The sequence below is a fragment of the Epinephelus fuscoguttatus genome, linkage group LG12 (genome assembly GCF_011397635.1).
Source record: "Epinephelus fuscoguttatus linkage group LG12, E.fuscoguttatus.final_Chr_v1".
Classification (NCBI taxonomy): domain Eukaryota; kingdom Metazoa; phylum Chordata; class Actinopteri; order Perciformes; family Serranidae; genus Epinephelus; species Epinephelus fuscoguttatus.
Window position 1 is genome coordinate 15,741,741 of NC_064763.1, and position 144,179 is coordinate 15,885,919.

Below are 144,179 nucleotides of genomic sequence, written 5' to 3' on the forward strand. Positions count from 1 at the left end.
GTTCCCAGAAACAGGTGGAAGAAGATCAGGGATGCAGCCTTTGTCAGTTACACAAAGCTATGGAACACACTACCTATAGATATCAGAGAAGCTAGCTCGTTAAATATTTTCAAAAGAAAGCTAAAAACATAGCCCTATCTGTTCACTTTAGACTTTTACTAGCTCTGACTTCCTGACACAGGTCTGAAACTCTTTTTTTTTTTTACACTTCATGCTGCTGCAACTCTTTTAAAATGTTCTATCTTACTTGATTTTATGGTTTTACAATTCTATGATTTTATGATTTATTTCATATTGTGATTTCTTTATAATTTAAGATTTGTGGTTTTGAATCAGTTAATCCCTGTTTTAAACTGTTTTATATTGAATTGCCTTGTTTGTCAATTTCATGCTTATTATGTTTACTTTCAAGTGAAGCAGTCAGTGCTTGTAATGCCCTCATTGTAAAGTACTTGTGTTGCACTTTTATATTATATTATATTATTCATTCATTCATTCATCTTCTAACCGCTTCATCCTCTTGAGGGTCGCGGGGGGGCTGGAGCCTATCCCAGCTGACATCGGGCGAGAGGCAGGGTAGACCCTGGACAGGTCACCAGACTATCGCAGGGCTGACACATAGAGACAGACAACCATTCACGCTCACATTCACACCTACGGACAATTTAGAGTTACCAATTAACCTAGTCCCCAATCTGCATGTCTTTGGACTGTGGGAGGAAGCCAGAGTGCCCAGAGAGAACCCACGCTGACACGGGGAGAACATGCAAACTCCATACAGAGGGGATCGAACCGGCAACCCTCTTGCTGTGAGGCGAGAGTGCTAACCACCACATCACCGTGCCGCCTATATTATATTATATTATATTATATTATATTATATTATATTATATTATATTATATTATATTATTTTATTTTATTTTAATTTAATGCCTGGTTTGTAGTTTTGGGATTTGAAACATTTATGTTTTACTTTCTTTTATTCTGTTTTTGCCTCTGTACACACTATTTTTCATAGCTCTTTTTTTTTTTTTTTTAAATCATTGTAATCTCATCATTGTCCTATTCTCATGCACTTTGTGAAGCACTTTGTAACCTTGTTTAGATAAGTGCTACAAATAATTATTTTATTTTATTTTGTTCTATGTTTTTTAATTTTATTATACTTTCATTTTTATTTTATTATTTTCTGTTCCATTTCATTTTACTTAATTTTATTTTCATTTTTATTTTATTCTATTTATTTTATGTTATGTTATTCTATTCTATTCTATTCTATTCTATTCTATTCTATTTAATTTCGTTTTGCTTTATTTTATGTTCATTTTTATTTTAATTTTAATTTTAATTTTATTTTATTCTATTTAGTTTTATTTTATTTTATTATTATTATAGTGCAAGTGGCAGCTGCAATCCGTCATGGCACCTATCGACCTGTAGGGGGCAGCAGTCGCGCTCGGAGCTGTGCACCCGCTGCTTTAACTTCTCAGGAAGAAGAAACGACTCGGGCGATAGAGGGTGGGAAAAAAAAAAGCAGAGGAACCACTGCTGTTTACAACATAATGGAGCCAAAATGGTCAAATATCGTCTGCAAGCGTGTGTTATTGACTGGATTTACGCTATGTGTTGTATTAGGTGAGTATTGGAGTGTAAAATGGGTTAAATTTCAATTCGGAAATGTTTGATTTTGAGCTCAGTATTTAAGGTAGGATATCAGGTTAGCTAGCTAGCGATGTTGTCTTCATGTACGGGAGACACCTAGTCAACTACACCCATGTCCACGATTCACACTATTGCTAATAAATACACCTTTGTTCACCCCTCATGGCTGGAGACGAGATTTACCACCACCGTAAACATATATTTTGGGAATGTTAGCTACACCCATCGTTGTGAAGACATCAACGTAATATTACAGATAATTTATTAAGAAATGGTAAAATTGACTAAAATCTGAATAGGATTTGGTTCAGATTGGAGGCTGCCGCCCATAGCTGACGTTCTGTTAAAGGTAAAGCCGTGGAAGTAACGTTGAAAACGGAGGCTAACCAGTTTGTACACGGTTATATTTAGCTTAAATATGTGTTGCTGGATGTGTTTGATTAAAGCCGATTTCAAGAGCGACGTCTAGTAACACAGATAATGTTGAAAAGTGTGTGCTATCATGAAGGAGTATGGGGCGGTAAACAAAACCACGTTAAAGTGCCAGATTGTGAATAACGGTGTCGTTAGGTGTGGGTCTCTACGGTAACTACGTGTCGTCCCAAGGACAGTAGTTTACCAAGTTAACCAGCACAATATTAACCCATTTACAGTAATTTGCAGCATATTATACCATGAAGTTTGCCATTACCTAACAGTTAATATGTTTTATTAACACACAGTGCCAGCGCATCAGCTCTGTTGTTATCTTGACTAGTTTAGCGTCCACAAACCGAGATAACATTTCATTTCCTTGTTAGCTTCCCTCCTCCTGACCCAGAAGCAACCATCACACACGTTAACGTTGTATTGTATGTAATTCATGAAGCACGTAGCAACACAACTTTATGTATTTTGTTCATAGTTTGTCTTAAGATTTTACTTTAAATGTTGGGACAGAAAGCAAAACAATGGCTTTGGTCTTTTAACTACGTGTGACTGCTGCTACCAATTAGTTATTGCTAATGGCTGGCTGATCAAACAGCTCCAAACTCTCAGCTCAGACATTTATAATAGATTAGTTTTGCCCCTAATTATCACTCAGATACTGTAGATTTAGCTGTAGACTGAGGGATTTTCTGGTTGTGTAGAAATAAAACAAGGCACATTTTCTAGCCTTAGTCATCAAATAGTTTCTGTCTCAGGTTGCGCAAACAAAACCAGATTTACAAAAAGGAAAAATAGAACAAAGACACAAGACAAAATAAACTCAAACAGATCTAGTTATGAAAACACTTAAAGAGCTCTCTTATCTTAAGTTTTAACTCACTCTTCTCATGGTTTAGTCTTTGAATATCTGCATTTATGTACGAAAAACTCCCCCAATAACGAGACAATGTTTTTTTTTAACGCAGACACCAAATTTGACTGTCGTCACTGTCAAGGGTGACGACTCAGTCTCCCTGGATTGTAGCCAGCGTTGCATATCACTCCAGAAGGACTGCACTATTTCACAATAGAAAAACACACGTTCCACAGTTTCTAAAACAGGAATAATTTGATGCAGCAGACTAAGAAGTCAGTCAGTCAGTAGGTAATTTCCTATTTAATACTGGACAGCTTGAATGGTGAATATTGTAAACAACAACAACAGCACACCTTCCCAGAGGCATCACTGACACAATTTGAATTAGCCTAATGGATATCAACATCCTAAAGTTTGGGGAAGTGGCTTTGAATCTCAGACTAATAACAGCTGACTGGAGGAAATGCATCATCAGGCCTCCTTCCGTTTCATATTGTAAATTATCTCTAACTGATTGCTGAGTGGCTTCTGTCACACAATCGCACAGTATTTCCTGCTGGAGTCTGGAATCTGTGTCGCTGTGTATTAGATAGAATTTGATCCAGTAAAGTGCAGAAGACAGGAAGTGTCTATGCTCCTGTTTGATTTACATCAAGTGCATTTGATCCTCTTGTAGTGGGAGCAGTTGTGACAGTCATGTGTCTTAGTTTTTCAAAGATGTTTACACTTGTGACGTCAAACTTTCTCAGTCAGAGCTGTCCTGTACAAGTTATTAAGCTGTGCAGTCACTACTTCACATTTATTAACACAGTTCTGTAAGAGAATGTTGTTTTTCTGTCAATTGTACTTGCTATCTGTTGTAGACACAGATAAATATAATATTGATTTGTTTCAGATTGCACACGGCCTCTCAGGTGTCTTTTTGTATGCTTTGAGAATTTGGGTGCACAGATCAGGTATCCACACCCTTGAATTAATGATTTTGAATACAGTATTAACAGAAAAAGTTCAGCTGTCATATTTAAACAGTTTAAGGGATGCTTAAGATAACACAGTGTTGTGTTGGTTATCCGAATTATTCAAAATATATTTATCACCTCGTCTAGGTAGAACTAAAGCTGTCTTAAACTCAGCCAGCTAATTTAGACTGTCCATGATCTGACCTTCACTGTGTGTTTTGCGCTGCACTACACAGTGGTATGTATGCATAAAGCACACAGTGAGCTAGCAAAGCGTAAACAAGAACTAAAAGGCCGTGAACAATAAGAACATTTACAAGAGAAGGGATCAGGTCAAATGGAATAAATACAGTAAATTAAACATCATCAATATGTGGAAAATAATACAGTAACACAGCTGCTCAGCCACAACAACCTGTAGCCTCAGTCTTTACTGCCACAATAACATGAATGCTTTTATGTAAGGGAATTGATTAAGTAATGTGAGGGGAACTGACTCAAGGGCACATGTTAGTAATAGAAGTTTATTAATTATTAATACCTGGGACACTTGCTGGACACCACAAGATTGATTCATCTATTTATTATCTCCGCCAGGCATAAGCCTGGAGGGCATGGTGCATTTGGTCGTGTGTATCTGTTAGTCTGCAGCTGATCTTGCAAACTACAGGACCAATCAGTCTAATATTTAATGACTGTTTGCTGAAGGAACTCCTGTGGTTGCAGTGATTAACAATTTATGAAAACCTGTTTTATTGACTGTTTTATATCATCATTGACTGCTGACTGGCAAGTTTTCCAAAAATCGTCTCAGCTAACAACAACTGTAGAACAGTTTGGTCTCATTTGGAACCAGAACATCTGCAGATTAATTTGGTACCCATTATGTTACAATCCACTAAATTTAGGCACAATAGGAGATGAATAAGTCAGCTGTTTTGTCATCTTGGCAGCCATCTTGACTGTAAGGAAGCCGACAGGGAGAAAACCACCAAGTACAGCTGTGCTGCATTCTAGCTGTCATTGCGGTGACTTGGTTTTGTTCTGTCTGCCGCACACTGTCATACCACACGGGGAGCACTTAAGAAGTGGCACATTTTGCCTCCCCAATTTTGTTAATTTGATAATTTTTCCTTGTTATTTGTGCCTATACCCTACCCTACGTAAGTGTGTAGGCTATGTAGTTAAATGGTTTGGCCTGTTTGTTGTTGACTACTTTGTTGTGCTGTAGCCTACAGACAAAGTTAACACAGCTAAAAGTTGAGCTATGAATGGATCAAATGATCAAGTGGATCACGTGGATCAATATTTCTGGTGGTGTTTTAGTAATTAAAAATACATCCTGCTCAATCTCCTCTGTGTAACTTGTGCAGCTCCATTAAATAGACAGCGAGTGTATTTTTATTAGCTTCTGGGGTGCTTCTGAAACTCGCTGCAGTGTGTCTGCTGGAACAGAGTTGTCTAAAATGGCCGCCATCAGCTCGGGCCGCCATCAGCTCGGGCAGCCACCTGGCGGAGAGTGTACTTTTAAAGTTAATTTTTTGGATTAGTCAATTGAAAGTTTTGATAATCAATTAATCATTGAAGTCATTTTTTCATGCAAAATGGCCAAAAAAGCTTGAGCTTTCAGTGTGAGTATTTGCCTTTTGTCTTTAAATTAGTGTAAAGGGACTCAGGGTTCTCACAGTCACGGAAAGCCTGGGAAAGTCATGGAATTGCACAATCACTTTTTCCAGGCCCAGAAAAGTCAGAGCATTAGTAAAAAAATCATTGAAAGATTTGGGGAAAGTCATAGAATTATGTTATGTGGGATGAAATTGTTCCAGTAATCTTCTTTGGATAACCTTCCACGTAATGTAGTGTAACAGCACATTTATTTTTTGTAGCATTAATCTGCATCAATGTGTGACAACGTTTTGTACTTTGTCCCTGCATTCTGTCCCTTCATGTAGCCAGCACGCTGAAATTATGTTTAAATTAAGTTTGAACTCGTTATGTTTTTTTAAAAAAGGCTGGGCAAGTGGGGGAAGAATCTGTTGTTGTTTTTTTCATGGGTCCTTGAAATGATTTGAAATTTTCCCGATGAAAATGTGTGGGAACCCCACGGATCATACATAGAAATAGACGCAAGAATACTATGTAACAGGAATGGCATTTTTCTGCTGTTTACTCTGTTATCGTTATTATTTCCAGAGTTGTAAAATCCTGCCTGTGAGTTTTACAAACTGTGTTTTGATGTGAAGAAACCTTTAAAGTCTTTTATCTGTTTCTCAAAGTGGACTTCCTGGACTCTGTTTCATTGTCTCTCATGTACCTGAAACAACACGACACATCCCCTCTGATATGCAGAAGCTGTGTAACATATTCCCCACAGTGTTTCCCTCACCTCACTACACCATGATGCATTCAACAGTTTAATTCCAGGAAACTTATTTTCATCCCCTCTTGTATCAACAGTCACAAAACCTTCGTCGGCAATCGACATACACGCTGACCCTGAGGTGATGATGCAGAACGGCACCACGGGAACTCTTCGATGCACCTTCAAGTCCAGTGAAGTGGTTAGCAGCTCCACCTCGGTGACCTGGAGCTTCCAGTCGAGTCAGCCCGACAATCAGTTCTCCAAAGCGCCATACGTGGTGAGTCCTTGCTGGTCGCATCCGCCGTGGGGATGAGTTCCCACAGCTCCAGGATGTTTTCCTGCGATTGTTTTATCTGTAGAGACACATGACGAGCTGCTCGTCGTTAATACTCACTGTGATGGCACGGTTTCAATATGCAGCAGGCAGCTACACTTTTTTACACATTTTTCACTCAGTCTCAGTGCCAGTCGTTTATCTCTTCTGTATATTGTTTATTTTATTTGTGCGTTTGTGTTCCTGCTCCTTCTTCCCCCTCCTGTCATCATATCTCTGTGTAATCTCTGTTTGTTTTCTGTTTGCTTTCATTTCATTTATCTTGTATCTAAATCTTGCTCGAGCATCATTATTATATCTCATGGTGCGCTTTTAATATCCCTGTTTATTTCTTCTTTTTGTCTCACAAAGCTTTTTTGCAAGCACTGGGTTTTAAAGATGTGAGTGGCGAGATTTATTTCCACACAGTGTTTATACTGCAAGTAAATTGATTTGTTTCTGGCAAATGGTGTTGGTGATTACCACAGATGTGATTTTTCAAACAATTAAGATTTATTGTCAAGTGCTAAAACTGTCGTCCGCCGCTTCAGTGAACATGATTAATTGCTCATATGAATGTGAGCCTGTTAGTGCGAACTAATCTAAGACACTTAAGTGCCCAAAATTATGAGAGTACATGGACAATATTTGATTAGTGAATAACGGGAGATTCACCTTTAAAGAAGTGTTTAACTGCTGGAAAGAAAACTGGGGTGTGTATGCAGGAGAAAGACGCAGATACTTTTGAAATTTGAGATACATGAAGAGAGAAAAATGAGAAAGTAGCGTCTACTTTTGCTCAGGAGGTAGAAAACCTACAACTACTTGAATGCACTGCGCCGCACCGGACCAATAAATGCTCTTGTGGGGAGGAAACAATATGGTAGCTGGCTGGTGACAAACAATCTCAAATTACAGTTAATGGCTCAAATGTGGTTTCAGACATAATTGAGGCAGGTTTTTTATCATAGTCCATCAGATGGAGAAAAGCAAATATGCATCACTGGACCTTTATGAGTCATTTATACTTTCTGGACCTGCAATATTCCTACAACACACGATAACTTTAGTTTAGTCTTCTGATCAATGTGTTCATCTGATCTGACCTGCCAAAGAAGTTGTTGATAGGCTTAAACAGGAAGTTAGAATAGGTTTCTGAAAACATTTTAGGCGAGAAATGGTCAACGCAGTAATAGTTTCACCGTTTGATCTTGCTCTTTTCAGCCTCCGTTTTCACAATACAGGAAACAATATGGCGTCCGCAGCACATCCACAAATTCTCATATTGCAGCCAATCAGAGCACTAAAATAGGTTTCTGAAAATCTTTTAGGTGAGAAATAGGCAATACAGCAACAGAATATTGGCTTATATTTGATCAGCAATGCCTAGTTTTACCATTTGATTGGTGTTTGGTCTGTTTTTGCAAACTCCTAATCCACTTTTATACTCTGTAGCCCCATTTGCACAGGACTCATTTTATCTGAGGACCTCTTACAATTTAGAAATTAACCCCCATACCCCCTCCACCCCGTGTCCCCACACAGGATAAGCAAAGTCTGTATTTTATTCGAATTTACTGACTTTATCCTCTGGATATGATGCACACAGTCATTTGTAACTCAGCTCTACAAACACAGAAACACTACACCAGTGGTTCTCAAATGGTGTGCCATGATGCAGTCCAGGTGTGCCGTGGGATATTGTGATAACCACACATTATCATGTCAATATTCAACCAGGCCTATACAAAAAGTTATGAATGGATTTTTAATTGAGTGTAACAGTATTATGTGGCACCCATTTCCTAATAAAGAGGCAAACTCTAGCTAAACAGTGTAATTTAATTTAATTTAAAAAACCTTTGTGGGGAACCTATGTGTTGCTGTTTTTTGTGTGGGAATCATAAGTGTGTGACACATCAAAAGCCCTGATTGGCACCCAGTGTGAGGGATGATAACATTTAAAAGGAGAAAACTGTGAGTGGGACAATGGATCGCTTTATTGTACGGAGCAAATTACATCAGAGCACCAGTGAAGACGACAGTTTCAGTAGACAGTAGACAGTATCATGAAAGCTACCTGCTCCCTGTGCGCAGATATGAATACAGGTATGCCTAGAGATTTTGGCTTGCCCTTTGGTGCCCTTGAAACAAATAGTTTTAAAACCATTGCATTACACAGCACCGCCAGTAGCGATTTACAGTGTTAACCGTTTTTCATTTAATTGCCATTGCAGCATCCAGTACTCTCGTGTGGGAAAGAGGCTGAAACGACATACGAAGAAAACTTAAATCTGACACGAAATCGCCGAGATGCAGATTCGCACGGGACTAATGCTACCACATGACCTCTGTGGCATGTTCACACAGAATTAAGATCACAGATGGCCATCGCTTTTATTACAAATTATCAGAAGTCCCCAGGTGATACTAGTCCCAAGCAAAAAGAGCTTTGTGTCCGTGGTGGTGGGCATACAAAAATAAGACAGTACAATCTGCAGTTGGAGCAAAAGCCCTAGAGCCAGTGGAAATCCTTGGCGCATTTGAGCTGGGACATGAGCAGGGAGGTTTGGGCGCTGGTAAGATTGAGGAAAGTTTACCACAGGTCAGTTACACATACTACTCATGTTATGATACAGAGCTGGCTGAAGAATGTCCCTTCAACTGAGCTTCAGATCACATTTAATGGCGTTTTCATTGTGCCACGTTTGAAGCAACATGTCAACAGTATGTCGTGGAAAGCAACATCTGCTGTATGAAACGTAGAGAGTTTGTAAAGCGGATCATGTCCCTGCTCACAGTACCAACTCCTTTTTATTTACAGATCAGTCAGGCTGGGCGGGGGCCTTTTACCTGTCTACTGTGATCGCCTGCAAACATAATGACATAGCCGTAGGGTTTTGAAAATGCAGGGAAGTCATGCCAGAACACATACATGCACTGACAACTTGTAGTATCTCCATGCTAAGCCGGCTAAATTTGTAAATGCTGCCCAGACAGCAACATTTTCCCCCCAAAGAGTGTATAAATCTTAAAACATCACTTTGGTATTTCATTGTGTACGGGGATTTTGTCAGACGATTATAGAATGATTATTTTATCACAGCAGTGCAGCAGCTTGGGAATGAATGCTGGTTAACAGGAAGTATTTATGAGAACAATAATATTGTGAATTTGGCTGTATTTCAGCTGCTTTTCTGAGTCCCTGGAGAAGTCAGTTAAAGAGTTACTAAACCCCAGAGATTCAGCTGAAGTGCCTACTCCCTGGAAATTCAAAAATGTCTCAGGACACACCAGTGAGTCCTTTGCAGAGGAGTGGAGGGGGGTCGGATGGTGACAAAAGCTGCAGTCATACAAGTCACCTGTCACCAGATCGACCAGGAGTGAAATTCAGTTGCAAGTTTTTTTGTTTTGTTTTTCTCGGCTTTTTGCCTTTATTAAACAGGACAGGCTATTATACCCACACCTGCTGCGGCAAGGACAATGCCTTCGTACATAGGACGCCCACTGAGCTACTGGACACGCCGCAGTACCTGGGTTTTTTGAGCAGGGGTTGTCGGCAGCCATCTTAAGGCTAGTTCACATTACACAATTTTCACCCCGATTTTGCATCGCGGAGACTATCGTAGTCTTTTTTTCTATTCATACTGGCAACGTGTGTTTCTTGGACCCAGGGCCTGGGTCCAAACACAATGTGCTCCCCATGATCCTGTGGACGCCACCATTGTTGTTGTTGCTTGCCGGCTTGTCAGTGTTGCCAGGGCTATGGAAACAAGCCCAAAAGAAGCGAAGGATATATAGAGAAAGGTGCCGTTTAGAGAGCAAGCCCAAATAAGCAACTCCACTTTAGAAACAAGCCCAAAATACCCCAACCTGACTACCAATATTTGTGACTTTACCAAAAAAACAAGCCCAAAGTTGCGGCTAAGTGGACCTGGTAACCCTGCGGCTTGTCCTCCTCACATTTCTTCCGTCCTCTTGCGTGCTGACGTGGGAGGTATCCCGTTTCTCATTGGCTGATGCTCTTTGTCAGTTGTGTCACACTTCTCCAGTTTTCTAGCATGCCAGATATCCAGTCCCAGTCACAGATGAGGGGGAGACTTGCTTGTAGGCTTGTTCACACCGACCCAAGGTGGCTCTCAAGATCCTCTGCGACATCAAAACCGCGGTGAAAATCGTGTAATGTGAACTAGCCTTTAGCTACCACGCAAGTGAGATGCCACTGGCTCTTGTCATAGCACTCCATCAACGTTTTCCGGGAACTTGACTTGCCTATAAAAAACAGCCCTGTTTTATCCACCTTGCTCTCAAACTGGCGGCAGTGTCTGCAACACGTAGTTGAAGTTTCCCCACGTCCTCTAACGCAGTGGTTCTCAACTGGTGGGGCACGAGTCCATTTTGAATGGACCGCAAGTGACTCGTGAACGTGTCAAATTTGTAAAAAGCACACTTAATTTTGAAGTACAGTGAATGCACAGAGCTTTTATTTTGGTGTGTCATTTCCTGTGAATAAATAACAGACAGATATTTAACAGAGACAGCAAACTAGCTCGATAACATGGCCAAGTATGATGCTGAATATATTGAAATGTTTGGATCTTAAACTAATGACTAAGGAGAAATCTGGATGCTGTGGCTGCACCAGTTGGGAACCACTTGTTGAAATTGGAATTTTCCCTTTTGCTTCAGCTCATAAACTTTGTCGTTACCCGCCCAAATTTTCTTGCGAGTGACTGAATACGCATGTGCAACTCTTAACAGGGGTGAAAAGAAAGCACGGTGGCTCACTCCTTACTACTTTTATCATCAGCTCCACATACAAACATGTATTAAATTCTTTTTACTAGATTTACCAACCAGACGTGGCATTTCACCAGCCCCGGGCAATCAGGCGATCCTTTTTTAAGCTCTGCTTGTCAGAGTTGCTGTGACTCTGCTTTATCACTGACAGAGATCCATTCTTTGTTGTTTATGACAGCAGCGTTGGTTCATGTCAATGTGTTTTGAGTTTTAGAAATGAAGAAACTGTTCTACAAATGTTAAAGGGGAAGCAAGAAATAACACAACGTTCATGGATGTTCTCCATGTTGTGATCTGGTTATTAACAACAGGCTCGGATGATTTCAGTCTTGCTCATAAACAGCTGTGTGTTGTTGTCCCGTGCAGATGTAGGCTGTCTGACATCAGTGTCAGGGCAGTCCTTGTGTTGTGCGTGCTGGCTCACTGTCGCACTGTCAGAACTCTAAATGTCTGGTGTGAGAGAGGCCTATTTATACAGACCCTGCTTGTTTTGACTCTAAAGCCTGGTATACACTGTTTGATTTTGGGCTGTCCAGATGAAAGATGAGCAACGTGAAAGAAACGTGGCAATATCTTTGGCTCTAAAACTGTGGTCCTACATCGCACAGTAAGAGGTTCAAGGATGGCCCATGTCACGGTCTTGCAATCAAAAACAGCCTGGGATAAAATTCTGAGCGTTACCATCTCACTGTGTGGCTGCTGTTACAACCTACATCTACTAACCAACCAATAGAAATGCAGCATGCTTTAAAGACAAAGCATCAAAGGAAATAGTGGCAGAGTTGCAGCTGTAAGTTGAGCAGCTGTGCAGCTAGCAAATACACATGGACACATAATTTAGACAGTTAATCGCGCGCATCCCTAGTTCATATGTACATGTGAAGGGGGTCCGCATCCACAGCAGTTCTCTATGATGCACTGCCATGTTTCTGCAGTAGCACTGAACGAACAAAACACTGGCCCTAGAGAGGGCCTTTCTTATTTTTTCTACCTCCACTTTAGTTAGCAGCCCCTCCACAATGAGCAGCATCGATAAAACAGATTTTTTAAATGTGAACCTGCTTATTTAGTGTTTTCTTTCCAGTTAAAATCAACAGGTCTGTTTGTTTCAGAGTGAAAGAGACCTCTGAGGGTAACGCACCTCCCAGTAAAAACCTCCTGAACATCTGGATCTTAATGTATCAGGGGAAAAAAGTGAACGCATGTTAGCAGGTGCTGGGCTAACCGCTATCTTGGAAATGCCGAATAGCATCGGTCAGACACTGATTTGTAACTTGAAACTGCTTTATTAATTTTCTTTAAGAGTTTTTATCACCCAGTCTGAAACCTCTGCGGCTAATATGGCTCCCGGTAAAAACCTCCTGAACAAAAAAGACTGAAGGAATTCTAACAGGGAGAAGTTACAGCTGGTTGAAATCTGCAGCTCTGTTACAATCTTACTCACTGCTCCTTTGAGTAAATTAAGGTATCAGATTTGACTCTGTATCCTCAAATTTCCGACGTTAATGAACTGGCATTAGTACATCCTTATTTACTTCATATATATGACCAAAAAAAATCCTCACATTTAAGAAGCTGGAAATGATGAAAATGGTTGTTGATTAATGTTCTAATAATTGACGTACTTATTTTCCTTGCCCTTGTTTGTAGATTTTCTACTTCTCCAATGGGAAAGGATTCCCAGGACAAGATGAGTTCAAAGACAGGGTGCAGTTTATTGGAGACATAAACAAGAGGGACGTCTCGATACAGCTGAGTCCTGCTCAGTTCAGCGACAACGGGACCTTCTTCTGTGATGTGAAGAACCCGCCTGACGTGACGGGAACACCAGCACGAACGGAGCTCAGGGTCGTTCTGAAAGGTGAGTAACTTCTTCTTCAAATTGAAATCAGATTAATGCTAATTAAATTATACTTAATATAAAGGATTTGTTCTCTAAGATAATTTAGTTTCAGCTTGAGGCAGGAATACTCGGAGATTGTGATTACACAAGATGGGTTTTTTTTAATAATGTACCTGCCTGTTGTGGAATGAGCAGGATCGCGGCCTTGGCCTTTCACTTATCAGTTGTGTTCACCCACTCACTGACTCTGCATACACACACGCTGATTGGGTGGTGTGTGAAAACGCTGTCTTAGCCTGCACTCTGTCTCATTGTGCTAAATCTGTCATGTTTCCAGGCAAACAGGGGGATTTTTTTTCCTGTCAGTGATGCTTTTTACTCAGATGAGGTGCCATTTTGGAAACTGGTTTGGTTGCACCACCTAGGATTAATTAAAACCTTGATTAAGTCATGGTTTATCTTAAAATGCTGCTGCACCAAGCTTTAAATCTAGTTTTAAGCTGTATGGGATTGCCTTTTAAACCTTCTTTAAATCTCACTTTAGTCACCTTTAAACCCAGATTATCAGGTGTGTAAAAAACAGATGTTAACGTCAGACATTAAAAAAAACAGTGGATCCTCTGCGTTGGGACTTTTAACAATGTGATGATGAGCAATGCATACGCAGCATGAGTGTCTTTCCATGTAACTGGATGGTAAAATGAGTTGTTTACCTTGGTAAGCATGGTGTCGGAGGCGTCCTTGTAGAACCGGTTGCCTGTGTGCAACTCATCATCTAATCAGCACTTTGTGGCTGTTTCTTCTTGTTCCATTCCTGCCTGGAAAAATAAAATTGGGCCACTCCAGAAAAAGGGCAGTGCTGTAACAGTGCTTGTTGTGAGTGCTGAGGGTACACCGTATTTTTTGTTTTACTGGTATGGATCCAAGCGAAGGTGTTGACTGTTACTATACTGTCTACAACTGTTTTTAATTTTTGTTAAGTTAAAATACTGTAAATTGTAATACAAAGCCATAAATGATAATGTTAAGAGACACATTTCCTCCTCCTCTCCTCCTCTCGGTTCTCACTCATGATCTCGCTACTCCGTGAGTGTGTGTCTGTGTGTTTCCCCCGAGCCGTAAACACACGCTGTGCATAAAGCTATGAGCTGCATGGCAACAGCCAACAAGGCAAGATGAAAGCACAAAAAACACAATGAAAACACGTTAAAAATGCTTCTGTTGTACTTCAGTGCTACTCCTCCAACCAGTCTAAGTATCTTTCCTTTCATTATTTAGCACACGGCCAGATGTTGTAAAATAATCCTTAACTGGCATCATTTTTATAATTTCAGATATCCTCAGCAGATTCAAATTAATGTTTAGCGACAAAAAACTTCTGTTTTGTAATGAGAAATCATGTGCATATGCAAACTGCCTCGCACGCCAGTCCTTTTGTTGTGCTAACCTCAACATTTATTTATTATCTGACTTTGATTCTCTGCCTGCAAGTCCCTATGTCCAAGGATATTCATTTATTTTAAAAGGGTCGAGGCTATTTAGATGTTCATCATCATTTTTTTTCTTTTTAATATAAAGTGATAACCACTGTGTGTGAACAAATGAATAAATCAGACCTGTGCAGCACTGAATTTTAAATAAACTGGAGCTTTTGTGCTTTGATTACCTGCTGTGAAACAACATAGCCCTCATCCATTGCCTAATGCCTGTTATTTTGGTGAAAGTAATGCAAAAGTAGTGTTAAAGTAGCTTATTATTCCACACAGAGAATAATATTGTAAAGTAATAGTTTATTACTTTCAAATGAAGGTTACTAGTAATATGTAATACACTACATTTTGAAAGTAACTTGCCCATCACTGTTAGTCATAGGGGCTGGGTATTGGTCCTCGTTACCTGTAATTTATCACCCGATATAATCCTTGTCTCTCTTTCATGTCATGTGCTGAAGTGCTGATTGGATTTAAGCCCTTTTTAAATGTAGATGAATCTCAATTGGTTTATGTGAACGGCGAATATTCTGTTTCAAAGGAAACAGCTTTATTCACTTTTTTTTTTACCAGTTTAAATCACAGGGTTCATTGGTTTTGGGAAGGAAGAGACCTTTGTGGATAATTCGTCTCCCAATAAAAACCTCCTGAATGTCTGGATCTGAAGTTATCAGAGAAAAAAGAGAGAGCACACATTAGCAGGTGCCGGGCTAGCGACCTGTCTTTGATGTGTCCGAGAAACACTCATTTGTAATGTGAAGCTGCTTTATTCAGTGCTTTTACCAGTTTTAATAACCTGGTCTGTTTGTTTTGGAGATGAGGAGACCTCTGCGGATAATTTGGTTCCTGGTAAAAAGGAAGGAATTCCACTAGGGAGTAAACACAGGGCACTTGGGAGACGTTTGTGCAATCCTCAATACTAGACGCCACTAAATCTACTTTGCTCCTTTCAGCTGACACGGTTTCATTTCAAAATAAGTCTTTTGCCACCAGACAAAAATAATTTTACCCCCTCTGTGGTGGTTGATAGTCTTCTCTCTCTCTTTCCTCCCACAGCAGTGAGTCGATTTAAACTTCGAACTTCAGACACCTGTGTCGTAGTACAGTTATGCTGTCAGCTTATTACAAGTTAATCCACAGCTTCCTGCCAGTCAGAATAGAGCGTTTCCTGTGGTCACGGTAAAACTTGGATTACTCTTTAATTGTTTTGTGTTCCTGAAGCTCTCACAGCAGATTCCTGGAGCTTCATGGGAAACAGTGTATTGGCAGTGTGAGATCTGGTCCAACTCGACATGTAAAATCTGTCCCGACAGGTGTACTCTTGTTATTTGTTTTTCAGTTACATGAAGCCCACATGTGCATGTGATGGCTTGTTATCTTTTGGCTCACCAGTGGTGGCCCCGCCCTCCAGGTGGGACTTCTCTGTCTAGCATTTGTTGTCTAGGTAAGCAGTGCAGAGGAATTTTTATTTACCTCTCACAAAGAATGGCTGAAGTATTTTTCCTAAACACACAGATCTTTTGTTCACAGTGACACTCCCAGCTTTTAACCTGGCCATGTTTTATGTCTAATAGTAACACAGCTGCTAAGATCAGCTGAGAAAACCAACAACGTGCTGATGTGGGGCTTTCACGCAGTATCGAAATTATATAGACAATGAAAGAAAGGTGGACATGAAAATGTGTTTTGTAAGACATTTGTAAAACTGAGTCAAATTTAACCACACAAATTTATGAGACAACTTTTAATATAACCTTCCACATGAAAATAACTGCTTTAAAAGCCTTTTTTTGCTGTGAAAACATATTTCTCGTTAGAACAACTGTATTTATTCAGGTTTCTTGCCCTGAACTACCTTTTACAAGACTACATTTAAACACATCATCCTTCAGCTAATACAAAATGGAGCTTGAATGCATCATAATTCAACTCAACGCAACACCCGTCAGTTGTTGGTTCCGGCCACAGGCTGCTAACAGCTAATGTTAACCAGCTCTCCTCCTGCTGATTTTAACGCAGATTTGTTGTTTAAGGTGTAGCATTATCAGGATAACAATGGGGTGCATCCACTGACGCGACAAAAATGAGTTAACGGCCTTTTGTTCCCACGGCGTCCTGACTGTTCATCCCAAACACATGTTCGTCCCCTGGAAGCCCTTAGGTTCGAGCCGCTGGCCATCAAGAAGGCATGTCGGCAGATACTGATGTTCAGCGGATGAATTGGTGCATCGTTAGTATTTTAAATCTGTTGTATTTTTGTGCATAAATGTGTGTATATTTTTAAATCAAATCAGATTCTGTTGTCACATATATAATCACACACAGTACAACATATAATAAAATATTTAGATGTTTAGCTCCAGAACAAATCTGACAAATGGATTAACAGCAAAAAAGAATCTAACAAAAAAAAAAGGTAAATCTAGCTAGTATATAACAAGATATACATTAAATACAGTTTATAAAAATGGGACAGTTAAACGTTGAGGTAATATAACGATATACCAGTATGATATCTTTAAATCTTTAGCTGTTTTATAATAATATTTTGAGAGATTAGATCTAAAAATTTGTCAATTTTTATAGGCTCCAGTGTTATTTTTCTTGCATTTTTAGTTTCTGGCACCTGTCTTACTTTGGTAAGTTCACAATATAAGTCAAACATACAGATTGTGCTGGGGAAAAAAAGCATTTGGGGAAAGGACAGTTGAAACAAAGACAGAAAGTCAGGAGAGATTTAAATGTACGCAGACTCCAGAAATGCCAGCTTTCTACTTTAAAACTAACACAGAGTTGTCCCTGTTGTGTTTGTGCAGAATCTCTTCCTCAGAGCAACACCGCCATGATAGTTGGAGCAGTCTGTGGTGCTTTACTTTTGCTCGTCCTCATCGCTGTAGCTGCCTGCATTGTCATGAGGGTGCTTCACAACCGCCATGAATATGAAGGGTGAGTGTGCTGTCTTGTGTTATATATGTTACAGGCAGAAGGACTGTCAGGGATTGGTGACATTAACACCGCTGCAGTACGACGACACAACATAATTTACTTAAAGTAATTTGAAGTCCACGAGCATGTTGGTGTTACTTTGCTTTACCCCATCAAGTATTTATAAGCAGTATATAAACATTAAATTAATACTTTATAACACACTATAAGGTAGTTGTAAGAAGATAAAAGTGTTAATGTATTTGTCAGCAACTATGAATCCTCCTGTGGGCAACAATTAGTGGAGGCTGCTCCATGATCTTGTATCATAATACAGTAAAAGTGAAAATAATATTCTTCAAAGGAGAATTAAGGCCCCATCTAAGCGTATACAGATATTTTTAAAAACGGATATTTTCCTCCGTTCTTCAGAATATTCTGTCCACACAACCTTTGTTTTACAAAATATCTCCATCCACACTCGAAGGCAAAAACAGCTACGTTGGCGTTAGCTGTCTCTCTCCTCCCCTTGTTGCAAAGGCAGTCAAGTGTCCAGGCCAGCGCTATCTTTTTCAAAACTCCTACTGGTCGGGGGCAGCCCTAGTTACAATACTCACTTTCCGCAGTATTGATTCACTTTTACCAGCTGCACTTCCTCACTTTCTCTTGATGTTATCTGCAGTAATTTCGCTGTTTTCTGCGCCTGAACAAGAAACGTGAAGTCATCGTTGTCATGTTATAGCCTTTTTATATTTATTTTTAAACAAAAAAATCTAATTTTCTGTCCTCAATGTCAGTCCCCCCCCAGTATTAAAAATGTGGTCTTAATATATGAAATCATATTTTGACAACACTAGTCTGATATCTAATGAATAATAAATATAGTGTAATATATACTAAAATATATAAATCAGGTCGAGGAAGAGAGAGAAAGAGTATGATTGTTAGATTTGTTGGCAAATACTTTACATTAATAAACACTGAAAATGCCCTCTATATCTGCGTACATCTGCATTATAGTGTGTTAATAATAATTTATTAAAAGTTTTAATGCTGCTCATAAATTGGGTAGTTAATGTAAAGCGTCACCAGAATATTTATGTACATTTTAATGGCAGTTTTTATTATCAGTTATTTTTCTTGTAATATTTCTTCCACTGTTAAAATGCCATTAATTTCTAGATGAGTATTTGACATTGTCACCTGTAAAGTGTTGTTGTTACAGACAACATGTGACATTAATATTTAAAGAGCCATGTGGTTATTGAAAAGTAACACACACTAACTCCTCTAATTACTGGAATTGAATGTTATTTTATGTTTTCAACAAGTTGATGAAACTAAGCTGATCAGAAATATGTATTTTTGGTGTTTAATGTTATTGAAATGTAAGGTAAGTTTCTCAGATGGATTTTATGCCTCATGTGTGTTTGAGCTGGTCTCCTGAATCTTTGTTCCTGTTATTTCCAGTGATGTTTTACTCGTGCAGAAATGTAATCATCAGACTGTAACCCCTCGCTAACTCTTTCTGCATGGGTGCAGGGTTCACTCTCTCTGTTTTAAAGAACTGTGTGTTTTGGGCTGTTTTTGGATGATCAGATATTGTTACTAATTATTAACATGTTTGTTAAAGACATGGTCAAAAGCTAGACTTAATTTGCTCTGTGTGCTCGCGGTAGTTTGAGCATGTCTACCTGGCATGCTGCAGCCACGCCTGCTCTGTTCATCTCAATGAAAGAACCAAGTATTGACCCATAAATGTGAGAGGCGTTGAATTAACATTATTCTAAGGTAAGAAAATGGCTGACAGCTGCTGTTTGGCTGTTGAATGGTTTGAGCTGCGATCTTTGGGGATTTCTCGTTTCACTGGTGCCGGTCACTTTCCTCCATATTTGTTTGTTAACACAACTAACCTCACAGCAACACTGTCTATTGTGTCATTCAGGACGTTTACATGCACAGTTAAGTGGATCTACGGTTACAGCTCGATTAGGCTATTTAATTGAACTACTGTCCTTGTCCTTGTATACAAACACTGGAGAGATCGATTTATTGACCAAAGTTTGTCTGACTCTGCTACGATGGGTGGCGATATGCCCCCTTTCACCTTGTTAGTATTGGACCTTTTTCTAGTCGACCTGTTGTGTCACAGACCAGACAACCAAGCATCGTCCAGCTGTTCCCACCACTTTTTTTGAACAGGCGGCCATTCCGTGTTTTCCTCCCATCCATGTATTTTAAACATTGAACTCTTTTAGTTGATACTGGATGAACTGTGTCTACTCGTTCGTCCATAAACCCCTTTCAGCTTCTTAGTATTGGACCATTTTTCCAGTTGACCTTTTATGTCATAGAGCAAACAATCGAGCGTCATCCAGCTGTTGTGCTACTGTTTTGAACAGGTTGCCACTCTGAGTTTTCCTCCCATAGATGTACTTAACTCTTTCAGTTGACACAGCATGAACTATGTCTCCTCGTCCGTCCAAAAATGCACAGCTCTGGATTCAGATTTCGCCATTTTGTCACTGTCTTCTTCTGCTACGCATTTAATGCTATTCGACTTCCGGGTCAAAGCCCAGGGCGGAAACTGGAGCATGCGCAGACAGCGGTATGATAGTTGGTGGTATGCCCCCTTTCAGCTTGTTAGTGTTGGACCTTTTTCTGGTTGACCTGTTACATCACAGACCAAACAATCGACAAACAAGTTGGCTACCAGCTAACTGGTACCATGGTGAACAACTTTACAGCTTTGAACACCTTGTCCGTCCAAAAATGCGTGTCTCTGGATGTAGATTTCGCCATGTCGTGCCAGTTTGACTGTATACATGCAGGAGGAGTTCGACTGCTAATCGCATTATCTGGGTGTGTTAGTCCGACTTTGGGGAATTCGACTTAGTGCGATTTCAGGCGGACTAACATGTTTACATGTAAGTCCGGTTTTAGTTGGACTAACACAATAGATAGATTTTCTCTAATGTCATGTAAACGCACTGAATGATTAGCTTGTTGCGTCAGCTCGTCAGCATGTTGTCCAGTCATTGTTCATCATCTTCTGCCTCTAACACTCCAAACTAACCACAGTCTTCTTCATGTGTCCCCCTTCATCTCCAGCTTTTCTTTTTAAATGAAACATGTCAGGTCAACAGAATGTTTCAAGGTGTCATGTTGTTCTGTCACCTTTAAATGTTGATGACAAAATGTTAACAGCTTGTTATAAAGCTCACGTAGCTGAAGTGAGTTAAACTGCCTCTCTCACTGTACAAACTGTTACACATTGTCTTCACTAGAGGTGCACTAATAATCTGATTTTTATGTATTGCAACAGCCGATGGATGTACTGATACAAATAATGATCAAAATACAAGTCAGTTAATGGTCAGGCTGTAACTAAAGGTTAATTTTATAATTGATTAATTTGCCAATATATTTCCTAAATCAATCTATTCTCTGTTTGGTCAGGAAAACTAATTTCACAGAGGCCAAAGTGAAGTCTTAAGTGTTCCTATGCAGTATGAAAAAGAGTGAACAAACAAGGCTGCACAGTGCTGTGAAATTTAAATTATTTAACCTTTTTCAACTGATTTTTGGTTCTTTTTATAAAAGGGAATAAAAAATATGGAGGAAACATAAATATAATATTATTTATTCGTATGTTAAGGGAGCACTGGTTAGTTAACTTCCTCTTCAGGCAAAGATGTTTGACAGTGGAATGTCATCCAATTCTCTGTATAGGCGTTCTGACTGAATGGCCACAGTGGGTAAAAGTTTTCCCTGGGCTGGCTGTCAATACTCAGATGTCACATGTGTTCTGTGAAATATACCTATAATTCTGGAAATTTGAGTTTTCAAAAAGCTTTTCTTTTTTTGTTTGACCACCAACAGCTCCAAACCCCCAAAATTCCAGTTTACAATAATGTAAGACTTAAAAATATTCCTGTCTGGCCCCGACCCTGATTCAAGTTTTTTGATATTTGTTAAACATATGCCATATATAATATTGTATGTTCTAAAACTTTTATTAACCTAAATCTTGATTAAATATGTGTCTGACACATTAAAATATCAGCTGTAGCCTGCTAAATCTAACACACCTTTTATTTTACAAGTTATTTGATCTGAGTACTGGAAGTGCTGGTTAAAAAATAGGACGTTTGTAAACTTAAATCATTTAAGATATATGATTGAAAGTTAAACTGGAAGAATGTGACTCCTTAAACAGATGCGAAGCAAATCGCTTGAGAGAAAATGTCTCACTCTGGAATTTTTTGGAACCTCAAAAACTCTCTTCAAACAGTCTTTTCACAGTGTTGATACAGACTGAAGCTTCTTTATTATCATAAACAATCTTTGGCTGAGTACAGGCATCAGCTTGCAGAGATCACATAAACGAGATGACAGTCAAGTTTAAACTGGCCTGCCATCAACTTAAGAGTTCATTCAGAATACCGTTTTTTTTTTTGTTTGTTTGTTTGTTTGTTTTTTAAAGATATTTTTTGGGGGGCTTTTATAGCCTTTAATAAATAGGACAGACAAGCGTGGGGGGGGGAGTGACATGCAGCAAAGGGCCACAGGCTGGAGTCGAACCCAGGCCGCTGCGGCAACAGCCTTGTACATGGGACGCCTGCTCCACCACTAAGCCACCGGCACCCCTACAATACCGTTTGTTACAGTAACCTGAGTGTTATTTTCTCATTCGTTTGATCTCTAAAAAATCTGCAAGCGACTCGCAAATGTGTCATGTTTGTAAAAAAACACATTTTATTTCCAGCACAGATCTTTTATTTTAAATTGCCATTTCTTGCTGTAAAGTGAGTGACTAACAGACAGAAAACTAGCTTGACGACATGGCCAAACGCTAGTATGATGCTGGATATATGGAACTCTGTGGACCCTGAACTAATGACCAAGGAGAAATATGGACCCTGTGGCTGGACCAGTTGGGAATCACTTTCCAAATACTTGTTTTGACTAATCAGCTGCTTTAAACCTAAATATTTTCAGATTTACCATTACATATTACAAAGAAAAGCTGCAAAATTCTCACATCTGAGAAGCAAAATAAGCTGTACTTTTGTTCGAAAAATGACATAAAACAATGACTGATCTTTGCAGCTCCAGTGATAATGCTATAATAATGATAATTCTATTTCTAAAGCACTTTTCAAGAAAGGAGCAACAATTGATTTTCAGTGCAGGGAGACAGATTTAAAGGAAAATTACAAAGAGCCACCAAAAAAATTGTAATTAGGTAAAAAATGATTAATTCCACCAGTCCATCTTATAAACCAAACAAGCAGTAAAAATAAACACAAAATTGGGTATTATGTGACCAAGTAGGGATGTTTTTCAGGCCTATTAAACCTGTGAAGCCAGTGTGCACTGCAAAACATTTAAATATAATCACACCAGGAAATTATTGGCTGTCCTCCATTTTTTTAATCGTGCCAAAGTGTGTATAACTACAGTATTTGTTATTATCTGGAATAGGGCTGCAACGATTAGTCGACTAATTGATGACTAATGAACTATAAAAATAATCAGTGACTATTTTAGTAGTCGACTAATCAGTTTGAGTCATTTTTCATAGAAAAGTACTATAAAAATCCCCCAAAATACTCTTACTGCAGCTTCTTATGTTCAAATATTGGCAGCTTAACACGCTCTCCCATGACGGTGACCTAAAACCCTTTGGCATGAGTAAGAAACAAGACATTAGATGACATAATTTTGGGGTTTGGGCAAGACAGACCGACATTTTTCAACATTTTAACACATTTTTCGATAAAATGATTAGTTGACTAATCAAAGAAATAATCTTCAGATTAGTCGACAATGAAAGTAATCATTAGTTGCAGCCCTAATCTGGAAGCTGCATCAGCACCAGTCAGATCTTTATCAGTGCACCTCTAGTCTCCTCCCAGTCACTACTTCCTGCCCAACCACTGGGAGCTGCATTGCACTTGCATCCAGTGTTTCATGTGCTCACCTCTCATTGTTTTATTTTTGTCTTGTGTCCCATTATTTGTGTTCGTCTCCATTTGACTGTGCACCAATGATTGCTCGTCACCACGGCAAATCGTAACCCTAAAATAGATGTACGACCTTGGAAAGCATGAGCTCTCAGGCTCCCAAACCACGAAAGAAGGTGGAGTCCAACCTGGAGGGCTCCAGGTCTACCATTCCCTCGGGTCCACTACAGGTAGGAGCTGGGGGATGGAAAAATCCACTGGCTGCCACCGTCTCAGCGGGAAAATGTTGCAGCCATGTTGTTTATCAAACTGATCCAGACTGGGTCTTTATCCCTGTCTATAGATTCATTGTCATATTCAGTATTTGTTTCATATCAGTCATAAAAACCTTGACAAGAGTCGAACAGAAAAAAATAATTAAGTTTATTTATATCTTGTTAGACAAAACAAACAAATCCCTCAAAACAAAAATTAAATACCACTGTATCAAGTTTCTGTGAACATCAGTATGATTGATTCAAAACAGATTTGACAGAAGTACAAAATTCGACTCCATTACAACTCACAAGGTTCATCAACAAAACATTTGTCATATACTAGACCCACAGATCCAACATGCTAATGTTACTAGCATAAGCCTATGATGTTTTACATTGCATAAATTAGCCTAGCATCTAGAGGACTTATCCTCTTCTCATATGAAGCCAGGAACATCAACAGCATTTAACAAAGGTAACGTCATAAAATTTAGCTCCATTGTAAGTCACAAGGTTCATCGATAAAACAGTTACATATTAAGTCAATGTAAAGACGTGACAGATGCAAATTCTTGCCAGACTGACGTGAATGATGCAAAAATAAACAACTTAAGTGGTGCGAATGAAGGGAGTAGCGTGATTTTCATGTGCTTATTCGCGAGAGTTGGAAAAATCTGAACTTAGGCGACAAATTCGTGCTGGGATAGGCAATCAGCATTGACATCCTCTGAGGACGTATGACGCCGAGGCCATAGCGCTGAAAGTTTATTTATCGATTCAGCAATGTCATATGGCGCAAGTTGTTAGCACATATGAAGTAAGTCAACGCAAAGTATTCAAAATCATACAAAATCCCGTGACTAATGCAACGTGAATATTTGCATCCTGTTTGGTGTGAACACAACATTAGACTTATAACTTGGTGATAAAAACATTAGCTGCAAAAAAGCGACTAAAACAATCATGTCAGTTATCAAAATAGTTCCCCTTTAATTATCTGTAGATTGACTAATCATTTAATCAGCTAATTGTTTCAGCTGTACTTTTTATACAATCAGCTGTGTGCATGAGACCTGTTTTTGCCTTTTGTTTTTGTGGCTAATCACTAATTAAGCAGCGTCAAACTCTGAAAGAAACTCTTTCATTACATAAAATTTAAGACATTTGCTGTTTAGAAGTTTTATTGGCAAATATCAAAACACTTATCTTGATAGATGTTTAATCACGTGTATGAATCTAAAATTGATGTAGTAGTTAAAAAGCAAAGCTCCTCGCCATAAACACTACCGTTCAAAAGTTTGGAATCATTTGTTATATTGATGTTTTTCTCTCCTTCAATAATTTTAATAGTGACTGGTGATTTCCCTTATTCAGCTGTTGCAAAGAGGGATCTTTGTCTCTCTCTGCCCGTTCAATCATCAGTCTGGTTGAACCATTATACCACGTTTTGTTCTCCACGTACAAAACAAACCCTTCGCCCTTTTTATACAGAGATCCTGAGAGAGGGCCACAAAGTCCCTTCATTATGGCAGCTTTGCTTTTTTATACAGAACCAATTAACACCAACATAATGTCACCCCAGTGTTCAATTTCAGATAGCAAAAGAAGCATGATGTGTAACACAACAGCATCAGCCTCATATATGACATATGCTGCAATCCATTGTAAGTCAGAAGTCGATAATTCCAGTGCATCTGCTCAGGAAAACATGGATGCTGACAGCAAACTGATGTTTCTAAGGCAAATTTATGAGCGTCACAAGAATCTACAGAGGACTTAATCAGCTATAACCATTAGTGAGGTGAAACAGCGGATGAAATAAGTCATCTGTTTTGCTCGTCTTTGCTCATTTTTTTTCTTTATGTCAGCGTACTCAGGCTTGGTGGATCTTGCCCAAGTGTCCGACTTGAAATTCCGACTTGAATGACTGTTCTGTTGCATGTCGTTGCCGCTGTTTTCCAAGACGGAGATTGTTCTTTTTTTTTTACCCCAAGTTCCGAGTAGACTGGATTGCAGGGATGTAACATATGCGTCAGGCAGCGCTTTCTAAATGATAACAATGGCGTAACATGGCATTAATCATCATTCATCGTCCCTGTTTTATGGCACTTGCTCTTGTCCTGTACAGAAGGGTAAGGAGCTCCTGCACCTCATTGACTCCCCAATTTGCTGACATTTCCGACTGCTGCTCTTCTTTTTTGAGTTAGCTGCTAACTGCTGCTAGCTGGTTAAATCTCCTGGCAGTGGGTCAGACATATAATACGTCGTCAAAACATCACACTCATCCCGTCCTGCTGGCTGTTTCTTTTATACAGGCTTCTATTCGATGCATTTGCTACCTCTGATGCCGGCTTAAAGACAAGACAAATCTGTCCCCCATTCCGTGTTCTTACCTTTTTATACAGAGTGGCAAGGTAGAATAATGCCACGACATTCCCGTCTGAGACAGGCAATATAAAAGGGGCTCTTCATACAAAATAACAGTAGTAGTAGTCCTCTCAGACATCTGACTGAACACAAACAAGCTTTTATGGCAGGAGATTCCAAACTTTTGAACAGTAATGTGTGAAGATTCTTCTCTGTCTTTTGCTCTATCTGGATATATTTGTATTTTTTACTGACTTCTTTTCTGCCCTTTTCTCTTTGTGTTGCAGGGCCCGGTGATATATGCCCAGTTGGATCACTCAGGCAGCAAAAACTCATTCCACAAGATGGAGCCAGTGGTCTATGCTGACATTCGTAAAAACTGAAGAGGAACTGGGGACCAAAAGCATAAAAATAAAAACACAGTAAAGTATCAGACCTCTCTATCAGCTGCTCTTGGGAAGGGTGGGAATATATCAACAGGGACAAAAATCGGTGCAAAATTTTATTTTATTTTTTTCTCATCTTTTTGTCCTCTGAAAGCATGATGCTGTTAATATGATAAAGTAATGTCTCCATGTGCTTTTGTTGTATAGACAAAAAAACTGAAGCAAAGAAACACTTTAATGGACACTACATCACTCCATCAGCCTTTAAATTGTTCAAAATACGAATGCCTTCATCAATATCATTCCACATGTTAAGATGTTTAATTTTGATTTGTAGCTTTGTGCCTACGAATGGTTCTGCAGGTTGTTGCACCAGCTGAACACATGTTAAACTATCACTACTAAAACTACGCACATATCGTACATGAATCAAAACTAATCACATTGCATAAATTGACATGACGAACTTTTGGGGGAAAGTGAGGCATTAAAAATATACAGTTTATCCTGTTGCATGTGAACGAGCTAACATTAGACAACACTAGGGTTGTAGCGTGATAGAAAAGCTGACGGTTAACATATCATGTACATTTGCTTATTTATGTCTCTGTCTATCGAAGAATCTCACCTTTTATGTTAGTTATTTTTAAAGGATAGACTTCTTACACATACTGACATTAACAAAATGGTTTCAAGTTTCAATTAAAGTAATAAAACTTGTGTTGAACCAACAATAGCCCATCAGTTTTTATCCCTTTAAAGGTAATTCTGATTGATGATAATATAAATTCTGTAATACTGTGATACCATGAAATTGCGGTATTTTCCAAGACGGTTATTATACCATTAAAATATCTCATGAAGGACACACTACGGTCGTGGAAAGCCAGAATTCCCCGCTCCTGTGAATGCACCTAAAAATCACACGGGCATGTAATAATGACCACAAAACATAAAGGGAGCTATAACAAACAGTGTGTACCCTAATTTAAATATGAAAGAAAAATGTTCATCATCAGTCTGTTTGGAGAATGGTTGATCAGGAATGAGTAAAGCTGGATGGACATTATATGATTTATTGATCTTGTATGCTCTGTGCTTACACTGTGCGGTTCAGTCATGATTCAACATTTCATGACTTGGATGCTCACACTCCACACAGAAAGCCTAATCGATGTCCAATCATTTTTATTTAAACAAGGTGGCTGCATCCTCAATAATGTTAATTTAAAAAGGGAAAGGCAGCGTTACTTTGTGTAATTGTACTGAAGACAAAAAGACCATGGACAAAATGAATGGCTGTAAGATGGGAAGAAGTCTGCGTGACAGCTGCATGTGTGTTTATTCTGTTTAAACCTGATTAGGGTACACTAATATTATTAGTATTGTACTGTTTGTAGAATTAGATTCCAGTGGCTAAGTAGGATTGTGTCCAAATTGTGAGATTAAATCATTGGCAAGTCTAAATATATCAGAATAAAAGATACGTGTAATATATTTATGCAGCCCTATCCAAACATGTAAAATACTACTCCCAGTAATATTTAAAGCAGCTCACAACAATAAATAATGGATCGTTTGGCATCAGACCACTGAGCTGCTCAAACTTTAAATCAGTTATTTTATTCATTAACAGTTTCTTTCTGGTAGAAATCTGCCCTGATTTTAAAATTAGTCGCAGCACACCAAAGCCTCACATCAAAGTCTGTTTACAGGTCTTCAAGAGCACTAATGCATAATGGCTAAAGGCTGCAGGCCACATTACCGCTACTAGCCTAACGCACCTGAATTCAGGAACAGTCAGTTAGTGGCGGAGTGGAATTATGGGCAATGTAGGTGCCAGGGTTTGATGGGGAAGAATAATACGTGGAATAAAAATCTTAATCTGTACAGTGTCTTTCTAGCGTTGCACTTGCTTCACATTTTACGTTGTGTCTTAGCTCTATGTTATAACTCACTGTTATGCTGAAGCCTATTTCTGTAAAATTAAAGCTTTACTCTTTCATGACACTCCATATAAAGCTGGTGCAACAGGCTGCTGAAGCCACAGTTCATCTCCATTGTTGGGCAGTTCCATAGTGATCTTGTTTTGTCGGGGCAAATAATGTAGAGTTAGCTTTTACATTTGCCTTCAGTAACTTTGCATGCAGTTAATAACGACACCTACAGACTAAATCTGGTACTTCTCAGATAGTTGTGACGCAGAAGAAGACGTCTGACATTGTATTACTGTGAATGCTTCAGTTTTCTGTAGAGTCCTGGCATGTTCTTGTGGTACCTTTTAAAGACACTGCCTCCCGTTTGATTTTCACCTCAGTGGAACACGCTCTTTAAGCACTTCGTGTTTCCACGGTTGCTCTGAGCGTCTGTATTTTTTTTTGGTTTGTTTATTCAAAGTGCATGTAAACAAACAGGCAGTGCACCCCAGGTAGAGGTTTTGTGTTCTGCCTTTTTAAGGGTGTGATTCAAAAGAATAAAAAAGAAGTTTAAAGTGATAATTACCTGGGCTTTATTTCAGCTTAGTTTTGAGTAATTCTGAAATGAAAACAAAATGTTGAACTGTTAAACTGAGGTGAAATATCTCCTTCTATGAAAACTGGGAGCTCTCATTTGTTGGACAAAACGAATGCTAAATACACTGTTTGCATGCAATTTACTAACATAACAACCATTATTATGAAAATATCCATCCTGTTTTCCATCTATGTATTGTGTAAAGTTCTTTTTTTTAAACTAATGGGCCAAATATCTAATATCATTAAGTAATATTTCTGTTTTCAGATGCTTTTAAGCTTTAAAATGCATTCCAAATTTGTATGATTTTTATTTTGTTTGAAGCATTTAAAAGCCAAATTTATGTTATGATTCTGTTCGTAAACGGTGTGGTTACCTATGAGAATGATATTTGTGTTGCAACCAGTCTAAATGCCTTCAGCTTCAGCTTGTGATTCAGAATGCAGTAAATTTCCATGTTGACCAGTATTTGTATATATTTCCTGCTCATGTAAGATATAGTGCTGTTTACTGTAACTCATTCCAGTGTGGTGTGGCTGTGGATGTCTTTCCAGAGAAGGAAAGCAGTTTGCTGTAGAGGTCTAGAAAGTTGGTGGCATGCTTCATGTTTTCTCGTCTTTCCTTTTAAAGTCTTAATTATTTGTCAGCGAACACACCAATGTTTACAGTGCCTGCAGGAAGTGTTGAGCCTATCGACTCAAAATGGCTTGAATGAAATTTTCTTCAGTCAACAGTGTGCAAAAACAACCTCCACAAAATGAAAGGAGCTGTCTGCGACATTCAGAACACATATGATTCTCAACATGGAGGTCGCTGAGCCGGCGGCTAGCAGCTAACGGTGCTAACTCAATAAACAGTGCTAACAACGGCAACAGTGCAGAAAGAGTTGTCAAGCTGTGGGGAGCCAGAGAGTGGGCGTTACACTTCAGTGAAGACACAGTCCTGTTGTCAGTGATAACAGCTGTATGAGTGCAGTGCAGAGTGCCGTCAATTAGCTACCCAGGTGGACATTCTCACAGGGACTCACAGGGACTCACATGCACATGCGGCCAGACTGTGTGACTTCATTCTCTGGTCAGGACGCCATTACATCACCATATCTCGACACGGCATAGCGTTTTTCAGCCATATTAATGATCTGAATGTCAGATGCAGCTCCTTCTGTCATTTTTTGAGCTATAAGGCTGTTTGTTTCAATGCCACATTCACATTAAACCCAAAAGATTGGTTAGTTTAATACATTTTTGCTACTAAGAATTGATTATAGCAGCTTTAAACACATCCAAGATAGAGAATATTTTGTTGCCCAAGTTGATTTAACTTACTGCTGCTGGCTACTCCTGTCCCAAGTAGAGTTGATTGTATCATTGTGAATGTCACTGATAATGTAGATTTCCTTTGTCTGCTAATTTCAAAGGGTTCATGCACCACTGTGCTCACAATGTGTACCTTACAAGACTAAAAGACTGCAGCAGTAATGGCTGTGAAGCTCACTACACACCTTAAAACCCAGTCAGTAGAATAGAAGAGAACTGTACTGTCCCATCAGAGAAGGAAACGTGTCTTTGTCTCACCAATAAAGCCAATAAATATAAAACCAAAAACCAAAACATGCAACACAAATTACAATCCTAAAATCCCCATGTGCCTACAGCATGTTAACATTTAGTATATTAGCATGCTAACAATGAAAAAGAAAACACTGTTTAAAGTGTGTTGCTAACATTATGTGTCTTAGTACAACATGCTAGGGTGTAGTATGCTAGCATGCTAACAACAAAAGTAATGTTTGTCTTGTTAGTTTTCTAACATGGTAACATAAATATGTTGACATTCCTGGCTGAGAGCTAACATTGTGTGCCATAGCACAACATGCTAACATGTTCTGTAGTGTGTTAGCATGCTAGCAGCAATGTTTAGCTTGTTAGTTGGCTAACATTAGTATGTTGACATGTTTAAAAGTAACCTACTGCCTGAGAGTTTCAAGTGTTTTGCTAACACTGTGTGTCATTGCACAACATGCTAGTGTTGAGTATGTTAGCATGCTAACATTGAAAAAAATGTATTGTTAGCTTGTTAGTTTGCTAACGTGCATAAATATGTTGACATTCCTGCCTGAGAGCTTACTGTGTGTCTTAGCACAACATGCTAGCATAGAGTATGTTAGCATGCAATGTTAGCAATCATTTCCAGGACTTTGGTCATTTGTTTTAGAGGAAGCTAAGTTCAAAGCCAGGACCCACCAAGTTGTTAGGATTTATCCTCTCATCAGTCGGAAACCATGAATGTTTGTACAAAATATCACAGCAATTAATCCAGAATATGGGAAACTTTAAATTAACATTAACTCTTGACTGTGTCCTACTATTATTTTAAATTCTACACTCAAACCAAAAATTAAACTTTCTCCGGAGTATTTTATAGCAGAGCTAAGCTTTAATTTATTTCAAATGGTCTCTGTTTTTGGGTTAAATACTTATTTACATTGACATCTGCATTCTCGCTGAAGAAAATCTTAATTCATTCCCTTCTGACTCGACTCGTGGCTGTGACACCACGCAGTGCAGGCGCTGTAGTCTTCCAGGTGTGTTTCATCTTCATGTTCTGTGTTGTTTTATGTTTGTTTGTTTCTTTACCAGTTAGCATGTACATCTGTGTATTCACCAAATCAAACACAACCTGTATGATACCGACAAACCTTTACTGCTGGTCGCTTTGCTCCTAATCGTGACTTGTTGCAGTGTTTAGTGCTGTTGTAGAAATTGTGATGTAAACTATAAGTTATGAAAGATATCCGATCTGACCAAGCTCGCGCAATGTTCAGTGTGTTGGTTTCGCAAAGTTGAGTGAATGCAGGTCGCACTCTTCACTCCAGACGAGTCTTAAAGTGCGTGCTTAGTGTTTTTCGATGGTAAATAGTTGTGTGTTATTTGAGAAATGTTTGGTATGTTATGTTGTAAAATCTGCACTATGTCTTGCAAATCAAAGACAAACAAATTCCCTGTGATTTTTGTTTTTATTTTTCGTTAATCTCGGAATGACCTTAGCCTCTGTTTAACGTCTTTAAAACTGGAATGTTGTACATTTAGTGCCTTTTACATTTCATCAGCTAACTTGAACATCTGCTCAAAATAGAAAAAAGATAAGATTCATTTATTTTCCTTTTATTGTATGTATTTTTTTATACACATAATATCGCCTCTGTATCCACTGTTCAAATTTTATATAAAACTTATTCCTGGCCAATTAAATGTGTGTTCTGTTCTGATTTTTTGATTCTCACCAGACTGATGACTTTATATTTGATTTATTTTTCCTCTGAAAAAGATAAAGACACAGAAATCACATACATATGTTCTATTCTGCATGAGTAAGCGTGTTTTAAAACATTAGTCTTGGGTTTAGGGGTAACAAACATGTACTACAGTTGGATATAAACTCCTCAAAAAAAGTTCGGAAATGTTAAATGGGATGATTATTTCTCCTCTTTAATAATACCAATTGGTATTGTTTTTAATGTCGTTGGAAAGCCTGATTAGACACCTTTACAACGTGGTGCAACTTGTAAGTCTCATGCATTTGTGGATTGAACAGCAAAGCTAAACATATGGGTAGCGCCCCAAAAAATTGTGCCAAAATCCCCTGCTATATTCTTCTGTTGGTAGCCTACTCACTCTTGTGTTGAGCTTGAAGTGCTGCCAGGTGTGTGCCAGTGTCATCACAGGTGTATGACTGGCACCCGATTGGTACCCAATTGACAGCACTTGTGTGCATGGGTCCTGCAACTTTGTTCAGTTTATGTGTGCTCCAAGCATCAACATGCCTTGTTTGTCCCGTCAGGACAAGGCCCGTGCAATAGGGCAACTGGAAGCTGGTGTTCTGGTACGCAGAGTGGCAGCATTATTTGGTGTCAGCCCTGGTGCCATTTCCAAACTTAGGACCAAATTCCGTGAGACTGGTGAAGCCAAAGACAGACCGTAAAGTGGGCGTCCTCAGAAGACAACACCCCAAGAACACTGGTTACTCACCCCTGCTTTACAGGGTAGATTTACAGGCAAGATTTGCACAACGGTACCACAGACGGATCTCTGATCAGATGGTGAGGAACAGACTGCACATGACCAGTCTTCATGCTTATAAGGCTGCCAGGTAGCCTGCAATGACTGCACTTCACCATCAGGCCCCGTTTGTGCTGGTGTTGACAGCATCAACAGTGGAACCAAAGAATGTGGGCAAACGTCATGTTCAGGGATGAATCATAGTTTTGTCTGTGGCAGCTGGATGGCAGGATCAAAGTACGGAGAAGATGCAGAGAACGCTTTGCTGATCGCTGCACCGATAGAGTAACATCTTTTGGTGGAGGCAGTGTGCTGGTGTGGGGCGGCATCTCCCTCACTGGGAAAATGAGGTTTGTCATCATTGGAGGCAATCTCAATACAGAGAGATATCGAGATGAAATTCTGCAACCAATGGCAATCCCATATCTCCACAGTCTGGGGCCTAACTCCATCCTCCAGGATGACAATGCTCGCCCCCGCAGAGCAGGGTTTATCACAGACTACCCCCAGAATTCGGGAGTGGAGAGGATGGAATGGCCTGCCAGCAGTCCTGACCTCAACCCTATTGAACACTTGTGGGATCAGCTTGGGCGTGCTGATAGTGCCAGAGTGACAAACACAATTGTGCTGGTTGACCTTCACCAACTCTTGGTTGAAGAATGGGATGCCATCCCACAGCAAAATGTGACCAGGCTGGTGACCAGCATGAGGAGGAGGTGCCACGCTGTTGTGACTGTGTGTGGTTCTTCGGCAGGCCACTTAGGTCCCTGACAGTGTAAAATGGCCAATATGTGTTGTTTTTTCCTTTATTACTGTGGGAGAGCGCAATCATCCAATCCACCAAGCAACTCAAAATAAGAGTGAATACCAACAGGAGAATATTGCAAGGGCACTACCCACACGTTTAGCTGTGTTGCTCATAGCACAGAAGCACAATCCTTACAAGTTATACCTTATTGTAAAGGTGACTAATCAGGCTTTCCAACGATATATACTGACACCAACCAGTAGATCTACACACCAACACCGACCAGTACATCTACACACCGACATCGATCGACAACCTTACTTTTTATAAATTTGTAGCACAGGAACACTGTGAGTATTTCAAACAATGATGATTCCCCACTTTTATTTTTGACAGTATCATGATCTACAGATTATTTATGAAGAGAAATATGTTGTGTAATAGTATTAGTGTAAAATGTGGTCAAAAATCTTTTTTATCTTTAGATAAACTTAAATCTAATTTTAACCACTGTACATACTGCTGGATGGTTTAATCTACAATAAACCATTTTGGATTTTTTCAATTAATAATCTGAATATGCCAAATAAACTGAAGCTAAAAGTGGCTTCCAAATTTCAGTGGAGTGTAAGTTTAAAGGAGTATAAAATACAAATACTCAAAAACAAAGGCTACACTGTGTGAGTGTGAGCAGCAGGAGGCAGGATTGATCTTCCTGAGCACTCAGCAGGGTTTAAAAAAAACTGTATCTACACCCTCCCTCGCTCCTCTGGTTGCATTACAGATTAATGTGTTGGAATAACATCCCACTGATCTCACTGTCTCCCTCCAGGAAACAAATATCTGGAAAAAAACATCCCTTAACACACCCATCAGTGATGGAGACGATGAGCAGCATGGAAAGGGAAACAAAAAGTCTGGGAATCCCAGTAAATAAAGGGGGCAATCCCCCAAGGAAGGTGTGCATCATGTGGTGTTTGTTTGTAATATGAAGCGGTGAAGTTGTGTGTGTGTGTGTGTGTGTGTGTGTGTGTGTGTGTGTGTGTGTGTGTGTGTGATAAAACATAATGAAGGATGAAAGGATGGTGAATGTGAAACCAAACCTGCTATGAATGTGCGAGACACTGCAGAAGAAGAGACCAGGTAAGACTTGTTTTACACCTGTTTACAATATATTTTTAATTTATTTTATTATGCAGGTCAGCAGATAAACATATATTTACTCAAGTATGGTCCTTTTTTAAGTACCTTTATCCTCCACTTAATTTGAGAGAAACATTTTTTATTTAATTGACAGCTACAATCAACAGTTATTTTCCTTATTTAAAATTTTAATGTATAAAATATTAACGTTTATTCTCTACTAGCTTTTTCCGGGTGTTTCAACTGCATCATAGTGTCTTCATCAGCAGCTGATGTTTTCTCAGTCGTCATGGATCTGTTTAAGCATGTGTTGTCTTAGAATAGAAACCAGACATTGGCGCTTAACAATCCCAACTGAAATACAACTCACTGGCTTTTACTGGAGCTTTAACCCATATTACACAGACCTCATCATCCTCTTCATCTTTTTTTTTTTTTTTTCTTTTGAAAATATATAAGAATAACATATGAAATATAAGTTCAAATCCGCACCACCTGGACCAACTACAACAGTAAAATGTCACTTACACAAAAAAATACTTAATAATAATTATATTTAATGCGTTTGAGGGACATTTTTCTCCATTATGAGTACTTTATTTTTGATACTTTAAGTTATTTTTTTATATATATATAATGCTTGCTGGTGTGCTGGCTGTGAACGATTTGTACAATTTAAACTTGCAAGAGAAATAATATGAACAAAATATAATTAAACAAGATGCCACAACACTGTGGTAATGTTACTCTTACCGAAGCAGAACTGAAGGTTCTCACTTCAGCTTTGTCCAGAGCTCTCAACCGTATCACACAGTCTTCTTCAGTGTATTAAGTGGTTAAAATTAGGTCCAACTTAAGCAACTACAGCAGTAAAATGTTGGTTTTACAGTCCAAATCTTTACTGTTTGGTCCACTCTCACTGCTCTGTTATCCATAAAACAAACAGACACAGTTAGAGACTAGCTGGTGAACATCGTGAAACCTGTAGCAGCTACAGATCCAGATGTTTCCCTCTAGTGTTGGTAGAGACCAAAACTGAGCTAAAAGGAGAGTAAATATTGGACTTGCATTCATCAGGTGGACACAAACATGACTCCAAATGAAGGCTAATGTTGCTCCGTATCAACTGTTTGCTAACAAGTTCACCATATCAGCTTTATAAGGTGATATTATGTGCTGTGTTTACAGCTTGTTGTGCTGCCCCCAAGTGGCAAAACAATGTAAAAGAATAACAGCTTTAAGAACATTTTGTTGATAAACTTTCTGTACTTTTACATGAGTAAAATTTTGAGACTTTTATTTGTAATGGAATATTTTTACACTGTGATATTGATACTTTTATTTAAAGTTGGCACAGGTACTCTGGTTGTTCCAATGTCCATTATATCCATTACTGGTTATATTAACTGCAAAGAACATACCATGATACTCTGCAGTAACTGGGCATAGCTACCGATAGCTACTGAGGAAAACAAAAGCGCTATCCTCTTCCTGTTTTGGTTGCCCAATGGTTGACACAAGGACTGCTCTGAATGCTTCGAAGCTTCAAAGCTCAGATCATTGCCATGCTAATCTATCTAAGCACGGAAATGTTTCAATATTTTCAAAAGATGACCCACAAAAAAATTGAGTGCCAGATATGCCAGAGGAAACTGACATAGCAACAAATGACATATACAACAAGATTGGCAAATCACCTGAAAGCTGCAATTAACACCTTTTTGTTTAGGTATTATGGCTAATCTTACTGTGGCCTGCATTCTAACAAAGTGGCTAAATATCATGTTATTTTTGGTGCGACGACTAAAAACTGATGTTTCGAAAATGTGAAGCTATGATATTTGGGACAGCCCTAGTTGATGTTCTTCCTTTGTGCTGTAAATTGAGCCTTCATTTTCTTGGAGATCGTATGTGGTGGCAGACAGAACTGCACAATGAAAGCGAGATTTATAGACCAGCAATTCCCAACTGGTCCAGGTTTCTCCTTATTAGTTCAAGATCCACACAGTTCGTCACATTCAGCATTGCACTTCCGTTTGGCCATGTCATCAAGCTAGTTTACTGTCTTTATCAAGTAGTTGTCTGTTAGCCACTCGCTCTACAGCAGGAAACAGCACTTCAAAATAAAAGCTCTGTGCTGGAAATCCAGTGTACTTAAAAATAAAGTATGTTTTTTGAAAACATGACACATTCGCAGGTCACTTGCAGTCCATTCAGAATGGACCCACGACCCACTTTTCGATCGTGAACCACCAGTTGGGAACCATTGTTAAGTGTTACTAACCTAAACACTGATGGTGATTAATAATATTTGTTGTTTGATATGGCAACAAATTTGACCAGTTTTAGCAACAGTAACAAGCTGAGACGCTGTTAATTAGGAAGCACTTGTTTGAGGACATCGGGACTTTATTGTTGTCTCGTTTGAGGACATTGGGACTTAATTATTGTCTCGTTTGAGGACATTGGGACTTTACTGTTGTCTCGTTTGAGGACATTGAGACTGAATCATCGTCTAATTTGAGGACATTGGGACTTAATTGTCGTCTCGTTTGAGGACATTGAGACTGAATTATTGTCTAATTTGAGGACACTGGGACTTGATTGTGTCCCGTTTGAGGACTTTGGGACTTTATTGTTGTCTCGTTTGAGGACATTGGGACTTTATTGTTGTCTCGTTTGAGGACATTGGGACTTTATTGTTGTCTCGTTTGAGGACATTGGGACTTTACCATGTCTGGTTTGAGGACATTGGGACTTTACCGTGTCTCGTTTGAGGACATTGGGACTTTATTGTCGTCTCGTTTGAGGACATTGGGACTTTATCGTGTCCCATTTCAGGACATTGGGACTTTATTGTCGCCTCATTTGAGGACCTTGGGACTTTATCCTGTCTCGTTTGAGGACATTGGGACTTAATTGTCGTCTCGTTTGAGGACATTGGGACTTTATCGTGTCACGTTTGAGGACATTGGGACTTAATTGTTGTCTTGTTTCAGGACATTGGGACTTTATCATGTCTGGTTTGAGGACATTGGGACTTAATTACTGTCTCGTTTGAGGACATTGAGACTGAATTATCGTCTAATTTGAGGACATTGGGACTTGATTGTGTCCCGTTTGAGGACTTTGGGACTTTATTGTCGTCTCGTTTGAGGACATTGGGACTTTATCGTGTCACGTTTGAGGACATTGGGACTTAATTGTTGTCTTGTTTCAGGACATTGGGACTTAATTACTGTCTCGTTTGAGGACATTGAGACTGAATTATCGTCTAATTTGAGGACATTGGGACTTGATTGTGTCCCGTTTGAGGACTTTGGGACTTTATTGTCGTCTCGTTTGAGGACATTGGGACTTTATCGTGTCACGTTTGAGGACATTGGGACTTAATTGTTGTCTCGTTTCAGGACATTGGGACTTTATCCTGTCTCGTTTGAGGACATTGGGACTTAATTGTTGTCTCGTTTCAGGACATTGGGACTTTATCCTGTCTCGTTTGAGGACATTGGGACTTAATTGTCATCTCGTTTGAGGACATTGGGACTTAATTGTTGTCTTGTTTCAGGACATTGGGACTTAATTGTTGTCTTGTTTCAGGACATTGGGACTTTATCATGTCTGGTTTGAGGACATTGGGACTTAATTATTGTCTCGTTTGAGGACATTGAGACTGAATTATCGTCTAATTTGAGGACATTGGGACTTGATTGTGTCCCGTTTGAGGACTTTGGGACTTTATTGTCGTCTCGTTTGAGGACACTGGGACTTTACCGTGTCTCGTTTGAGGACACTGGGACTTTATTGTCGTCTCGTTTGAGGACATTGGGACTTTATCGTGTCCCATTTCAGGACATTGGGACTTTATTGTCGCCTCATTTGAGGACATTAGGACTTTAGTCTGTCTCGTTTGAGGACACTGGGACTTTATCGTGTCTCGTTTGAGGACATTGGGACTTAATTGTCGTCTTGTTTCAGGACATTGGGACTTCATTATCATCTTATTTGAGGACAATGGGACTGTGTCTCTCTGAAGTCATTTTGTGTCTTTTTTTTGGTTGTTTTGTGTGTCTTTGCATCTCTTTGTGGTCACTGAATCTTGTCCTGGTCGACGGATTCTTATAAATCCATCAATAACTGCTGCTGACGTTTGTGTTCTCTCTGGGTGGAGAGTCTCTCTTTTCAAACATTTATCCATACAAGGTTGCTTTAAAAAAAAAAGATAATAAACATGGAAACGTTGACCTTTTAGCTCTTGAAATTCCCCAAATTCCAAATGGAGATTGGTGTGTGAGAACGTCCAAAGTATTTCTAAAGAAACCTTTGGATTGATAGAGAGTATTATTGAAGGGGGGGGGGTGAGAGATGTGGGGGTTGCGTCTCCTTGAAGTGGAGCATAAAACTGGACTTCCCAACCCCCTTATAAGGCATTTCCCTGAGAACAGTGGGAGGGGGGAAGAGGGCCGAGCGATGCAGGATATTCTCACAGGATGTGATGGCTGGACAGCAGCCGGAGCCGTGCGATGTGGAGGGAAGAGTCAGCTGAGAGGACCTTGTTGGCTTGCGGCGTTTGCTTGGTTACTATCGATCTATGAGTGGGTGGGTGTGCGCGCTGAGGATGTGAAATCAACATAGTCAGGAGGCACTTTGAAGACTAGTCATCAACTGAGAGTGAGGTAAATGTTCAGCTCTAAAAAAGAAGTTGTTACTTTGTTTGGTTCTTTGGAGCCTGTTGGGAGCAGATGTGTGCATGCAAGTTCATGTAAAAATACTTTACCTTTAGAATCCTGCATTCAAATTCCAGCCTCAGTAGAAGTTTACAGAGAAGATCGTACACCCAAAACACATGATGTAAGTACATATTTCTGTATTTTTACATTATTTCATTACCACTTTTATTGAAAGTAAAGGATCTAAACACTTTGAATTTGAAAAAAAGATGAAAAATCAGCAGTTAAACTATGAAATGCTCTGCTCAATGTGAAATGATGACACAAGATTTTGAATATATATTCCACTGTTACACAAGATATATTACTTTGCAGATTGTCTATAGATCGTGACACCGCCAAAATATCATCATCTTTGCCTAAAATACACACAGTATTCCTGGTCCTCCTGCTTCAAATTTACAAAAGTAAAGAGTAAACGTAGACAAGTATTATCAACAAAATGTACTATTATAAGTATTAAAAGTTCTCGACCTGCAGAAAAATGTCCCCTGTGACTGTTACATTAACATAAATCACATTATTAGGTTTGCATCAGTGTGTACGTAGCATTTCAATGTTGGAGCTGCTCAAGGTGGAGCTGGTTTTAACGACTTTATATATACAGTAGTATGCTAGTTTAGTCCAGTGCAGGGCTGACCATAAGGGGGGAGAGAGGGGACCCAGCTTCTAGGGGGGCTCTATAAGGTGATAAAGACATTTATCCTAAATATTAACAATGATGATGATAGTAATAATATAATAAACTTTATTCATGTAGCACCTTTCAAAACACAGATAGTTTGGTACCAAACTGAAAAAAGACAAAGCAAATAAGAAAAGATAAAAAACAACGAAAATGGGACCTTTTTAAAGGGGCCTAGCCATGTCTGTCAGCAGGCCTGGGGTCTCATTTATGAAACATTGCGTACGCACTAAACGAGGCCTGAAAGAAATATGCGCCACTTCTCACAGAAACATTGTGATCTTTAAGAACAGGCTCGATGGGAGAAACTCTGACGCATGCTTATGAACATTATGGAGACAGGAAAATGGCGATGCAGATGGTGAGGTGGAAGCCATTTTTGGCCTTTGTCCGTATGTACATTTTTAGTATGGATCCCAACAGAAGGGTCGGGCCCCTCCAAAGGGTCACCAGATGAATCTGACAGGTTGTGAGATGAGTAATGGGAGGGGTGGTAAATTTACACACATTTATGTTATTTATGTTTTTTTTGACATTTCTTTAATCTTTACTTTTTATTTTGTGAAATATTGGACACTTTAGCTTCTTTTGGACTCCAAACATTATTTAAATGAAACTGTGTGACAAGTTTAAAACTGGAAATGTCACCTTGGTGTAACTGCCAGCAACTCAAGTGTCACAAGATTATTTTTTAGGCACAATATGCGCAGTATATTGACAAATACAATGACCAATGGGGGATATCTGTAAATTGTCCTCTTATCATTCTTGTAAAATTAACCTAAAACATGCACAGTCTCTTTTGAAAGGTAACACCCTGAAGTTTCCCCCCAACAGTCAGAATTACTGTAAGTGCTTCTAACAGTCAGTACGTTTCCATGCATAGTTAAGTGGAGCTACAGTTACAGTTTGTCCTCGTATACAAGCACGGGAGGGGGATCAATTTATTAACCGAAATATGTCTGACTCCACTATGACAGGTAACGATATGCCCCCTTTCATCTTGTTAGTATTGGACCTTTTTCTGGTTGACCTATTACGTCACAGACCAAACAATTGAGCGCTGTCCAGCTGCATATTTATTTAAGGTTTTGTCCAGGCACTCTTCAAACAAGATGTTAAAACAATATATAAGATGTGTGATTATCAAGGGCAGCTGTGATGTCAGCCATGTGAAGCCTGCAAACAGCCCACGTTAATTAAGACCTAAGGATGAAATGTGGTTTAGAAGACAGAGAGATTAATTTGGATCATAGTTTAACTCAGTCATGTTTGGTAAAAAAAAAAAAATCATTCACAAATTACCAAGAATGAATGATATGTTTTTAATGTAATATCTGTAAAATAACTATAGCTGTCGAGTAAATGAACCGGTGTAAAAAATAAAATGAAATGTGACAGATTGGAAGAACAGAGTGGTATAAAATGGAAATACTCACTTAGAGCTCACAATTATACTTGAGCACAGAACTTGGAAATCTTGTTGATCTTTCTGGCTGCTGATTAACGACCACAGTGTTTTCACATCAGATTGTAGATATCGTAAATTGTGGGATAAACTATTTGTTTTCAGCTTTCCACATCATTAAAAAGAAGCCGTGCAGCTCTCTGATCTGCCTTAGAATAACATTTTTAATGTGGTTATTGAACAAAAATAGCTTCATGTTTCTATTTATTCTTTGCCAACAAATCCAGATGCTTTTCAATGGCTTTAAATGAATGATGTGTCTGTATTTTGTGCAACTACAAATGCTCACAAACATCACATGAGAGCACTGTGATGAATATCTTTATTGAATTTGCTCTTGCACAGATTCTCAGTGGTTATGTGAAGCTCTTACATGAGATTTTAGGGAAGATTTTACATAAAATAAGCTACTTTTTCCTCGTCTTTAATGCTGAAATTAACAGGAGTTTTTAGAGCTTTTTCTACATTAAAACCCCAACTGGCTGTTTTTATTCGCTATCTGTAAACCTCTTTCTTCACCTACATTTCCACGCCCTTGTCACCCCCTGGGTACTTACCACTACTGCTGTGCTAATTACTCCCACATTGTCTAACCTGCAGGCTAACATGTTGTTGTGTTTTGTTCAGGGGAAGCGATCAAAAAATATTTGAGCAAGTTTCCACAAAATAACAAGGCACAGAACTTCTGTCTCGTAAAAGATGACTCACCAAGGCCCAACAAAACGATCTCTGCTTTTCTCTGTTTCCAAACAATAAGCTACAGTATAGATTTGATCACATTTACTCAGAAACCACGGAAACCCTTTAAGCTTCGTCTTCTTAGTCATTCGCTCTCAGTCCTACCAGTTCTGCAGCTAAATGCAATACATAGTACAGTGTGAAAGAGAAATGTCACAGCACACACAAGTAACAAAAAGCCCCTTTTGTATCTCAGGGCATAAATAGCACTGTCATAGGTCAGCATGTCACACAGTAGGTAGGGCTGCTTTCCTTTTCCTTCCCTTTTCGAATCATATCACCTACAGCTTGCTTCCTGCATTCATGTGTTTCTAACTTGTGTGATCTGGACTCTCCCCTGTGCTGCAGCACCATGGCTGCCTTCCAGCTGCTCTTCCCGCTGTTGATCAGCTGCGTGGCGGCATCCGCACATCCTCCCCGCCACCTCCCTCCATGCCAAGTTGTAAGTAAAACCTGAGACGCACAGTCTGACGTTTCAATTCTTATTTTTCTCAGTTTTATGGCATCTTAAACTGAAGGCACATTCTTAACATTTCTACTTAAATAAATAGCGACTGTGTTTTCATCTGTTTTTAGTTTATTTCTATGGGTTGCCCACGGCAACTTAGATGAGGCACCTAATCCATCAGGTGCTTGAGGTATTTTCAGATTACCAAGAGGCAGACAGTTTATTTGGAAGCTTTTGACCTGAGCAGATCTGGTTTATTAGTTTTAGCTCTTGAGCCGTGCTGCCGTCAGACCTTCAGTATTTGGACAGAGAAACATTATTTGGCTTCACTGGAAGAAAAACTGGGGAGTGTTTTTGTGTTACTACAGCAGAGGTCACTTGTCAGTCAGTGTGTATAGTAGACTGTGCCATCTTTTCCTCAGAGTTTCTGGTGAATCATGGTTTTGGTTTTGGCTTGTCATGCAGACTGTCAGCAGGACAGCTCTTGTTCTAATTATGTAATAAACTGGAAATGTAAGCATCACTTCCTGTGTGCTGGGGGCGTTTCTTTTCCCAGGAAAGACCAGCACATGGGTGCAAGAGCTTTAGTGAAGTTAAGTGGAATCACTGCTGTGTGCATAGTGGTTGGTAAAAATAGAAACAGTCAGTGATGTCAGGTGTCACCAAAACTGTCCATAGACTCAGTCGTAGCCAAACTGTAGTCCGTGTCTGGGAAGCATGTCACTCTCCATCTGTCATCTCTGTACTGTTGCTATAAAGTCATAAAATGGCCAAAAATAATATTAATAATAAGAAACAAATACACAAAAAGCAAAGGTCCCTGACCAGACTCAAACAGGGGCATTGTTGTTCATGGCGAGTGCCAAAAATCAGCGTTAAAAAGGCCAAGGCGAGAAGCAGTGGCGTCATTAGGCCAGGGTGTCTGAGGCTTTAGCCCGGAATGTTTTAAAAATAGCCCCAGATCTAAATATATAGCCTATGTAAATGTTTTCAAAACAAGAATAGGCCTAATAATGAAAAATGCCTGAATCTAATAATCTGTAATTCTGTTCATACTTGTACTCGACTAATATACTCAATTACATTCCACCTATTTTAACATAAATTCATACAGTTAACTATTAAAATAATAATAATAACTATAAAGTATTCTGTTTCAACTCAAGTCTAATTACTAACATCTACTTATATTTTCAGCATAACTAGGGATGCACAATATTCTTTTTTTGCCAATATCCGGCATAAATTAGATATCATTCATTGTACAAAGTAAGAAAAAGCATGTTGGCCGACTCCGATAGTTAGTTTTAAAGCCAATATCGGCTAATACTGATGATGTGCCGCTATTATCGTGCTTCACTAAACAAAACCATTCATAATTAATCTGGAAAAAAAACAAAAAAAACCCCATTTATTTTTATGGATAAATAAGGTGCCAAAGCACATAAAAAGCATCGAAACAGAGCTTGTTCATCATTTAAAAAAAAAGCCACCAGTGTCCTCAAATCCCAGATACGCCCCTGGCAAGGAAGCAACATGATTTATTTCCATTTTCATTTTCTTCAGTTGGAAAAATCATTTGTGAACATAGCTGTCAAATAAATAAAAAGTACAATATATCCCTCCAAAAGTAATTGGATGAGGGAGTAAAAGTACTTCATAACTGCACTGAACATGTGTAAGAAGATGGCTTACTACCTCCATTGAACTCCGTATTTTCATTGTGTCAAAACAAAACAAAACAAAACAAAAAAAGTCACATTTTTTAAAAAGTCCCACTCAAATGTCATTTATGTGCCATCTATGAACGGTGACAACAGGTCATAGGTTGGAAGAAGTATTACGTTCCTTTACTTAAGTAAAAGTAATAACGCCACTGTGAAAATTCTCCACTACAAGTAAAAGTCCTGCATTCAAAACCTCACTTAAGCAAAAGTATGTAAGTGTTATCAGCAAAATGGACTTAAAGTATGAAAAGTAAAAGTTCTCATTAGGCAGAATGGCCCATTTTAGAATCATAATTTATCATTGCATTATAATTAATGTGTTCATCACTTTAATGTTGCAGCTGGTAAAGATGGAGCTAGTTTTTATTCCTTAATATACTCGTAGCTTGTGAATTTCCCTTCTAGGGGAACACCAAAGGTTTATCTTAACCTGTAATAGCACATCATTATTTATTTGTTGATTATATTCTCAAGTAAAGTACCTTGAAGTTGTTCTTAAGTATAGTGAAAACTTGAGTAAATATGACTAAATGTAACGTTACCCCCCCCACACAAATATCAGATGTTAAACACACTTGAATCCAGAGTCCTCAGCCATGTGTCTGTTATGATAACACCAGACGTCAAAGAGAAAAGATGCTTTTTAATGACGGTACTGTTTTTGAAATGTGTCAGATTTATCCCTCAGTGTTCAACAACAGACACAAGATGTTTTGCCCTCCGGTAGTGAAAGGGGATAAATCAATGTGTTTGTTTACGGGCTGGCCACTTTCAGGACACCACAAATATGCCAAGAAGCTAAATGTAGCTCTGCCTCGGAGAGAAAACAGAGAAGGGGACAGTTTTATGGGCTGTTTTTGGACAGAGGGGGTCTCTGGCCATATGGTTTCAATTATAAACGACACTTAATAGCTTAAATATTTGAATCTATGAAGTGAAAAGGGAGAGAAGATGACGAAAACTGTGGTAATAGAGGTGTGATGTGTATTGTCTTTAAAGTATCTTTCTTTTAAAGCTGTTTTGTTGGGTGAAGAATTGAATTGTTAAATAGCAGTTTAAGTTTTTGTATTAATTTACAGAGAAATAGCCATTGTAAAAACTCAGTACCTCAGGGGGCTGTGTTGCTGCCAAGAACATGCTGCAGATACACTGACTCATAAATCGACCCTCCACGTTCACTTTAAACATTTGGTCTGTATTGTGTCATGGTCGGGCAATCTGGCAGCATGCCGACATAATCAGACTTGTGTGTTTGTCTTTTGTTCATAGATCCAGATGGATGTGTTTTGCAGCGATCTGAGCCTCAGAAGCGCTCCAGTCAACCTTCCTCATGACGTCCAAATGCTGGACCTGTCTCGCAACCAGGTGCAGAATCTCACCCAGGAAACTCTAGCGTACCACACCGGATTCCACCACCTGAACTTGCACTCTAACAAGATCCACTTCATCCAGCCGGGGCTCTTCAAAGACATGACAGATCTAAAAGTCCTGGATCTGTCCAAGAATCATCTGAATGTTTTCGCTCTCTCCAAAATCAACACCGGGCCTCTTACAGCTGTTGAGTCACTTGATCTTTCAAGCAATGGCCTGTACACAGGGATGTCGGACTATTTCCTGGCTGACTCTCCGTTGCTGGCAAACCTTTCTCTGAACAGCAACAGCATCACCAAAATAGCACAAAATACCTTCAGCGGATCTTCGTCATTGAGGAAAATCAGCCTCCACAATAACGTCATCCTGGAGATTGAAGATGGAGCCTTTGACTCCTTGGATCATCTGACTGAACTCGACTTGTCCAAGAACTCGATCACGTGCATCACAGACTTCAATCTCTGTAATTTAAAAGTGCTGAATCTCAGCAAGAACAGCATGGAACTTTTCCAAAGCACAACATCAACACATCCTTATAAACTCCTCACTCTTGATCTCAGTGAAAACAAAATGCCTTACTTCCCTCTTCTCCCCAGAAACAACGTGCTTGAATATTTGGACGTTTCAAGAAACCATCTTCAGAGCGTCAACGTCACAGGAGACCCTGAAAAACAGACAAACGTTTACTTTTCTCGCCTGAGATACCTGGACATGAGTTACAACCAACTGAAAAGCATACCAGAGTCCTTTTTTTACTGCATGGCATCACTCGAGGTCCTGAATGTGAGCAATAACTGTATCAGCTCCTTTTCTATCACTAATGAAGGCCTTCTACAGACAGTGAAGATTATCAACCTCAGCTATAATTCGCTGCAGAGCCTCATATTTGGGGAAAACGCATTGCAATCACTGGAAAAGCTCTTCTTGAATGGAAATGACCTCACCACTCTGGACCATCAAATATTTCAAAGACTTCCGAGCATCAGACATCTGCAGCTCCAGCAGAACAATCTCCAAATCTGTTCCTCGGACCAAAACTACCAGGATCCTCCAGCTTGTGTCTCCTTTTCTTCTTTAAGAAACTTGCAGTTCCTGTACCTGTCTGAAAACAACCTGAGGACTCTGCCTGCAAATGCATTTGCCAACACCCCTCTGAAGTTACTGGATCTGTCCTTGAACCCGGGCTTAGACATGGACAAAGACTCCCTCTCTGGTCTGGAGCATTCCCTAGTCCACCTCCTCCTGAGGGAAAACAACATCTCCAGTCTAAACACGGACCTGTCCTCGCTGAGGAGTCTCAAACACATAGACCTGTCAACCAACCAGCTGACAGTTCTCCCAATGTGGAACAAAGACTCCTCCATTGAGTCACTAAACCTGCAGCACAACAACCTGGTCACCCTGGAGTACCGCACCATGCTTGCTCTGGAGCACTCACTAAAAACCCTCTATATGGGCTCTAACCCTCTCAGCTGCTGCAGCAACCTCGACTTCCTCCACATGGTCCAGCACTCAGGCGTGGTTGTACCTGACATTGAGACTGTGACCTGCGTTCATGAGGACTATTCAGAACCAGTCAACATTGAGAAGGTGACCAAGGAAATGTGTCATAGACCAGGCATCCAGAACTATATTATAGCTGTTGTAGTGATAGTGTTAGCTGTGATGATCGCGCTGGCGCTGCTGGTTAAATGTTGCCACTCGAGGAAACGGAAACCCAACCGCAGCTTTAGCGCATAATGTGAAACCATGAAGGAATTCATATTTGGGACTTGCTTGGTAGTTTGAAGCAGAGACAGAAGAAAAACATGAATGTAATGTCACTCAAAGTCTTATGAAGGGACAATTTATAGCCCTAAATTCGGGTTCACCACTACTATCTTTGAGACTAGTGTGACTGAATCCAAATTTGGTCAAAAGTGGAAGAAACCTCGGTGAAGCTAAGATGGGACATGCAAGAAGAACCACAATGGCACCTGTCTACAAGACAACACGTGCCATAATATCTCCTAAATGAAGGCATAACAAAACTATTGAAACCAGAACTTCTTGTGGAAAAATATTTCCTCTTTGCATTTCGAAAGAGAAGTTTGGACTTTTTAAACAGACTTCTGAAAGTCTCTTGCAGTCACAATCCAGTGGTCATTTCAGGAACTGCAACCTTAGAGCCATATGGCTGAAGCAGGGGTGTTTCAACCGAATCGCCAGAAATTATGTTGGTATTGTACGTTTTTGCCAAACAAAGATACATTACATATGTACATTATTTTGTAGCAGACACATTGAAACTTTCTCACCAACTCTGTAGCGAACGTGTGGTTAGGTTTAGGGACAAAAATCACTTGGTCATGGTTTGGAAAAATCGTGCTTTAGCTACGTTTGGTGGCACAAAAGCTGCTAGAAAACGTTGTGATGTGTTGCTGTAAAACACCCAGATCGGCTGGCACAAATGCTGCTGGGAAATGCTACAAAGGATTGCCAAAAAACAAACCTGTTGTTGGTTTCAAATCGTTTTAAGCAGTGGTCTGCAGCTTAGCAGGCATCTCACCTAGGTGACATACCATCCAACATCCCCTTCACAAGTCTGTTTAGATTTTACATCACTTCAGAAGTGTTGATACGACACGTATGAAATGTGCAAATACAGCCTAACATATTCGTGGCTTACAGAAATGTATAATGCCAACATTTTCTTTTGGTGATTGGGCTCGGTGTTTCCTGCTTGTTTATCAAGCCACATGCCAACCAGCATAACTTTATTGAATGTAAAAGGATGAATCCACACAAAAACACTTCAACACTGTTGACCATTCTCTCCACTGACACCTCAACAGATCAGACTGAAATGCAGCCATAAAATGCAACAGGACATTCTGACTATTTGGGAAATGTTCTTTTTTCTTGTTAGATAAAAGTTAGATGATACCACTCGCTGATATGAGAGTGGTATCAATCTTCTCATCTGACTTTCAGCAAGAAAACATTTTCAACATTTGTATAACTGTTTCTTTAAAGGGACAGTTCACCCCCCAAATCAAAAATACTTATTCTTCCTCTGACCTGTAGTGCTGGTTATCAGTCTAGATTGTTTTTGTGTGAGTTGCTGATATCAGATGTTGGAGATGTCAGCTGTAGCGATGTTTGCCTTCACTCTAATATAATGAAAATAGATGGCACTCAGCTTGTGGTGGTCAAAGAGCTAAGAAAAAAAAAAATACATTTGGAAAACTCAACAGCAATGTCTCTGTCCAGAAATCACGACCCATTTACTCAAGATCATCCACAGACCTTGTTGTTAGCAGTTTCATGTAAGAACTATTGTCTTTCTACTGATCTGCACCCACCAGCTGTATCACTGTACAGAAGAACGCGTGAATCTGCTGCTAGCTCACCTAGCACCATTGTGCTAGCTAATGTTAAAGCTCAGGAGGCAAGACCCCAGGAGGTGCACCAGGCTTCGAAACCAATTTTTGTAGTGGGCAAAAATTCGTGTGATGCCCTGCAGCCCAAAAATTGAGCTAGCAGTAGATGCACATTTCCTTCTGTGCGCTGATACGGTTGTCGGGCGTAGTTTGGTATAAAGAAAGTAGTCCCTTCATGTAAATCCTCAAATCAAGAGTGTGTATTATCTTCAGCAACTGGGTCATGATTTCTGGACAGAGGCATTAGTGGTGCAATTTTCAAATGTATTTTTTGGTGCTTCGGGTACCACAAGCTGAGTGACATGTAGTTCCATTATATTGAAGAAAAGGCAAAGATCACTATGGCCGATATCTCCAACACATGCAACTCACACCAGAACAATCTAGATTGATAAATAGCACTACAAGTTCAAGTTTCTTTATATTTTAGGGTGAACTGTCCCTTTAAGGGGTTATTAATGAACATTAAATCAGTGATGATGATAATGATAAATCAGATTTAGTCGAGAGTGTTGACGCTGGAACAAAGTCAGATGTCTTCACTCAGTGACGTTCAGTGTAAGAGTATCTGAGAGTGGAATTTTCCTTTAAGCTAAAAATAAAGAAACACAAACACTACAAAAGGTCATGAAACAACATGCTCTTTCACAAACGATGACAACTATGTAGGTTGTCTAAAAGCAACCCAAGACGTCCCTTTACCCTTTGTGTAGTTTGCACTTTATATTTCCTCGTGTTTGTGTGATTGTGTCTGTGACTGTTAACACTAAGGATAATTTTGTTACTATAACAAAACTAAGCTGGACATTTTAAACAGTATGTTCTCTGTGTTGATCCCAGGCCTGTGGTGCTATCCCATGACACAATATGTATTAATTTGACATGAAAAGTTGAGAGCTGGACTAAGCACTGAAATGATTAATAACTGTGATACTCTTATATAGAAGTATAATATACATACTGTATATTTTTAGATAAATACATGAACATGAAGTCCAGTGCTATGTTGATGTTGGCTACACTGGGATCCACAGTTTCATACAATTTGAATGTGCTTGATCCAAATATTATTATTATTTTTATTGTTATTATTATTATGTACAAGTCAAGTTGATTTGTATCTTTTATCATCCTGTGATGTTATTTTATAATGTAATATTAGCAATATTTTGTACCAACTGAAGTCAATTTTCTACACTAAAAACTGTGTGAGATATTATTTGTGTGACAAAAACGTGTAATCTTCTGAATGTGGTATTCACATCCGCCCATTTTAAGTTTATTTTCTTCTCATTTTTCAGCTAATACCTCAAAATAATACCTCACTTTCACGCAAGTTTGGTTGGTTCCCGCAGTTAGACCCACATTATGGTAACATTTCACTTTATGTGGTGCTCGTACAGCTGTGCTTTGTTGCAGAAAATTAGAATGATATCAATTTTCCTATCTAACTCTCAGCAAGAAATCAAATAAACATATTTTCCAAAATGTTTCATACTACAAGTGCATGATAAATATTAAGTTCAATAAACTCAGCCTGCAAAGGATTTAAGGAGGTTTTTGAGGAAAGAGCACATAATGATACGAGATTAAACTGAATGCAATTTTCTAATATTTGTCTCTTCATTATTACACAAAAGATTTCTCTGCCTTGAACAATTCAATATTCACATTTTATCTGTTATTTAATTCTGTATTTTGTTTTTTGATGTAAGATACCCCATCATAGGTATAGGTTATATTTTTTTGTTTTGTTTTTCATAATTTATTAATGGGTTTTTATCATAGTAGGCTAAAAAAGAGAGAAAATAGAATAAGTAATACACAAAAAAACTTTTAGAAATGGGATTTCCCATCCGAAAAATTGAATATGAATGGCTGAAGCTATTTAAGATAGCATCTCTCAAGGCAAAGTGTTTTAACTGTGTACCACACACTTGTTTACAGTTGTGATTTGTCGAATTACAGGAAAATAATCAGAAACTTTTTTTAATAACTGGTTGTTTAAATCATTTTGTGAGGAAAAAATGCCAAAAAATAAATAAAATGAAATAAAATAAAATAGAATTAAAATAGAAACTTTTTAATACCTGGTTGTTTAAATCTTTTTGTAAACAAAAATGGCAAAATAAATAAATAAAATAAGATAAAATAAAAATAAAGATAAAAACAAAAATAAAAATAGAATAGAATAAAATAAAATAAAATAAAATAAAATAAAATAAAATAAAATACAGGCCCACCCAATCAATAATAACCAATAATAGTTAATATGATTTGTTTTCTGGAGATGTCACTCCTATGTTTTGTCCAATTAAAAGTCTTGAATATTAATATGGGCGGGGCTACCTTGAAAACGTGCATTGGTTAAGTTTGTATGACCTGGCTGTACTTCCACGGTTGGGAGAAAGTCAGACTTTGCAGTGGAATAGAAATCAGTAAAATAAATAAATAAGTAAATAAATAAATAAACAAACGGCTGCTTAATAATATTACTAACATATCACAGCAAATGTCCATAGCATAATATTCAAAGAAACCACGGCCGAAGAAGGAAGAAGTATTCCAGTGAGTTAGAAGTGGCTAACGTTAGCTTAAAACAAGCTAACGTTAGCCGATTTGACGGACGCCACACATGTTGGCTTTACTTGGCTTTACCGGCGCCAAACATGTCGGTGCCAGCCGCTGAATTCTCCGCCACCTGCTTTCCCATCAAGTTACCTGCCAGTTCCCTTCAAGATATTTTTCCGAATATAAACGCTATTCCAACAGTCATTGCCAAACTTCCAATGACTTCTTGCTGCAAGTTGTGTTCTACAACGAACAGGATTGAAACCACTGACCATAACTCACCTTAACAATTTGACTTCACTGATGGCAGCTGCACCTTGATGTAACATGGTACCCTCTCCCCCACAAGACACCAATGGTAAGGTAAAATGCTTCTTTATATGCCCGCCGTGGCCGTTAAATGACAATACTGATGAAGGCACTGAGAAATTATGTCTGCTTTACATAATATATGTAGGTAAATTCAGACGTGTGGATGTTGATAGTGTACATGTTTTCTCAAACAAACTGGTGGAAAGTAACTGAGTACATTCAAATTCAATGTACTTCTATTTTACATTTCAGCTACTTTAGTCTTTATACTTAGCCTACTACTCCACTAAATTCCAGAGGCACATGTTATACTTCCTACTCCACTTGCCTACATTTATTGGATAACTTAAATTACTTAGCAGATTCAGATTAATAATACAAAATACGTTTAAATAATAAATGTGATATATTTGTATTGATTAAGATAAGAGGGGCCAGTGGCGTAAGGTAGTTACCAGGGGCCCCAGTGCATGCTATTTACTATTATGCTAACACTAGTACTCAAGATAATAAAAATAAAATACATCTTCACTGTGCTGAGTCTGTTAGTATGTAAAAAAAAATATACAAATTTATGCATTGTGCTATATTACACTGTATAATACATATAGTGTTACATTCAGAAATATAAAATATGTATTATGCTGTAATGGCTACTACTGGGGATGTTCCTGGCGACTAAATGAAAATTTTAACTAAGACTAGTTGACTAGTCTAAAAAAGGAAAACAGTCAAACTTTAGCACATTTTATTGTTAAGTATTTGAAACATTGTCCCAAAAATATTGTGTGCAAGCCCTTTGAAGCCTTTTAATCACAGTCTTCAACAACCATGACAGAAGAAGATACACTTTGGCCGTACGGTATCAATGTGAACATGACGGCAACTCAGTCAGAAGTTAACCACTAAAATAACATCTAAAATACATAAATTGCTGACTAGCAAGGGGGCGGACGTTTAATCGTTTAGATGACTAATCGCGTGCAGCCCTTCTTACTACAGTATACATCAATAGGATAAAGACAAGAATAAGAATAAACACAAGTATGTACATTATGCATTAGATGTTGAATAAATATTCACATTCAAGAGTTGTTGATGAGAATTAAGTCATATACTGAACAGTATTGCACGGGGTATTGCAGTAGTTTAATTATTGCACCAGTTATTATGTCTGGAACCCCTTATATTGATTTTCTGCGTTTTACTGTTTAAAATGGGTACAATTTTATTTTATTGTTGAGCTGCTCACAGCACATTGATTCTCAGCCCTTCCTTGCTCTGCTTTCTCTCTCTTTATTTATCACTTCACAAATTAAACCAGCTGTTTGATAAGCTAAATGAGATATGTTAAGTTAGCTAGCTAGCGCTGCCCTTGCTCCCTCGGCCTCACTCCCCGTGCAGGAAGTACTTTGCTGAGGGAAGAATGTGCTTCAGCTCCCGAAATGGTCCTTCAACTCGGCCGTATAAACTTGAATTAAATTTGCTGGGGTCACAGTGGGCTAACCTAGATCAAACCTGTGTTATGGCAGCAACAGAAAGTTTGTTGATCCTGCAGGGGATTTGGAGTGGATTAGACCCCAGGGCTGTGTTTGCACTGGCTGAATTAAAGTTGCTACAGTGACTGATTGAAGGTCTGGGAAAGTAGGGGTGGGGTCTGGTATCGTGGCATTTTGCATGACAGTATTGACAGATGCCAAGTGTGATTTTTTTTTTTTTTTTTTTTTTTTTGGTGGCACAAATTAATAATATTTCAAATACAAATCAACGTTTTGGTAGACTACGAGAATAATAAAACAAGTTGCTTTCTCAGTCCGTTAGATACATTTTGCTGCAATGAAGTGAGATGAACAGACTATAAACTTATCTTATTGCATTTAAAGCACTGAAATGATTCTTTCTCCTTAAATGAGGACATGTGAGATTGTAAGCTGCTCTGTGTTTGTCTAGGTTTGGCTGTTTTTTCCTCTGGCTTTTTTGTTTAGGTCTGCACATCTCAGCTGTTATTTATTACTCTGAGAGCCTAGCTTGCAGTTATAACTGCCAAGTGCATGTCAGAGACTATTGTGTCAAGCCTGTGCTTGTCATCTGGTAGCAATATTGATAGATAAAATAAATATTTAAGCTTATTTGGTTGTGTTTTTTGATATGACCTTAAAAGATTTGGGATAGCAGGATGATTATTGAAAATGTAGACTATGAAAAGCAAAATAAATAATAAGAAGAACCATTCTGCTGATGCCACTGATTAAATTGAGCATCATTGTCAGACTGGTGGTGTATTCTGAAACTATTCCTGGTTTTTATATAGTTAATATCACATTGTGAGCAGAAATGTGCTACGTTTTATATTTAGTTCCACATAACTCGGGCTGTAGTCCATGTAACCAATCTAACACTTCCAATATTTTAACACTAAGCATCTTAATGGCAGGTGAACTTCACTCCAATGTTGATATAACAGATGATTACCAGAGGATGCTGTTCTCTGGAGTTTCACTTTCACAGTGCATTTGCGTGGCCTATAGAGAGTTGGAAATTTTTAAGCTTACCACCCTGAAGGTTATTCTCAAATAACCCACAAAGTGGTGACTTCCAGTGATAACAGTGGACAGGTTTATGAGTTGTTATCTTCCAGGTTAATGGTAATTGCATCAGTATAACTTCCACTCATCTGTCATATAATGTGTGTAAATGTGTAGAGCTACTTGTTCAGCATGACTTCCATTATTTACATTTTACAGTGGATGCTGCAGTATAGGCCTACTGTGGCACTTCATTTAATATCATTATCACTAAGCAATGACCATCCACATGTAAACAGTTGGTAAATATGAAGCAGTCGTGGTATAAAAATGTGCTGTAATTTGGGCTGACAGGATGGGATGGGTTTTAATGGTTTTAATGAGTCAGGTTTAGAGGAAAAGTTAGATACTTTGGGAAGTAAGACTCATATGACACACCACTTTTGTGTCTGTAAAACAAATATGAAGCGACAGCCAGCAGCTGGTGAGATTAGCTTAGCACAAAGACTGGAAATAGGGAGAAACAGCTAGCCTGGCTTTATTCAAAGGTACTGTTGTAATGGAGTTTTTCACAGTACGATAATCGTCGGTTTCACAGTATGACATAATTATATTATTATCGGTCACAATGACCCTTAAAGGAATGAAAACAGAAGGGTTATTTTCGGTTCAACAAAGGTTTTATCACTATAATTGAAACTTGAAACCATTATGTTAATGGAAGTATGTGTAAAATGTCTCCCATTTGAAAATAATAAAAATTAAGGGGAGATTCAACATCCAGTTGCATTTTCTTTCAATATCAGAGATGATACAGTAAGTAAATGTACACGGTATGATAACCGTCAACTTTTATATCACGGTATTCCTTCAAACTGGTATATCGCTGCAAGCCTATTTAAAGGTAACAAAATCTGCCAACAAGCACGTTGAAGCTCACTAATTATTGCATTATATCCTGTTTGTTTTTTTGCAGCCCAGTCATCAGAAGAAAATGTTGGCATTGGACATTTTTGCAAATCATGAATACGTTAAATTTGCATGTTCTGTAGGTATCATTTTTTTTAAAGTGACATAGTATATGAGCTTACTTTGCCATTTGGAAGAGGGGTGGTGGATGATGTCTCACCTAGGTGACATGACATCCTCCATCCCCTCCTCCCTCAGATAATAAAGCCAGTTCAAATACTATGTCACTTTAGAAATGTTGTAGAAACACATGATATGTGTGAAACCAAACGAAGCTGCAGACCAGAACAAAACCAGTTGTGATATATGATGTATAGAGTCTGCTGGTTTCCACTGGCCTTTTAGGTTAAAGAAAAAATACGGTTGTGTTTTTGCTGCGTTTCCTTCCTTTTTACAAAGAAATTGTTGCTTTTACTGACAGGTTTGTGCCCTGAAATCCTTAAAACCAAACATGATCTTTTTTTAAACATAACCAAGTGTTTTTTTTTTTTTTTTTGCCTAAACCTAACCACCTGCTAACAACAGCTTTGTTGAAACGTTAAGTATCAACATAGCCACTATAGATATATAATGCAATTGTAATATGTGTGTGGTTTGCAGAAACATACAATTTCTGGGGATTGGGTTGTTTTTTTTACAGCTTAATTATTAATCATTAGTCTATTATTATAAATACATTACTGAACATTTTTGGGGGGATTTTCTCAATTAGTTTTTTTTTTACTATAAGGGGTCCTGCATTATTACACAATTGTGTGCCAAATTTTGAACAATTTTGGTCATGCACTTGAAAGATTTTTATATTATAAATAGCCATTATTAGTCTTACTTAGTCAAGGGTATTTAATAATGATTGAAAAATACTTAAGATTGAATTGATTGTTTTCAGGGTCTTTAACAAAACTGTTCATAATAAAGTCTGCTGAATAGACAGACACATGTTAATTAAAGCACCTTTTGTACAGACTAGTGCAATTCAAAAATGTTTTACTGATAAGCTGATAATGAGACCATAATAAAATAATGTTAAAAAGAAATAGATAAAAAGGTAGGATAAGAAAAATGAGAGATAAAATAGTTAAGAAGTTCTTTTTCATTATTATATTTAATCAGGCCCTGATCACCCAGAGCTGGGGCTTTTATTTTGATAGAGTTGACCTCTCTCCAGCCTTTCTACCTCAGCTCCCACTTTCCTCCTGTGTTTACGTTTGGATTAAGGCTTAAAGATTGAGAAAGTGCTGTTCAGCATGAGAAGCTGAGCGGTCTAATGAAAGCCTTTTACCCTCTATGACTCAGATTCTCCATCCCCTCCTCCCCCCAGGAGGGAGAAACGCACTTACTGAGGCTAAATTGTTGTTCAGGGTGGTACAGGAAGTTGTTCACCGGCTGTCAACTGTTTTACGTCAAAGGGGAAAAAGCCTCTTTATCACTTTCGAAACAGACATGAGAATGTCACAGATATTTGGTGAAAATATTCAGTTATGGCTTTTGTCATATTGATGAAGCATCATGTTGGTTTACAAATTATTTTCTAGCGTGGCACTAACATCAACATGTCACAGGGTGTTTGTGTTTAATTTAAATACAGCCCTGAATCATGCTGTGAAGCTGTTTAAATACGGTGAAGTGTTTAAAGAAGATGCTGTTTAACTTGGACTTTGAAGAAGCTCCTCCAGGCTGTGAAGCATGTATTTGCTTAAATAATAAATATAGTTTTGTCTCTATATTTTTCTTAGGATGTATAAGTTTGGGTGAACAGAACAAGACTTTAAAGCATGAATATTAATACATTCAGTCAGTAAAAGACACGAGGATCCAGCTGTGGTTTTACGAGATTAATTCTAATCTTTGCGGCTTACAAATGAGAATTTGCTTGTTTAAGTATTGCTGTGTGTGCAGCGACAGGAAGCCCCAGAAGTAATCTACATCTTTTTTATCTTGAATCTTGAACTGTCTAGACTGTGTTTATGTCAGTGAGAGCTGTGTTCGCTCACTGCCTTAATTAGCAAGTGCAGCCCCTCTGCTTCCAAGTTACATAACTGATGACCTAAAATGACGCGTACTTTATGTGTTCCACAGTTTAATACTGTTTATCAGATGAAAAAGCAGTATTTGAACTTTTACATGTGATCCTTAAATACTGATGTTACTGTCTGTTAGTGGGATTTTCTGGGGGGGTTTCATTTAGAGTAGTGGTGGTTGGGCAGCAGTAGTTTGATCAGAATTTCAGTGCACTGAGCAAGTGAAGCTCATGCAATGGCAACCTGCCTATTCTTCATATGTTTTCAATCTATCTACACTAAAAAAAAATAAATGCAACACTTTAGTTTCTGCTTCCATTTTCCACAAGTTTAAGTTAAATTTGAGATTAATAGATATATTTGGTCCTAAATTTGGGTCGCAAATTTGTTAAAATCCATGCTAGTGTACCTCTCCTTTTCCAAGATAATCCATCCACCTGACAGGTGTGCCATATCAAGATACTGATTAAACAGCGTCATTGCAACACATGTTTCTTGGGCTTTGAGGGAGCATGCCATTGGCTGTTTCCTGTGAACTGAATGTTCATTTCACTACCTTACGCTTGCTACAGTGTTGTTTCCCTGAATTTGGCAGTACATCTAACTGGCCTCACACCTGGTCCTGGAGACCACATGTGAACACACCAGCTCAAGACCTCCACATTCAGAGTCTTCACCTGCCAGCTGTCTTCACCAGGTGCTGGGGGCTACTGTTGTGCCTTTTCTGTGCCAGCTTTCAAGAGCCGGCAGCAGGTTGCGTCTGAGGTTGCCAAGCAACCATAACAAGCACAGTATCATAGCCTATTTACGTGAAATCCTGAGTGCAGAGCTGATCTTCTTCCAGGCGCTGTTTGTGTAGGCTTATTCATGGGACAGATGTAAAGCTCTAGCAGCCCTGCACTATAACAATCAACTACTTCTCCATATTTATCACAGACTGATGTTCATGTATAAAAGTAAAGTTATCTGTCGGCTGTGATTGGTTGTTCCTCGTCACATGACATGCAGTACGCGTTACTGCGTTCCAAAAGTTGAACTCAGTTTCTCTATGGTTGCAGCTGCTGCGTCCTGAAAAATAGGTGCTTGGGAACATGTATGGACCGTGACAGCATCACTCTGGTGTTTGAATGCGCCTGTTGTGCCTCTACAGTGAAGACAATGAATTTGAGGGTGCAACAAATGTAGCATGTGTATGGCCCCTAACTGTATGTTCACACCACCAGCGACCAGAGCTTCCAAAGTGGCGGAAGTCATTCATTTTCAATGAGAGCCTGGCGACTTGGGCGACCTGGTTGTCAGCTGCGCGTCTTGGGCGACCAAAGCGACCGGAGTCGGTCTGGAGGGGAGTTAAAACTCATTTAACTTTATGGTAATGAGCTCTGACGCGGTTTAGCAGCAACCAATCAGAATGCTGACGTGCTTCGATGAAGTGGGTCCCAGAGAACAAGCCATGTAACTTTAGTTCCTACAGCACACTTGTTCCGACAATGGATATCGAGAAGTCGATTACTTGTGATTGCACCCACTCAGTCATTTATAATGTGTCGCTGTTCAGTTATAAAGACCAAAATAAAAAGAAGGAGGCTTGGGACCATGTCCCGGAGGTAGTTGGTTGGTCTGGTGACTTTTAAAGTGTGTAATGTTAGTAAGAGAGGAGAGAATTGCAGGTTAATGTTGCAACGTAGCTTGCAAGTCTTCCTTGCTTGGTTTGAATGGGATGACATACTGCAAAGCAAAGCATTTTATCAACACAACTATGAGCTTTTTGACTGGACAACAGCAAGCAGCAACTACACTGCTTTCAAGCCAGTAGTCCGCTTTGTGGCTCCTTTAAATTGACAAGCACAATCGAACGTTCAATGATTCATGTGATGAGCGACTAGATGATGGACAGATGATGGACAGATGATGCATTAATGGGTTTGCACAACCAAAGAATTTTTGCAAACTATCAGAAACTGTTTTCGGGAAGCTGCATGTACTCTGTGTGCTCATTGTCCTCCCCAGGGTCTCGACCTGACAGAAATTTGTCATCGAAACTGACGTGCAGTTGTGAGGTCTGTTGGATGTATTGCCAAATTAAGGGAAACAACATTGGTGACAGCGTGTGGTAGTGATTCAGTTTACGGCCAACAGCTCTGGTGGACAGTCCTACAATCAGCATGCCAATAGCACGCTCCCTCAAAACTTGCGACATCACTGGCATTGTGTTGTGTAATCAAACTGCACGTTTTAGAGTGGCCTTTAACTGTGACCATCCCAAGGCACACATGTAGTAATGATGCTGTTTAGTTAGGACCTTAATATGCCACACCTTTCAGGTGGATGAATTATCTTTGAAAATTTCACGTCATGATACAATTACGATTCACAACATTATCCTGACTTCCTGAAGTCTTACAATGGCACTAAAACATAGTGGAATCACTTTACCTTACATTTTTTTGAGGAACAAGTATTTTTATTGCATCAGATAGACACACATCCTTACTAGTGAAAAACAGTCTTAGGTCCCGTTCACAGAAAGCATTTTAGCATCTGGAGGCAGCTTTTTGTCTTTTTTTTTAATGAGAATGAAGCTTTTTGCTCACTGTTTCTTTTTTGCTGCGTGACTCGTGTTTCTATGCTCTAGGCACCTGGTGTTTTTGCTGGAGTGCTGTGAACTCCTCAAGTTGTAAAAACAACTCAGAGTGGAAGAGCGTCCCGCGTTATCTCTGCTTTTGTTCTATTGTCCAATAAGATGATTTGAGAGGCGGGCCTTCTGTGGTGGTGGAAACTGGTGGTAGTGGTTGCTGGATACCCAGAGCTCAACAGCCCAGCGATAGACAGCAGGTTATCAAACTGGTCCCGGGTCATCCTAAAATATGCCTGGAAATAGCCATCATCGAGGCCAAGCTCCTGGACACAACCGGTGGTACTCCCCATGATACACCCTCTTTTTTAGGGTCTCATGTACTTACACAAATCTCTGTTTATCTGCTGACAGCCTCTCACCCTTAACCAGAGCTACAACAAGTACCCTCTGCCTCAACATCTTAGGAACCTACTGATCACTGCGAAATAAATAAAACATAAATTAAAGAAAAACAAAAACGGTAGATTGATATCACAGGAAGGTTAGGGTAAGGAGGTGAAGGGGTGGTTGCTCGGAAACAAGACAAAGGTGCAGCATGTGTTTTTTAACAGTGGCATACAATTAAGCAATATCACACGAGAGGGAGTGATGTTGTACTGTGATATCATCATGGCTGTGATTCGGTCATAGGCATGAGGCCACAGGCCGAGTGCCGAAGACAATCACAGCCGTGACGATATCACAGTACAACATCACGAGCTCGAGTGTGATATTGCTTTTATACAACAGTTCAACAGTTAAATAAGCAAGGCTGAATAAGAAATGTTGAAAAATGAGGACAAAATAGATAATTTAAGCATTTTATTTGTCTTCCGCCAACAAAAATAGTTCCCCCAGGATTCCGCTGTCACCGATGCTATGTAACGCAGACATGGTGCGCCAGGCACTTACTCTTTACACACATTTATCAGCACATTTCCATTAATTGTGCAGCCGGTGAAATAAGTCTGTGGTGACTGCATGGCGGACTGTCGCTTCACAGGCACAGCCGACTCTGCCTTCTGATCTGACAGTATGTTGCTTTTCTCCAAGTCATTGAGCTCCGCTGATGAAACACTGACAAACCTGGATGTGTGCTCAGATGGATTCAGCTTCTCCTCTCCCTCATCTTCCTCTGATGACCATTCATAGTTTAATTCAAAAGTTATTTTAGGAAATAAATGCATATTTTTGGCTGTTTGACAGTGGATGAATTAATTAGCCTACAACGCAACTGCTGACCTAACTGACACTAACCGTCAGTTTTGATTTGATTGTTGATTGCAATCAGCTGTGAGGCGGAGTGATACATACACAGTGAAATAACCGTGATGTTGTACTCCAATATTGTCACGGTTTTACTGTCTCTCGACCAATCAGATTGCAAGGCCGGAACTAACTGTTGTATAATTAAGAATGAAAGAAAGGCAGTGCATTTTGCAACGGGTAAAACGCTTTCTGTGTGATAGAGGTCTTAAAAAGCCAGGCTTTTCAACTATTTGACATGTCATCTTTCGATATGAAATATACCAATACGTGATGATGGATTTTCTCCACAATCAATTTATTGTGTTTTTTTTTTTTATCAAGATCTGTGATAAAAACTTTAATCACCGGGGCAACCTCTAGCTCACCTGGTAGAGTGTGCACCCCATATAGACAGAGTCCTTTGCAGCAGCCCATCTTCATTTTCAACCCACAGCCCTTTGCTGCGTGTCATCCCTTGTCGCTTTCCTACCGTTCCTGTCTGTCTTCAGCTGTAAACAAACAACACTTGTATCGTCCCATCCCCAGACTTGAATATTAGACTGTGAGATCTTGTTTGCAAAGCTGACATCTTGTCCTGATGGTGGCCCTGGAGGAAGGCTGTTAGTGTGTTCAAAATGGAAAGCGTGCATACTCTTGGGAGCACGAATGTGCTCTGTAAAGTTCATGGCAGTCTGCCCTTAAATTTGTCCTCACCACTGAAGAGACATCATGACTTTCTGAGAAAAAACAATTTATTGTTGTGCAGTGCACAAAGTGCCCTGAAACGATAAAGGCTTACCACAAGTAATAAAGCCCTGATCAGTGGCTTGCTGGTGGGGAGCAAAGGAGGAAACAGTGATGTTGTTGCAGGGCCACAAAGCTTGCAGAAGGAGGAGGTCGGGGTGGATGGACGTGCCAACAAAATGTCCAAAATGACTTTGACATGGGAGACTGCTGTTTGCTTCCTGTTTTGTTACCATGATCTTTTCCTCCCCAAATCTTGTTTGTGCCTAAGCCTAGCCAAAGCAGTACCAGATCAGAAAATGGTTCCATTCTCCAGCAGTGGTTTGTAATGTTTTTTGGAAAGCACTGATGTTATTCTGCTGGTTGTTCTGGAGAACAGTTCTTTTTTTTTTTTTCGAGGACTTGTTGCTCAGTCGGGAATGAAAGTGGAAATAACGTGACGTTGTTACAGCACCTGTAAATCCTTTTGATGCTGTTTGCTGTGAATCTTCTATCATCAGCACTGAAATAAACAGGAGTGGGAGTTTTTCGTCCTCAGGGAGCGGTTCATTCAGCTTCTGAGCGGAAACTGCCTTCCTCCCATTTCAAAGTATGAAGTCTACGTGTATGCAAGAGGTTGTAGCTTCACCCTCTCATGACCCAAAGACTAAACAAAGTGTACTCCTGCTCACCAACCTCTTGTAGCTGTACCACCCCACCAAAAGGCATCATTTCCTTTCAAAGACTTCTCCTAAATCCCACCACTTTTTTTTTTTTTTTGCTTGTTTATGAGATGAGCAGAGATAGAATCAGAGGAGGCCTACGGGAAGTATTTGTGGTTTCTTAATTGGAAGCAGACCTCAGTCACTTTTCCTCCTCTCTGTGACCGGGCATTGAGTCATAAATGAATATTAACCTGTATTTATCATGGTTTAGTCATGCCAACATCAAAACACATTTCTATAAGAAAAGGCCTGACCAAAGGAGAAACAATTAGTCACGTTTTTGAAAAAAAAGTGAGAGCAAAGAGAAAACAAGATTGGTTATTTGTTTTGTCTGAACACCTGCTGTAAGCAAACAAAAATGTGAACATTTTAATGTTTTTTTTTTTTTTTTGTTAATTAAAGATTTTCCTTCAAGAGCAGTAATAATGCCCCCTTCTCTGTAAATAGACCCACTGATGATAGGTTGAAACTTGTTCGTAATATTTTTGTTTTAAACAAACCTGAATGATAACGTAGTTTTGAGGGTTTTATGAAACCATTGATAACACAGCAGTTTAGTCATAGAAATATATGGCTGGCAAAAAGAGATGGAGATCAGTGTTTGATATATTAATAGCCTACACTGGCAGATGTGAGGTGAGGAATACACAAATCTAAGAATAATCAAATTTTTTTTTATTGAAAGTGTTACATTTGCTTAAATCAATAACCAATAATTTGAGAGTAAAAATAAAACACATTTCAAATGTAATTTTAAATTTTGTAAAATAAAGATTTTCTGCTCCAGAGCACCAATGATATTATCTACGAGAAGCGAAAAGTAACATTTATTGGTTCTAGTGACTTAAAGGTCAGTCAGTGGCTAAAGAAGTTGGTTGAATAATAGTGCACTATGTTATTTATTGATAAGTTTAAAGCTCAGTTTTCAAAAACATGTAGTATATTTGTATGTATACTTACTTTTGGTGGTATCCAACCATACAGAAAGGTGGGATCCACCCAAAACAGTAAAGGTAAATTTAAGTCATTTGTGGTGCTCACAGCTTTGAAAAAAAATACATGTAGAGTAGTCAGTATTGTTTTATCTCACTGCTTTAGGCAAAAATAATTTAATGAAAATGAAATGAATTTGGTAGAGTTAGTATTGCTCCAACAAAATTGTATTACAGTATGAAGAATTCTGTGAACACAGCGCCAGGCACAGTAAAGGTGAAACTTAAACTTTCATTGCGCTGGGTCTGTAAGGTTGCATTTATGCACAAACAGCTACTGCTCTCATCCATCGTTTTGATCTAATATCTGATTAATTTTGATCGACTGATCAGTTAGGAAAAACAAAAAACCCCCGACATCAGCTACAGCCACACATAGATTCTAATTCTGTGTGACGTTAAGCGGGCACGAGATTAAACATGCACATCGTCTCAGTTCAGTATGACTGCATGCTAACATTTGCATGTTAACACTAATAACAAGGTACAGCTGAGGCTGATGGGAGTAAGGGACGTCAGCGGTTAGCCGTTAATTGGGTAATGGCCTGGAATGTTTTTGATCTATAGGTTAATTTTGCTACTCTAGTTTACTGCACTTTGTACCAACTCGGTCTTACTCACCAGGACTTACTCATCACGACTACCTTAGACCAAAGGGTGGCCAACATGTTTCCTCAGCAACCCAGTCCCACCCCCAGGGCACTGTTATCAGTGGTCATCGCCAAACGAGCGGCACTGCTAGCTAGCTCCCACCTGACCCAGGTGATGTGTCGTAAAGACCAGTTAAGACTAAGGTTAGCTAACCAGTGGAGACTGGAGGGTGGGCAGTGGGCACTATGTTTCCACATGTTACCACAGCTAGCCAGCTGTGTGTCAGCAAAGCCAACAGAAAATGAAATAACAGCAAAAACATTTACATCACAAAACATTAAAATTTCACCACCTCTCAATGGATAGCGCTTTTAAATGTGGCACTAAAGCTCACAGAGTCAGTGGAGTGCAGGACTTAAAGGAAAGGCCTCTTCTATTTCATGTTATTTTCTGTTTTTGTTTCTTTGTTTTTGTTTTGTTTTAATTAACCAGTTAGTTACCAATTAATGGGTGTCGGGCTATTGAAAACAAAATGAACCGAAACTGCCATCCCTAATGAGAATGCAATACATTTTGCAGGTATATGGTCATAAGCCAGAGAATTAGACAAACTGAATCTTGGACCTGATGATGGAAAGATTAAAAGTAAGATGATCACTAAAGTCATCAGGATACTTCATCTGGGACCATGACAAAAAAAGCCCCTTCAGTAGTTGCTGAGATATTTCAGTCTCGGAAAAAGCAGTGGACCGACTGACCTTGCCATCCCTAGATGCTAGCACGGCTGAGAGAAGAGAACGTTCCAGAAGTAAGGCAGAAAATATGTTTGTTTTTCTTCTATTATCGGGGAGCAGTTTCTTTAAGATCAGTAAGCATTCAGGTTGTTGATAAGCAGAGCATGCTTTTGTTATCCACTTCCCTTGAGATTAATTATAGCCTCACGTGAATCAACAAATAAACTTTTCAGCATGTGCATGGACAATAAAATGGGAAATTTGGCATGATATTGTGATTATCTCACAGCCATATGCCCCTGATCTTGTCCTGCTTATAAAACAAACAGCCTGACTACAAACTCAGTCAACCTGTACTCTCACACACAATGTTCTTGGAAAAACCTCAAAGCAAGTTGAGTAAATATGCCCTTTATTTTTTTGCAGCAGATGCAGGATGTTTAATACCATTGTTCTGAGTGCGTGTCCTGTTTGCATTATGTCTGCTAACCTCCTCTGTCTCAACACAGACTTAAGGCGCAACAGCTGTTAAGCTTCACTCGAGATACAACAACAACTGAAAGTTTAATGTAGAATACACACATCAAATTCATGTAACTGTAGGGAAATAAACACAAGTTAGTCACCTCTGACCTTTCCCATGGTCCTTGGCGATAAATCGGGATAGCGATCACTGTGTGGGAGCGCTGGGATTACTGTGGATGAATAATAGGATGCTCTCAGTTTACCAGTCAGTGAGGCTGGAGATCATGGCGCAAGGCACAGCCAATCACTCTGAGGTCAACATGCACATCCATCTCCACTGAGATACTCCCAAAGACAGTTTCCTGACTTGAAACAGATGGAAATAGGCCTGAATCATCATCACTCACGAGTTTACATTAGCATTGTCTGGTACATCTTATGAATGCTGAGCTGATCATCTTAGTTGCAGCTGAAAAAATTGTCGGTCTAGACTGAAATATCTCAACAAGTATTTTATGAATCTCGTGTACTTTTGCACAGACATTAATGTTCCCAAGACAATTAATCCCACTGATGTTGGTGATCCCCTGACTTTTCCCTTAACACAATCATAAGGTTGACATTAGTGGTTTTGAGTGTAATGTCTCAACTATTATTGGTTGGATTGCGATTAAAGTTTTGTACAGACATTTAATTCCCCCACAGGATGAATTGTAATAACTTTGGTGAAACCCTAACTTTTCATGTAGTCATGCCATCGTCAGTCTTTTTGCCTTTATTAGACAGTACAGCAGAGGGTAGACATCATAGAGGTGGGGGGGACTGGACGACCAGCAGCAAAGGGACCCCAGTCGGAACCGATCATGTGGCGTATGCTCTACCATATGAGCCACCAGAGTGCTCCGGCCAAGAGTGAAGCTTTTTTTCTTGCTGCTTTTGTGTTACAGCACCCCGAGCACCTCGAGTTGAAAAACTTCAACTCAGAGCAGAAAAGCACCTGATATAATTTAAGTTTTTTTCCAATGTCCAGTCAGATGAATTGAGAGGTGGGCCTTCTGTAGAGGTAACAAAAAGTGGAGGCAACACTCATGGAGGACAAACTAAACACATGTTTATTCACCAAGTAATAGCCTTGGGTGGTATTAAGGTATTACTGTATACCAGGGTATTTAAAAATCCCCACAGTATGATTTTCAATATCATCAAAAACACAGACGCTCATCTTTCTATTTACCTCATAGTGGAGAGGCTGTCATGAGGATGTTTTGCATATAGTGCCCTTCACGCACCACCAGAAGTTAGTCTGGTGCAACAGGCAGCTGAGCTGACTGCGAGTGGTGGGGATAATGTCACAGGACTGACTGTAAACAGCTTGCCCTTGTCATGCCCGCAGCAGAGAGCAGAGAGAGAGCAGAGATACTGCAGGGAAAACAGCTTATTTCGACATCTAACTTGATGAATTAAGGGTTTGTTTCGACCAAAGCAGAGTTGGTAATTGCTGAAACAGTAGACTATCGAACTAGACTGCTAACAAGACTAAGCAAGATGGTTTTGGTTAGTTTTATTTTGTTTCGGTTGAGTTTGGATGAAGTGTGTTTTACAATGAGTACACAAGGCAATTAAGCTGGTCTTAGTTAAGTAAAAGAGAGAAACGTGAATTCAGAACACGTATGGTTGTCTTTCCCTGTTTGATATGGAAAATAGGTGTAAGAGTATTACCATTCTTGACATTTTGTGAGTTTTGTTTATGTATTAGACCGTAAAAGCCGAGAAAGCTTGAGCAACATAGTGAAGTTGCATTTAAACAGCAATGTGACCACTTAGCTTTGGAAAAACAGTAATGAACTATACAGTCAGTAACTATGAATGAAGGTTTAAATGAAAATGACTGAACTGAGGCATCTGAACTCAAGTTGCCGAGGCCCAACAAAGAATGTTTTTCTTCCTTTGTCACCTGATACACTCATACACTTTGTCAAAATTTAAGGTTGTACACTTAAACCACAATGACTCACAGAACACTCAGGGTTCTTGCGAACTGATAAATTATAGTAATGATCCACTGTAGCTCTTAAAAACCCTGTGAAGCACCATACGTGACTATGTGGTCATAGTAAGTATGATTAACCTCCTGTGGAGAGACATTTCCAGATAGTTTCATGTTTAAAAATTGCTGAGTATAGATTTTCCATGTTTGACTGAAGGACTCAGCCTGGACTCACCCTGACTACAGAGCAGAAACAAGAGAAATCAAGTAAACTCAAGCTGAAGGAATGCTGCTCTGGCCTCCATGATAAATGACAGACATGTTGGAGGAAACTCCTACCCGAGCCTTTTACACCCATAATCTTTCCCTCAGGGTTCAGCTGACTTTAATTGTTAACAACAATAGAAACAAACCACCAAACACACCGTGTCCTCTATTGAATATATCCTCTCTAAGTAAAAAGCAGGTTTCACCAGCTCTCCTGAACTGATGACTAACTGATCAGATGAGAGCATTAATAGCAAAATGTCTTTATGACTCTAGAATGACACCTTTAACAGTTTAGCCTGTGCTCACATTGTATAAATATATCCTGCATGTATGGATCTTTGGCACATTGCACGCCTAGTACATTTGTAAACTTAAGTCATGTGTTTAATAAATACAACATGAATAAAAAAAATAATAGAGTCCAGGCAACAGTATACGTGTATTTGATGAGTGAGGCAATGGGATCCTGAGAGACATCATGTGATTAGTGAGTTCTGCATCATCAGTTTTTGCCACCTCTTGAAAATGATGCTGCAACAAGGGATGACGTTGTAATGGTGGTGTCTACAAGTCCTCCCTGTTTGAATCACTGTGTTGTAGCTCTGTTGGGAGAAAACAAGGAGGCACATACAGTGTGTGCTTCATGTAAAGCACCCAGTGAGTACAGGGACAAAGTAGAGCTTTGATTCTGTACCTGAACCCAGATGGGCCTGACTTGACCCGCAGGGTTCGGGCTGGGCTGTTTGACCCTGGATTTGCCAAATTCTCTGTGGTAGAGTGTTCTAATTAACAAACGGTTAAGTTTCATTTTCACTGCGCTTGCTGCTCTGCTTCTTTGTCTTCAGAGTACGCTCTGCTGCTCCAAGAGTGTGGTCGTCCGAACTGAACAGTATATTTCAACAGCGCCAAACTTATAAACCGCTGAGTTTGTGCCAGAATGTGCTGTGGTGCTATTAGTGACTATTTATGAACCCACTTCATGTAAGAACGAGAATGACATGAAGTTTGTTGTTGAGTCCAAGTGGACGTTTGTGTCAAATTTGAGGATATTTCCTCACAGCCGTTTTAAGATATCGCGATCATGAAAATGAGATGGATGCAAGGCTATAGTGACATTTGACCTTTAACACCACAATCTAATCAGTTCATTGTGCCAAATTTGAGGAAATACCCTCAAAACGTTCTTGAGATATCGCATTTGCAAGAATGAGACAGAAGAACAACCTAAAAAAATGCCACCTGCCACAGCTGTCGTGGGCGCAGAAGCATAATGCAGTAATTTATAGTGGAAATTTTCAGGCTTTTAGATGAGGTGAGGCTCAAACTGGTGCTGGGTCGGGCTTGGCCTGATTTTTTTGGGCCCAGTCAAAGCTCAAGCACAGGGATAGAGGAGACATGTTCTCCCTCAGCATTGAGGATCTGTATGACAGAGTGTGCAGTCATGTTTGGTCTATCTCGTCACACTTGTTGAGTATTTGCTTCTTCATGTGATGTTTTGTTTGTATGACCCGTGGCATTGCAGAGAATACTGCCACTAAACACTGGGCAGGGCTGTTGATTCTGACATCTGGGGTTGTTTAAGACACTGTTTGAGGATTTGACAAGCACTTCCTGTGAAGTATACTGCCACCTTTAACGTTCCACGTTAACATCTTAGCATAGAGCTGCAACGATTAATCAAGTAGTTGTCAACTAGTAATAGCCAACTAATTTAATAACTGATTATTCGGCATGAATAATTTTTTCAAGAAAAAAGGTCAAAATGCTTTGATTTACACCCTCCATTTACAGTGGAGGGTGTAAATATTTTCTAGTTTCTCTCCTCCTTTGTGACAGTAAACTGAATATCTTTGGGTTGTGGACAAAACAAGACATTTGATTTTCTGACATTTTATCGACCAAACTAATCAGTTAATTGAGAATGAAATATACAGATTAGTCAGCTGAAATAAAAATAATTATTAGTTGGAGCCCTACGTAGCAAGAATCTCCACATAGAGATATGGCTGTTAACTTGCCTTAATTTAATTGCTGTAACTTTTGACCTGTGTTTGGTGGCACTAACTAAACATCAGAGGGTATGACAATTCAAAATGCTGTTGCAATCCAGCAAATATTTGAGATAGTTTACACCAAAGGATTTGTATCAAGTCTTTTTCTTCCTAAAATGGAGGTTATATATACTTGTTCCTTGTTCTCGTTTCTCAGTCAGGTGAGTCAGCAGAGCGGGGTAAACTGTGTTATCCTGTGGGACTTTGGCAACATTATCCAAGCAGGGGTGCAGGGTAGAGGGTGGAGGGATGGTAACACAGCATGCTCCTAAACAGAGCCACATGTCCTCAGGTTGAGGCCAACCAATCAGACTCTGCGGACTGGATATGAGCCCCCAGGAGCCCAGTGGATCACTTTCAACATTAGGAGGAAAACTGCCAGTGTGAAGCTGGACTCTACCACTGAGTGAGCATTAAGGCTTTTACAAGTGTGCAGCGCCAACAGAAAAACCTCTAACACCACCACATAGTGTCCAATAAACATGAAACTTGGCTCAGATGGCCATTATAATGCCATAAATATGTTTTTATACTCGTCAGTAGGAACCACCATAAATTCCAAAAGACTTTTTTGGCTGCCTGAGCCAATTTCTGGCCAAGTGTAAGTAGATATATAACAGTTGTACATGGCCCAAAATGGCTCCTAACACTTCATAAAAACCTGTCTAAAAATCTGAATGTGTTGTCATTCAAGAACTGGGTTGCAGTCTTAAGTTGTAAAAATCACAGATTTCATCCCAGCAACTGCAAAGACTCATGTCAGACTGTCACTTAGCTTGTGATATCGTCAAACAATAAAATTTGTGTCACATAGTTTTTCAATAACTTCATTGAGACGGGCGCAAACACTAGATTCTGTTCTTGAAGTCTTAGTCTATTTTCTCTTAACTAGGGTAACAAAATGATTTCATACCATCTGCACACTTAACAATCCTCTGGTTTAACACAGCCATCCACACTATAAACCAGAGTGGTGGGCTCAACTCAAGCAGCATAGCACTGTTACACAAGCTTCTCCATGAAAGGAAGCTTATAAAATTTCAGAGTCAAAGTGCTTCTTTGTATTGTTGGAAGTCTCTCTTTAAAGAGATTCTGTAGAAAGTTGTTTTTTTTTTTACCATAACATCCTTGACGATTCTCTTGGGAGTCCTCCATGTTCACCTTTGAAAAAATTATGGCACATTGGCAACTTAAAGTGATTTTAAAGTCCTCCTCCACCCCAAAATGTGCTTTGCACATTGTTACTTCACTTGAATCTGTGACCTTCTCTGTGCAGAATGGCATATATGCAGAGTTTGACACTAGAAGGTTGTTTTTACATTAATCGACTGAAGTGGGAAAGCTTTGTTCTGCTCATCTTAATCTCCTTTTCCCACCAAAATTAGCACACATGGTTATTTAAACATATGAAAACCTGCTAAAAGTAGGCAATAGTCTCCTTTCCCATTGCCAATAGGCCAGAGCTGTGTTTACAGCTCTGCAGTAGTAGTAGTAGATGCATACATGCCTTTTTTGTTTTTACTGGTGTGTCACAAATGTGCCGGAAAACAGCAACGAACATTTTACGGTAGTAACTGCTTCTTTATATCTGTTATTTATTCAGTGTGTCTTTCAAACTTAGTGCCAACTAATTTTGAATGATATTCAAAAGCCAATTAGAGGGGGCTGGATGAAATTTCTGCACCAAAAAAAGGTGTGAAAATTAAGAGCTATGTGTGTCTTCAGCCATGTTCTGTTTGGAGCCTACACGACAGGCCCTTACAAACTGCGCCCACCACCAATACAAGACAAACCCACCAACGTGTCAGTTATTTGAACCCTGCTACAACACGGCATTGTGAATAAATATGAGGCCAAGCGTAGCACTAATCCCCTTTCTAATTTAGTATACATGAACATGATTCACTTTATAAGAAACGGGATATAAACCCTAACCCTAACCACCTCTCTTTAAATGCAACATCTCATAGCTAGCTAAATGCCAACTTAGTATTATTCTTAGGGCTTTTGCTCCTGGACCAAGGGGCAAAGGGGGGTGAAAGTGGACTGAAGTGTTGGTATGGCAAACAAGTGATGTCGCTGGTGGGTGGGTCATGTAGCTGCTCCAACCGTAGCAATACCTACTCTTGGTGTGTCCGCCCTTTTGACGCATATATATTACCACCACTCTAAGCTTATGAGAGCCAGAGACGATAAATACCCTTGACTACTGGAGAGTCATTTGTCCCAAGAGTAAATGCAGATTGTAATCTTTCTTGTTAAAGACAAAAGCCAGATGTTAGAGGGTGTTGGTAGGTTTTTTGTTTTGTTTTGTTAGTGGGAAAGGGGCTTCAATCAAAACTAGATTAAAAGCTAATTGTAGTCTGATATGCAACTTAAACAAGCGTAATAGACACTGGATTCATCTTGTGTCCACCAGTTAAACCTCTGAAGTAAAAAAAAATCTGCATATTAATAGATTCTGTATTTTTCAATAAGGGTGAGGAAATCAACATATTTTAACTTAACTTTTTTTTTTGTTGAAAAATTGATCCAAATTACTTATCCAAGTAGGGTATTTGTTTTATCTTAAAACATTTTAAACTCAAGAGTGTATCAATCAGAATGACTTGAACGCAACGTCACACTATGACTCCCTCATTTCATCCAAAAGCTTATTTTGTTTGCAACCAACAAAACTTCATAAACCAACACTTTTCAGCGGGTTTATTGTGCAGATTTAATGTCTTCTTTCTTAACTAGTCGTCTAGTTTGAAAAGGTATAAAAGAAATGCATAGTTTAAACACACTATGCAGAAGCAAATGCATACTTAGTGAAATTCTCACAGCAACTCTTTGAACTCCAGAATTTATCTTACAAAAAAGGTACACTGCTTAATGTTTTTTTTTCTTTTACATCAGTTACAATGAACAGTAACACATATGTTATCCTTCCTCCAGGACTCTTTTCTGGTTCATGTTCCAAGCAGCAATTTTCAGTCTGCTCCAGCTTTGTTCTCTCTGCTGAAAACTTAAACCCCATAAGCGTTTTAAGAGATTTTACAGTTACAAAGCTGCACCTCAGTCAAAGAAAATACTGTTCATCTGGTGATAAAACCTTCAGACAAAAATTGGGGAACATGTATTTGAAATACTCTGGACATTAAACATAAATGCAGTCCTGCAGTGGTCTGATATGACTGTATGTTACTGAACATACAGTGGCACAAGGCACAGTGCCAAACCTTCCAAATAATCAATTTCATGAATGTGTGAATGTCTTACAAAGTCTGTTTGGAGAGGTGGGATTCCAACCGTCCGGGGCTGCACTAAAACTAATCCTTTCACCTCGCTCCCACATTTTACATCCAGCGCTCCTCACTGGCAATAAAAACCACATGTGCCATTAGTTGTGGTGAGGGAAAAATGCTTATTATAAACAAACTAATATTTTACACAAAAACAGAAAGCAACTTTTGCAGCCAAAACTCTTTGTCCGCCAAGTCTGAGGCCGTAAACTGGCAATGTCTCCAGCACAAAGTGGCTATGGTTGGTCGGGCGGACTGGCCGCTGTGGCCTCGTCGTTGCTGCTGTCCACCTCCTGCTCCATGGGGCTGTCCTCCTCCAGCTGCTGGCTGGTGTAGTTGGTGATCTCCAGGAAGCCGCTGGGCTCCACCACCACATTAGACTGGCTGGAGTCTGGCAAGATGGAGTACTGAGGAATCACCTGCATGCGTTAGTCACATTTAGGTTTCAGTCAATTTCCAGTGAGGTAACAAAATTTATCATGCTAATGTTTTTCTAATAGTCTATGTTGATAACCAGTGTCAGAGTCCTGCATCAGGTTGGTTACCCGCAAAAAGAAAAAGGTGGTTGCAGGTAGTATTTGTCTTAATCTTATTTCTGTGTTCAGTTCTGGGTGGGAAAACGATATGCTGCTCAAAAAATATTCATTTAAATGTACTTCCTGAATTACCGTCATTTTGAAATACATTACTTTAGTTTCAGATGTATAAAAGGTCCCAAAATGATCAGTTTAAATGTACTGACCAGCCAAATTATTTGAACAGCGCATGGTTATTACAGCATTTGCAGTGTCATGTTGGGTTGTGGATCTTGTGACAAAGGGTCAGGTTGCAGAACTAAATGACATATGTGCGGCTTGAGGGGTGGACAGACCTGTACAGGACTCAAACTAGCATCTCATCATATGAATTATGTCGCTATTTCATAAATAAATTATACATTTAATTGAAAACATGAATATCTTTTGCTCTCTTATTAACAGTACAATCTGATATATCTGTAAGCTACCATCATACCTGAAGTTCACAATGACCTGACTTATCAGTAAGTTTTAATAGAGAGATTAAATATGTGACAGACATGCTGACAAGCCTGTCTGTACCTTGAGCTCTGTGATTTATTACATACATTATTTTGTAATAAATATCTCACCTCAATGACCTCTAGGTCTTCTTTGCTCCTCTGTGCTGTGAGGCCCTGCATGCAGCTGAATTGCTGAGGCTTTGTGTGGGAGTGATGCATTGAGGCCCCAGAGCTGCTTATAAACTGGCCCGAGTCCAGCGTGCCTGACACGGCCTGGACCTCCAGGGCTTTTCCCAGTGGGCCACAGTCGCTGGAAGAATCCACCACCATGGGCTCTGTGCTCGGATCGATTTCCGCTTCCATCATGGAGATCTTCAGGATGTCCGACACCGAGGGCTTGTCTCCAGAGGGCCCAGAGCTGGACTCGGGGATCAGTTTGGCAGTGGCCTCGCCGCTGCTGAAGACCGGCGATGAATGGTGGGAGCTGCCAAATGTGATCTTGGTGACGGTGGCGCTCTGTGTGATGATTGGCTGCTGTGATGAAGATGTGTGAATGAGGAAAAAACACAGGAAATGGAAAGTGAGAAAACTCATCCCCAAGCCTCCAGGAAGTGCGCCAGACTTTGAAGATAATTTGACATAGTGGCCAAACCATGTAACTTCAACTCCTGGATCCTTTACATGATGGCATTGGGACAAAAAACCTGGTGGAAGTTTGCTGCTCAGCCAGTGTAGTCACGGGTGTGCTTGCTTTAAAGACCCAATGATGCAGAAGATCCAGGTAATTTAAACCCAGAAAGTCAAACTTTTTCATAGGTATGATAGGAATGAACAGGACCCTGCATCCAACTCTATATCCATTTCTCTTTATACATCCATGGCCATCCCCTTGGTGGTCAAAAACAATGTCAGTGTTTGTCATTATTTATTGTTATAGAAAGAAAAAAAATGGGTGGGCAAATATTAGTAGCTGGAGGGCGTGTCCGTGTTTGACTGCAGTGTTCCCACACTTTCGTTAAGAAGTTCAAAGGACTTTTCAAAGACTTTCCAGACCCAATTTCCTCAAATTCAAGGATACAATATGGCACTGTTTGATACATTGATCAAAGTTAATCACTGTCATAATACTGACAATTTTTACAATAAGAAGAATTAATTAAAATGAGAGGCAGGCTCAAATGTGAGACACATTTCATCAGTTAAAATACCAAAAGGACTTCAATTTCTGCTCTTTCACAAAATATATACAGTACAGGCCAAAAGTTTGGACACACCTTCTCATTCAATGCGTTTTCTTTATTTTCATGACTATTTACATTGTAGATTCTCACTGAAGGCATCAAAACTATGAATGAACACATGTGGAGTTATGTACTTAACAAAAAAAGGTGAAATAACTGAAAACATGTTTTATATTCTAGTTTCTTCAAAATAGCCACCCTTTGCTCTGATTACTGCTTTGCACACTCTTGGCATTCTCTCCATGAGCTTCAAGAGGTAGTCACCTGAAATGGTTTCCACTTCACAGGTGTGCCTTATCAGGGTTAATTAGTGGAATTTCTTGCTTTATCAATGGGGTTGGGACCATCAGTTGTGTTGTGCAGAAGTCAGGTTAATACACAGCCGACAGCCCTATTGGACAACTGTTAAAATTCATATTATGGCAAGAACCAATCAGCTGACTAAAGAAAAACGAGTGGCCATCATTACTTTAAGAAATGAAGGTCAGTCAGTCCGGAAAATTGCAAAAACTTTAAATGTGTCCCCAAGTGGAGTTGCAAAAACCATCAAGCGCTACAACGAAACTGGCACACATGAGGACCGACCCAGGAAAGGAAGACCAAGAGTCACCTCTGCTTCTGAGGATAAGTTCATCCGAGGCACCAGCCTCAGAAATGGCAAGGTAACAGCAGCTCAGATCAGAGACCAGATGAATGCCACACAGAGTTGTAGCAGCAGACCCATCTCTAGAACAACTGTTAAGAGGAGACTGCGCGAATCAGGCCTTCATGGTCAAATAGCTGCTAGGAAACCACTGCTAAGGAGAGGCAACAAGCAGAAGAGATTTGTTTGGGCCAAGAAACACAAGGAATGGACATTAGACCAGTGGAAATCTGTGCTTTGGTCTGTTGAGTCCAAATTTGAGATCTTTGGTTCCAACCGCCGTGTCTTTGTGAGACGCAGAAAAGGTGAACGGATGGATTCCACATGCCTGGTTCCCACTGTGAAGCATGGAGGAGGAGGTGTGATGGTGTGGGGTGTTTTGCTGGTGACACTGTTGGGGATTTATTCAAAATTGAAGGCACACTGAACCAGCATGGCTACCACAGCATCCTGCAGCGACATGCCATCCCATCCGGTTTGCGTTTAGTTGGACGATCATTTATTTTTCAACAGGACAATGACCCCAAACACACCTCCAGGCTGTGTAAGGGCTATTTGACCAAGAAGGAGAGTGATGGAGTGCTGTGGCAGATGACCTGGCCTCCACAGTCACCGGACCTGAACCCAATCGAGATGGTTTGGGGTGAGCTGGACCGCAGAGTGAAGGCAAAGGGGCCAACAAGTGCTAAACACCTCTGGGAACTCCTTCAAGACTGTTGGAAAACCATTTCAGGTGACTACCTCTTGAAGCTCATGGAGAGAATGCCAAGAGTGTGCAAAGCAGTAATCAGAGCAAAGGGTGGCTATTTTGAAGAAACTAGAATATAAAACATGTTTTCAGTTATTTCACCTTTTTTTGTTAAGTACATAACTCCACATGTGTTCATTCATAGTTTTGATGCCTTCAGTGAGAATCTACAATGTAAATAGTCATGAAAATAAAGAAAACGCATTGAATGAGAAGGTGTGTGTGGCCTGTACTGTACATTCAAGCACTTTCAATGACCCATGTTTACTTGTGTCTATTTTTAAAAACCTTCAAGGCCTTGCTGCCCCCCCCCCCCCCTCCCCAAATTCACAAACTTTCAAGGATTACAATGACCCGTAAGAGCCCTGTGACTGACAGCAACTGGCAGGCTGAGCTTCAGAACAAAGACAGGCAAATAAGAAAGAAAGCAAACTTGCCCTACAGCTTACAACACATGAGCAGACAGCATATCAAAGGCCATGTTCAGACAGACTTCAGTCCTGTGTGAAAAAAAGTCGCACTCTCATTCATTTAAATGGAGCCAGTTTGTTGACACAGCTACAGGCACCATTATTTTCTCAAGGACAACACAGGTCATGTGATTTTGTGTTATGATATACATGCATGTGTCAGAGATGTGAATGGCTCCAAGACAAAATATTAGGGCTGTTTAATCCCTATGTTTTGTGTCAAACATCAAAAACTAAAGTCCTCCATTATGTCCTTGTTATTCTGTCTGACCAACTGTCAGAATTCAATCACGGTGACAGACATACAGAGCAGCTGCTGCAGCCAGGGTTAATTTAACATAAATCAATTTGTTGCTGCTTATCAGTCTGCGGCACATGTTTTATTGTATTAACAAGGAAGGTAGGAAAAACCCCGGCACCATCACATGTACCAGTTGAGTCAGGTGCCTCGAGACAAGCTTAATTAAGATGAGTGGCAGATGTTGGGCCTAGTGTTTCTACCTCAAGGCGTTCCATTTGTAAATCCAATAAGGCATGACTTAATGCGTCTTTGTGCTTTAATCCCACAAACAAATGTCCCAAGTTGTTTATCTTTTACTACTGGCAGTGCTGCACAGCGTTGGACGTAAAATCACTCACCTGACTGGAGGCAGTCTTTTCAGTGCTGACAGGGTGGTGCGCCTGCAGTGGAGGAGGGTGGGACATGGGTGTGTGCAGAGGTCTGTGGTGGGACGTGGGTGCTTGCTGGAGCTTTGGTAGCTGCGGTGTCAACAGGGGCTTGGTTGGTGTGCCTGGGGTCGTGACCTTTGCCCCAGTTTGGGCTGGGGCAGTCAGGGGTCTGTCTTTGGGGCTCTGGGTTAAGGCCTGGGGTTTGGGCTGACTCTGCTCTCGTAGTTTTGGGAGTTTCTTAGTCAGAGCAAGAGTGGAGGGGAAGGCAGTGGAGGAAGAAGAAGGCTGGCTGATTTGAGGTTTGCTGTGCAGTTGTGGCGGCGGCTGGCTGGAGGCGGAGGTTTGCCGGCTCTGCTCGGCTTCTGCCTGGCTCGAGGGAGGCGGCTGAGCAGCTGTGGAGTGGGTGGTTTGCTTCATGGGATCTGTGGCTGGTTGGCTGGAGCGGTAAAACAAGCCCGTCTGAGGGTCCAAGGTGTCGCCTTCCAACTCGCCCACCTCTAACACAGTCTCAGTTTTACCGTGGCTGTCAGAGGGCTGAAAGATAAAGAGGACTACTGAGTTATCAAAAGGAGGATGGCACTTTACCCATCCCAGTGGCACTAACCAGGTCCATTGCAGAGGCAGGAAGATGACATGATGTGCATATATGTATAGCTAGGTGGTGTGGTGTGGGCAGAGTAAGCGACGAGGAAAGATTCTTTTCCCCCAGCCTGTTAAAGCTGGGACATGTGGTTCTGAAAGTCACCTAAGAGACACTATGACTTTTACTATAGACATGAATATAAATGAATATTAACCTTGTCATAATAACAGTAGCATATAGCCATTAATGCTATTATGTAATAGACAACCATGTTTGAGTGAATTCCAACGTTACTCAATGCTATAAGCCCATATTTGACAATGTGCTGTAATATTATCAGGCAAGGTTTTGCAACCTCGAGAACTACAGGTCCTTGGAGGCTCACAACTATTTACCAGTGGCTAAACAATCTCACACTGTTTGGATAAAGCATTAGATCCTTTTAGTTCCCCAAAACAACCCCAGATTCACCAGTGCCAATCCCACCAGCCAGCATATCTTCACATCTAACTGGGTGAACTAGGGGTTTATTTGGTTTATTCAAACCACACTTGGTGGTTGTTGGAACAGTCCAAAGATGAACCAAGATGGTTTCTGTGAGTTTCATTTTGTTTCTGACAAATCTGAATGTAGTGTGTTTTATGATGATAGAATTACTGTTTATTTAAATGGAGTCTGGTTGGTTTGATAATAGTGATTTCAGGGCTGTTTCTGGTAAAACACAAAAGATCTTGACCTTTAACAAAAAGGTCTATCTCTGTTGGGATCCTTCCAATAATCTTGTCTGACACTTAAAATAATCTGAGCCCGTCAGTAGCAAAAACAAGCACATGCCCAGTGTTCACTTTGCAGCCTGGCCGCTACTCTCGCTCAATACTGGACCAATTTCAAATGTTCCCATTATTCAGTTAGACACAAAAACATGGGCAAATGGGGTCCAGGTTGATGTGATATTATGTGGGCGTGTGCATAAATACCGACTGTGACTATGAAGATGAAACATAAGCAGTTAAACTAGTAAAATATTCGAGCTTTGGATTTAGGGCTAAGCTTATTATAGTTGTGCAAAGTGGGACAATATCATGGAAATAATATTTTGACCACATGCGCTTACTTGTCCTTAAGATATGCATACATATCTATATGCAACTCACCAAGAAGCACCTTGAGATATGCGCGATTGCGAAATTGTGTGTATTTTGGATTTTTTCTGTTCATTGATATTGTTTAAACTTGCATCTGTATTGATGTTTTATATTAACACTCTTTTCTGCTTTGTACTGCAACTGCTGCACAACAGTTTCTTCCAGGATATACAGATTTCTATTTTATCTCAAAATATTAGGGTCCATTTCCTCTTCTTAGTGGTCACAATGAATTGACGAGCCATGACCATATGATTTATTTATTTTCTAAATGAATCCTAAAATGTAAATTCTATTAAAAAAAAAAAAAAGACCTGTGACACAGTAATTAAAATAGGGACTCTGGTGTCTAGTCTAGAAATTAACTGTGAATTAATGCTAATGTGTCACAGGAGTGTTGCTTAATATTGCTGTTTGATATTAAGCTTCATTGCACTATAACCTGAGTGAAAACACCCATACGGCAGGTTTCTGTCCATTAATGCCAATGAATTAGACTGGAACTTGAACAGAGACAGTTCAAGAAAGTCACGTGCTATAAATAGAAACTATGACCTCAGGTGTTGGCAGAAGTATGACAACAGAAACTGAGGTATCTTAAAGGTCATTTCACCCAAAGTCCCCTAACCAACACTTTCTCATCTCGCTTTAGTGGTAGTCCACAGACTTCTCTGTGACCAGGTGACACTGGAACTACAGCATTTTCGACTGAAGAAACAGTTCCTATGGAAACTGTTGGCAGTGTGCTCTGTGGATTATCCAGAGTGGTTTGTGGCACTCTTTTTCAATTTTTAGAAGCATTTTTAGAGGTTGTGAGCACCACAAACAAAATTCCACATACCTCCATAGTATTGAAATGGAGGCTGTGGTCTCAAAACCCGGGAACATAATTTAAAAACTATTTTAAATCCCACTAATGAGAGGTGAGTGAATGTTTTTATACTCGGGTGAACTGGCCTGTAAAAACCAGAATAATAGATATAAACAAAAACAAGGCTAACGTCCACAATATCTGTTCAATATTTGTTCTTATTGACCAGCATGTCCATCCCAAGACAACTTTTAATCCACTTTCTGCAAATACAACAGTTTCAGACTTGTGTCCTCACCTGGCTGACGTGTGACGCGGACGTGGCTGCAGAGGAGACGGGAGCAGCTGGTTTGGTTACCATGGTAACCTGGCTGCTGATTTTGTAAGGCTTCCCCAGCTGCTGACTGGAGGACATGACCATGCTGTCGTCCTCTGCAGGTGCTCCCACTCTGCTGATGACTTTACCTGGCGGGGAAATCACAGTCGCACAATCTGATTAGCATTATTAACATGTAGGACAGGCTGAATGCAAACAGATTCACATATACACAATTATTAACAGCTGTTTTTTTCCGTCAAAGGATCAAAAAGAGAACTTGACTGTTGCGTGCTTCAGTGTCAAATTGGAGGTTTTACTTTGAAGTTTAGGCTGTACCACTGAAATTATCAGCTGCCAACCAAAAAGGAAGTGCTCAGTGTTGATAAATCATGCAAATATTTCAGATACCTCAGTACATTTACTCAAGTTCTGTACTTTGGAGGTACTAGAACTTGTGTATGTCCATGTTATGCTACATTACACTTCTACTCCACTATATTTTGGAAGCTTGTATTGTACTTTGACTCCATTACATCGATTTGACAACTTCAGTTACCTCACAGTTTAAGATTCTTAATACAAAATATGAATGAACTAATAAATTATGATGTATTAATTTGAATTAAAGTAGTCAACAGTATTTAAAGTAGCTTTGCTTCATTTTTACCAGCTGCAACATTAAAGTGATGGGCACATTGTTGCATAAATAATCCAGTTATACAATATAGTATATTGTGAAATAAGCCATTCTGCATCACGAGTACTTTTGGTATATTTTGATAGCTATATTACTTAAGAATGATTTTGAAACTTGTAACAGAGTATTTAAAGAGTAGTTAAAGATTTGCAGCCCGTTGCACCAGCTATATGTAAGTTTGCGTGTTTATTTAGACACTCCCATTAAATTTCAAGCATTTCTATTTAGGGTATATAAGTCAAGAGGTAACATGGGTGGGTGGGTGCATTCTGTCACACAGAACGTGTTGCTGATGATGCAGGTGACCAAGATGATGCGTTATTTTAGTGAGGACTTAACACTTACTAAAGGCTAGATGCAAGATTTATGTCGTAACTTTTTGGGACTTTGTCAGCTGGTGCAACCCTTAAAATATTCGTAGTGACCTGACTTAGAAATCGAGCTGTAACTAAGCTACATTTGAACTTGCACATAGCTGGTGCAACCCAGAGCTGAGCACTTCTTCCGACACTGATATATTTCAAACAGTACGCCACGAAGCAGACCGGAGGGGTGTACCTGCTGTGACGTATTCAGTGCTGGGCTCAGCCTCTGAGGTGGAGGGCCTTGGGGACTCCGGGCTGGGCTTCTTCTCCTGGGCCAGCTGGATGGGCACAGCCATCTGGCTCAGGTCGATGGTGTGCTGTCTGGGTTTGGCCTCTCCCTTCTCCTTCACTGCCGGGAAGGTTTTAGCGAAGGGTCATCAAGTGAGTGACAACAATTAGGGATGCACCTGTTGTGAAATTCGGTGCCTAGACCAATGTTGAATTTGAAATAATTTGGCCAATAGCTAATACCAATGTTTTGTTGTTTTTGGTGTTACTTATCCCCCCTCTTGTGCCAGGAGAACTAAGAAAACTCCATTATAAAACAAGATAACTGAACTGTTCCAAAGTCTTTCAGTCTTTCATCACACGGTCTTTGAATGAGCACAGATTCAATCATACAAATTTATGAAACAACCTACAAAAATATATCATAATTCCCTCTAATATCTTTTTTTTTTACTGCTGTGAAAACCTACAAATTTGCCAAAAACTAATTTTTACAAGATTACACTGAACACATTTACCTTCACCCAATGCTCATTTTTAATAAATAGACCTTGAACGCATCGTAATATAACTCAGAGCAACCTCTGTAAGCAGTCAATTCAGGCCAACGGCTGCTAATAGCTAACAGCTAACATTAACTAGCTCTCCTCCTGCTGATGTGAACACAAATTTGTTGCTCACAATATACCATTGTCAGGGAAACAATAGGAACCTTGTTCTCTGTGCAGTTGAGGTAAAGTAGGGCCACAAGGCATTTTTAAAATAATAGACGTTAACAGTGGTCAATACATTTATTAATAAGTGGATCCGTTGAACTGTTCTGGTTTCATACACTCAATCACATGTACATCATCTGGGAATTTACAGTCAGGACTATAGGGGAATGTCATTGGAATTTTTGTACCTTTGTTTTATCAGTCTAAAAATTGTTTCCACCTTGAAATATAACATGGGAATCTATAACACTTCCCATCTACTCACCCAGTTCCACAGGTTTGTAGTCTAATGAGCTTATTGTGAAAGCAAAGCCTGAGGCAAAAACATGATGACTGTCGGTCACTGGCGTTTTGGTCTGGTATGTTTGTTTGACAATAGAGTTTCGATATAGGTTTAAATCTGCTTTGCCTAAGCTGTCCAAGCAAAGGACGGATGATTCTTAGTACTCAGCATGTGTACAGGTGAAAACCCCCTCCCACCCGTTTCCCATCTTTCTGGTTTACATTTGCAGCCTTTCCGTGACATAAAGGCTCACCTGTTGTCTGTTGCAGCTCCAGCAGGGCTTTGATGGTGGAAGTGGCGGACTGGGATTCCCCGCCAGACACTTCCTGGTAGATAATAGTGGGGCTGGACTCAACAGATATTTCCTGCTCTGTCCAATCCTGCTCTCTGGAGGACACCACATGCACTACAGGCTGAGGCTCTGAGGATAGAAAACAGGAAACAGGGAAAACAATGTGGGACAGTTTGTGAGGAACACAAATATGCATCGGGTTAGGGTTATTTCCACATCAAACTCTTGTCTAATGAAATTTCAAAACAAACGGCCAATAATGTTCCCATTTAGACAAAACATATCCAGAAGAGTTGAGTACTAGCAGCTGATTCATCTGACCTCACTGTCTCTTGTCTCTAAGGGAAAGCGGAAGGGAAGTTTACCTTGAGCGCTGCCATGAGAGGCCTCGCTGGCTAGGCTGCCCCCTGGCTCGTCCTTTGTGGACCCATCCTGGCCTGAGGTCTGTCCCTGCCCCCCGATGTCTACTGAGCGGGACACCTGCTGCAGCGTCTCAGTGACCAGCTGCCGGGTCTGTTCGCTCACCACCGCCGTCTGGAAGACGGGTTTGGGCTTGATGAGAACCTGGAAGGAAGCCCAAAGAAACAAACATTGTTGGGTAAAACAGTGGTTCCCATTAAAATGTGTCAATTAGGGATGACTCTGAACAGTCGACTATTCAACGTAAGGAGCCCCATTCCACTGCCCATCCATTTTCATCTGCTTATACGGGGCCCGGTCGCGGGGGCAGCAGTCCATGCAAAGCACCCTAGACGTCCTTCTCCTCAGCGATGCTTTCCAGCTCCTACTGGGGGACCCCAAGGCGTCCCCGGGCCAGATGAGATATGTAATCCCTCCAGTGTGTTCTTGGTCCGCCTTGGGGCCTCCTACCAGTGAGATGTGCCGAAACACATCTAACGGGAGGCGACTGCCAATCTTAAAGTTGGATTGTCACAGCTGCAGAAAAATATGGTTATGATTTCATTTGATTTGATCTGATTTGACGTCATTATCAGAGACAATATGTAATTTGTCTTGTGTACAAAGACGTCAACTGTTTAACATACACATAAATACAAAACATTTAACCAAATGACAGAGCCATAGTACAAATGCTACAAATCACATTAGATGTTACCTACAAACACATAGTGGTCCTGGCTGGTATTGTCAATGATTCATACTGTCCTTCTTCTTGTAGTGGCAGAAGCTTAATGTTTCAGTCATTACTTTTAAGGATATATATCTTTTCTCTGCTCCCTTGCTAATTAGTTTCACCCATTGTCAATCACTGCAGGCGGTATTTCGGCTGACTCAGGCTGGTGGGAGGCGATTCTTGTGTGATTGGCTTGTCGTAGGTGGTAATTTATCGGTTACTGTGACAGATATAATAGGGATCAGATTCACATCAATTTGCAACCCTATTTATGTGTTTATCCACTGCTTAAACACATAATATACATGTATTTTCTTATCAAATTAGCTCAGCTACTCCAGAGTAGTTCATACTCTGGCAACTACAGAAGTTCCCCCTGTGTATGATGATATTGAAGATTTCCTGTTCATAAATGTCAATAACTAAGTCACATTTCCATCTGCTTTGTTGTTTGTTCAGTAAGTCAACAAGTTAAAAATCTTTTGTAAACAGGTGCCATTTTCGTCACTGGAAAATGATTCACAGCGTTGATCTCAAAATGTAGTTTAAAATGTGACGGGATCTTCTCATTGTTGTTGCTGTTTTGGCAGGTCATGTTTGTGGTTTGGCTGAAACTGCACAGCGGATCATCACTGTGGGTGTTGAATACAGTACATATAGTATGTGTATACTGTGCTGCAGAGCTTCCCCTTGATGGCTAAAAACAGAAAGTGAATTCTGGCTATATTTAGACTGAAGTGATGAAATTGAAACTATGACATACTGTTCGTGAATGCGAATGAAAATTTTGTTGCGGTATTTAAATAAATATTTTCGGACAAGATGCTCATTGTGACGACCTAAAGGCAAAAAGATGTTTATATAGACACTAATTTCCTTAATCCCTCGCTGCCTCAAATGTATGAAGGTATTAAAGCAGCATAATGGAAATTAACATTTTAGAATTCACCCTCTCAGAATATATTCAGACACCTGTGTCATGAATTCAAATTCCCCTGAAAAGATTTAGACAGAAATATTGGGGAAGACTGGGGCAGTTTACTATCACCTCAGTGGGTGTTTCCTTTTAAATTTAATACACACACTTTCAAATCCCACGTTAGGGATTCTTGGTACTTGTCAGAAATATATGAATTTCTCCAGAACCAATCAGGTCTTGTTAAGTTGTTAAAAACAGACATCCCCAAAAAATCCCCAGGAACTGAAAGAAACACCTACTATGGCTGCTGGTTTCATTGTATAGGCCATTAAACAGTAAGTGGCAGTGCTGGGCACTGATTAGAAAATGCAGAGTACACATTAGTGTTTGATTTGTGGAAATATATCAATTCTGAATATTCAAAACAGTTTCAATTCTCATTTTCTGCAGTATTGATACTCTGGTACCAGCTACATTTTTCGCTCTCTCTTATTGTTCATGTTTACTACAGACATTCTGATGTTTTCTGCCACTAACCAAGACAAGGAAACTTGTCATATTACAGCCTTGTTAAATGTCTGTTTTAATACGCATTTTAAATGGTTTTCGGAAATGGAATTGAATATTGATATTTTTTAGGTAATGTGTCGCAGTTAGAAATTCCAGCATCATGGTGACATTATTACACATTAAATGCAGAAACAATTTTTTTTTTAATCCAATAGACAAGATTTTTGGAGTGTCTCTCTCTGGGGCCGTACACATGCCACAGGCCGTTTTTTTGCACCCTCAAATTTATTATTTTCAATGTAGACGCACAGCAGGTGCGGCTCAAACGGTGACACCACATGTCATGTGACGAGGAACAACCAATCACAGCTGGCACGTACCTTTCCCTTCTTCCGTAAACATCAGTCTGAGATAAATATGGAGGAGAAGTTCATTGCAGGGCTGTCAGAGCTTTGCATCTGTCCCATTTGTGGCCTAATACACACTTACAAAAAAACCCACCTGGAAACAGATCAGCTCTGCACTCAGCATTTCTGGTAAGTAGGCTATGATACGGTGCTGGATATGGTTGCTTAGCTGCCTCAGAAACAGCCTGCCTCCATGCCCTTGAAAGTTGGCACAGAGTAGCACCCAGCACCCGACCTCACTTTTTCCAGGCGGTTAAAGAAGCGGCATGTGTACTGCCCCGCTTATGACCACTTTGCTGTCTCTTTAACAAAGCCATCACAGTTATTACAACTGGACACATTAATGTTGCTCTGTGTCTCAGTGTTGGCTTTACAGCTTACCCCACTGCCACAAGAAACCACAATTAATTCAGGTTTAATATAACGTGTCAGAAACATGATCCTGTTACAGGAGACAAACACTGCTGCTCTTTCAGGTCAAACAGCTGCAGAATACAGATTGCTGTCAGTCTGCCTGGCTCATCCAACTGACAACACTCAGTTCAAGACTCATTTCTCTCCCTGAATGAGGGGAAGTAAATGGAGGAAGAGGAAAGGTCAGTGTCAAAGCCCCAGTATACCTTTGTCCACTTAAAGAAATGGGGATTTCTCTGTTTTGTTTTTAAAGGTTTGCTTTAATTGTTAGATCTAACTTCTCCAGAAAATACCCAGTGGAGCTGTCATCAGATCAATGACTGAATGCATCACGCAGATGAAAGCAGAAGTTTCCTTCCTCAGAAGACAAAAATGAGCAATGCGAAAGAAGCTTTTGACTTTTTGTGACGTTTTTCCTGAAATTAAAACTGCACTTTTGTAATGACTTCAGTATCTTTGCAAAAAAGAGAGCATATGTGGCTGCTGAGAGAAGAGGTGCTGCACCCACAGCATTTTTCAGAGTTCTTCGGCATTTTCGTGGGGCCGCCCCGAGCTCTTTTAGTTGAAAATGGTGTCGTCACTGTCACTATTTTACTGTCTACCCTGAGCCGTACCATATGTCAGTCGGAAACTATCACAACAAAGACAGCCCATTTAGGGGAGCAAATCAGCCAGACACTGAATGTTGTGCTTTTAACACTGTATGCGTTGTAAGATTATAGAAACAAAACCCATGTGCAGCGCTTCATCCCACACCCACAGTTCCCCAGCCTCCTGCCAGTGTATTTCTGCCAGACAAAAACACCATATGGACACCCATCCTTAATCATGTTTAGAAGACATACACTTGTGGCTACTTGATGTCAGTCAGAAGGTCATATGAATATCCACTGGATGTTTGTCACATGATAACCTCACTGGACTGTGGTTAACCAGGATCTAATGATGACAACAATTTAATTTCAAGCCTTAAAACCACTACGAGTGGAAAATTCCCACAGTGGTGAGTAGAATATCTCAGAGCTGAAGATCTTGGGAAAACGCTGTAATAATTAAAAGGTTGGAAGGGTAATTTTTTATAAATAAAGAGAGGAAAATAAAGACGAAAAGTGCAAAAACAAAGAGAAACGTTTGACAAGCTGGTGGTGCCTCACCTGTGTTTTGCCCTGCTGGCCGTAAACGATCTTTGTTGGGATGATCTTGGTGGCAGTGGACTGGGATCCAGAGCTCATGCCTTTGGGCTGGGTGACAATCATCTTGGTAATGGGTCTGGAGGCAGTGATGATCGCTGGTTTTGTCCCCTGAACAGCCTGCAGGGCCTTCTCACCCTGTAAAACATACAGTTTACAACAACTGAGTACAAACAGCAGCAGCAGCGTAGAAGAAAACCCCTGAGATGTACAGTCAGTACTGTCAAATTAAAATACTTGTGTTCAACAAAGTGATAATGATAGGTCTCTGTAACCTGAATTTGAGTCTATATGGCCATCACAGTTCATAGAAAATTTCAATTTAAATGTATGAATTTGCAAAAATACTGCTTTGTGCTAAGCTAAGCTAACCAGATGCTGGCTGTTTCATATTAACATATCAAATAGATACGATTGTTATCAAACTGAACATCTAACTCGCCACCAGAAAGCAAATGTGCCAAAAATGTCATACTATTCCCTTAAAAACTCACAAGCGTATTACTGTATTTAATAAATTTAAAACTCCGAATCCAGGAAATGTAATATATTAAATTGTTTAAAGGGCCTCCATATAAGATTTAAAGGTTTACAACTTTGGCGACACCTAGTGGTGTGTCAAAAACAGTGACACAGTAAATACATGGGCTGAAATCAACACACAAGCTGCAGATTTGCTATACAAAAAAGTCAACAAACAAACATTTATTCCTTCACAATAATTTGAAAGATTATTTTGTATATTAACGGCCATTTTCACTATAGAGTTTGATAGTCATTCCAAAGCCTATGTTTGTTATGTATTGTTTGGTCTGACTAACAGCCCAAAACCTGAAGATATTAAGGTAACTATCATAGAGGAGTGGGAAACTAGAAGATATTTAGATTAGTGCCCTAGTATTTGGCTCATGTAACGATTATAAATGGGTTTAAAGACAGATTTGAGCTGTTTCGGTGTCAATGTGAGTTTGTTGGGACCATTAAACATTGTTGGCAAATTAAAATTTGTATTCTTAAGGTAGATTCTTTTTGTGATTACTGTAATATAATAATTTAATGCAAGTGTTTAAACATGGAAGTTATTTAAAATGCTCATCCCTACATGCAAACATTTTTTGTCTATGAACAAACACTTATGCTGCACAAATAATTGAAATGATTATTTCATTTATTTACAGCCATTTTCAATATTAAGCTATTGCTTGTTTTCTCGATTAATTGTTTGATCGTCGTTCCCAAAGTCCAAGTTGGTTATATCTCATTTGGTCCAACCAACAGTCCAAACCAGAAGTTACTAAGTTAAATATCAGGGAAGAAGGAAAAGTAAAAAATGTTTAGGAATGGGCATTATTTTAATCTACTGATTATTTTCTTGACTGTTTGGTCTTTGTTTACAGAGCCTATGTTGGTGTTGTCTTATTTTGTCCTACCAACAGTCCAAAGATATTAAGTAACATATCATAGAGGAATAGGAAAACTAGAAAATATTCAGCTTTGTGAAGCATGAACAAGTGATTAATAACCCAAACTCTCAATAATATTCTCTAAAAAAAATTCACAATATATCAGATCTTTTGCCACATTCTCACAGATCAAAACACTTATAGCGTGTAATGTTTTGTCTGTCTTTGGAAGGATTACTGATCAATAAAACATCATAAGAGCGTTCGACTGACCCCGGCATTTAAAAGTGTGGTGACCACGTTCTTGCCAGGTAGTCCTTGGATGGTCGCCCCCTTCCCTGTGGTTTTCTGAACCACAATGACATTTGGCTTGGAGGTCATGGGGATGGTGGTGATCTTAGTCGTTGTGCCTGTTGCAGAGGGGAGACAATATTTTATCAAAGCATACCTGATTATGTAAAATCACAGCAATGGCCATCTCTGTCCATTAACTCACCGGAGACGATGTTACTGCTGATGATCTTCCCACCCAGAGTAGCCAGAGACTTTGGCACCACTGTAATGATGCTGCCGCTGGTGGTCTTGACGTAGGTGGTCCCACCACTGGAGGCTGATATTCTGGCACCGAGGCTGGGGCTAACAGTTGGTCTCGTATAGGTGGTCTGGGTAGCTGCATACAAAAATATAGTTTTACTATTTAAGAATTTGGTCTGGTTATCAAGCCCTAGTGCTTTGTTGAGTATAGGTGAGTTTGGCATCCCTCACCTGTGGGCTGAGTGACCAGTTTGGTGGTCATAATGGCTCCGTTGCTACTGACGACCATGATGGGGGACGAGCTGCTGCTGGACAACGCCACTGATGAAGGCTTAGGCAGGATTTTGCTGGGCTGAACCTGCTGAGTGATTATCTTGACCCCTGTGCAGACAAACAAAGGAAAAAACACTCACATCAAGAACTTCAGTTCGACCAATAATCAGTCATGTTGTGTATGTTCTTAAAAGGCTGGTGCACTGAGGGTCCCTTGTGGTTTTAAAGGAATAGTTCACCCAAAAACAATATAGGTTTTTTTTTTTTAGGTCCCAGGTAAAGTTTGCTAATGAATGGTTTTGGGGGAAGTATTCTTTTAAAGAGAGAGGAGCACCTGAAAAATGAAAGCAGATCAGTGCAAACAGACTTCAATGGAGTCTAAATGACAGACAGCAAAAAATGTTAGAAAACCTCTGGGGAAAAAAAAAATCCTGTGCAGCATTATCAAAGTCTTCTATTCATTTTGGCTCATGGAAACCCAAACATAACTATTTTAACTAAACTGTTGCCTAACAAAATCTTTCCCGGGAAGGAATTTGTTGTACGCATATAACAACAATAAGAAGACAGAAATCTGTTTGCACTGATGTGCTTTCATTTTTTTTGGCACTTCACTCTCCTTAACGCCGTTGGATAGCAGACTTTTTCCTAGGACCAAGAAGAGCCAAGGGAGGTGAGTACTATATACCATTATATTGTTTTTGGGTGAACTGTTCCTTTAATGTCTAAGAAGAAAATATTTATGAACGCTACCTTTATCATTGGCAAAAATAAAGTTATTTTGCAAAAAAAAAAAAAAAACCCTCAAGAGAATAACTGAAATGAAACTAAAGGGAGATAAAGAAAGACTGATGGAACGCAGGCTTACCGGACTCCTGTTTGATCTGAATGGTGGGCTTGGAACCTGGTGAGGTGGAGGTGGTCTGGGTCTGGCTTACACTACACGCTCCCATAGATGAGCCCTGCTGCAGCTGTTTGGGTGACTGCTGTTTGGGGAACTGGGCCAGGATCTGAGCCGGTGACCCCACCAGGGTTTTAGGGGAAGGAAGTCTGGCTGAAGCCACCTTCACTGCAGCTGAAGCAGCACCTACAACAGTGAACACAGAACTGTTATGCTAACACAGCTAGCTGCTCAAACATTTTGGCAACAGGATTTCAGAGGTCAAAGTGAAACAAAAAGAGCAAATGTTTTTAAGTCTTTTCACACAGATGGATTGTAAAGTAACTTTTCTTTAAAACTGTGCCATCAAGATTACTTTAACTTGGTGTTTGGACAGAACGTTTGCTGTGTGAAGTAAAATTCATCCATAACACGTCGATTACAATGCCAGAAATTTGATCCAGCCTCCAAATGAAATTGGAATATGTAAACTGTAAATATGAAAACAAACAGCAGATTAAGCAATACTAAAAAATAATTAATTAACTGCTATATGAATCAGATTTAAATATGAACCTCCATCCTAACTGCATTCTCTGAGAGACATTGGTATAGTCCGTGTAACCAAAGAAGATTAAATCTAACAAGACACTGCATTACTTGGTGTGACATTTAGAGCTTTGATTCTTTGCCTGAACTGAATTAGGCGTGACCTGAACTGCCTGGTTTGGGCCATAACTTTTCACCATCTCCTTGATCTTGAATCGAGTTGGATTGTTGCTAATTTCCTGATATTACAGCGTTCTGTTTTCATAGGAATTAACAAACCGTTAAGTTTAACTTTCACTGCACTTGGCAAAGTAACACTCCATCTTTAGAGTACACTCTGCTGTTCGGAGATCTCTATATTCCAGCAGTGCAGTTCAGCTCTGTGGAGATTTTTATATCCCTTAAACTCTACTCTGAGCAGGTGATGTTTTCAGACAAAAAGCTTTTTCTTAGGAGTTGGCTGAGACCAAAATCAGAGCTAAAACAGAGTGAGTATTACACTTGAGTTCATTCCATGATTCCAAATAAATGAAGCAATACTAGACTGCTGATTGGAGTTTGAGGCTAATTCACTCATTCTCTCTGTGTGTTTTAAGGTTCCCCATACGGGACACGTTAGTTATGTTGGTGCAGACGAAGGACCTACATGTTGCTACAGTTGACATGACTGTTGAGGGCGTAGAGGAGACCACTGTGGTCACTGCGATAGTGTTGGAAGAAGGGCTGGAGCTGGCTGGAAAGACCACCGTCTGTTTCTGGGAGGGTGTAGTCAGAATGGAGGTGGAGACCAGCTTGGATAGAGCGGCATTATTGTGAGCGTGAGACTTGGACAGGATGTTGGGCACAAAGTTGGAGCTGGGAGAAGTCGTCACGATGATCACCTGAATGAAGACGAGATATTTGTAACGCTGAAATATTGTGAGGAGGGATGTGTTGAGGAAGCATACGTGAAGAAGCATGTCTGACCTTCTGCGTGGTGGTGCTGGTAGTCTGGATGGTAGGCTTGGTGAAGGTGATCTTCACGGGGGACAAGTGGGGTGGCAGCGAGTTGGCGATGCTCTGCATGATGTTGCTCATCTTGGGGCTGCCGCTCACTGGCACTGTGATGTTCTTGGATACCGGCGGGGTAACCTTGGCAACCTCCTTAAGCATCACCGGCGACGAGCTGGACGAGTTGGTCCGCCGTCGCTTACGAGGCTTCTCGTCCTCGTCAGAACAACTCACACCTGTGAGGGAAATGGAGGACAGAAGTTGAGGATAATTTTCTTGATTAAATGTTTGGTCTATAAAACATAAGAAAATGGTGAGTAGGTATAGCTACAGCTGGAGCTGCTACGTGTGAAGGTGAACTCATTGTGGAATGTTATGTCACAGGCATCTTCGTCGCTAGATAATGCCTGAATTAGCTAAGCGCTAACATTTTTAGCAGGTATAATGTTTATGTGTGTACAAAATGTCATGGCGCGCCATCCAAATAGTTTTTGAGATATTTCAGTCTGGATAAAAATGGTCCCACATCCCCGGAGCCTGGAGCTAAACAAAGCTCAAGATTATTATATCGTCCATCTGTAATGATGTCCCTTCCACAATACTTCATGTAGTGTTTCCCAAATTGCACATCAGGCAGCAGACTCATGACCAAAGTTATTTACCTGTAGAGAGTTACTTATTACCTACTGATGTTACTGAGCTGCCTCAGTTGCTGTCCACTGTTATGAATGTTGTCATCCCCACCACATTGCATCATGGGATATTTGTGTCCACTGCTTCCCCAGAAATAGTATGCAATTCACGTCCTATTGGTATCTGTTTGAGGTTGCAGACGTACTTAAGCATCTCACATACTGTTTTAGCCTATTAAATAGCATGCTAGTATGGAATGTCAGATGTAGCCTAAGATTAAAATAAAATATAATTCTCATTACGCCTCCACTGTCAATAATGTGCAGACACATTTCTCATCCCCTTCCTAAGTCAGCCTGTTAGACACTGCTCATACCAGTTGTGTATCATGCTCGCTCACATTGGCAGCAGATGCCTGTGGAATTGTCAAATTCAATCCAACAGATCCTTAGAAATGCTGTGTTTAGGAAATGTTGATCCCAGCCAGTATAAAGTCTGCACTGTGGGGAGAATTTCTGAATCATCTGTTCTGTGGCACGCTTGAGCCATCAAACACTGAAAGCTATGAGTTTCCATGGAGGCATTAGGTTTGTTCTTGACACAGGAATGGGATTAGTAATCAGTAAACAAGCCTTGTAGTGCCCTTTTAGGCCGATCAGTGTTAAAATGCCTGATCAGAGCAGAAATTTAGATTGATCTGATGATGGCTGACACTCACTTTTCACATAGACCGTGCTCCCGCTGGGCAGCACCACCACATTGGATGAAGGGCTGGGAGGTCTTGGTGATTTCACAGTCGCTCCTATGGTGCCGCTGGTTGCTGTAGCGCTGGTGGAGGTGCAGGTGGTGCTTGTGTAGGAGTAGCATACAACCACTGCAGGGAGGAAATTAAATATGTCATTCAACATCTTATCTGATTTGAAACACCCTCAGTTGAATGCAAAGTGATGCTGGCCCACCTTCTTTGTTTCCCGTTTCAGCTGGCAACAGCAGGGATGCATTCTGATTGGCTGTGGCACTGGCCACAGCATTAGCAGTCACAGTAAAGGCTGTCTGAGGGACCAGCCTCGGCATCAAGGGAACAAGCCGGCGTCCTTCAATGGACCATTCAGACGAGCTGTTAGGACCTGACATGCTGGGAAAAAAAGTTGTGCACTGTTCAGTACTCAGACGTTTGTTTTTAAAACAACAGTTCCCAGTTTCCATAAGTTGCTCATTGTTGCAGAAATCAACATGCTGGGAAGTGAATACATAAATTGACAAATTAATCTGATTCTTTGCTATGTCACTTGACATACTGTAAGATACTGCACATGATGAATGACATTTTTACATGGTCGATTATACACTTACTGATATGCAATGGTGGTGAGGCGTTCATCATTGACAGCCCTGCGGACTTCTGCACGATGGCGCTCTGTTGAGATACTGGGAGGATGGGGGGGGATGTAGGTGAACGAAAAGGGACAGCAGATTTTAAATAAAGCAAAGTGTGTGTGCAAAAACTGGACAAATTGCTTCTCTGAATCATCAAGTTTTAGAGTATGTAGGAAACAATTACCCAAGAATTTTAGTGAGTTCTCCCAGCAGATCCTTCTTGTCCTTTGTCAGGTCTCCTTGGGCTCGCAGGGCACTGATAACCCCAGCGTAAGCCTCCAGCTCTGATAAACAATGAAAAGGATGTGAGTTCAATCTGAAAAACTCAAGAATGAATTTCTTGTCCTGATTAAGATTACGGTCACAACTTAGTTGCATAAACAAAGTGTATAAAATGCTGCTTGATGGTTGTCCAATATTTAATTTGTGTTGCATGAACTTACCCAGTTTGCGGAGAATTCTTTTGCACTCATCCCTGCCCAGGTCAAGGATGGTGGGCCATACCACAGGCATGGTACCAGTCAGCACTGGTTTCTCCAGCTGAATCATGGGCTAAGTGGTGAGTGAACAACATAATGAAAGATTAGACAACTTTTTAGCATAAACAATATCATATAACCAAAAATGAGAAACACTATTGTGGGATTACAACACTGTTCATCTTTCAAACACTGGTAATCTGTTACTGATGAACACACAGCTGAATGATTCAGTTACATTATGTGACTTTATACTCTCCAAATGACAGTTGCTGAAAACTCCATCTCATTCTCTGTTAGGTTATTTGTTTTTAAAAGCAGTTGAATAAACTTAAAGTTCTATCAGCTCTTAAAAAATAAGAAATAGTGAATATAAAGTGTATGTTCACATTGGTATTATATTGTTTTGGACAAAAAATAAGTTTAAAAATGAGAGAAATTAGAAATAGGAGCTCATTAAGATACACTGAAGGCATCAACAGAGTCTTCTAGGAAAGTTTACAAATCTACAATCGGCAACTGGGATGTAGTTAAAAAATAAGATAAGATATTCTGTACTGTCATAATGTCAGCAAATCCCTAAAAACGTGTTTGTCTGTTAAATGATCACAAATCTAAAACATTAGGTCCAATCTTAAAAAACGCTCAGTAATTTCCTAAAAAGGCTGCCCACTGTATTTTTTAGCAAATGTCACTCAAATAGGATTTAATACCACAATTGTTGGAGACTATTTTGTAAAGCTGATTAATATACTGAACAAAAATTCAAGCGTTACACTTTTGTTTTTGCCCCTATTTTTCACAGGTTTAAGTTAAGACTTTTTATGCACTTAATATTTCTCTCAAAGTTTGGTTGCAAATTTGTTAAAATCCAAGTTAGTGAGCACTTCTCCTTTTCCAAGATAATCCATCCACCTGACAGGTGTGGTATATCAAGATACTGATTAAACAGCATCATTACTACAGGTGTGCCAGGCCACTCTAAAATGTGCTGTTTGATCACACAACACAGCACCACTGATGTCCCAAGTTTTGAGGGAGTGTCTCATTGACATGCTGACTGCAGGAATGTCCACCAGAGCTGTTGCCCATGAACTGGATGTTCATTTCACTACCATAAGACATCTCCAATGTCATTTACGTGAATTTGGCAGTACATTCAACCAGCCTCACAACTGTGGACCACATATAACCACACCAGTTCAGGATCTTCAAATCCAGCGTCTTCACCTGCAAGATTGCCCGGGACCAGCTATCCAAACAGCTGATGCAAGAATTGGGTTGCACAACTGAAGAATTTGGCTCGAAACCATCTCAGGGAAGCTCATCTGCATACCTGTCATTCTCAGCAGCTTGTCATAACTGACTTGTGCTATTGTGAGGCCGGTTGGATGTACTGCCAAATTCACACAGATCACATTGAAGACATCTTAGAGTAGTGAAATGAACATTCTGTTCACGGGCAACAACTCTGGTGGATATACCTGCAGTCAGCATACCTGTGAAATAACAATGTTGTGTGCTAATTTGGATTTTAACAAATTTGCAACCAAACTTGAGAGAAATATTAAGTGCATAAAAAAGTCTTGGATCTTTAACTTAAACCTGTGAAAATGTGAGCAAAAACAAGTGTTGCATTTAAACTTTTGTTCAGTGTATGTGAGTGTATATACATATATACACATATATATATATGTCGTGCACTAACGAGTATTTCTGAAAGCAGGGATGTGCATGTAGGCTTGACTTAGAATAAAACTTACAGACGTTGGCTACTCAGACACTACGTTAGTCAGGATCGAGTCAGTGCAGGTACTGGACTTTACATGAAATTTGATATAGGGATGCACAATTATTGGCTTTAAAATGAACTATTAGAATTGGCCAACATGCTTTTTCTTATTTTGCATGATAAATTAATATCACATACACTGAAAAGCATTGTATTTCATGTCTCCATCTGCTGGTGGGCCATTACAATAAGAGTGTGCATGCATAATATGATGTTAATTCCACCACAGAAGAGACTTGATGATCACTAAAATGAGATGGGGGGAAAAAGTGGATATAACGATATTGATATCTATTGGTAATCAGCCAAATGAGATGTTATATATCAGATTGGATATCTGCAAAAAACCCAATATCATGCATCCCTAATCAGAAAGCATGAAGAACAATACAGAGGAAATGATGCCAAACTCCATTTACAATTCCCGCAGTCTTATTACAGCGTGTTAAATGGCACTAATTAATCAGGAAGCTAGGACAGGAGCCTGCTGGCCATGTCTGTTACAGAATACAAGTCAAAAGGGTCACATCTGTTTCAATAAAGATCTAACTTTGTGTTTACACTGACCAGTACCGCCCACCACTGGGCATCTCAGTAACTCCGGAACAAAGTGGGCGTACAAGGCCAACCACACACAAAAATGGAGACTGTGTCCAATTCAAATGCTCCTTGAAGAACAAATTGTATGCAGAAAGCAACAGAAGGATGTAATTATTACCAATATTGCGTTTTTTAGCTACCAGGTTCCGATATTTAACTACATGCAAAGAAACATTTAGCTGCTCTATTTTCTGAGGCAGATTCTGTCAACACCACGGTAAACGGGGCGCGTACCGAGTCTGCGCTTTCATCGAGTTGTCCCATGCACATATACAAGATAACGTTAAAATACATTCGCAAATATGTCCAGAATACGGCGTTAGATCTTAGCAAGCCAGTGGCATTACATTTTTGGTTAATCGCGTACTGAAAACCTTCGCAATGGATGTTAGCTTAGCTGTACGCTAGCTGCTCCTATGAGCCAAATCAATGTCTTACCATCCGTTAGCAGGGCAACTTCAAGGCCTTGGTTCTTCCGAGATCCCAGCAAACATGGCTGACCATAAGACTTTTAGCTAAACTACCACATCGTGCAGTTATTCTCCAATAAACCGCGGCAAAGAAAACTAAAGTTAAACTGCTGAAATGGCTCGATCTACCCGAAGATGTCCTGGTGTTTACGTTGTCTGCTAGCTAGCTGCGGCTGGCCTGTGGATGGATGGATGGGTTTCTTCTTCGTGTGATGTATTAGGATACTGCCTCTTCTTCTCGGCAGGCGCAGTCCTGCCACCTACAGATAGATAGGTGGAATAGCAGCCAAACCACAATCACGAAACAAACAAATAGCAAAATATGTGATAAATATATAATAACTAAAGTCTTCATTAGAATCAGAATAAGTTTCTCATAATTATTAAGCAGTGTAAATGCGTAACAACATGTGAAACAACTCAGACATCTGAAACAAGACAAGGGATCCAACCAAGACACTGCATTTTTATACAAGCCATAAAGTAAGAAACAGCTTGTTTAATCTGTAACAATGCATCAAATTTAACTTGAATTTATTTATTTATTTATTCATTTTACAAAAAATAAAATCTTGATATAGTTTTCAGATTAATGTAGTGGAGTAAAAAACAAAAACAATATTGCATTCTGAAATGGAGTACAGAAATTATGAAGTAGCATAAAATGCACGTCAAGTACCTCAAAATTGTACTTAAGTACAGTACTTGAGTAAATGTACTTTCCATCACTGGTTGTGTAGTAATTAAGGACTGCAGGTAACAGGTGAAAAAGAGAGTAGTTAGATGTGGACATGGTGCAGTGAGGTGGAAACGGTCATTTATAATATCTGCATGAGCCATTCATTGCATTGAATACAGTACTGTATCTGTAAATATATGTATATGTATTGTAGGGTTGCAACGGTATGGAATTCATTTCAAAGTATGATAACTGTCTCAAAAGATATTGTGGTGTCACAGTATCATGGTATTATAGAATTTATATTATTATTAGTCAGAATGATCTTTAAAGGAATGAAAACAGAAGGATTATTTTTGGTTGAACATACATTTTATTACCATAATTTAAACTTGAAACCATTTTGTTAATGGAAGTATGAGGGCAAAGTCTCCCCTTAGAAAATAACTAAAGTAAAGGGGAGATTCAGGGTCCAGCTGCATCTTTTTTTCCAATAACGTAGAAAAGCGAACGTTCAAGGTACAATTACTGTCAGCTTTTACATCACGGTATACCTTGAAACCGGTGTACTGCTGCAACCCATACGTACTGCACGTATGTGTATATATTTTGATTAGGTGAAGGTAATCTGTTGCTTTATGGGGCTAAAACAACGACAGGATTCAAGGATTCAAAGGATTCAAGAGTTGCATGAAGAAAAACATGAGAAGATCGTCATTGGAAAACTATCAGAATGCAAAAAATATTCAGATAAAATCATTGTAATGCTTGTGTTTTATTTTGCAGTGAAGCGTTTTTCAGTACTAATGTTTTCTTTATACACTGTCACTGTTCTAGTCCATATTTTGTATGTAGTCTCTGTCCAGAGCTGTGGTGGAAGTATTCAGATCCTTTATGTACAGAAAGTATCATTAGTTTCAAAATACATGCATTCAGAAATTTACTGAAGTAAAATTGCAAAGGTATTAGCACCAAAATACACTTAAAATACCAGAAGCCAAAGTACTCACGTGGAATGTCCCATTTTTATAATAATAATATATAAGATTAAAATTATTGATGCATTAATTTGTAAATCACTTTAATGTTGCGGCTGGTAAAGATGGGGCTTATTTTGTTTACTTTATAAGCTACTGGGTGTTTTATCCCATAAAAATACTTTGTTAGTAATCCGAATCTGCAAAGTAACTAAAGATGACGAATAAATGCACTGGAGTACGAAGTGCAGCCTTTGCCTCTGAAATATAGTGGGGTGGAAGTATGAACTATGAATGGAAACACTTAAGTAGAGTACAAGTACCTTACATTTGTAACTGAGTAAATGTATGCTGCTTATTTACTTTCTATCAGGGTTTAATTGTGAGTTAAAGTCAAATAAAACATCATCATGACTTCTAAATCGGACAGTTTAGCGAAGTACGAGGAGCTCCTGAACGCAACAGGATGGAAGGTGGGTTTTTCTCCTCTTTTTGACTCTTTTGGGGAGGGGGGACAAAGCATTTCCTTTTTTTCCATTTGCATCACATTGTGGAGCAAAAACACTCCCGTCAGTCGTCCACATCTAGAGAGGATTAAAGTGAGCAGACCTGGAGGAGGATGCTACACAAACTCAGCGTCGGTGGACTCTGGACCTTCATTTTGGATTTAACAGCCAAAGTTTGACGTAATTCTCCCCCGGATAATCAGGAATAGGCTGGGGTGTCATCACCATGGAAATATTTCCCAAGGAAAAATAAAGATATGCTCAACTTGGACTTGGAGGTGAACTGAGAAAGTTGGGGAAACATTGAAAGCAAGTTGTGAGCAGGAGTTGACGGTTTTCCAGATGTCTGTGCTGATGCAGACAGCGGCTGTCTAATGAAACACATTCACACCCCAAAGAAAAAAAAGTAACACATTTCTTTATTTCTTGCAACTCTGTGGATTTTGGGGAACAACTACATGACTTTAACTTTATCCTTCGCTCTCCCCTGGGATTGTCCAGCCAGCACTCCCATCAGAATAACGGGGTCTAAACTCTGAATGCTGGAAATAACAAGTCGTCGACGTTTCTGGATATGGACGGACACCGAGGAGACGAAATAAAGGAGCCGTTTTATTAAATTAAGACAGACGCTATCATGAAAATGTGATTTGGGTGAAGTCGTCGGAAACTCATAAGGGAAGTCCCAATGAGTGGCACACAGTCAACTCTCACTGACAGGTAGGCTAAATGCCCTTTTTCCTCAGACTTCCTTATTTTTGGTCTTTGCTCTTTGAATACAGCACATTTGCTCTCAATTTATCAAGTTCATACGGGTTTCAGAATCGGTTTGACAATGGAAAGACAACTAACCGCATCACGCCGAACTTTATTGAAAAAATGGCCAATTGTAAGATTATCGCACTTGTTTGACAACACATATAACCAGAATAATATAGCATACAATATTATCATTAGGTTCGGTGTTCTGGTATATTCGGCAGTAAAATGATCAACCAAAAAATCCCTAGCTGTCTAAAAAGTGTTAGTTTTTTCAATTTAGCTTGCCCTTTTCATGTCGCATTGTGGTGGCAGACCACGGCCTCTGGGATTTTTGGGGGATATTATTTTAAAGTTAAGTTGGTGCATGTTCTGCTGGATGTAAGCCGAACTCAATACAAGACTTTAACGATTTCTGAGAGTGCTTGTATTATCTTCTAACTTCTATGTTTTTCTGGAAAACATAGGTAAAGTGTAAATTTACAGATTTTTCGACGGAGTTCGTGAACAGGGTTTCTGCTATTCACACCAAAAATGAACAGAAAGGGGCTCGGTTTTTTTTTTCTCTTTCCCCCCTTGGTGACAAGCTGCCTTCCCAGCCAGCAGGGGGCATTTTACTGGAGTGATTCATTGTTTACTTGTGGCCCCTAAAAGACCAACCTTTTATTAGAGGTTCCTGCACATTTTTCTGTTCATATCTCCAGGACAAGTGCACAGCCCAAGTCTGAGACAATTTCCTTGATGTCTGGCTTGAATAAAGGTGGATTGAAACATCTCTGTGTAAACATGTACTTGAGTATTTATATAATGAAACCGTTGCACAGAGGGTCCCATGGGAGTTCAGCAGATACCTCCATATGTTTCACAGTCACATGATGTTGTCTGTGATTGTCAACAGGGTTAATCGAGTCTCATTGACTCTTTGCAACTGTCTACAGCATTGTACACAAAGTTAAAAGTCATATGAAGCTGTGCATGTCAATACATATTGACTATAGACTGTTTCAAACCGGACAACATAAACATTCTAAATGGGTCCCTTTGTATTTCCTCTTTGAGTGTATGTTAATGCAGAAGCTGACAGGAAGTAAACAGGGACCAAAGTTGTTGCCCTAGCAACAGAATAGCAATGAAATGGTCCATATGGTCACAGAAAACACAGGTTGTTATAAGAAAACATTTATTTTGCACCATTTATCACCTGGTTCTTGTTTATGACTTAAGTGCCTGATAAAGTCTTGCAGCTCCAGAGTTTATTGGTACCAACCTGAAGCATTTCTGAAAGAATTGTACAAGGTGAGTTGTTTAAAAAATGTTAATGGTTGACTTTAAGCTTTTCAGATTCCACCCCACATAAGTCACTTGTGTATTTTTACACTCAGTAATCAGGAGTTTCCTCTGAGGAAATGCCAAAACAAAGGCACACATGACTGCCTCGGAAAGTCAAACAAAGTCATTTGATTTCTTGACCTTCAGCCTGCAGAGAGGACCGAGCCGCTGCTCTGCTTTTTCAACAAGACTGGGCCTCTTTTTGTGTAGTTTTGATTCTCTGTCATGTTTCCATCACAAATTCCACATAAAGACCATATACAGTTAAAACAGACTGTGGAAGTGGAAAGCGTGACACACACTGTAGAATGGACTTAAAGGGAAAATCTACCCTGAAATGGATTTCACAGATATCTGTGCAGCTCAGGTTAGATTTGCTAGATTTATTATGACATGGCATGTGAATGTTACATTTATTTATTTTCCAACTGAGAAAAAAAAATAAGTATGCAGTCATAGGGGTGCCATGAAGAAAAAGAAATCTGCAAAAGAATAAAACAAAAACTGCAAATATGAAGAGAAATAGATAAAAGAATAAAGAAGTAAATAAAGAATGTGGAAATATAAAAATAATTAAATGATAAACAGGGACAATAAAAGGAAAAACCAAAGACAATAAGGAGAAAAAAAAGGAAAAAATAAAGAAATTACATTATATAAAAATAAATAAATAAAAATATGCATAAAAATAAAGTTATATGCAAACAAATCAATAAACATATTTTTAAACACATTATAAATAAATATGTACAGAAATAGATAAAAAATTAACGTAAAAATAAATGAAAACACTTGTAATTATTCTTATATATTTAGTTATTTTTTTATTATTTATTTATTTATTCTTTTATTTATTTCTCTTCATATTTCCACATGTATTTATTTATTTTTATTATTTTATGGATTTTTAAAAAAATTATTATGGCTCTTCTACGACTCCATAAAATAAGCCTGTAACAAAAATGCATTATCATAAGAAGTGGAATTTATTTTCGGAGTGGGGAATATTTTTGAAATCATTATCCCACAGTTAGCACTCTCGCCTCACAGCAAGAGGGTTGCCGGTTCGATCCCGGGCGTGGGAGCCCTTCTGTGCGGAGTTTGCATGTTCTCCCCGTGTCAGCGTGGGTTCTCTCCGGGCACTCCGGCTTCCTCCCACAGTCCAAAGACATGCAGATTTGGGGACTAGGTTAATTGGAGACTCTAAATTGTCCGTAGGTGTGAATGTGAGCGTGAATGGTTGTTTGTCTCTATGTGTCAGCCCTGCGATAGTCTGGCGACCTATCCAGGGTGTACCCTGCCTCTCGCCCGATGTAGCTGGGATAGGCTCCAGCCCCCCCCCCCGACCCTCAAGAGGATGAAGCGGTTAGAAGATGAATGAATGAATTATCCCACAGTAATAAGGATGAACAAGGATACTTCATTTTGGCTTGATTGTTTTCAACATGGCGGCTTGGTCACAAACATTCTCATTTTACAGCTAAACAGTACACTAAAATATGTTTCTGAAAACATTTCAGGTGAGATATAAGCAATAAAATAACAGATTCATGATTCATAATTGAGTTTTTAACAAGCAGTGACTGACATGATTGACAGCTGCGTTACAGACTCCTCAGCTCAGTTGTTGGTGCTCTGTGGCCGACTCCAGAAAATGCCACTAGAGGCTGTAGGAAGAGGAGGTGGGACATGACCCTTTTTACTGATTATTTGTCTCATGTTCAACCCCAAATCCAGAAAAGTTGTGACGCTGTGTAAAATGTAAATATCCATATCCTTTGACCCCTCTGGTGTCACTGCATTAAAACAAACGTGATTGTATAAAGGACAGTAGGGGCCTCCCTAGTGTATTGGATAGAGCAATCGTCTTCCACGCGGAAGGTCCAGGGTTCGAATTCTGCTGGGGTCAATGTCAGCAAAGGGGTCGCAAGAGGTTCCCACCGCTGAATCAAATGGGATCAGATTCCTTAAGGAGGCTTCAGGATAAGAAGTAACTCTGGAATATGAGCTAAGTCTTCCCACTGTAGCCGAGAGGTTCCAGACGTAAAACAAGTGGACATTGTATAAAGGACATTACTACATGGATTTGAAAACACTTTGGAAAACCACTGCCAGTAAACACAGTTCATCGCTGCATCTACGAATTCAAGTTAAGACGGTTTTTGGAAATCATGGATGTCGTGTCCTCTGGATTAAAGAGGAAAAGAACCATCCAGATCATTACCAGCACAAAGTTCAAAGCCAGCATCTATCCCATGGCATCGTGGGTAACTCTCACATCTATGAAGGCACCATGAATGTTGAAAGGCACATAGAGCTTCTGGAGGAACATATGCTGCCATCCAGACAACGTTTTTTTCAGGGACATCACTGCTTATTCCAGCAAGACAATGAGACACATTGTGCTCGTGTTCCAACAGTGTGGCTTCGTAGTAAAAGAGTGCAGGTACTAGACTGACCTGCCTGCAGTCCAAACCTGTCTCCTACTGAACATGTTGCGCATTATAAAGCACAAAATATGACAATGGAGACCTTGGACTGTTTAGACAATGAAGTCGTATATCAAACAAGAATGGGAAAAAATTTCACTTTAAAAACTTCAACAGTGGGTGTCCTCAGTTCCCAAATGTTTACTGAGTGTTTTTAAAAAGAAAAGGTGACATCACACGGTGGTAAATGCTCCTGTCTGAACTTTATTGGAACGTGTTGCAGGCATCAAATTCAGAATGAGTGTATATATTTACAGAAAACCAATACCTATCAGTATAAACATCAAATATCTTGTCTAAATATGGGTCAAACAAGTTTTTCAAATCACTGCATTCTGTTTTTATTTACATTTTACACATCAACTTTTGTAGCATTCGGATTGTATGTCTTTCAGAATACAGTCACAGTTTCAGCAAATATCACAGGAAGTTATTTTGATTAAAGTTACCAACTGTATCTTTAAGTAAAAGTGCTAAAGCATTAACAGCAAAATGTATTTGAAGTACTACAGTATTCGAATTGGTGGGCACAGTTATGCCTTTCAACAGTTATTGTGTTATATATATCATAATATTTAATAAATTGAGTACCTACATCCAAAAATACTATATTTCCCTCTGAGATGTAGTGGAGTAGATGCATTCAGTAGCATAAAACGGAAATACTCAAGTAAAGTATAAGTACCTCCAAATGGTACTTGAGTGCAGTACTTAATAGTTACTTCACACCACTGCTGAAGCCTGTACTACAAAAAAAGGTTCAGTTGCCCGGCAACATTTGTGCCAACTCCAGCAGTGGTTAGGTCACTTCTTGGATGTTGTTCAAGGGTTTCTCAGTGAGAAGAATTCAGTTTGAGCAGCCTGCTAGGGTCCTCCTTACATTTGTGGTATTTTACTGTCTGGATGTGACAACCCCCAGCATGGCACATGTTCTCCTGTCTGCCTAGCCTCGAGGGATGGACTGAAACCACCCTCTTTTCTGTAGATCACTGCAGAGGGATTGTTTGGCTCCAAAAACTTTTACTAGTGGAAGTAACTTCAGGCTCACAGTTCCCTGGAGGCTGGGTAGAAGCAGTCGGCTTTTAGGCCTTTTAAGGGAAACTTACTTTATTACAACTTGGGTTTCGTTTTAGCAGCTCTGACCATTGCTTTTATCAGTTCTGTCAACATTGTCCTTACCAAAGTAATTGTGGAAATCAGGAACACGGCTAAAAATAGGTACAACAAACAGAATCAGTGAGACAATCAGACCGGCCAACAGGTTTATCAAAACAAAAGCAAGCAGTAGAATTATCAAACAATCTCTGTGTTATCCATCAGAGTTTATAGACACATTTTTGTAACATGCAGAAACATACAATCTCACAACCGTGCTGCCTCGCCTGGCGATTAATCTCCTCTGTGCGGGTGCGAAAGGAGGCCGGATTTCAATTTCTCTCCCAAACTCTTTTTTTGATTCATCTTCACACAACCACTTCTGTGACATTTCGTGTGAACAACTGAGAGCAGCTCCATGAATGCTTTCATGGAGAGACTTATGAAAGTGTGCTCTGTCCCCATTTGGACATGTTGTTGTGCCTATTTTTGTGATATTCTGCCCCAGACGCATGTGGTGCCTCTCTCCTTATTGCACATGCATTCAAGGGAGAATTGTGCAAATAATAAACATATAAACCGAGTTTGATTATGTATTCAATAAGATAAGATAGAACATTATTTATTCCAAAGGAGATTGCTGTGCAGCAGTTGCAATACAAACCACTGGGATTTCAAAGGTCGTGCACTTTGCGACAGTCAGTTTCGAATGGAAAATTCTCTGCTTTGAAAACCAGCTGATGAGAAGGAGCCAGAGAGAAAGTCAAGGAGATGCAGGCCTTTAAAACTAAAAACAGATTTTTATCAAACACATCTGATCACACATCACATCTTACTTTTTGTTTCCCATGAATGTGTTTAATGCTTCCTACTGCATTATTGCTGCAAATAGGAGCCTGATCTTGGTAAAGAATATACTGAGGATGACTGGCAAGAAGCAGTAGCCTCTGCCCAAACCACTTTCTTCTGTAATTGATGAGAGAAACTCGATACAAAATATTGCACAGATGCCACATTCACAATGTGTGAGAATGCAACATCTCAAAATTCTGAAGTAGTATTGCACAGGAATTGAGCAAGATTTTCCCACTAAAAATAACCAAAGATCCAGGCCTCTTCGGTCTGAACTTGCCCTCTGAAACACTGTCCCTGGGTAAATCTGACTTCAAACTTTGTGACAAGCTCCTACTCGTGGCTAGGAGGGATATTTTAAAGCAGTGGATAAGTGACAAACCTCCCTCAGTCACACAGTGGAAAGACTAACTGCTTGATTGAAGGGGGATGATGGTCTGTTTAAAGGCCCTGATCACACAGTGATATGTTGCAGTGTTTTGCAGGTTGCAAAATGCAAGGCGCGCTGTGCTGCCTTTTTTGAATTTAATTTAATACCACTCATGGTAAAAAAGGCTTGCTGCGCCTTTTTATTGTTGCCACGCAACCACGGACTCACCTCCCTATTCTAACCTTCCCGTGTAATCAATGTACTGTTTATTTATTCATTTTTAGTTATTTCACAGTAATTAGTATCTAGTTCATTAAATGTAGAGGCAGAGGGTACTTATTGTAGCTCTGGTTTTGAGTGAGAGGCTGTCAGTAAATACTTTGCTGGGCACAGGGAAACAGAGATTTGTGTGGGTACATGAGACCCCAAACTACTACTACTCTCAAATCAACAATGGGAAAAAAGATGACGAAAGAAGAGATGAGGTGGGGTGTTTTTCTGCTTTGACTTGATGTTTTTTCAACTCAAGAAGTTCAAAGCTCTCTGGCAAAAACGGCAGGCACCTAGAGCGCAGAAACATGAGGCGTGTTGCAAAGCAAAAACCATGGGCAAAAAGCTTCATTCTCATTGAATACAGTAACAAAAAGGCGCCTCTCATGGCTAAAACGCTTTCTGTGTGATCAGGGCCCAACCGACTTCAGAGAACTACGGCAATGTAGGCCCCCTGTTGCATTGCCTAATGTTGCTGTGCGTCAGCCAGAAAGTTGCACATGAACACACTGCAAGGACTACAGCCAACCTGCATGTATGTTCTGCGCCTGTCTAAGAGGAAATAACTCTGACACACCAAGCTGATGGTCAGCTGTTGGTCAATGTTGGGTCATCAGTGAGCATCTGTTGCCCTAGTCAATGCAGCGTGTCCCGCACCGTTGCCCCTTGTTGGCACCTGTTTTTAGCTGATTAAGCATGTTAAATTGGCGTTGTTGTTTACTGTCCTCACTTCCGTTTCTTGTCTCATGCACTGAGCTGAACTGCCAATCAGAGTGATTTCATTCACGGATGGGCTTTGCTGTTGCCAACAATGACTTAACATGCTGATTTAGCCAAAAGCGGGTGCCAACGAGGGGCAATGGTGTTGGACACACCACACTGACTGGGCGACAGATGCTCACCGACAGAACTCTGTAAGGTGGGGGAGATATGGAGTAGACTAGAATCATCTCTCTAGCTCCTAGGTGAATAACTTGCTCATTTGTTTGGGGGTGGAGGGGGTCAGTTGTAACGACAAAAATAATTAAAAATCTATGTTAAAAAGAAAAGAAAGAGACTGCTGTGAGATCAGGCAATTAGGCCACAGCGATGTCAGTCTGAAAATGAATAGCAAAATGAAAGCAAGAGGACTGTTTTTCTAATGACGCAAATTTGGTGAAATGAGCACCTGATGACCTCAGAGAAATTCCACTGCTTACTGGCCTCTCCTTGCCTTTCTGAGTGTGTGTCGAGGTCGGGTCCAGGGTCACTTCAGGAGCTGACTGTGTAATGAGCTGCTGTCGTAGTAAATCAGGTGCTCACACGTAGACGCAAATACATGTGAATCTGGCCCACAGAGCTCTTACAGAGAAATCAGGGAGGAAGTGCTGCCAGGAAGAGGCTCTGTAAGTGAGGCCATTCAGAACAGGTGCCAGTAATTTATTCTTTGGACGTGGTCAAATGACACGTATGATTTGTTTGAAGGACACCTTAGAGATACACATGTTCAAACCATCAAGCAATTTAAATAATGACTGCTCTCCCTCCCCTTGTTGGGACAAGACAGGGGGTTCTTTCTGTCCTCTTCAGATCAAATATGACTAAACCTGCCTATTTGTTTTGATATTTTACCACAGAGTTCAGCCATGTTTAACGGTGATGCAAAGATCGAGGGTGTATGATTGAGCTGAATGCCAACAGGCTGTGGACCAGCTCTTTTGCTCTTTGTCACACAGATTTGCTGATCTGTGTGTTTTCCCGCCCGCCAACCTCCCACCTTCCCTCCTCTCCCTCCCCTCCACCCTCTCCACCCTCTCCACCCTACCCGGAGCTCTGACGGGAAGTGGTGACATCACTGTTAAACAATGTCTGTCAGGCCCACCAGACCACTGGTCCTTCCTGACTGACACTGCCACTACCAACCACACAGAGCTCACTGTCATGCTTCTGCATTTACAGTATGATAAAACACTCACAGCCTCTATAATTTACTGAAAGATTAATACAGCGACTTCATTTACAAAGTATATTCACAAGTTTGAGGTTGCAACCTGATTATGTCTTTTATTTTTCCTCTTCACTGCCGCCCAAATGGAGTTAAAGTGCACTCTCATGAAAAAGATAAAATTGTCCCATCAAAATTACGGTGGTTAAATTACCAGTGGTATAATTAAAAACAAATGATTATTGTTTGTCAATGCAGCACAGTAAGCAAATGACACGTGTGACATCTCAGCATCCAACATAATGTAAACATGCTAATTTTCCACTTTCAGATGGATTATTTGGGTTAAAATGAAACTTTTGATATCCAATTATCCAAAAAAATATATAGAATTTATATTTGAATTGATGAGTACAATCCTGCACACTTTCTGACAGTACTCTATTTCGTTTGCATGCTTTTTCCAGGTTCAGTGTCTAAATATGAAGTTCATGCTGTTCTCATGCACTGTTCATACGAAGTAATGCACCAGAATTTGTTTATAACGTAATCTTGAAGGCTGCAATCATGTGACAAATGTGCTAACAGGAGTAAAGAAGGAGGTAGTATGAAGTAGTATCCTAAAGTAGGACTTTTCCCCAGGAGTCCGGTGTTTGTGTCTCATATGAAACCAAGTGAACTTTGAGTTATTTTAAGGTACATCACCAGCATGTTTCCTTTCCTAAACCTAATCTGCGTAACTTTATTTGCCTAAATCTTACCTGTGTAACTTAGCATTATGTACATAACTTCATTCATTCATTCATTATTTTACATAACAGGTTATCCTGTTAGGGGTCACCCGGGGCTGGAGCCCATCCCAGCTGACATTGGGCGAGAGGCAGGGTACACCCTGGACAGGTCACCAGACTATCACAGGGCTGACACATAAAGACAGACAACCATTCACACTCACATTCACACCTACGGACAATTTAGAGTCACCAATTAACCTGCATGCATTTGGACTGTGGGAGGAAGCTGGAGTACCTAGAGAAAATTAAATTTTTCAGAATCTTATCACTTCCCATTTATTTGGCCGCTGCCTGTCAAAGTGTTGACAACTATAGGTTTAGCAGCTCACTGCGATTGATAATGATCATCAACAGCATTATTAATGAACAAACATCTTAATTTAGCTTCAACAAATCCAGAGATGCAACTTCTGTCAGTCTTTAGCTACATATCCCGTGAATTTATAATCCCAAATGAGAGTTATTTATGTAACTACAGTCCTATGATTTCTAGATGACAGCTAGACATGGTGCATGATACCAGGCAGAATTAGATATAACTCTTCACACCACTTAAAGTTGATTTATGTGTTAATATGACATAATCGGGATGGCGTTGACCTGATTTGCTTCTGTACATTATGATTGATCATGTGATCATCTAAGTTGTTGTCTGGTGTCTTGTAAGCCCATCAGTTACTCGATATTAATACATTTAAGGTCAAGTAAATCTTTGACAAACAAACAGTAAGAGCAGCAGTATGGGGCTTATCAAATAACATAATGATAATGTATGAGAAGGAAAGCGTTACCATAGCAACTGTAGATATGTTGAGATTGATGCCTATCCTTGAAATAGGTTTAAAACACAATTCAAGTGTCTGATCTTCCTAACCATTGAATAAGGAACTTAAATGTGTCCATGTGCAAAAAATGTGTCTGTGGCTTTGTTCAAGATTGATTTAGACTTTTGTATATTCATCACTAAAGACAAACAAAGCCTTATCATGACAGATGTCCAAAGAGCAGGCGGGTCAAAGAACATATGTTGTGCAGTAAGAAGTCTGTAATAATTCCAGTTATTTACTGAGGAAAGTAAGTAAAGTAAGTATTCTGGTAGTCAGCCCACAAAACAGGGAGATATAGCCTTCAAGATTTAAATAGTGATGTCAAGTTAGCAACATAATCATGATTTATGAGCCTGAGGAGCTGATCAACACATCATCCAGTGTGGGAAAATATTAGAAATGACAGCACTATTTATGTTATAAACTGTTCTGTATCTCAGTGGTATAATCTTTATCAATCACCCTGTGCACTGGTTTAAGTCATCTTATATGAACTCTATATTGTGCAAACAGTTTTGAATATTTTACAGCTTACATTATTAAGCCTCTTGATTAGATCATTTCTGGGAGTTCACAAGCTTATATTAAATTTGGATGTTTGTGGTGATGCAGTGATGGGAGCCAAGTGATGTCAGATGCAAATGCACAATGATTCATTAATGAAACAGACATGAGAATATTCACTCTGGAAAGCTCAAATGATTAACCAGTGAAGTTATTGTTTACTTAAAGGATACGACTGGTGAATTGATCTTACTAACAAGTTTTTGTCTGTGTAGCCAGAGTCACAGAGCTCTTGTTGTCCAGAACTGTTAAAGGAGCTTTTCACTGCTGAAAGGATGGTCCTCTCACAAACTGGGCTGTCTGTGCAGCAGAAAGACAAAAATACTTTTGAAATTGGTGCTTCATGACCAGAAAAAAACAGAGAAAAAGGACTCTGGCATTTGCTTTCACTCAAGAAGAAGAAAACAAGTACAACTACCAGAATGTACCACACTAGACCAATAAATGCTCCCGCAATGCAGGTTGCTTGTCCGAGAAACAACATGGTGGCTGACCGGTAACAAATGAGCTCATTGAACAGATAAATAATAACTTAAAATATGTTTCGGAAGACATTTTAGATGATCAATACGCAACACAGTAACACAGTCTTGGTTCATATTTGATCAGCACTGCCTAGTATTACAGTTGGATCTGAGTTTTTTCCATCTAAGGCCGAGCAGCTAACTTCGCTGGCCGAGGTGGCTACTTTCACTTCAGCACTCATAAAAATATAAAAAATCTAATTTACTGGAACAGTCACAACACTGTTGATGAGAGTCGTTCGACAGAAATGATGGATTTTAAACAGAAATAGATGTTGTGCGACACTTTACTTTCATGTCATGCACTTGGAGAATTTTCTTTATGTCGCTGACAGTGTCATATTTTGTCGCGCAGTGTGTTTGCAAGTGTTACTATAGAAACCACGGACAAAGACGTTTTAAATCCACACTGACTCCAACCTGTATTCAGCATTGCTGTCCACAGAAGCAGCCATCTGTCGGCAGCAGCTCCTTGGGAGCTGAGAAGAAAACGACTGGCCAAACTGACTTCACCAGGCTGACTGACAGCAGACATTTTCTGAACTACAGTAGTTTTCACGTCAGTGTCACGGGAGATAAGATAAGATAGTGATCAACAGTGTTTGTATTCACTGAGTAATTTTATTTTTCAGCCCACCGAAACAAGTGAAGGGAATCTGCCACTCACAGAAGCTGATCAATCAATAAAAAATAGTTAATAAGTTAAAAACTTAAAGGGATAGTGCACCCAAAAATGAAAATTCAGCCATTATCTACTCACCCATATGCAGAGGGTGGCCCTGGTGAAGTTTTAGAATCCTCATATCCCTTGTGGAGATCAGCGGGGGGAGCTGCTAGCACACCTAATGGCAGACGGCGCCCCAGACTAACATCCAAGAACACAAAATGGAATCCACACATGAATGCGGAGCACAGAGAAGCAGTCAGAGCTACAGGCTACAGTGAGGCTAAAAACAGAGTTCATATGACGTTTTTCGAAACAACTTTTTATGTCGGGGCTGTAGCACACTTGGATCACTACGGATGAGCAGTATGGAGATACTTTGTTGATTCAATTTTGTGTTCTTGGATGTTAGTCTGGGGCGCCGTCAGCCATTAGGTGTGCTAGCCGCTCCCCTCGACGACCTCTGCAAGGGATGTTAGGACTCTAAAACTTCACCAGGGCCTCCATCGGCATATGGGTGAGTAGATAATGGCTGAATTTTCATTTTTGGGTGCACTATCCCTTTAAATACAGCAGGATTTGTGTGATTATAAACAGCTGTCTGTGCAGATTACTCTTTACTATATGCAACACAAACAGACTTGGACCATATAAAAACACAGGGGGCTCTGGTTACCATGGAGATGACTGAAACATTTCACCAAGGCATCAATTGAAAACAACGTGCTACTGTTTTATTTTTGTTGAGCGGCCAGCCATGAATCAGCATTTAATCTTGTGGCTCTTTTAGACTTTATAAATGTTATTGAACCAAATGGATCAAATCACAATAGTGAAACGAGTCATTTCACAGGGGTTGATATGGTCAAAATAATCAGCTGATTTGCAGACCTGTCTTTCCCAATAAGTTTAAGTTAAGTTTTAAGTCTATGGGAAAAAGTCTTGGACCCAATGGCATCAGGTGACGGACCTGGAAGTTGTTCTTCCATATTTGGCCACTATGTAAAATTGGCTTCAAAGCCTGGCACTTTTCCTGAGGGCTTTGCAGATTCTCATATTACAGCTAAACAGTGCAATAAGATATCTTTCTGAAAACATTTTTAGGTGGGAAATAGACAGTACAGTAACAGAAACTGGTTTGTATTTAACCAGCACTGTCTAGTTTTACAGTTTGATCTGAGTCTAGTCTGAGTTTGAGAGACAAAGGTGGCTGTCTTTCTCAGTTCACTTCTTTTTTTTAAGATATTTTTTGGGGCATTTTTAGCCTTTAATTGATAGGACAGACAAGTGTGAAAGGGGGAGAGAGAGAGAGACATGCAGCAAAGGGCCACAGGCTGGAGTCGAACCCGGGCCGCTGCGGCAACAGCCTTGTACATGGGGCGCCTGCTCTACCACTAAGCCACCGGCGCCCCTCTCAGTTCACTTCTGTACTCTTTGTGTTTGTGGTGGTGGCGGGCATTCAAAAAACAGGAAGTACATCAGAGCAACAGCCCAAAAGCCAGCACAATTTTCACTGGGAGATGAGAAGGGAGATCTGGGCGCTTGTAGGATAGAGGGAGGTTTACCATAGTTCATTGACACATACTACACACACTATTATGATATAACATATATAAAGCTGGTTCAGCAAGCATCCCTTTAAAAACATATCAGTGAGCCACACCGTTGCTCTGGCTGACAATGTTCCTGAACAAATTGGAGTTTATTTGACTCAAGCCCACATACACATAGAGAAATACTCAATAGAGTACCAAAACTGTATTAATCCGCAGCTGAAAATAGTCCCCAACAACTGCACTATTCATCCCGGTATGAGCTAATCACTTATTATGAAGGTATAAATCATGATGTATTCACTCCGTCTCCCTGCCTTCATGATAAACATTGAGATCTACTGTGTATGTGGAGTTTTAGCTTCCTCCTCAGTGGGTTTTTGTCTCCAGCCTCTGGAGCTGAGTCTTTTGCTGTTATCATCCCAGAGGAATTGTCTGGTATTTTTGGCATTTGAGGCACAAGTAGATAGCTGCATGCTTTTGGTTGCTGTGCAGAAAGAAAATAAAAAAAGTCTGGACAAATTAGCCAGCAGACACGCATCCCGGCCGGCTGACGCTAATACAATAAGTAAATTAATGATTCCCTTTTATCACGGTGCCAGTGAACTTTTCTCATGGACGTGAACACTTTTCTTTTTGTTATTGTGGATTGGTGAACTTTTGAACCTTTGGTGATTCAAACAAAAACATGCATTAGATTTTAATGACCTTTAAGGAGGCAGGACATATTGCTGCAATGTTTATAACTTGGCAAGATGACATTTAGTAGCTACCTAGCTGAAGATTTATAGCATATATTTTTAAACAAAACTAGCTTATTACATACAATGGTACAATGGTGTATACTGGCTCATAAGTGGAAAGAAAATGCAGCACAGAAATGCCCAAAACATGTTTGAGGTCATTTAGAAATTATGTTAAAAACAGCATTTACAAGTTTATTTTTTCAACTGTAAAATATCCCACACAGTACATATTTTTGCTGTGATAATCAATATTTTTTACATTTACCTTGGACCAAATAATGTATTCAGTTTCAAAAATGAACTTAATGACTCACTGGCTAAGGGGAATGGTAGATAAAAAAAATCCACCGACCAAGCATATTTTAAAATAATAAATTGCCTGTTTGTGTCACATACACATTAGTTTCAGTAAATGTAACTGACAAAATAAAGTCTTACGTTTAATACAAACTTAAAGAAGAGGCTGGAGCAAAATCTGAAGCAAAATTATTTCAATATATAGATCAATGTTTAATTAATTAAATCCTGAATGCCCCCCAAATGTTACTGTGGTATTTGCTATTAAATATACTCAAGGATCAAAAATAAAACTAAATTTAAAGGTTTTGTGAAGGGGACGTAAATCATTTCATTCAGCCTAACCCTTCTCATCATACTCCTCACTCTCTACCACAATCACTCTCTGGCGTCAAGTGATAGTTCAGCAGATCAGCTGATTTCCCATACAATTAACAGTGCTGCTAAATAAGGACCGTTCAGGATGGTCAGGTTTGCATTAGACACACTGTTTAGATATGCATAAAAAATACATCTGCTGACAGCAGAGGAGCAGCAGAGCAGTGTGCCAGTAAATGACACAAAAACGCAGTAGAAACTCTAGCATAGTTTTTTTTCTTACAAACTTGCATCCGTCAGTATGGTGGATAGCCCTCTGAAATTTACTCACCAAATGGATAAATCTACCTGCACTGGGCCCTCAGGGGGTTTAATTTCGGACCATGAACGTATGTAATGAGATGTGTTGTATATGTGCTCCTTGGCTTTGAAAGTAAGACTTAGTTATCACTGTGGGTAGTAAGCTTGCTAGTAGCCGAGCATGCTAACAATTGCAGCTTATAAATACACTGTTTAAGCTATTCCTTACATTTGTCTTGTGTTTTGAGTGGCTAATAAAAGCCACCCTGAAAACCTTGTAAATGTCCGGAATCTCTTACTACAAGCCAACATGGCCTGCTGTGCCTACAGTTATGGTAGTGAAAATATGATTTGATGCACAGGGAAGGGGTTTAGCAAACAGTCAGTTACAAAACATCTTTCTTTATAACTGTAAACTTTTAGCCATGCCCTCAGTTGTCTTGGTACAGTACTTCAAAGATATCACCTGACCAGAATCAAAGAAGTAAAACCTCTGAAGTTTCAGCAAACTGCCTCATGAATGTGCCTTTAAATATCCGACGCTGGAAGCTGAATTCCACCCGCTTATCCACCAGTATGTACTTATCTGCCACCCACTGAGCAGGATGCAATCTGTCCTTGTCTCGCCATGTCTTATCAACTGCTAATCTCCACCAACCACAGCAAGGAGGCTCCCTAAATGAGCCTTGCAACCACAGAGACAAAGACAAGGTTACCCCTGTAATACTCCACTATTCGGCATAATTTCATCCCTTTAAGTCTGTAACTGTGACATTTTCTTGTGTCAAGGAAAGAAGAACCAGTTTCATCCATTTAGTTCATTTTACACATATTCATGAGTTTGTATTTGTGTGAATCTGATATCACAGAGTTTAATTAATGTAATCTTTTCTCTGCACCATGAGCTTAGCCCAGACAGGATTGTTCACACACTCTGAGAGCTAAGTTAAAATTTCCTCAGCCCTCTGTCTTCCCTCAAAGGCACTTGTGCACCTCCTCCTTCCCGTCTCCCTCCTCTTTTTCTTTCCCAGCCCTCTCCCACATTCAGGAAACTGGAGCGGAGCCAAGGACCCTAGTCTCTGTTTCCGGGAATCTGTCCCACAAAGCCACAGTATAGTAGATTGGCTCTGACGTGGGAGCCATTGTTAGAAGCCCAGGGCCCCCATTGTCCAAGGGAGGAACAGCAGCACAAACAAAACCCCCTCTTGCGGAACGAGTAGGAGGAGCTGTAGGGGGGGGCGAGAACAAGGGAGCCTCAGCTATTAATATATATATAGTGGTCCCATGAGGGATATGCATATTAAACAAATACCAAGAGAAAGGGAGTATGTGGAGCCTGTTCTTTTCATGTCATTTAATCAAATACTTTATCTGTCCACTGTGATAGTGTGGACATGATTGGAGAATACTACACTGGTTGTCCATGGGAAGGTGTGATTTTTAATGGTACGCTGTGTTGGGCTGCACGATATGAGGAAAATATGTGATAACATTGTTGAAAAGCACGATAAGTATACTCCTTGTGATAAACAGATATGAAAGTGTACTCAGTTCTGCCTATCTTTCAGTAAACTGCTAAAATGCAACAAATTGCTTGTTAAATTAAAAAAATGTAAAGAAATAATTTCCAACCTTTCAGTGAATTTGGTATTTTATGTAGTTTTAGTGTGTACAAATAATGGAGTGTAAAAGGCCATCCACACCAAAAATGATGACTATAACAACAATGTCAGCATCCACACTGATAAACTATAGAGTTTTGTAAACAGTGGCGCCAAGCACGAGCTGTGTGCTCCAGCAGTGTCGACAGCTTAGGAAAATGGATATTGATGACATGTAGCTATTTATATTTGTCTCATCAACTCTGTTAATAATCATAACATAACACTTCAACCTGCCACTGATTTCAAGGGTGAGCCTGATTGTGTCCAAGATGTCTTTTTCTTCATAGTGGCTTCATGAAGCCATCTTGTGTCATCAAACAAGCGTGTTTCATGAATCTCTCCACAGCGTCATCTGCCATGTTAGATGTGTAAATTCAGGTGGATTTTAATTGGCTGTGAGTGTTTATATCATTCATCGAATCACTCTGAAATTAATCCCAGTGATATTGTTCGCCACTGTGGTCATATAGTTGTGGTGTAGACTCTGCGATCTCTTCGAGTTCCTACAATTTTTAAAACTTTGTTATTGTTGTAGTTGTCGTTCTTGGTGTGGACAACCCTTATAAATCTTGTGGTTACTAGGATGTTGCTAGGCAGCCATCAACGATTTCAGGAAGTTACTGTGACTGTCTAAGAAATGATCTGGCACACCGCAATTTCCTGTTTTTACACCTCAGTTTCTCAGCGTTTGTTCCTGCAATAGCCATGGCTGGAGGCATGATGTTTTTTAGATTGTCCATACATCCGTACGTATCATTCTCGTGAACGCGATCATAAGAACACCCTGACGGAATTTCTGAAAATATGGCAAAAACGTCCACTTTGGTGGTCAAGGTCAGTGTCATGGTGACCTTGTATTTCTCATTCTTGTGAATGCAGTACTCCAAGAACAGCTCAAGGAATTTTTTTTTTCATATTTGGCACAAATGTTGACTTGGAGTCAACAATGAACTGATTACATTTTGGTAGTCAAAGGTAAAGGTCACTGTGACCTTGCATCTGTCTCATTCTCGTTAACATGTTATCTCTCAAAACATTTGAGGGAATATCTACAAATTTGGTACAAATGTCCATATTGAGTCACAGATGAACTGATTAGCATTTGGTGGTCATAGGTCATGGTCATGGACCCTGTCTGTAGCAAGATCACTTGAGGGAATTTCTTCAGATTTGGCACAAACGTCCACTTTGATTTAAGAATGAACTGATTAGAATTTGTGTTTTTGGCCATAACTCAAGAATTAAAATGCAATTATGACAAAATTTCACACAAATGTTTAGTAGGATATAATGATAAAGTAATGACACTTTACATGCCATAGGTCAAAGGTCAGCTTCACTGTGACATCATAATGTTCTGCAAAAACACTTTTCTGGTTATTACAAAACATCATATCTCAGGAACAGAAGGGCAGACATTTGGTCAGATACTGAGTTGGTGACACTAATCTTGGGTGTCCACAGTGAAACTGTGCTGACTGTATAGATTTCCTGTGCAGCGGGGGATGGATGTAAACTGAAAAAGAAACTTGACTGGTTCATGGAGGCATACAACCGTGAGGCAGTTATTCTAGTTTATGCATTAAACAAGCTTTTATGTATTTGTTTATTTCATATATGTGTCTTTGCTGTGTGTCTCTTTAGGACCCCAAACATTCTCAACAAAGACCCCACAGACAAGAAACCCAAGAATGAGAAATCCTCCGTCTCCCTCAAACATGAGTTTGACCCCACAGGTAAGAGACAGATCAGAGACTGACTCTGATGCTTTGTTTTACATTTCATTTTCTTTTGATTGTTTTCAGTGGTTTCTTTGATTTGTTGTGAAGCATTTTGTAAATTCAGTGTGAAGGTTTAACTGTAACTGGCTATTCAGATGGATAACAGTGTTTCCTATAGTCTTCATTAGTTTATTACTTTCTTATTGTAACTTGCACAAAAGCACTTTGCATTTAACAGTGCTGACACATCATGATGAGGTTGAGGTTTGAGCTGAAACAATTATTTGAATATTTGATTGACAAAAAATTAACTGACAGCCATTTCGATAAATTAAATCAGATTCAATTTGAATCTAGATTAAGATTAATCAAGAAAATATTTGGCAAATGAATCAGTAATGACAATAATTGCAGTCACAGCTTTGAGCGCAAAGAGTAAACTTTGATATACATGACATATTAAGATTTTTTTAAACCCTGGTGTTGTTCTTCTGTCCTCTTGAATAAATTTGTCTCTAAGGTTCATGTTATAATATGTCACACTTTTGCTTTACACTTTAACATATGAATTGTCCCATAGTCTTTAGCTAGGCACAGGTGAAGAGGTGAACAGAGGTGGTGTGAGTGTAGGCAGGAGCAAGTTGTCAAGGTGGTTGCCTGGGTTTCAGGGTTGACATTAATCCATCCTGCCCTTTTCCTCACCCTGGAGGCTCCTTCATGGAGGCCAGAAGACAACCAATTATCCACTCAGCTCTCTCAGATAATTCTTTGAAGTGGGAGAAGGAAAAGGAAAAGCAGACCGAGGCAGATCGTGAGTCACTCAACTTCCTCAGTGGCTACAGGAAGAACATCCCTGATGGAGGTTTCTTAATTGAGCAGGTGGTCTTTGCAGATTTCAGGGTGTTGGTGAAGTTAGAGAGTAGGTGTATGTGTACATTTACAAATGGAGGCACAGGTTTGGCTTTGCTGTGTCACAAGGACTTGGCAGATGGGTGCTGTTAGCATGTGGTCGTGGGATTTCCCAAACTGTCAATAGAACAGAACAAAGGGTGGGTTAATAGATATAAATAGGTCAAAGCCATAGAAATAGAATCAGAGTAGAACAGACATTCTCATTCAAATAAATATAGCAGGATGGTCAGAGCAGTGTGCATTTTTGTGTGCACACAATCCGACTTGTGGCGAGTTGTGAATTCACTGAGGTAAGGTTTTAAAGTAGCAAACAACCAAGCATTGGAGTAGTAATGTTAGGTTTTAAATAGGCAAATCTGTTTCAAAATATTACTGTAACTTAGGGTTTCTTTGATTCTCTTTGAGTCTTTGATCTTGCATATTGTTATAATATAAGTTACCTGGTTTTAAAGGCTGCATTACAGTTAAATGATGTCATTTTCTGAATTTACCAGACTGTTCTAGCTGTTCTATTATTTGCCTTTACCCACTTAGACATTATATCTACAATACTGATGATTATTTATCAAAATTTTAACTGTGTAAATATTTTGTGAAAGCACCAATAGTCAATCCTACAATGTTGCAATATCGATATGAGGTATTTGGTCAAATATATCGTGATATTTGATTTTCTCCATATCACCAAACCCGACCACAGCTGTTATTTTCCTCTTTCTTTTGTTGCCTTTAATTTCCCGTTTCTTAAAACATGTAACGTTACTGTCGCTGCCTCCAAAGAATGAGCGAAAGCCATGTCTCTAACATGAACCCCGGAAAGAGTAGCTGTTGCATTGGTAACAACTAATGGGGATCCAGATAACAGCCGACAGCTGAGAGGCAGCGAAAGATAGGGACGATAAACATTGTACAGATCTGCTCATTTTCACATCTAACTCGGTGAATTAAGGGTTTATTTCGACCATCAGAACTGGTGATTGTTGGAAAAGTGGCCTAGCTAACTCGGAGGGTTTTGGTGAGTTTTAATTTGTTTCAGTTGAGCATGAATGAAGTGTGTTTTACGATAAATTAACAAGGCAAAACGTTAGTTAGGTGAAAGATAGAAACTTGAATTAGTGTACAGTTGTATTTTTCTGTTTAATAAGAAAAATAGTTGTAAGAAAAGGCCAGAATTGAGTTCTGAAACTAGTGAGTGTGACACACTTTACCGCAACACTGACATGTGGGGCCCTATTTAGATGGTCTAAAGCGGACGGCGGAGGGTGCGTAATCCATGTCGCAAGTGTCATTGCTATTTAGATGCAGGCGCAGTTGTCATTTTCACGCCCTCGTCGTCTAACTAGCAAATGAACTTGCGCTTCTCTGGGTGTGTTGGTCTAAAAATGAGGAGTGGTCAGGCGCAGTCATGGCGCGTTGCTAGTTAGATGACATAAAAAGCAAATGCGCCAGTGAGCAACAAAAACCTGGTCTAAAGTCAACGGCGCAGTATTTCGCTGTCAAACAAGTTAGTAATATTCGTCTCTGGGCGCGTGCACAACACGCGTGCACTCTGCTCAGACACACACGGAGCAGCCACACATATGCAAAAGATAACAAATAAAAATATGATTACAATGTAAAAGGTTATTATTGTGCACTCTGTCTCTCTCGCCAGGCTGTGACGGAAATATGCCATCTCCTGTCAGCTGATCTGGAGACGCATGCCAACACTCCCTATACCCTCCCCGTTGCTGTAAAAGTCACTGCTGCACCATATTTCTTTGCAAGCGGGTCATTTCAGCATCCGCTGAGTTGAATTGTAGGCATATCCCAACCTGCCATAAGTTCGGCCATACGTGCAGTCACATAAGGCCCGACATACCAGTGAATTTATTCAGTTCCCCAAGACACCTGACAGCCAAAATCAAGTTAAACAGGAGTTCTGCTTGTGACGGAGCGGCTCGTAGTTAATGGGTACCTGTCTGTGGGATCTCCACCTGTCAGTGAGACATGAAAGACGTGCGACGTGCGCAGCGGCAGATCTCACAGCAAACTGTTTATAAACCAGTTTACCAGTTTAATTGCAGGAAATGTTTAGTTGTTAAGCCATTTCTCATAAGTACAGACATTCACTGTATATCCACTGAGAGACGAAGGATCCATTCCACACACCTGAGCCAGAGAAAAAAGAGGGAGAGAAGGAGAGAGATCAAGTTTCTGTCTTTGATGAATGAAGCCTTACTGTTTTGCTGCTATTAAACAATGACAAACATGTTTTCTCCATTTACTTAATAGCATAAATATTCACACTACTGCGCATGGGGAGACAGAGAAAAGATTAAAGCGTCAAATTGCGGTAAAAGATGCTGTATAAAAGACAGGCTACAACTTTTTTTTCCTTGTCCCCCTCTGGAATTATTCTCTAAAATTTTACTGTTTATTGTCCCCTATGAAATGGGATTTTCACCCCTGTTCTCAGCTGTAAAACGCTCACTCTTTCCAGTTGGTAGGTCTGCCATTTAACTAGCTCTCCGCCATGCGCTCCAATCGCGCCTCTTTTAAAGGGAATGAGAGGTGACACTCTGATTGGCTTATTAAATGATATGCCCAAAACACACCCATGAATAATTCACAGAGTAAGTCCAACCCTTTTAGACTCTCCGCCATGGCGCACAGTCTAAAAACATGCTGTCTAACTAGCAAGTGACTGGTACATGCCCATGCGCCGCACGCCTGGCGCTTTGCATTTTAGACCATCTAAATAGGGCCCATGTTGTCACTGTAACAACTAACTTTTGTTCAATGTCCTTTCTATTCATTCTGTTTCTATGGTTAAAGGTATCCTGTGGAGTTTTTGACCACCAGTAGCGCTATGGAGCAAAACATTTTTTACAGTCACATTGGCAACACAATCCTTAGTCCTGGGTATTGTTTCACTAGACTGAAAGCCACCAGATGAGGATGTAAACACTGCACAATATAAAGATATTAAAAATCATAAAACATAGCAATTTTTTTTACTCAGTTTTACTGTAATTTTTATTGTTTGTTCACATAATTTTTATATATTTTCTTATTTAAGTCCTTAAAGCTAGTTTTTTCATTCACGTGCAGTAAGGCCATTAGGAGCATTTTAAGGAGGCAGGAGGCATGATTTCGTGTACAGATTATCTGTCTCATCTACATCGGTGTGGATATAGGCTAGTGACAGTTTCAGAAAATATGACAAATAGTTATTTCTTATGAAAGTAACCAACTACAGCTATAACTATCCTTCACTTAAACTTAAACAAAGAGTTTTATCTTATTCTTATTATATTACTCTATAAAGCATATCAAAAAGAGAAGAGAGGGAAAACATCTCTTGCTGGCGAGTCCAGTTTTTGTTGGAAAGAGAGCAGACTTCTATTTAAAACCCTTTTCTGTTTCAGTCTCTTGATTTGTCACTTCCTGTGTGGAGAATTTTTCCCACAAGCCGAAGATTGCACCAGACCATAAAACATCATACCATGACGTTGGATCATCTTTGTCACATCCAAAATTAGGTTTATCTGATTTAACTACACCTTTAGTAGCATGTGACACAGTGCAACATGTGTGCGTAAATGACAGGTCTTGTCCAGCGGTGTGTGATAATCCAGAGGGATGAGAATGGCTTCGGGCTGACTGTAAGTGGAGACAACCCTGTGTTTGTGCAGCTGGTAAAAGAAGGTAAGACTCAACACTCGCACGTCTTTCTGTCTTTATGTGCTTATGAGGACCCTTATTTACATAATGCATGTTCTCACTCTAACCCTAACCTAAACCTGAATCTAACAAGAACCTTAAAACCAAGTCATAACCTTCAAGCAGCCTTTGAAGAAATTAAAAATTTGCCAGAGGTTTAAACACACTTGTAGAAGCAGCATCTCTGACTCTGTCCTGTCTTCTGTCGTTATAGATGGAGCTGCAATGCGAGCTGGTGTTCAGACAGGAGACAGGATCATTAAGGTGACACTCGTTCATGTCCGTCTTACTTCCAGGAACAGAAACTGAACTGTCAACTTTATTTGAGTTGATCCCAAATACACCATGTGTACACCAAATCTGCTGCTCAACTAAGTGCCCTACAAATGTGTTGTTGGTTTTGGTTTTTTGTTGGATTGTTGACAACAAAGCTACTGACTATCATCAGCCTTGACCTCAGCAATATGCCATGGTCGAATATTAAAAAATTCTCTCCCGATGCTTTTTGTTTTCTGACAGGTTAATGGGACGTTGGTCACACATTCAAACCACATAGAGGTTGTGAAGCTGATAAAATGTAAGTCCGCATTTCTAGTTAGTATTTCACTTTACATCACGTCATTTTGATGGCACATTAAGGCCCGGATCACACTGAGACGCATCGGGCTAAAACAGCATGGTGCGCCAGTAGAGTGGGGCTGCATGCATTGGCGACCCAATGTGATCTAAGGAAAAACACACTCAAACTGATCTCCTGTTGTCTCCTCCATGCACCCCTCTAAATCTGGTCTCTCTCTTTCTCTGACTAAAAGACAGTAGCTTACATGAAACTATCGCAACATGAGATATGAATCCTCCCTTCTCCCTTACATATGTCATAGGTCTCAACAGCTGATTTGCTAGTTGGATGGCCTATTTAGCAGCATAGTAAATGGCATCATACTCACCTAAGACATTTACCTGGCTGCTCATGCAACTCCATGCACGCGCTCCCCGGTTAGTATTGGAATATTGGGGTGACCTTTATTGTAATGAAAGGTTCAGTGTCCAGAAATGGTGTAATGGTGATTTTGTTACCTTAGATTCACTGCTACAAACCGAACACTGGCTCTAGAGAGGGCCACTCATGTTTTTGCGACGGCTTCTGTATTTAGCAGCCTCCCTGCAGCAAGTCAAACAGCACTTTTTTTAACACAAAACTGCTTATTTCAGTATTTTAACTGATTTAAATCATCTGGTCCATTTGTTTTGGACAGGATAAGATCTCTGTGAATAATTCAACTCCCATTAAAAACCTCCTGAATGTCTTGATCCAAAATTATCAGAGAAAAAAGATGAACAAACACTAGCACACTTTGTTGTTTTTAACCTCTGTGAGGCACTTTGTGTTACTGTTGTATGAAAAGTGCCATATAAATAAAGTTGATTTGATTTGATTTGATTTGATTTAGCAGGTGCTGGGCTAGTAGCTTGTCTGCGACGAGCCCAGTGGCATGGAAGAAACACTATTTGTTTAATTTTTTTAGCCAGGAAGGTCCCATTGAGATACAAGATCTCTTCTTCCAGAGAGTCCTGGTCAGACAGCTGCATTTGTAACGTGAAACTACTTTATTCAGTATTTTTACCGGTTTAAATTACCTGGTCTGTTTGTTTTGGAGAGGAAGAGACTTCTGCCGGAATGATGAACACATAAGGAATTCTAACTGGGAGTTCACGCTTCGCACATGGGAGAAGTTTCAGCTGATTGCAATCTACAACCGTCACCACTAGCTATCACTAAATCCTACATACTGCTCCTCTGAATACATCTAAAATCAACCTTCTGTCTGCATTTGACATTGTCCCACTGTTCCCACCAGATTAACCAGCCTCAAAACAGTTATACTGGTTACTAATCATTCTGTGTGAGGGGCGAACATTGTAGAAAGACATGGACACACCATCTGTGACGTCACCCACACATTTGTCGAGGGGTGTTTGAAACTCTGGAGCTTGATTTTACAGTTTGCAGCCATTTGTTTTAGCAACAGCAGCCATGAAGTCCACATTTTGACTGACTGTGATGGGCTGAGTCAAACATGCCCCCAATCATACAGCTCTTTGAGTTTTAGCGATTAGGACTTCCACTTCTCGGGGTTTTCCCATTCACATGTGTGCACAGCTGGTTTGGACAAGACTTATAATGCATGACATAATATAGAAACATTATCTTGTTCTCTCCATTCCTTTCATGTGGTCAGATGTTTTTCTTCTCTCAGCTGGTTTTGCTGATCAGATCTTCACAGTGGCTCGGATGCTTTTTATAAACGTAGCAGCATTGTTCTTTCTCCTCACCCTCCCTTCATTCCTTTCCCATGACTCCTCTCTGGCAGCGGGCTCCTATGTAGCCCTGACAGTGCTGGGGAGGCCTCCAGGGCTTCCTCACATCTCCCTGGAGGAGGATGACGAGGAGGAAAACAGCAAGGGGGAAGGGGCAGACCTCAGCCCACCCTCATCTGTCTCAGCGCCCCACTCACCTGCTCTGCCAGGTGGGGAGCAGTGCAGCCTCCAGGAGCACAGCACCTCCTCTCTGCCTGATGGGGTAAGGAAGAAGAATGAATGTGCCAACAGAGCTGTGTCTCTTTATTAAAGGACGGGACGACTTTATCATACAACATTTATCTCTCACTAATAGGTGAGGGCAGCGTGCAGATAAATACAAAACCTCAAAATATCCTAATTAGACCTTTCTTTCTTTCTTTCTTTCTTTCTTTCTTTCTTTCTTTATTTATTTGTATCCCCAGTAGCACCAGCATAAACACTGACTCTTGGGGTCTACCCACATACCTTGAAACACACTTACTAAACAGTAATTATTGATAAACATAAATCCTTGTCTGACTGACCTTGAATCATATATTATCCATCCTTTGCTTTCACACATTTAATTCCAAGAAAATATGGTTAAAAAAACATATCTCACAATCTTCCCTGGGGGTTTCTATTTATATGTAATATTATTACACCATCTCCATAATTTACAAACATGATTCACTCATAGTTCCTTAAATTTAAAACATTCCTTAATATTCTCTTGAACAATATGCACCGGTAATGAATTCCACCTGACCATGGCCCTGTACACAACTGTTTTCTGTATCAAACTTGTTTTAGCATTATTATTATTATGTCTAAAAATTGCGTTGAGCAAACTGAGAGAATAACCTCATCTGATCTGATGTGAAGTTCTCTTCTCGACTATGAATAAAAAGTTAAATATGAAGAACAGACACTTAATGTCTGATTTTGTTTTTTAAAAACAATTTTAACTATGGGGCGGCACGGTGGTGTGGCGGTTAGCACTCTCGCCTCACAGCAAGAGGGTTGCCGGTTCGATCCCGGGCGTGGGAGCCCTTCTGTGTGGAGTTTGCATGTTCTCCCCGTGTCAGCGTGGGTTCTCTCCGGGCACTCCGGCTTCCTCCCACAGTCCAAAGACATGCAGATTGGGGACTAGGTTAATTGGTAACTCTAAATTGTCCGTAGGTGTGAATGTGAGCGTGAATGGTTGTTTGTCTCTATGTGTCAGCCCTGCGATAGTCTGGCGACCTGTCCAGGGTGTACCCTGCCTCTTGCCCGATGTCAGCTGGGATAGGCTCCAGCCCCCCGCGACCCTCAAGAGGATGAAGCGGTTAGAAGATGAATGAATTTTAACTATCTCAAAGCAAGGAAACTTTTAGAAATCTGTTACAATTCCATCACTACATACACACAAGACCAAATAAGACAGATAAGATAATGATGTATAAATGTATAAGATACTGAGTAATAGATAAATATCATGAGCTAAAGATGAACTGAAGAATTTAAAATACTGTAGGCCTGTTTTAAACCCATTTCCAAACTCCATATTTGTAGTCATATTTTAACATCTTTAGTAGCTTTAAAAAATCTGTTTCCATTATTACCATCTGCCTTATTTAACTTTACATTAAGTGATTAAAGAAGGTGTATTCAAGATGGAGATACAGTTCCATATTTCTTGCACAATAATGCCACTACTGCAAATATTTTGAGCCCCGATAGCAAGCAGTAAAACGGGAAAACTCACTAAAAAATATTTAGATTCTTCCAGAGAAAACAGGGTTTGGACTTTTTATCACTGTCAATATTATAAAGTCCTGGAGTAACACCTTACCTGTCTGATGTTTAGAAAAATACAGAAATACAGAAAATTGTTTATCTGATTATGAGCAATCATTTCTCTGTGTCAGGGGTCTGAAAGCATGCAAAAAAGACTAGATTACCGTCTGGGTGACTTCATGCCTGCAGGATAATAAGGCCACTATAAAGGAATATAATTCCTTACAGGGATATTGTATAAGCTTTTATATGATAAGCTAAGTAAGCTTTCTCCAGGAAAATCTGTTTAAAACAGATTACAATGTAACATCTGTTTATATCATGTTGTTCCCTTTTTTTCTTTTTCACTTTCATTTTAATAGTATCACTTCTCTTTTGTGTTTTTCTTGAAGTCTCCTTCATTCACATTTGGCATTACAGGAATAATCATCTAATGGTGTGTTTTCAACTGATTTTTGGCTCTTTTGGCTCAGTGTTGCCTCGTTATTTTCTCTTCTAGGATGAGAACAAAACCACGCACAACCAGAAGGCCGACATCCTGCAAAAGATGCTAACTAAGGAGCAACAGGACCTACAGGTGTGTGTATAATGCCATGAGACTGTCTGTATTTCCTTAGACACAGTGATAGTAAAGAAATTATATATAAATTATAAATAAAGTATACTTTATATATATAAAGTATGTTACCAACTCCTGAATATTCTGATTATGTTTCGTGTTTCCATTGGTTACACATTTGACCCAGAAGTCAAGAGATCTTTGAACACACTTTCCATGTGTGGCTTATGTTTGCTATACTTTGGGATTTATTTCTGTTAAGGCAAAGGAGGAGGAGTACAGCAGAAACCCTCGGCCTAAACTACTGAAGGAGGTCCAAGAGGCCAAGAAGCACATTTTACAGCTGCAGGAGCAGCTCAGCAAAGCAGCAGCAGCACTACAGGTAGAAAACTAAACCCTAACTGCATTTTACCGAGATCCTTTCAAACTCTTTTTTCTGACCTAAAGAAATACCTGACCAAAACTAAGGACAGAAATTACGTTGTTATTGATAAACCACAGTTTATGATCCACGGTCAAAATGGCCATAACTGTAAGATTAAAAGAGATTTATGGAAATGATTCAGCTAAATCTCATTTATCCATGCACCAGTGCCCATCACCACCACTCAATATGTGTCAGAACTCTCTCAATTTGGACGAAATTTTCTTCTCTGAAGTCTAAATTAAGCTTTGACTCCCCCGTCACGTCCACAGACTTTACATTAACACAGGTCACTGCAGGCTTGTAGCTGATAAGAGAGTGAAGTAATTGTTATGTGTGTGTCTCAGGATGGAGCCACAGGGTCCAGGAATGGTGAGGCTGAGGAGGGGGATGGCAGGCCCACTCAGAAAGAACAGACCATATCCACACGTGGTGACAGTGCTAACGATGGGCCTTTGACCAACAATAACTCTGTGGGTATAATGACAGATCTCAGCAGTGAGTGCGGTAAACCACATTACCCAGAAGCACTCTGTACTTAAGTCTGGTTTTGTTATGGTTTCATGCCAGCTGCTCAAGACAGTGTTGGCAGATGGTTAAATACTTTGTTGCTTCATTTGTGTTTCAGTGTAGAAAATTCTAGACAGTGAGTAATTAGTAATGACAAGTAATTATTTGTTAATTTTATTTATCAAGCTAAAATACCTAACATTCACTGGTTGGATCTTATTTTTTCTGTTTAATATGATTGTAATTCTGATATTTGGGTTTTGGACTGCAAGCAATTTGAAAATGTGTCCTTACAAACTGTTTTCTGACTACAAAAAGACTACAAAGAGACACCAAACAACTACAAAGACACAAAACTACAAAGAGACACAAAAGGACTACGAGATGCAAAACAACTACAAAGAGACAAACAAAATGACTACTAAGAGACACAAAACATCTACACAGAGACACAAAAGGACTACAGAGACACAGAACAATAAGTAAGAGACACAAAACAATAAGTAAGAGACATAAAACATTTACAAAGAAACACAAAACAACTACAGGGAGACAAAACAACTACAAAGAGACACAAAACAATTACATGATGATTACAAGGAGACACAAAACATCTATAAGGAGACAAAATGATTACAAAGAGACACAAAAAGGCTAAAAAGAGACAAAACATCTACAAAGAGACACAAAATGACTACAAAGAGACACAAAACATCTACAAAGAGACACAAAACGACCAGAAAGAGACAAAACAACTACAAAGAGACACAAAACAACTACAGGGAGACATAAAACAACTACAAAGAGAGACAAAACAACTACACAGGGAATGAAAACAACTACAAGGAGACACAAAATGACTACAAAGAGATACAAAATGACTACAAAAAGACACAAACCATCTACAAGGAGACACAAAACGGCTACAAGTAGACAAAACAACTACAAGGAGACACAAAACGACCAGAAAGAGACAAAACAACTACAAGGAGACATAGAAATACTACAAAGAGACACAAAACAACTACATGGAGACACAAAACAACTACAGGGAGACATAAAACAACTACAAAGAGACACAAAACAATTACAAGGAGACACAAAACAACTACAGGGAGACATAAAACAACTACAAAGAGACACAAAACAACTACACAGGGAATGAAAACACACTACAAGGAGACATAAAACAAGTAATAAAGACAAAATTACATCAAAGAAATATAAACAACCTTAAGGAGACACAAAATGACCACAAAGAGACAGAAAACCACCACAAAGTCAGTGTGTCTTGCTCTTATGTAGTAGATTCGATGGGGCCCTTTGCATATCTGTGCCCAGGGGCCCATTGTCTCATAATCTGTCATGCAGTGTCACCATGATTTTATTTATGATGTTAGCAACAGTTTAAAAAGTTCATACTGTATGTGGTTTGTGTTTTATGGTGTTTTTAAGACTAACCATGGACCAGGTGCCGCTGTGACAGTGGAATGTTTTTAGTAATAATAATAATGTACTATAAGAGTACCCACGATCTAATGTTACAACAGGAAGCCTCTCTGAAAATACTGCTTACACACACTCCTTTGTAATAACTTCCCCCCCTTTTTTATCACATCTTCTATAAATAAGGATGAAATGGTCCTACTTTCCAATCTCGGGGGATTTCCCGGCATTCAGCACCAGACTAAACAATCAATTTGGGTTAAGTGTTGTGTTGTTCAGTGTGTGTATTAATGTGTGTTTCTATCTGTGTGTATAAGGTGCACAGCAGCCCCCTTACAGAGGGTCCTGGCAAAAGAGAGACGCCCTGTCAGAGCCCGGACATCAGCCGCAGAGACGGCCTCAACTTCTGCTCATCGCCTGACACTGAGGACACCCCTGACACAGTAATACACTCACACACACAGAGACAGTTAACTAGCTGACTAATGTAAACTGTTGAATCCTGTAAAAGGTGTTTGAGTGTAGTATAATGAGGAATAATGTAAGAACAGACTGTTTATTCTGACATAACACATATAGGAACTTGTGATTTGACAAGCAGCTAGACAGTCACTATTGGGGTTTATTGGGTCAGTTGTGAATTATTACAGATTCAGTTGTAAGAATATTTTCTCACCAGTCATGTCTACCTGCCTTTTTGAATTTTGAGTTTTTCCATTAGTGCATATAACCGTGTCAATATATCACACAGGACTCCATTGCTCAGTGCATTGTGGGTAGCCCTCCCTACCTCCTCAACCCCCAGATCATCGGTGCAGAAGATGACTACTTTGACTCTCAACAAGAGCAGGTATCTACGGAAATGTTTTTTAAGCAACTCGTGGACTAATTGGAAAAGAAGTTCATCTATATAAACATTTAAATGTGAAAATAAGGAAACACTATGCTCCCCTGAATGACTGATGTAGTCATCTCAGGTGTCCGAGGGCTCCATGTTTCATTAAATTCAGACTACTTGTGTGGAGTTACGGGAGCAGTTTGTCATATTGACACCCCCCCTCTCTCTCTGGCAGATTAATGGACTGTGCAGCTGTTTCCAAAGTATAGACTCGCTGAAGACTCGGCCAGCTCACCTTGCAGTCTTCCTCCATCATGTTGTCTCGCAGTTTGACCCTGCGCCTTTGGTAAATCACACACACACAATACAGACTGAGGTATAATAATAATTATACAACAGTTAGTTCCGGCCCTGCAATCTGATTGGTCGAGAGACAGTAAAACCATGATGATATTGGAGTACAACATCACGGTTATTTCACTGTCTATGTATCACTCCGCCTCACAGCTGATTACAATCAACAATCAAATCAAAACTGACGGTTAGTGTCAGTTAGGTCAGCAGTTGCGTTGTAGGCTAATTAATTCATCCACTACCAAACAGCCAAAAATATGGATTTATTTCCTAAAATAAGTTTTGAATTGAACTATGAATGGTCATCAGAGGAAGATGAGGGAGAGGAGAAGCTGAATCCATCTGAGCACACATCCAGGTTTGTCAGTGTTTCATCAGCGGAGCTCAATGACTTGGAGAAAAGCAACATACTGTCAGATCAGAAGGCAGAGTCGGCTGTGCCTGTGAAGCGACAGTCCACCATGCAGTCACCACAGACTTATTTCACCGGCTGCACAATTAATGGAAATGTGCAGATAAATGTGTGTAAAGAGTAAGTGCCTGGCGCACCATGTCTGCATTACATAGCAACGGTGACAGCGGAGTCCCGAGGGAACTATTTTTGTTGGCGGAAGACAAATAAAATGCTTAAATTATCTATTTTGTCCTCATTTTTCAACATTTCAGCCTTGCTTATTTAACTGTTGAACTGCAGCCTCGTGTCTACGACCGAATCACAGCCGTGACGATATCACTGTACAACATCACGAGCTCAAGTGTGATATTGCTTAATTAACAGGCAGACAAGAACCATTATTAATTGTTCCAGTGTACCATTTGCAGGGATCCAAACAGCTCGATATACGATATACAATGTACGATATGTGCCGATATTACAAAGCCTGTCACAATACGATTATTATCTGCCCATTTAACAGTCAGTTACAAAAGAAGCTGCCATGCCTTTCTTATTTGCTTTTGGCTATAAAAGATGGAAACAACACATAAATAAGTAACTGTAACTGCTTAAGTGTAGTTAAGTTTACTTTGAACTGACTCCATGAACACACATAAAACAGCAAATGGGAGAGAAAGGAGTTCTTTTCATTTCAACCCAAACCATCATCTTTTTCATAATATTTCAGGCCTATCTGGCTGAAAACCCGCAAGGCAAACTTCTCCCAAACTGCCATAAAACATAAACAACAACATAATTTAACATAATAACTGTCAAGGTTCATTGATAAAACAATTGTTTTTTGCTAGTCACCCATTACTAGCATTAGCCAGTTTACATTGCGGCTAGCGGACATTTTCCTCTACTTATAGCTTAACAAATTACATGTATTATTTATGTTTTTTCTCACTCATCAATAGTTTAAATCAGTCATGAAACAGAGCAGCTAATGTTGCTGTAGTGAGAAGTTAGTGGGGTGAGATGGCTGTCCAGGCAGGTAATGTTACAACATGTTTTATCTTGTAACGGCATTGTTTATATACGGCATGTGCTCTGTCTATTGACCCCTTTTTTCTCCAAAATCTGAAATATTTCAACACTGCTGATTTATTCCCGAGTAAATAACGTTATCCTCATTGTCTTTCTCTTGGCTGCTTGCCATCTGCCTGCCACTGTTTGACAGTGACACAGACTTTCAAAATAAAAGCTTATCCTAAGGATGACGATATAGATCGATGTTTTCACTTTGCATCGATGACATTGGATCATTGATCATTGAATTGATATATCGATCCAGATTAATGGATCTTTACACCCCTGGAATATGGCATTAATAAGTGCTTTATAATGATTCATAAAGAGCCAATATGCTATTAGTATGCATGCTAAAAAGCAATTTGTTAATGGTGAATTATGTGAAAAATGTAAAGTGTTTACAGTAAATTTTATCTAACGATAAAAGTTGTTTGGAGGACTGACTGTGACATACATAATGACGACTGGAATACAGTAAAAGGCTAATGTACAGTTTGAATGTAAATAAAGTGGGCCATGCATTGATCCTTGTGGAACACCTCTGATCTGAAAAATGTTTCTGAGGCAGTGAAGTCATAAAACAATCTGATATTCTAAATGAGGTGAGGATGTGCACGTTGACAGTATTTTAAAGCTCTGACTATCTTCTTCCCTCTGTTAGCTCTGTTATCTCTACGCTGACATGCACAAGCAAACCAACTCCAAAGAGAGCCGACGCTTCTTCATGGAATTTCACACACTCTTTATGGATCGAACAGCGGTGTGTTGTTCTTTTGCTTTTTCTTCCTCCGTCCATTTCTTTTCTCTTTGACCACATTTCAGACTTACTGAATATTTTCGACATTTGCTGACATGTCTCATTTTTTCTCTGGTTGTCTTTTCCAGAATCTTAAAGTACCAGTGCCAGAGGCAGTTGCAGCTGAATTGGGTAAGAGATAGGAAGACACTTAAATGTCTTTAGTGAATTGATTTGAAATGCCTTAAAAATATCATGTTTAATAATGCTTTAAAAATTAAAATCACATGCAGGGTAACATTACACACAACTTACGAATCAGCTGGCTGCTGAAGCTTGATTTGAACATCAACCACTGATCTCATAATGTAGCTGATCTGACTTAAACTGCTTTATGTTTTTAAAATGTGTTCTCAGTCTTTTACAAAGGATATAGAAGTTATCTGGAAAAAACAAAAGATAAAATGTTCACACTTATATATTTCTGCAGAACTGGTTGATAAATGAACTCACCTCTTCTGCAGCTAGTATTATTATTGTAAGATCTTTGTCTTGTGCTCTGTAAATTTCATGGTGATCTTGATATAGATTAGATATATTTATGTTTATATAAATATGTTTGTGTACAAAATTGACAGTTTGAGAGTGTGAGATGGAAAGGGTTCAACCTGTAAGGATCATAAGTGTGATCAGTACATTTTATGCATTCTGTCAGTAAGGAATTGCTATTTCTTGTGTTTAAATTGACATTTAGACCTGATGGTGGTGCTAAACGAAGGTCACGAAAACATGAGGAATGAGATACGGATGAAAGCTTTAGAAAAAGCTATGAGTTAGGAACGGAGCACCCAACTTTTTCTCTCCTGATACTGATTCAGATACATCAGCTCAGATTATTTGCTGACACTGAGTACCAAAGTGACACCAGTGCTCTTTTTTTGATCAATGTAAAAATCTGAGTGCATATTAAATCATTTTTGTTTAGGAAAACTTGAGGGATTGCAAAGGTGCTTAAAACTGAGTCTGGCATTTACTATAACTGAATGGATATCTGGTAGTGGAAACATTAATTTTATCACAACACAGACAAAGAAAATGTCAAGATACCATTCGGGCGTTTCAGATCTAGCATCTCTTAGAATATTTTACCACAAATTAGGAGTCAGGTAAGTGGTTGGACACACAAATAGATGGATGGACTGTCTTTTCATATGTTAATGTTCCTGCTTTCTTAATCAGTTCATAAATGCATATGGTTATTTCATTTAACTTAGTAAGGGTTAATGGCTGTGATAATAACACATTATTTCTTTCTTTGTGTGTCTCTGCACAGAGAAACGAAGGCTGGAGTTAATCCCGGAGGAGCTCTGCAAACAGTACACCCAGGCGTTACAGGACACACTCCTACCAGACCTTCACAAGAACCTGGAGGACTTCAGGTAAGAATTATTCAACCGCACAACCATTCTTTAACAATCAGGGGCGGCTGTGGCTCAGGAGGTCCACTGAGCCACCGGCTACTTTGCTTCACATGTCAGTATATCCTTAGGCAAGATACTGAACCCCAAACTGCACTGTGTGTGAGTGCTTGTTAATGTTTAATAGATGAGCAGGTGGCACCTTGTATGGTAGCCTTGGCAATCAGTTAATGAATGTGGGTGTGAATGGGTGAATGTGACATGTAGTGTAAAAGTGCTTTGAGTGGGCAGAAGTCCAAATCCAAGTTCATTTACTGTCAGTTTTCCATTCTCACAATAATGATTGAACATGAAAGTTTACCTGGCAGAAACCTGTTGTAGGTTAAATGTAACAAGGTCATGTCTCCATATGTTTCCCATGTGAATGATTGTTATTTGTGTGTTTATGTTTATGTTAATGTGTGCAGACAGAAGCGCAGCATGGGTCTGACTCTGGCCGAAGACGAGCTGTCCAAGCTGGACTCAGAGGGAGGAAAAGACCAGCAGGCCCTGGAGAAGGAATGCTCCTGTGCTGAACACATCCTCTCCAAGATAGAGGATATCCTGTGAGTCTCCGAGCACACACACACAAACACAAACACAAAGACACATACATGAGCATATTGAAGTCATATTTTCCCTGTGTGATTGTGTGTATGTGTTAACCCGGAGTTGACTGTTGCAGGTTGACGTCACAGCCCACAGAAGAGGAGAAGTGGTAAGTGAAGGAAGTTTTTTTTTTGTTATGTCATCAGTCAGCTGTAGGAGAGTCTATGTCACATTTATTTTTCAGGAAGTTTTTAGTTTCTGTTCCAGTAATTTGCTGATGAGCTACTATAATTCTATATCTATAAATCTTTAAGTGTAAATGGGTCATCTCAGTGCTTAAATTTTAATCATATTTACAATAAATTGCATGAAAATACCTCAGAGGACAACACTATGACAGAAGTTTGAGTCTCGTTTATAGAGAAAGTTATGTTGGATATAAAAACTAGCTGTACTAGAGGTTTTAGGATCATTAGTACGTTGTTGTATAATAACGATATATGCAGTTGAACCCCACAGATTTGTGCAAATTTTGCCGCACAGTAGATAGCAATAAGATGGTTTTTTTTTCTTGACACTTTTTCCTGTCATGTTACAGCCAAACAATGCAGTATGTGATTCTCACCTATATGAAGCACCTTGGGGTGAAAGCGAAGGAGCCTCGTGGACTCGAACATAAACGAGCACGCATCAACTTTCTGCCCAAGATTAAGGTTCGTTCCCTTGTTCAGAAACAGAAATATGCTCTGTTGTTTTCATGCCCACACATACACACGAAAGCATAATCACGTGTGCTTTTAATGGCCTTACAATGCAGCCCTTCAAGTATATATTTAAAAGGGAAAATTGTGTATAATTTTTACCAAGCAGAAGAGTATCAAGCCTGAGAAGGAGGGCGAGGAGAAGGTGAAAAAGCCTCGGTTCCCCAGCATCCTCGGCCCACCTCGGCGTCTGAGCAGAGTGGACTCCACTTCAGGTGAGGAGGCAACTGAACTTTACTGTAACCACTGAAACTTTACAGATACCTACCATTAATGCAGAGTGAGGCAACTGGTGAAAATCCCAGTGTGTGCGTAGATGTTAACAGTATTTGTGAATACTTGTGTTTTTTCTGCCCTTGCATACACGTGTGTTTGCGTACAGTCGGTAAGGCCGTGGAGCTGAACAAGCAGCGCTCACCAAAGCAGCTCCCTCAGCCAGCCTTCGGCATCCCTGAGCAGTCCGACCCCTCTGCCTCAAATTCTGGGCGGAGCCGTGGAAATCAGCTCAGTGAGGGATCAGACGCTGGCACACAGTCTTTGCCCTCCACCACCACCTCCCCCACACTCAGCTCACCCATTGGTCAGGCCTCAGATACCAGTGGACACGACTCAGACTCCAGTAAGATGTAACGGTTTCTCAAACAAAGAATTGTAGGGATATTATTAAGAAACCAAAGAACTTGAACTGCAACCAAAGACAAAAAACGAAAATACATTCCTATTTACATGGACTTTGGAACAGCATACCAAGTTAGTCCTGACTTTCTTTTTCTCCTCTGTGCTGCACTGCTCTCCTCTTTACTCTACAGATATGTCTCCATTCTGCATCCAACCCAGACTGGGCGAGGGTCTGCAGCCTGGCGACCACCAGGACGGCGTCTCCAGTCCAACTGGCACTCAGTTTGACTTCAGCCCCTCCAACCTGGAGCAATTACAGGAGGAAGACCAGGAAAATTTTAGGTATTTACAGGGTTTGGATTTTTTTTTTTTTTTTTTTTTTTCTCCCCCTGTTATAGTCCCTCTCTTCCAGGGACCCAAGAGGACAGGTGAGGGGTGCTGAGAGAACGTTATTAGTGATGTCGTACAGTACAGACAGAAGCCTATAACCCTATTTTTAAAACCTTCATACTCTCACAGAGCAAAAGTTGCAAATTCACCCTTTTAAAAAGTCTCAATCAGCACTTTTATTGGCACTGTTGCTTTAAAAATGACTCAAATGATTTATCAGTTTTGAAAATAGATGCACATTAATAAATAATTTCAGCTCTACATTGATGATTGTCACAGTAGGAGAACTTGATGCATGGATTGTGTCAGCTTAAGTAAAGATTAAACATAAATAATGAATGTTCTGCCACTTTAGTGCAATAAATAAAGATTAGCATGATAACTACATCTGTACAATAACCTATAATGTCTCCGTCTGGCAGTAGGATGGATGTGCAGTGTGCAGTGAGTTCAGCCGACATCCAGAGTGAAGATGACCAGGGAGGTGAGGTGGAGTGTGAAGAGAACCCTCTGAACTGGCAGAGTCTGGTCAGCCGAGGCGTCCTGGCGAGTTTAACCCCACAGGAGATCAAACGGCAGGAAGTCATCAATGGTGAGTCCCTCACATTTCACAGACTTCACAGTGTGAACTGAAGATGACAGAAAATATAAATATACAGTATGTCCTCTGTCACTCAGAGCTCTTTTACACTGAGCGCGCCCACCTGCGGATGCTGAAGGTGATGGACTGTGTTTTCTACCAGAGGTTGAACAGAGACGGTATCCTCCCCCCAGAGGACATTAAACACATCTTTATTAACCTGGAGGAAATCATTCAGCTGCATGGTAACGTCTCTCGAACACACACTACTACCCTGAATGCCACTGAGGGAAGAGTACAAATCATAGAATTGATTTGCAAAATATTTATTTTCAACCGTACAGGTGATGATAAAATCTTTCGACTTGTTGTTGCACGCTGTTTTTCTTTCCTAACTTTTTTTAATGAACCCATCCAGAAATACATAAATAAGATAAACACTGATATAGCACTGTAGGCCCAGACACATCAAACTGATGTCGGAGAACTAGCAGCGACAAGCCCCCCTGCTGTGTCACCTCTCGTTGCCATGTCTGTTGCACATGAACTGACAAGCTTGTATGTTCTCCACCTGCATGAGAGGATGCATATTTCTCCACACCAACAGATGGAAGTTGTTTGTCATTGTCATTCAAAAAGGGAAACTGTAAGCCATCATAATGCTAGTTAGCCAGTTAGCACATTAATAACACAATCCGATACTGAAAAAACAGCATATTTACTGTGCGCCAGTGAAGAATATGACAAAGCATAAGGAACATTTCTGCGAAAGAGCTCAACGGCTAAAGAAAAAAAAAACCTTACCTCATATAACAACTATATAACAATTATAACATGGAAAAAGACCAACTAGCACCAACAAAGGTCAACAGTGGGTAGCACACCGCACCAACAAGGGCAGCAGATTTTGACCCACAGCCAACCGTTGGCTTGGTGTGTCGGTGTGCCTTGTGATTACAATTACAATGTTTTCGGTTCAAGCTGCATCATTTTTACAGTGCAAGATGTTCTGATACTGAAGGAATTTAGGTTGCAGAAATCATTATTACTTATTAAATTACTTAATATTATTACACACACACACACACACACACACACACACAACCATACAAGTAAACATGCTTGCCATATTTAAAGATACATCATGCAGGACTTACTTGCAGGATCATGATGCAGCTCAGGTAATGTTTAGACTTAACAAAAAGGTAGACCAGGTGACCAGGTGACCAGGCAACCAGGTGCCAGACCATAAGCAGCAGGCATCCAACAGGAAGCTACAAAAACTGAGGACACAATGCTCTTCACAAGCAGTGGCTGACAATTATTATGACTATTATTATGACTATAATTTATTATTATTACGAGCAAATTTGGATTTTAACTCCACAGTCAGATTCCCAAACCATGCTGACATATTATACCTGCTATACGTATGTAACATGACAAGTTCTGTAGGTCACCTTATTTCCTTTGTCTGTCCTTGGATATTTTTTCCCCTGTTGCACCTTTACAGTCACTACTGTTGTTCACTACAACAGTAAAAAAAAAAATGAAGCGCAATGATCCAAATTGTCAGTGGCAACAGCAACACAGAGAAACTGAATGTTTCAGAATTTCCTCTCACTTTGCTCCACAGTTTCTGTAACAGAGCAAATGACAGCAATCAGGAAGAGGAGTGAGACATCGGTGATCGGTGAGATCGCAGATGACCTCCTGGCGTGGGTAAGACCAGTTTCAATTCACGCATCGGGCAGATTTAAAGCTTCAGCACAGGGTGAAGTGAAATGTTGGCACACCTTTATGATCAAAAGACAGCTGCGAGAGAGGACGATAAGTCAATTACAATACGACGAATCAGGCTCTGTGGTTTAGTACGCACATTTTCATATGTGAGTTTATAGACTGATGATGGATAAAGAGCTGAGGAAATATACATAATCCTGAATTTATCAATACAACAGGTGAAGTTGTTAGTTTGCAATAACAGCGAACAGCATCAACAGGAAATAACGATTGCTTGTATATTATCGTAGTTTATTTGACAGACACACTCATTCATCAACAGAAAAAAGGTGATGTAACAATTGCTAGTCATACCGTTGTATACATTCAGGTTGCTCTGGGTAAAACAGGGTGTCTAACAGCTCCTTAAAAAGTTATTCAGTGGTCTTAAATTTGAATTTATGACATCTTAACTACTACAAACATTTTGTCAAATTTCATTTATCCATTTTTTTAATTCCTTTTTGTGAAAATAGGTGAAGTCTTTCTATGTAACAGTCCACATTTCTAATGTTACAAATCTTTAAAGAACTAAAGACTGTCATTTTGCTTCATACCTGGACTTAACTGTTGGCAAATGTACATAACACTTAACTCACACAAGAGTCTGCACAAGACCATATATATACGGGTCTTAGCATTAAGCTTAACTGTCTGATACCTGTAGACACCCTGGTAAAAACGTTAGCAGCAGTAAATACTGCAATAAATACAAATATGAATGTGCTGTGTTTGTGTGTTGATTCCAGTTCAGCGGCGAGGAAGAGGAGAAGATCAAAAGAGCAGTGGGAACTTTCTGTAGCAACCAGCCGTCTGCACTGGAGCTCATCAAGAGCAAGAAGAAGAAAGACCAGCGGTTCACTTTATTCATGCAGGTCAGAAAACAACAGAGTACAGTAAACCACAGTCCACTGTCAGGAGGGGGTTTAATATGTGATGAGGAAATCATGATAGATCAAACATACGGCAGGAGATGAGCTGACAGAGAGTGACACTTGGATTTGATGTATAATGTATTTTAATCAGAAGGAAGTCTCAACATTCTCTCTTTATATTAGTTTGAATTCTTACATTCAGGAAAACAGGCAGTAGTTTGGCTTTTTAGAAAAGCGTGAATAAGAAATATACCCATGATGATGAGACAGTGAGTGTGTAAACTAATTGTGTAATGATAAAGAAAGTTCAGAAATAACACAAGCAACACCAGAAGCTACACAGTGGTTTGAGTTGAAGGTGTGAGAAAGAATAGTATCAGTAACATTGTTAACACTGTGCTACATTACAGAGAAATACAAAAGCGTACTAATGAACCTTCATTAATATAGGCCTATATTTTATCTACAAGTGCACGTCACACACTGAGCGAGCCGCCTGTTAATGACGCTGTAGGCTAATGGGCATGTAGCAACTTCCATGTTTCAGATGATACGTCATGTTTGTAGTCGACCAATGAAGATGAGTTTACATATCACCTTGGGTTCGTCCTTCACCTTCTCAAAATGATCCCACACTTTGGATTTCCTGCCCGACATGTTATTAACTAGCCTGTGAAATAACCGCAGGTACCAGCCCTGGAAATTAACCCTATGGGCCCGAACAACGCATAGTGCGTCCAAATTCACACCCGTTCTTCTCTGTGGATTTTCTCCACGACCGTGTGTCATAGCGAGAAGCCACGCATATCACATGAAACAGAACGGAAATGTAGCTTTCCGACAAGACCAAGCACTTGTCGGTAGTCCAATGTTTTCACAGTGAAAAAAATGCTAAAGTTACACTAAAATCATGAATAACAGAGCTTTCATACAGCTCTGCACACACATTACTCTTGGATGGATTACTTGTGAACACAGGCTCGCACAGAAATGCCACGCATATCACAGGAAAGCGCAGGACCAGAGCTTTCCACTGATACCACACACATCATTGTACTGTCATCCCATCACACTATAAATACAGATCAAACGTCTACAAAATAAAAACCTGACGAATTTCTTTACAATCCATTATAGAGATCTTGTTATCAGTCACTTCATATAGTGCGGAATATCGTATCTTACCACGTCTTAGGCTTGCGTGTGTTTCTCCCTGTCTATCCACATTTGTAGTCCGGCTTTCAAGATGCAAATATCTCCATATTGTCCAGTTGACACTCCATCAAACTTTGTATGACAAGACCAGCCACTTCACCTTTGCGCACCCAGACAACTGAGGCCTAATTATGCATGCTGACAGGGTCGTAGTCACCATATACATTGAGGGGGACATGTGCCCCCCCACCAATGCCCAAAATGTCCCCCCAGTATATAACTGAAACTGAAAAACAACAACAAACTTTGTTTACTGCAAACAAAGTGGCAAATATTATCTTGGAGGACATCATTGCACTTGGTTGACTATTTTTCTATGATCTTAGATGTAAATATTGCATGTTTCTTTCAGATAAATCACATTTTTGATTTGTGAATGAGTCAATGGAATTTCTTGCAATAATGAAAAAATACTGGCAATCATGTCCGCCTGGCACAAACCACATGTTTTGGACAGCTGTGAAGTGACAGAATGTCCCACCATCATGGTTCTTATATTGCCAGATTCCAGAGAGTCTCCCCTCTTCATATATGGCAGAATATGTCTTCTTCAAACTTGCTATGGTGAGATACGTGTAAAAATGTAAGAATTTAGTCACATGGATTTGTTTTTTTCATTGATATAAAAATCAATATAAAATACAGGCACATAGAAGGACATGTAATGATGGCAAATCTGGTTAGCCCAGATTGTCCTGAAAAAAACAAGATATAGCATGTGTATCTAGCCTTTATAATGACTGTGATATGAGCTTAAAAGTAAAGGCAGTAAAAATACCCCAAAAACGCCTAGGGCCCATAGGGTTAACCTGACTCCTGTCTGACTGCTGAGCGTGGACACTTCCTGAGTCCTTTCAAATTAAATTCCCACATGGTCCAGTTTATTTTGACAAGGCACAGCTCCTTCTGCGATTAAACAACCAATTAAATCTTGCTGACTAATGACCTTTTTGGTCGACTAACGTTTGCTCGACTATGAAGGGGCAGCCCTACTTTCATGTCTTTCTTTTGGCTTGCAATGTGTTTTAATCTGTGCTAATCTGCCGTTAGAGTTACCTATGCTGACATTTACTGTTTTGTTTTTTTTTTTCACGTGCCTCTCAGGACTTCTGTA

The 144,179-nt window shown here is 39.7% G+C and overlaps 4 protein-coding genes across 10 annotated transcripts in view; 3 read left to right on the forward strand and 1 right to left on the reverse strand.

The window, feature by feature from the left end:
* Nucleotides 1–1,510: 1,510 nt before the first annotated feature.
* mpzl1l (myelin protein zero-like 1 like) lies at nt 1,511–30,374 on the forward strand. The gene is made up of 6 exons (XM_049591275.1): nt 1,511–1,636; nt 6,365–6,546; nt 13,033–13,243; nt 17,532–17,661; nt 23,734–23,839; nt 26,521–30,374. The coding sequence occupies exons 1-6, from the start codon at nt 1,564–1,566 to the stop codon at nt 26,614–26,616; spliced, it is 798 nt and encodes a 265-aa protein (XP_049447232.1). The 5' UTR covers nt 1,511–1,563; the 3' UTR covers nt 26,617–30,374.
* A 9,154-nt stretch (nt 30,375–39,528) lies between these two features.
* On the forward strand, nt 39,529–54,285 carry lrrc32 (leucine rich repeat containing 32). 4 transcript variants are annotated; one of them, XM_049591256.1, is made up of 4 exons: nt 39,529–39,758; nt 39,887–39,933; nt 43,052–43,145; nt 46,148–54,285. In XM_049591256.1, the coding sequence occupies exons 2-4, from the start codon at nt 39,929–39,931 to the stop codon at nt 47,987–47,989; spliced, it is 1,941 nt and encodes a 646-aa protein (XP_049447213.1). In that variant the 5' UTR covers nt 39,529–39,758; nt 39,887–39,928; the 3' UTR covers nt 47,990–54,285. The 4 variants fall into 4 exon arrangements, with proteins under 4 accessions (XP_049447213.1, XP_049447214.1, XP_049447211.1 ...); XM_049591254.1 differs by having other exon boundaries at nt 39,530–39,758; nt 39,866–39,933; XM_049591257.1 differs by lacking the exon at nt 39,887–39,933.
* An 18,206-nt stretch (nt 54,286–72,491) lies between these two features.
* On the reverse strand, nt 72,492–98,753 carry emsy (EMSY transcriptional repressor, BRCA2 interacting). 3 transcript variants are annotated; one of them, XM_049591243.1, is made up of 20 exons: nt 98,511–98,753; nt 95,645–95,753; nt 95,386–95,485; nt 95,178–95,252; nt 94,784–94,959; nt 94,543–94,698; nt 93,168–93,427; nt 92,848–93,082; nt 91,641–91,859; nt 90,731–90,880; nt 90,462–90,635; nt 90,239–90,375; nt 88,527–88,700; nt 84,353–84,551; nt 83,949–84,116; nt 82,662–82,817; nt 81,386–81,552; nt 78,519–79,082; nt 74,907–75,308; nt 72,492–74,175 (listed from the first exon to the last, which is right to left on the reverse strand). In XM_049591243.1, exons 1-20 carry the CDS (start codon nt 98,511–98,513, stop codon nt 73,993–73,995), a joined length of 3,807 nt encoding a protein of 1,268 aa, XP_049447200.1. In that variant the 5' UTR covers nt 98,514–98,753; the 3' UTR covers nt 72,492–73,992. The 3 variants fall into 3 exon arrangements, with proteins under 3 accessions (XP_049447200.1, XP_049447201.1, XP_049447199.1); XM_049591244.1 differs by having other exon boundaries at nt 72,492–74,163; nt 74,907–75,311; XM_049591242.1 differs by having other exon boundaries at nt 72,493–74,175; nt 74,907–75,311; nt 98,511–98,752.
* Nucleotides 98,754–100,759: 2,006 nt separating this feature from the next.
* LOC125897806 (rho guanine nucleotide exchange factor 12-like) overlaps nt 100,760–144,179 on the forward strand; it is a 52,783-nt gene continuing 9,363 nt past the window's right edge. Inside the window, exons 1-25 of one of the 2 annotated variants that reach the window (XM_049591241.1) lie at nt 100,760–101,424; nt 119,688–119,779; nt 124,268–124,366; nt 124,596–124,645; nt 124,901–124,958; nt 126,754–126,962; nt 129,000–129,077; nt 129,322–129,441; nt 129,831–129,956; nt 131,757–131,882; nt 132,191–132,289; nt 132,513–132,623; nt 134,764–134,862; nt 134,988–135,030; nt 136,172–136,277; nt 136,724–136,861; nt 136,981–137,013; nt 137,443–137,557; nt 137,715–137,820; nt 137,988–138,224; nt 138,415–138,565; nt 139,039–139,205; nt 139,292–139,438; nt 140,830–140,915; nt 141,725–141,850. In XM_049591241.1, the coding sequence (XP_049447198.1) occupies nt 101,393–101,424; nt 119,688–119,779; nt 124,268–124,366; nt 124,596–124,645; nt 124,901–124,958; nt 126,754–126,962; nt 129,000–129,077; nt 129,322–129,441; nt 129,831–129,956; nt 131,757–131,882; nt 132,191–132,289; nt 132,513–132,623; nt 134,764–134,862; nt 134,988–135,030; nt 136,172–136,277; nt 136,724–136,861; nt 136,981–137,013; nt 137,443–137,557; nt 137,715–137,820; nt 137,988–138,224; nt 138,415–138,565; nt 139,039–139,205; nt 139,292–139,438; nt 140,830–140,915; nt 141,725–141,850 (2,754 nt within the window). In that variant the 5' untranslated portion in view covers nt 100,760–101,392. Of the gene's footprint in view, nt 101,425–119,687; nt 119,780–124,267; nt 124,367–124,595; nt 124,646–124,900; nt 124,959–126,753; nt 126,963–128,999; nt 129,078–129,321; nt 129,442–129,830; nt 129,957–131,756; nt 131,883–132,190; nt 132,290–132,512; nt 132,624–134,763; nt 134,863–134,987; nt 135,031–136,171; nt 136,278–136,723; nt 136,862–136,980; nt 137,014–137,442; nt 137,558–137,714; nt 137,821–137,987; nt 138,225–138,414; nt 138,566–139,035; nt 139,206–139,291; nt 139,439–140,829; nt 140,916–141,724; nt 141,851–144,179 lie in introns of both variants that reach the window. The other variant, XM_049591239.1, reaches the window with a different exon arrangement.

What these genes read in the sequence shown, in the direction of transcription:
- lrrc32 (XM_049591256.1), top strand. An exon ending in ACCTCCCTCCATGCCAAGTT is followed by an intron (nt 43,146 to 46,147) that starts GTAAGTAAAACC and finishes TTTTGTTCATAG; the next exon opens with ATCCAGATGGATGTGTTTTG.
- mpzl1l (XM_049591275.1), top strand. Translation starts at nt 1,564, where the DNA reads ATGGAGCCAAAATGGTCAAATATCGTCTGCAAGCGTGTGTTATTGACT. An exon ending in TCTCCAAAGCGCCATACGTG is followed by an intron (nt 6,547 to 13,032) that starts GTGAGTCCTTGC and finishes CCTTGTTTGTAG; the next exon opens with ATTTTCTACTTCTCCAATGG. An exon ending in GCTCAGGGTCGTTCTGAAAG is followed by an intron (nt 13,244 to 17,531) that starts GTGAGTAACTTC and finishes GTGTTTGTGCAG; the next exon opens with AATCTCTTCCTCAGAGCAAC.
- emsy (XM_049591242.1), bottom strand. An exon ending in CTCACCACCATTGCATATCA is followed by an intron (nt 94,960 to 95,177) that starts GTAAGTGTATAA and finishes TTTTTTTCCCAG; the next exon opens with CATGTCAGGTCCTAACAGCT. An exon ending in GGAGCTGCAACAGACAACAG is followed by an intron (nt 82,818 to 83,948) that starts GTGAGCCTTTAT and finishes CCTTCCCGGCAG; the next exon opens with TGAAGGAGAAGGGAGAGGCC.